This window comes from Rattus norvegicus, chromosome 15 (genome assembly GCF_021556685.1).
Source record: "Rattus norvegicus strain SHRSP/BbbUtx chromosome 15, alternate assembly SHRSP_T2T, whole genome shotgun sequence".
Taxonomy (NCBI): Eukaryota; Metazoa; Chordata; class Mammalia; order Rodentia; family Muridae; genus Rattus; species Rattus norvegicus.
In genome coordinates this window covers 44,259,274-44,403,452 of record NC_141548.1, presented here as the reverse complement: position 1 = coordinate 44,403,452, position 144,179 = coordinate 44,259,274, and positions in this window count along the sequence as shown.

The window sequence follows — 144,179 nt, the reverse complement described above, 5'->3', positions numbered from 1 at the left end:
ACCAGACTAACTTATACTCTTCCTCCAAGGAAATTATCTCTTGTGGAGGAATCACAAAGGAGGCCACACGTGCACACACATATATATTCCCATATAGTCAGTCGCTGAGTTTAATAAAACTACTTCCTTACACTGGAAAACATTAGCAGCAACTCTTCCTGGGCTAAGAACAGATCGCAGGCAACATATTTTCAAGAACCAAAATACGTTAGAAACAGCAAAGCCCCTGAGAAGACACAGTCATCTAGTCTTCTCAACTTCCTTCACATTACCTGCAAGTGCACTTAGGGCCACATGCTGGGGATGACCTTTCTTCAGAAGTGTGTGAATGAGAAAGTCTCCATCATACTCCTTAAGAAATGGCATCCCAGCTGGGTGTGGTAATGCAGGCCTTTAATCCCAGCACTTGGGAGGCAGAGACAGGTGAATCTTTGTGAGTTTGAGGCCAGCATGGTCTACAAAGAGAATTTCAGGACAGTCAAGGCTACACAGAGAAACCTTGTCTCAAAAAACAAAGAAACAGACAAACAAACAGAAATTCTCCCTCCTTTTTTTTTAGTTTATTCCTGCCTTATGGATCTAGACATTGGTATTACTGTTCTGCACTTAGTAATTTAATTAGCTTCTGAGATGCATCGTACAAATTTTATATCACTCTGATTTGATTTTACAGAGAAGCAAATGATAACTGATCTGTTCTCTTAGCCACCAGGCTGTCCTTATGCCATCCTGCCTCTTCAAGAGCTTTGTTCATGAGGACTCTCTTGAATGCTCTTTTCCTTTGAGCCCCTCTTCCCATAAACATTTTTTGGACAACTCTCAGAAGTTGAATGATTTTCTAAGCCCTGTACAGTGAGTACAACTGAACTCAGAATCCCAAATCTTATTATCTTTAATGACATCACATAACTGAATATAGCTAAAGTTTTCAACTTAGGAGAGATTGACTCTGAAGCAAAATAGCTGGTACTATTTCACCTTTTTTCAGAAATACATTCCAGATGGATTTAAAAATTAAATCCTGTGAAGGAAACCATAAAAGTACTGGAGGAAGTTTGGGTGAATATTTATGTAATCTTGGGGTAACAAAGGCCAGTCTAAAAATGGCCCTAAAGTCAGAAAGATGGATACATTAGATTTCATAAATATAAAAAAGCCAGTCTGCGAAAACACTATAAATAAAAAGGAAACTTGTCCAATTCAGTTCGGGCAAGCAACTCTCTTTTTGTTGACTAATGCATGTATTCATTTCCAAAAAAAGTGGTCATGAGGTACAATGGAGTTAAAAACAGACAATATCCCAGCCTTTCTGCTTATGTACTCGTGTCTTGTACAAGGACACACATATGCACATGTATGCACATGTGGAGGCCACTTGTTGGTACTGTTTCATAGGTCAGGCTTAGTCTCTCTCTTGAACCCAGAACTCTGGATACAGGCTACCCAGTCATTTTGTTCCAAGGATTCCCTGTCCCTGCCTCCCTTGTGCTGAGATTACCCTCTAGCCTCCATAACCTCCCACTATGCATGCTGGGGTTCTGAACTCTGGTCTTTAACTTGTGCAGAAAGTACTTTATTCACAGATCCATCTCCTAAGCACCCCTTCATGAAGACTTGTCAGCACTGGCTGAAGAATGCAAAACAACTACACTAAGCAATGGGGGATGGTTTCATGACAGGAGAGCTCATCTGAACCTAACAGTGCTGGGAAAACCTGTAAAGAAATGTTCAAGAAGTTAGCTTAGCAAGATACATTCTAAGTGAGAATATCAATTCTTTTGGAGAAGGACATCAGAGTCCATCTGATCAATGAGAGAAGGTAAGTACAGGCTGGGAATATAGCTCAGTCAATTTGATGCTTGCCTTTACATATAAAAATCTGAGGACAAGATGGGCTACATGGAACTTTCTCTCAGAAAGAGAAAGCAGGGAGAGAAGAAGAGGAGGAGGAGGAGGAGGAGGAGGAGGAGGAGAGAGAGAGAGAGAGAGAGAGAGAGAGAGAGAGAGAGAGAGAGAGAGAGAGAGAGAACAGTGTTTGACCCAAAGCAAAGTGAATGGTATTGAATGAGAGAGAGGTATGTGCCTGCCTTAGCTAAATTTCTATTGCTGAGATAAAACACCATGACCAAAAACAACTCAGGGAGGAAAAGGTTTATTTCAACTTACAGTTTGTAGCCCATCATCCAGGGAAATCAGGACAGGAATCTGGAAGTAGGAACAGAAATGATACAAAGGCCATAAAGGTATGCTGCTTACTGGCTTACTCCCCATGATCTGCTCAGCCTGCTTTCTTGTACCACCCAAGACCACCTGCCCATGGGTAGCACCACCCATTGTTGGCTAAAATCTCTCATGTCAATCATCAATCAAGATGATGCCCCATAGGCTTGCCTACAGCCAGTCAGATGGAAATACTTTCTCAGTTGAGCTTCCTTCCAGAGGACAAGAAAACTAGGAACTATGGTACCTTTGATCAGTATATGAACTCTAGAAGATGAGCAGCTGAGGACAGACAGAAGGATAAGACTTTGACCTTGAGCATATTGGAGGTATCCTTCTGCAGGTATCTATTCACATCCAAGTGGAGATGCTAAAATAGTATTTGTTCATCAAAGTCAAGAGTAAGAAATTCCAGAGGTGTGTGAGCCATGGTTTATGGGTGTCATGAGGTCACCACCATGGATGAAAGCATGCAGGAAGGAAAGATAGAATGGAAAAAATGTTGAGCTTGGAGTCCTGAAGAACACTGGCATTTAATAGACAAGTAAAAGTCAAGCCTACAAAAGTAACTGTGAAGGTTGAGCATCAGGGAAAGCCCGAAGGGGGAATGATACCTTAGAAGCAGATGGCTTAGTCCTCTTTTCTGCTACTGTTGGAAGTGTGCCCACAACTTGGTTATTTATAAACAGACATTTATTCAACTCTAGTTCCAGAGGGTGAAGGACTGCATCTGGCTCGCATCATTCCATAGCAGGAGGGTGAAAGAACAGGTGCCGGGGGCCTACCACATGAGACTACTTCATCACTAACCTGTCTCACAACAGTGGCATCTCCTCATCTCTTACAGGTTCAACCTCTCAATAGAGTTGCATTGAAGATTAAGTTGCCAGCACATGAACTTTTGAGCGACCCATTAAAACAGTAGCACAAAGAAAGCAGGTGTTTAGAAAAGAAGACAGCAACGCCACGTGTTTACAGATCAAAGACAGACAATGCCCCAAACACCGACTGTAATTAGCAGTGTCCTGTGGGAGGACGGGGAGCTGTGTTGGAGTGAGATGGAGTGTAAGTGGGAGGAAGGAGAAATAGCAAGGTAAGGATAGAACGTGCTGGAGAAATTTGTCTACAAAGGGAGAGGAAAAGGAGAGACAGCAGGGGAAAGATATTTAAGAATTAACTTCTTATTTTAGCTGGGAGAAATTTATGGTCATGGCAGTGTGGATCTAAGCCTCCACATTCAGTAGGCAGGACTGTGGACTTAACTTTTATTTAGCTACCTCGCCGTCATAGGGTAGACATTTGAAATGCAGTTATTTACAGAAAGACAACCATTCTGCAGAGCCACAGCTAGGCTCTGAGTAGAGTCTGAATATCAGTGGTATCACCATGGCCCTGGGCCATGGGAGGCTGTCAAGCATTAAGCCTGAGACATAAGCCCTCTTCCCCTCTTGTTGCACTGAGTCCAGCTATTTTCTGTGCTCTTTAAGAAGTGTTGAGTCATTTGCTCTGAAGCCCAATATACTCACCCCTGTTCTATCTTCTTACTCTGGTCTTCTCTCGGGTCAGCGCATCTTGCTTTAGTATGAGGAACATCTCTGTCTCCTTGACTTCTCTAACACTTCTTGTTCCAATAGGATCCAGTGGTTCCCCGACTATGAAGATTTAAAGACATTCTGTTCTTTGCCCTTCTTTACTTGTTCACTGCTATGATCCTTGTGGCAATTCTGCTATTAAGAGCAAGAGGATTGCTAGCCCCCGGAAGGAAGGGGATGGGCTGTCTATGGGCTCTTCTGCCCCCAGTGCTGACAAGGGGGTCTGGAGCACGCTTTCAATGACTGTTTGCAAGTGAAGGCAGAGAAGAAGGGGAGGATGAGGTGAGTGAGAAAAGGAAGAGGGAGGGGAAAAGGAGCTGAGGGAGAGGGAGAGGGGGAGAGGTGAAGGGGGAAGATGTGAAAAGAAAAGAGAAAAGGAGAGGAAGAGAACGAAAATGAATGCTGGAAGGAAGGGAGGGAGGGATGAAGAGGGTGGGAAGGATGGAGGAACAGGAAAAAGCTAGGAAGACCTAGTCATTGGTGGCAAGAAGTGTCTTAAAACCTTGGTACTTCATCAAATGTCTACAAAATTTTGGCTCTTCAGCCCTTGTGAACTGATGCTTTCCACTGTCCTTTGCCTATAGTTCTGAGGGACAACTCAGGACTTTCCCTTGTGCTCCCTTCCCTTCCTCCTCTCCTTTCCCCTCCCCTCCCCTCCCCTCCCCTTTCCCTTTCCCCCCTTTGTCTATCTTTCTGTCTCTTTCTCTGTCTCTCTCTGTCTCTCTGTCTCTCTGTCTCTGTCTCTGTGTGTGTGTGTGTGTGTGTGTGTGTGTGTGTGTGTGTGTGTGTGTGGTCTTCCTATGTTTCTCAAGTGTTGGCCCTTCCTTCAGTCCAGCCTCTTACTGTATGCAGAAATCTACAAAGGTTTTTCAGCACTGAGAAATTCCCCAGCACTGTTTCCAATGCCAATGCTGTCCTTTATGTATGCTACATTCCTTGAACTACTCTGGCTTCCCACTTGGAAAGAGGTAAATAAGCATAGAGTTTTTTTATCGTAACCTGGATTCTTTGTAAAGGCAGCATCTGTGCTTTGGGAACATGCAACAGCATTAAACAGGGAGCTGCCCGTTCCCCAGCAGTCAGTGGCCTCCTTGGAAAAGCTGAGTCCCTCTGTTCTAGCCCCAGATTATGTCATTAGTACAAAGTGCAACTTAGATTCTGCAAGACTGAGAGAGTCTCCACTAAGGGATATTTGCAGCTTCTCTTCTGCCCAGTGATTCAGGGTAGAATGGAGGGTAGAATGGAGGGTAGAATAGTGGGTAAAAAAAGTTACCAGCAGGAAAAAGTTTGCCCCTGCTATGACTCAGTTCAGAATGCCATGACCGTGAGAAATGCCATTTCTTAGCAGGGTGCTCTTATTCCTCACCAGCTTCATGCTGGGCTGCCAGCTGAGCGACACCCCAGCCTTGCAGAAAAGACAAACGGCTGGACTGACTGGTTTCCTTTCTGTTTCTTGAGGAAAGGAGGGCTTTGATTTTGTTTCTCACATCTTTTATTCAGAATTTTCATATACGTCACACATGAGAGGGTAGAAATAAGCCTTAGCAGGTGCAGTTTGCAAGGGACAGCTTACACTAAGATGTGAGGTCAAGACCGTCAGTCAGGCTTCCTGTCTCCAGCACCGTCCTTCTGTCTTTTCTGTCTCACTCCATCTTGTCTCCATCTCTGTCTTAGTTTCTGTCAGAAACTGATCATTTCTATTAAATTCAACTATCAGTTTCCAATAGGAATTATTTTTGCTACTTAATAGGCATGAATAAAAATAGTTTCTGGTGCTGTGCTGAAACACTATGACTAAAAAGCAAGTTGGGGAGGAAAGGGTTTTTTTTTTTTGTTTGTTTTGTTTTGTTTGTTTGTTTTAACTTCCAGATCACAATATCTTCCTGTTTGCTCATCACTGAAGTCAGGGCAGGAGGAAAACGGGGTAGGAACCTGGAAACAGGAGACCATGGGGGAATGAGGTGCTGCTTATTGGCTTGCTCTCCATGGCTTGCTCAGCCTGCTTTCTCATAGAACCCAGGAGTGGCACCACCCACAATGAGCTGAGCCCTCCCCATCAATCACTAATTAAGAAAGTGCCCTCCAGGCTTGCCTACAGCCATGTTTCATGGAGGCCTTTCTTAACTGGGGCTCCCTTCTCATTCTGTCCTTAGCTTTTTCTTATTTTTTTTTACTCCAAAACCAAGATCATGTACTTGATAAAAACAAAATAAAACAACAACAACAACAACAACACTCCTCCACACTTAGGGGTCCGCACTGATACAGAAATTGGACACTTTTAGCTCTACAGCATTCCGTATTTCCTCATTATGTTTTAACTTCCATGTCGTTCTAAGGTTTTATCCAAGAATTCATATATTGATCTAAGATAACAGACTAATTTTTACTATTGGCTGCATTTCACTAGGGCTCTCTACACCTGCTGTAAAGGGGACCCTCAATCGCCAGGGTGCATTTTCCTGCACACTTCTCAGCCTTTTTACTAAGGTCATCCAGGTGGCTTGGACGTTTCTCAATCTGTGGTCCATAAAGGAATAGTTGTAAACATAACTTTTTCTCAACCTACTTTAAGAAACATTCAACCTCTCCTTTAGCCAGCACCCACCAGAGGTAATGGAGAAGAAAGGTTATTAGGACACAGGAGAAGTAGACCTGTTTAGAAGTGGTTCTTTGGAGGGCGAGTTCAATCCTGTTGTCAGGATATCTGGGTTCAGTCCAGTAGCAAACATCCAATAAAACTCAACAGCTGCAGTCCAGCCCACTTGCCAGACACCTCACATGAACCAGCAAGGGCAGTTCAGTCTAGAAGAAAGCTCAAGGCTTACCAACTGGCCCAAGGTCGTAGAAGCAGCAAGATACCTGCAGAAATCTCATGAGAAGTTCTTTGGCAAGTTTCTCTCCAAGGCGGCACCACAAGAGGAGCTTAGCAACACAATGTAGGGTGAAACAATACATGTGTGTAATGTAGTTGATGAATAGCAGGGCAAACCAAACCGATGCAGGAGCTCCCACTGTCTGTGGGGTCATATCTAAATCTCTTCATCACACGTCCTTTCATGTGTCTGCTATAGCAAACATCCCTTCACCTGTGTCTGTTTCAGGAAAGCATTCTTTCACCTGTCTGTTTTTGCAAAATATCCTTTCCCCCTGTGTGCCCCAGCAACACATCATTTGACATCACTGACATTCCAAAGAACCCAGAAGTTTCCTCTTCAAATAGTGGTTACATGCCCAACCCCTTTGCTGTTGCCTTGTGATAAGCAATTTTTCAGTGCCCTGCTTCTTTAAGAGATAAATGTGTCTTATTGCTAGGAATTGCATTTGGTCCCAACGTACAAAAACGAGCATGGGCTTAAGATAGAGTTTTATTTTATTTCTCTCCTTGTAAAGCAGGCCTAGAGACTGGCAGCCTAGGACTGATCTTGTCGGGACTTTACTGATTTGAGTTGCTCTGTCCTCAACACATGACTTCTGTATTCAGGGTCTACTAGAGTTCAAATGGAGGCTGGACCTATAGCTACCACCTGCATATTCCAAGTGAGAGTCTGGCAGGGAAGGTGATCTTACTTTTAACTTTTTAAAAAGTTATTTATGTCTTAAATTTTGTTTTTTAATGTACGAGGTGACATTTATTTCTGGCATGCTCACACATTCTTAATTGGTTACTGTCTTAGGTATACTGGTTTGTATATGCTTGGCCCAGGGAGTGGCACTATTAGAACATGTGGCCCTGTTGTTGTAGGTGTGGCCTTGTTGGAATAGGTGGGAGCAAGTCAGCATCCAGGCAGACATGGTGCTGGAAAAGAACGGAATGTTCCATCGCTTGATCTGAAAGCAGCCAGAAGAAGATTGGTATCCTTAGACAACTAAGAAGAAGCTCTCTAAACTCACCCCCACAGTGACATACTTCCTCCAACAAGGCCACACCTACACTAACAAACAAGGCCACACCTACACTAACAAGGCCACACCTACACTAACAAGGCCACACCTACACTAACAAGGCCACACCTACACTAACAAGGCCACACCTACACTAACAAGGCCACACCTCCTAATAGTGCTACTCCCTGGGCCAAGCATAGTCAAACCACCACAGTTATCATCCTCCCCCATCTCCTTGCTTCCTGCTCCCTCATCTCAGCTGTACCTCCTGCCTCCTGCTTTTTCCTTTCCATGTTCCTATCATATGTGTACATTACCCTTCCCTCTCCCTCCATTAAACACCCTCCATGGACCCTTCCTGGTTTTCTCCTCTCTGTATGCTCACGCTCACATATGTACACACATACAGTTGGACGCTAGGACCTGCCAATAAAGAACATGCAGCCTTTATCTCCCTGAGCCTGGCTCACCTCACTCCAAAGGATTTCCATCTATTTTTATTCAAACTTCTCAACTTCATTTTTCATTATGGCTAAATTATGTTGTATATGTGCACCACATTTTAGTATCCATTTACTTGTTATGGATACCGAGGCTGATTCTATTTCCTTGCTATTTTGAAAAGAACAGCAAAACACATAGGTGTGTGGATTTCTTTACAATAGATAAAGTCCTTTCAGTAGATGCCCCTGGAGTTGGTGTGTCTTTGTCTAAGGAATTTCTAGTTTTGGTTTCTGAGGAACTTCCAGGCTGACTCTCACGGTGGCTATGAAAGTTTACATTCATTGTCTCATGTCCTAGCTAGCATTTTCTTTGTTTCTTTGATGACAGCCATTCTAATTGGGATGAAAGTAGTTCTTCAGTTTCTTGAACAGTGTCACTTCCGAAGGATCCACTCCAGAAATCTCACATAACATTTGTAGTGACATGGCACCGAATGGAACTTAATCTCAATGAGGGAAGCGAGGCCATGCCCTCTTTTAGCTACATCCACATTTGTATCAAGATACTGGGATACTCTTACTATTGCTAAAAAAAAAAAATGCAATACACAGTTAGCAATCTCTGTCACAGGGATATCCTCACTGTTTAAATTCAAACGGCCTTTTTTTTTCTCATCCAAAAACAAAACAAACAAAACACCCACCTTACTTGTGAACCCATGCATCGCCAATGATTTACTCCAATACCCTGCTACCCAGTCCCCATCCCCATGCTACCTCCCTCCCCCACCGTCCGAAGATGCTAGGGGATATGATTGGATCCCTAGACGTTCCCAGAGTTTGAAAACCATTGGCTCAGATAATCCCCATTTTGAAAGGTGATTATTTTTTCTGGGTAGCCATAATGACAATAAGGTCATATTATAAGATTGTAATATGATGCTTTTTAAAACTGTGAGTCAAAAAATAGGTGTCAAGAAGTGATGCCCCCACTGAACCATCTCAGTCTGAGATTCTACTCTGGATAGTACAGCAGCTTCACCAAGGTTCAAATCAATAAAGACAGCCTAAATTGGGGCTGAATCTATAGTTGGAGAAGTTTATTTGTTTTTTGGTTTCCTCTCCAAATGTATGAAACAAGAAGTACTGGGGAAAGCTTATTGTTCTAAATTTATTTGGTTGTTTTGATTCTGTTGTGTTTTCTGAGTGACTTGTAAGTACGTATTGTTCCTCACACAGCTCAGCTCAAAGGAAAAAAAAATCCCACATCCTCACTCTAACTTTAGAATGTAGAGAAAGAACATGGGTGTTGGGAATGCAATCCTTGTCCTTAAATATCATTTCTGATGCTTTGCTGTGAAAATAGAAGAAAATCAGGGTGTTTTTTTCTTTTAAAATGTCTTAATCAAAAAACAACAGGGCCATCTTGTTGACTTTTAGAATGAAAGGAGATCATGGAGTAGAGAAGCTCCACAGATGAGATGTTCGTTGGAGGAAGAATACAAGCTAGACTTGTCAACTAGAAGATTTAGGCTGCTTCTATGGTGGTGAGGGGTCAGAGGGAGACAGGTGTGTGGAAGGACTCAGGACACTAAGATGGGGTCTGGTTGAATCAGGGAGGTAGCCATTGTGGGATACAAGGTAGAATTTTCAGTCTCATTCCTAGCTACCTACCATCTGTGTGCGTTCATGGGTGTGTGCACATACATGCACACACACCAACAGAGGTATAAGGGCAAAAGAGCATTTGTATTTTGCAGAATTGTGCTGAGGTTGTGGGTCTACATTTCTTGGCTTTAGACACCAGGATTTGTCTGATTCTGGATAATTCTTAGCTCTTACATGAAAACACAAACACAGGCCTAGCCAAAGGCTAAATTATGAAGCTTTCAAGTTTGGCTCTGGCAAGCCTCTTCCTTTCAACACCTCCCTGACTCCAGAATGGTGAGGGCAAGGGGGGAAATATGGAGCTAATGACAAAAAATTGGGCTGCAGAGCTCCTGCCTTGAGAAACACCTTTTTGGGGAGAAGTGGCTGCCTATGTTCTTTTCAGGAGCCTGCGGCTGAGAGAAACACTTTGCCCAGACTCAACCCAGTCCGAGCCCACAAACAGTGCGGGAAATGTCAAGAGCACTCTGCCAAGGAAGTCATACGGTGCCCTTTCTGTTGGGGACAGTGCATGCCTGCACTGTCCAGCCTTGTCAACTGTAGGGAGTTAGAGCTCCACCTGATTCAGCCAGCTCCAGTCTCCAGCTCAGTATCAGAGACTGGAAACCCCAATTCTTGTTTCCTGGTGTTCAGTGCCTGATCTGATAACTCTGTGTGCTTGGTCTCATGACTTGTCTTGCGGTTCTTCTCAAGCATTGTCTTGAATTTCAGGGAGTTTTACTGGGGCCTTGTCACTTGGGACACAGGATAGAACCTTTTGCTAGGGACATTTCTGTCTTTCCCTTTCCTGGGTATTTTCCATTGTTGGTTTATTCATTTTCTTTGTCTATGTGTGTGTGTGTGAGCGCACGCGTGTGTGTGTGTGTGTGTGTGCGTGCATGCGTGTGTGTTTGTGAGTGTGCTTGTGTTATTGGATACATGTGGAGTTCAGAAAGGGAAATCGGTTCTCTTCATCCATCTTATGGGTTCTAGGGATTTAACTCTAGTCTCAGGCATGGTGGAAAGTGCCTTCACTCTTTGAGCCATCTCCTTGGCTTATGCTTTAGGAATTCTAGCTGGATCGTATTCGGATACTTTCTTCCCTGGAGACTTGTGGCCTTTAAGCACCTAATACATCATTTGTACAAAGTTCTTTTGCATATTACAGCTGCTGTAGTCAGAAATGATTTGGCTTAGCCTTCTGAGCTCAGCCATATGCATGCTGCTCTATTTTGGATGCATATGTTGTGCTAAAACCCACTGTGGTGGTTTGAATACGCTTGGACCACAGGAAATGGTGTGGCCTTGTTGGAGGAAGTGTATCACCATTTAGATATACTTTGGAGGCTTCTAGGTTTCAAGCTCTGCTCAGTGCAGAAGATATTCTCCTCCTGGCTCTCTGCAGAAGAGAGTCTACTTCTGGCTGCCTTCAGATCAAAATGTAGAACTCTCAGCTCCTTCTCAGCACCACGTCTGCCAAGACAGTTCCTGCCATGATGATAATGGACTGAGCCTCTGAAACTATAAGCCAGCCCTAATTAAATGTTGTCCTTTATAAGAGTTGTCTTGGTCATGGTGTCTCTTCACAGCAATGAAATCCTAAATAAGATAGCCATATATTGGAACTTAACTGTAAAATCGTGATACTAAGAGAGGAAAACTGTCAGTACTGATTGCCACATTATGCTCCTTCATGGACAGAGTAGAGCTCTTACCAAGGACAGTCCCAGTGCTTCCTGCTAAGACAGAGGTTTTCCCATTCTGGAGGAGGCAATGATCAAGTGTTATTTTAGAAGCAGGGATAAAACCAAAGTGATGCCTCCATTGAATTGTCTCTGTCTGTCATTCCACTCAAGAAAGAATATAGTTGCTTGTATTCCAGAGTCTCCTAGGTCCAAACCAATAAAGATGGCTTAACTTGGGGCCAAACTGTGTGTTCTATATGACATAGTGCCAATTGTGGCTTGATCTTGGAAAAACACATTTCTGTTATCTACAATTCTCAGATTGTATTTTGTTAGGTTAGTAATTGTGGGTCATCCTTTTGAGAACCAGAGGAATCTAGACTTTCTCACATCAGCCAAATTCACCAGCACTGCCCATGGCAGCCTGTTCCAGGGTGGAGTCCCAGAAACCCAGGATTCTGAGGCATTGAGTGCATCTGAACCACATGATTGTGTGTTGAGAGACTAGCAGGGGACACTTGTATAAGAGGACACTTGTATTTTATTATGTTTTGCAGAAACTCCTTATGTAACCTCTTGCCTCAGCTCCTGAGCTGTGGAATCAGACACATGCCACCATGCCTACCTCAGGGTGCTAATTTAAATCCCATCTCATGCTAATAGTGTGCCACTTCCATTATTCTCAGAATTTTCTTTTATTTAATTTACCTTAAGTACATCGCTTTTTTCTTTATAAAATCTCACTCTATCCTCATGACTGGCATACAGCTTTCTATTTAGATAAGGTTGGCCTCAGACTCTTAGGTGAGCCTTCTGCCTCTGCCTCCAGACTGCTGGGATTACAGGCCCACACCTCTACTCCTGAATCCCTGAATCCTCTTCATGATATGTAGTTATTGGAATTTTAAATGTGTTTGTGCATATGCTAGAGAAACTTTCTGCTACTTTTTTTTCTTGATTGATGAAGTGGATTTTGTTTTAGTTCAACTAATTTAGAAAATAATTTTAATAATAATTTATGCTTGTGGTATTTTTGTCCATGTGTGGAGAGAATCCCTCAGACTGCATCATTTATTCTATTTGATACAGAGTTGGTTATGCCATCCTGAGGGTCTAACGCTATTTGAAAATGAGACATCCAGGATATGAGAACATCCATAATGGAATTAAGAAAGATGAAAAACATCCTAACTATGCTATAAATAGGTAAAAAGTCTCAGTGAGTGAGGAGGCTGGTGGTGTGCATTAGGTCCCCGTGAAAGAGTGAAGTCTACAGAATTGTGATGGAAAAGAACTGTGTTTAAAGACTGTGTGTGGGGCTGGGGATTTAGCTCAGTGGTAGAGCGCTTAGCTAGGAAGCGCAAGGCTCTGGGTTCGGTCCCCAGCTCCGAAAAAAAAAGAACCAAAAAAAAAAAAGACTGTGTGTATTGATAAAATTGCTTAATATGAAAGTACAGATAGTAAGCTCTTGTCCACTGTGCATTCTGGAAATGAACAGTTATACACACACATATGGTAGTAGCTGTGTTGTTTCCCATGTTGGGGTAGAAGCTTGTAGACAAGGAAAAGAAGGTTTATAAAATGATCTCTGAGATAAGGGACTAGTGCTGCCTTGTGACTTCTAGGGAGACATGGAGACATGGCTGGCTTCCCCCAACCCCACAGAAACCACCTATGAAAGATCAAAGGTCTTTCAAGGTGCATCTATGGTTAGATGAGAAAAGTTACTTTGCAGTAGAAAAATGTAGAAATATGAACTCAGTGAATTTTGATATCATTAGTTATAAATCAAATCAAAACCATGTTCTCTTAACAGAATGCATGGGAAAGATCCTTTACCTCTGCTCCCTTCCCCCCAAATACATTGTCCTAGTTTAGCCATGAGGACAAACCACTGACTAAACCTGAGTTTGGGTCTGTTCTTTAGAATGGTTGACCAGCATTCCTCAAAGTCATCAAAGGACTTCAGAGGCGAGGAAGGACTTAGAAACTCACAGTCAAGGACAAGCGAAGGCAGTGGTTCTCAAACTTCCTAATTCTGTGACCCTTTAAAAACAGTTCCTCATAGTGTGACAACCCCCAACTATAAAATTATTTGTTTGCTACTTCATAGCTGTAATTTTGCTACTGTCACGATGTGTAATGTAAATGTCTGGTATGCAAACCCTGTGAAAGAAGTTGAGAACAACTGGTCTAAGGATGCAGGGCAACTGCGTATCCTGGCGTGGCAGTGGGGGTCCTGGAACAGAAATTGGACACTCGGTAAACCCTAAGCAGGATGGACGTGTGAATATTAGGAATCTCTCTTAGCACAGGGGCGCAAGGCATGGCAGATACACTCCACTCTCATTAAATGCCAAGTAAAAATGGAAGCTGGGTGTGGGGCATAACATCTTTGCATGCTCCTGCACATGAGTGACTTCTAACAAATTCATTTAGGAATTTGATCGTGGTGTTAACAGAGTTAGCTTTATCATCACTTGCCTCTTTGTTTCCTTTCATGTTTTTAACCTAGAGTTTTGCTTTATTTAATTTCTTTGTGAAAGGTACCAGATAGTATTTAAAACTTCATTCCATATACTCTGCATTTTTCAAGCATTTTATCCATTGTCTACTTGGGGTCGAAAGGAGGGAACAGAATTAAATGTACCCCTTTGCTTAAGAAAACCGCTGAGTGTGGGGGTTATACCCAGCAATAGTTTCTAAGACAGTGGACTTCAGGAGAGTGATTTCTAAGACAGGGCAAACATTGAGTGAGCCTGTCATTGCCTGAGCTCACTGCCCCGTGTGAGCATTAGCTGATCAAAGACTAATGTGATTGGTCAGGTTGAAGCAAGCAGGTAGAGTTTGTAGGACAGAGGCAAGGAGAAGAGAAATTGACATAGAGATCTCTGGAGACTTCTAAAGCACCCCACCTGCCCCTCACACTGGTGTCCAGACTTGTAATAAGAAGGGATTCAGAGAATTGGCAAAGTGCCAAGGGCTTACACTGTTCTGAAAATTTGCCCATTGCCCAGGTCACAAGGGAGAACTTTGTAACAAGTAGGCAACAGAATGGAGCCTCCACAAGGGGCTTGGTTCAATAGAGAGAACTTGGTTCTCACTAGACAAGATGCCTCTCCCATCACATTTGACACAGCAACATCCGAAAAGACCAAACTGTTAGCTGAGGGCTTGGCTGCTTTTCAGAACAAAGCTCAAAAATCTTCACATGAATGCATTCAGCATACTCCAAAGTCACAGGCCTGTAATCTACCCAGATATGTCGAGACGCACTGAGACGCAGGGAAATGCATCAACCCTTAAGGAGAAGGCAAATAGCTACTCAAAGCCAACTCAGAAGGGACACAAGGAAAATCAGCAGGAACATCAGAGCAGGCATTCTAATTGAATGGAATGTGGCTAAAATATCGGACACCTACCTAACATTTACTTTAAAAATCTTGTCAGAATTTTCACAGCTAAATTATGGTCATCTTAGGGATCCATTTTATCTATTATATCCATTTTAAATGTATTCATGTGTGTGTTGGGTGGGAGGTGGGGAGTGCACACGCTGTGGCATGTGTGTGGAGGTCACAGGACAACTTTCCGGACTCAGGTCTCTCCATCAACCTGGTTGAGACAGGGTTTCCCTTGTTTATGTCATGGTGTTACCGGACTAGCCAGTCCTAAAACTTCTAAACCCCAGGAACAAGGATCCCAAATAGTAAGTGTTGAGGAGGAAGAGCAGGGATGAGAAATAAAGAGGACAGATAGTTGGGACGGGGAAGTCTTGCATGCTGATGACTTTTGCTCAGCATGTTTATTAAGAAGTATAGCATCCTATAAACTATTTGCAGGGAAAATGGGCCAAGGTCAGCAGAGAGCTAAGCCAGACAATATTGGCAAAGAGCACAGGATACCCCGGACACATTTGTCTTAGGAATGATTAACCACAATCCTTCAGGGGAAAAAGCAGGGTTCTCAGGAATGAGAACCTTAACTTCCTTCAAGGCTGCAGACCAGACCTTGCCAATTCTCATAGATTTTTTTCCAGAATAGCTTGTAATTACTTTCTCTAAAGACTTATGGATAATATTTTGCTTTAACAAGGACATTGAAAGATGACACAGGTTATAGGAAGATAACTACCCTGAGATTTTCTTGTACTCTGAGCCCCTAGTCCCTAAGTAATAAGTCAAAGTCTAACTTAAGAATATGAATATATATACATATATATGAATATGAATATGGTACAGGTATGGTCATGTAGGCCCAGTGGTTAAGATCATTTGCAGCTTTTGCAGAGAACCTTGGCTCAGTTACCAGCATCCATGTCCAGGTCTGGTAGCTCACAATCATATGTAATTCAGTTCTAGTGGATATGACACTCTCTTCTGGCCTTTCTAGGTACTCATATGCATGTGAGCACTGCTACATCCATACTCACGCACACACACACACACACACACACACACACACACACACACACAAATAAAATAGTTATAGAAGAATATGTAACAAATAGTTGGGTTCCAGCCAATCACCAATAGCTACACCTCTGTCAATCAGTACTGACTTAACTATAAGACAGATGCCCGAATACAGCCAATCAAATGACCTTTGCTTTGCTTCTCTGACCAACCTGTGGAGGTTCACTGCTTCTGCTACAGGCCTGGGCTCACACATTTACTCTTGTTCTCAGTCTGCCTGACTCATAAGTTATTTTTTGTTCAGATAAGCACAATTCAATTTAATTTGTCCGAGACAGTTTTCTTTGACCAAGATGTCTTAGGCTGTATCTTAGTCGGTTTTCCATTACCTTGACTAAAACTTAAGGGAAACAAGTTAAAAGGAAGAAAAGACATAGTCTGTCATAGTCTCAAGGAGTTCAGCCTGTGGGTGGTGGATTCCATTGTTGCCAGCCTGGATTGAGGCAGAGCATCCCAGTGTGTAGTGCATAGCAGACCAGCGCTGTTCACTTCTTGGCAGCCAGAAGGTACAGGGAGAGCACACCATCACCTCAATATCTGCTTTAAAGGCGTATTCCCAATAAGCTACCTTTCTTGTATGAGGCCTAACTTTATAGAGGTTCTACCACCTCCCAACCTATGAGCCGTGGCCAAACACATGAGCAGTGGGAGGCATTTAAAGTCCAAGCCATACCAGTCTATGTTGTTGTTAATCTTGGATAACTTATAACAGAAAAGTAGTGGCTCATCATTCTTGAGGCTGAAGTTTAAGATCAAAGATTGGCATCCAATAAAGACTTTCTGGCTATATCATCCCAAGGTGGAGGGGGAAGGACAACAGAAGGTAAGAGAGACAAAGGACCAAACTCTCTTGTCTCTTTGTAGAAGACATTCTCACAACGAGCCCACACCCAGCATCATGCCATTCACCTGCTCAGAAGGGCAGAGCCCCCAGGGCTGTGCCTTTCCCATGCGCCTCCATTTCCAACACTGTTGAACTGGAGTCCATGTTTCCAGTATGTTTTTGCCACACCATAGCACAGCTGGATGTAAAGAGCTGAGTGCTCTCTTTGGGGTGGGGAGGTTCTTGAAAATGCTGCTTATTTTACCGTGTTGCATACGTGTTTTTGGAGAATTTGCATGCCAGCCTACTTTCCTTTTATTGCTTGTCTGTTCTGTTTGTCAAGAAGTCAGAGGGTTGTTGCTGTTGGTTTTGTTGTTGTTGTTGTTAAGATCAATTGCTTTTCCAGAATATGTACCAGAATTATCATGTGGAATAAATTTTCTGAAACACACACACACACATACACACACACACACACACACACACACACACACACACACACACACACACGGGATTTCTTAGTTATATTAACTGAGTTGGATAGATACACCCTGAGTGGGCTGATAGCAGTTCACAGGCAGGGCCTTGGACTGTAAGAGCAGAGAAACTGAGGTGAGGGGACATGCCATTGTGCCCTTTCTGTTCTTGACTATGACAATCTGCTTCAGGTTCCTCCCTTGACTACCTCACAATGTTTGGCTGGACTGTAACCTGCAGTTGTAAGTTGAATAAACCTTTCCTTCCCTAAGTTGCTTTAGATCAGGGTATTATTGATCAGGCATCATAGCAACAGAAACAGAATTAGAAATGTTTGTGCACACATACATAATATATGGATATATTACGTGACTGTCCCACATAATAATTTTAAAAATTACAGTCTTAAGTGTTAATTCTATCTTGTGAGCTTTTTTGGTTTTCAAAAACTCCAAATATAAAGCTTGCTCCATCAAACAGAGTCCGTACTTGGCACCGTTAAAGGGACCAAGAACCTGTGATCAGGAAGGTCAAAGGCTGCAGGGGAGAACCCCACACTATCATCCTGCTTAATGGAGATGGTGTTAAAGTCACTCCTAATGACTTTCTGCTTCTCGCATAGATCAGAGTATCTCCCAGCCCTCATCAGAGAGGCTTCTTCTCCCTGTACTTGCCAATTAACACTGAGAACACCAACTGGTCAACATGCAGAGCATAGGACTTCAGAGCCATCAGGTCAGCCCTAAATGGAGAATACATATCACAGTCCTCCCCACAAGGCTTAGAGATCTTCCTGGAAAAGAGCAGAATGATTGTAAGAGTCAGGATGGTGGAAACTGGGTTTGCTGGATACAATAGGTCAAGTAGCACATAGTGATTCTGACGGCATGTCCAAGACCTGCACAAGCTCTGCCCAGAAAAAAATTGCAGTATAAATGGTGGGGGAAGGTAGGCAGGTCCCACCACTGGCTGAAGAGCTACTGGAGAGGATGATGTAGCCCCTGGTAGGCTGGCCACACACTGACACAGGTCCCACTCTCAATACTAGCTGAGCAACACAAACTGGCCTCTGATGAGTAAAAAGGAGAAAACTCAAAGCTGGGTAGGAACTAAGGGTGGGAAGGGTGGACATAGGAGGAGCTAGAAGTGAATATGCTCAAAGTCCATTGTATGAAATTCTCAAAGAATAAGCAAAAAAAAATGTTAAAAACCCCAAATACACATGTTGAACCTTCTTTTCAATTTTTTCAACTACTTTCTGTTTGCTCCTTTTTGTCTTATTTTTGCCCTTGTGTTTTTAACTTACTTTCTCTATTACACTTTTTATAATTTTTATTTGGCTTCATTCCATCGACAACTTGGATTTATATTTCTGATTCCAAGTGTTGCTTTGCCTTTCATCTGCATCCTGATCTCGATTAGATTTTGCTCCATTTCTTTCTGCGTTCTGTACACCCGTGCTCTTAATTTTTATTATAATTGTAAGGACTTAAAAATAATCTCTCTCAGTTGTTTGATGGAAGATATTCGTTCACTTGGGGTGATGCTCGCCCTTTCTTCCGTGTCTTTCCTGTAATCTGATGGGGAGTTCCACCCTCTACTTTCTCTTCTTACTCTCCGTACACGGTAGGTCTGATCTCCCCTATTCCAGGTATGCATCGGTCGGTGTGGTGAGTGTTCACTCCTGCATGATGCTGTTGAAGAAAAGCAGTGGGCCTTTGACTCTGTGAGATGGTCAACCCCCCACCCCCTCTCCCTTCTACCTTGTCTTTTTTGCCTTTCATTATCACATCTTTCAAAGAGCCTCCTCTCTGTCCTTTCCTAGGGACAATGCTTCCTTGCCCCTGTCTCTGTGGCTTCCCCCACCTTTAGATTCAGGTTATCTGGGCATTTCTGTGTTGGGTCAGAGGAGGAGGTTTTGACTGTGCTCCTCTCCATCCTCCTAGCATGCTCTAAGGTTCCAGCCCCCACTCCTGCTCTGCTGAGGGCAGCTGCTGCAGCACCGGCTGTCTGGAAGTTTGGGCTCTCATTAGTGATTTGTCCTTGATAAGTCACCTGTCTCTGTGATGCCGAAGGCATGGATTGTTTGTGAGTTACTTCCAGGCTCTGGTGATCTTAGGTAGTTGAGGAATTTTCGGTGCACAGATGTCTAAGCCTTTGCATCTGCTCTAGACAACCATGTTGCTAAGCACTGTGAGTCCCTTCTCCCTCTGGCTCACTCACATCCCCACTTCTTCCTGCTTTCACTTGGCAGCTGTGAGAGGACTCTGCTGGGGCCCGACTCCATTTGTGTTCACATCAGGTCATTTCCTCAAGAGACACATCTGCAGACCCGTTTTTAGTTCCTCCCTTCATCACATCCCCTACGCACCATATCCTCAGGACCTGGGCTTGGTGGGCTCCCCATCTGAGGACCCAGCCTCCAGTCAGGTTCTGCTAAGCACCCGACAAGGTATAAGGGAGAATGGGAAGGCAGGCTACCCTGCCTCTGCAGTCTTTTTCCAGAGCCTAATTCAGTTGTTTTGTGTGGGGCTGTGGGGGTGAAGTTAATTGTCTACGGGGCTGCCAAGCACTTCTGTAGACACTTTGAATGTCAGCTCATTTAATCCCCAAAACCACTTTGATGTCACCCAGGAGCACACTGCTGAGAGACACCAAGCCTGGCTTCCCATCTGGACTTTATGATGGATGATCATTTCGACATGGTAAAGGGTATTTACTCCGAGGCTGAAAACCGACTGATCCTTTTTATATAGTGTGTCCAAATATGTGAAAATGATTATGCATGTTTATGCTGAGCACGTGGCACAGAAACATGTTTTAGCTAATGATGGCCCATGTGTTCATTTCCCACGGATGCTGCAGCCATTTCAGTGTGTCACTACATTCTATTGCGTTCGTACAATGGTGAGAGTTCTCAGGACATACCCTTATTGTTAACAATATGTGTCACTGCCTCTCTCTGCCTGTGCCTCTCTCTGCCTGTGCCTCTCTCTGCCTGTGCCTCTATTTCTCTCTGTCTCTTTCTGCACACACACACACACACACACACACACACACACACACACACACACACACAGAGGCATGCACACACGCACGCACGCATGCAACAAACTTCCCATAAACCCAAAGGACATCATTCTTTGCTTTCTACAGTGTGCTTGCAGTCAGTTGAATTAGGAAAAATTGACTTTGGGGGGAACCAACAGCCTAGGTATTCTGAGTGAGTCAAGTGCTTCTGGAAGGAGACTAAACACCAGCTTACTTAATCCTGACATTTATTCACGTGCAGGTATTAGGTTGGGTGCTGTCCAGATTTCTCTTGTCTCTAACATCCACTAATCCCTGTTTCCCCCGGGGCCCATCTACAGCAAGCCCAGCATCACCCATACACATCCTTGTTTGTCAGCATATTCAGCTTTGGGCTTATGAGTGTAAGCTTGTGGTTAGGATTCTGTATGACTTAGGCTGGAGGACAAATCTAGATGCTGATGGGGCTTCTTTGACAAGTATGGCAATGATAATTATCTATTGGCATAACTTGTCACCTGATGAGATGACAGTGCCCTGATGCAGAAGGCTTGTGAGAACTTGCTATCGTCGGACTCTTATGACTTAGATTTGGCTCGTGCTGAGTCACGTTCTCCTAACGGTGTGAATCAGCTCTCAATTTGAACTCTTCTGCACTCTTTCCCACCTAATATTCTTGCTGATCACTTCCTTCCAGCAACTTAAAGACTAAAGATTGGAGATTTTTAACTGGAGAATTGCTGAATGACTCAGCAATTAATTCTCGAAGGATGTGCCAGGAGTCATTGGAAATATAATTTCCCCCAGACGTATAGGATGGGACTCAATGACACAGAGTGTCCTTTGCAATGATGATGGAGCTTATGCTAGCAAGATCTTTAAATAGGCACCCAGTCTTCAAAACCTTGACTCAAAACCCAGGAGTCTGAACATTATTATATTAAGCCTGCCTTGAAATCCAGTTTCAGTTCGGTTGATTTATTGCTCAATTAAGAATATTGAAAAATGGCCACTTCTCCTTTCCTGTTTTATAGGAATTGTGTTAGTGATGGCTGTAGACAGATAATACACACCGAATATTATTGCACTTCTGTATTTTAGAAGCATTGGCCATCTATCCTCTTCAGGGGGCAGATATTAGAGTTGTCAGAAAAGAAAGCCAATGTTCCCATCCAAAGCCAATAATTTTAGAGATAATATAGCCTTAAAAATGTTAGCATCCCATTGCGCTGATAAGGGAAGGACAGTTGACTGCATCAGGATTCAGATCACAGATATTTCCAGTTATTTTTCTTGATGTATCTGAGATTGAAAGTCAGACAATCTGTAAGCAGTGATAATTTTTCTCCCCCGTCTTTCCTTTAGTTGGTCCACACTGAGTTGACATTTTAGGATGATAATAAATGTTACTGTGAGCCATGCTTTTTTCCTGATCTTCACTAGACAGGAGATTGGCCAATGTTGTGGTTTGAAAACTTCGCTCTCACATGTATATACTGAAAACGCAATTCCACATCCCAGCAGGCTTGACAGGTACCAGTAAGAGAGAGGTGTTCCAGGAGAACAGAGAACTTATGAATAGGCTCATGGACCATGGGAGTGGGCTTGTTGTGAAAGCAGTTCCTTCTTGTGTGCCTCTCCTCCTTCCACCCACCATGGCCCGGCAAAAAGACGCTGGGCAAACACTATGATTGCTTTTACGTGCTTCAAACCTCCAGACCCAGGAGCCAAATTATAAATTCCCCAGGCTTGAGTATTTTACAGTGCAAGACAGAAGATGACACCCATCAATGTAAACTATTCTCCATTATGTTAAAAAATAGACTTTATTCTAGTTTTATGGAGAAGAACTTAGAAATGACACTAGATACTGAATGCGTTCAGTGAGATTTTTCTATAGCAATAGAGGCTGTGGTTGGTATGGCTTGTCCTCCAAAGGTCTGTGCTCAGAGAGTTTGGTCCCTAGTGTTGAGACAGTGAGATTGTTAAGGAGTGGGATCTGGTGGAAGGTAACATCGTCTTGGGGGTTTTACTTTAATGGTGAGGTTAAAGCTAGCATGTAAAATCTGGAAGTGGATTAGGACCCATGAGGATAGGTTGTTTTGAAGGAGAGAGCCTGGCTCCCTTCTCACTCTTTGCCCGCTTTGCAGATGTTTCCCTTCTGTACAGATTCTGCTTCACAGCTGTGTTGTCATGAAACCAAAGGCCCCCACCAGGACACCAGCACTCCACTCTTTTCAACCTTCTGACCACAGAGAGGTGAGTCAAATAAACCTGCTTTATTTATACTTTCCTCGGTGTTTAAGAATTTTGTTATGACAACACAGAACAATGGATAAAACCCTTGCTTTGTGCTCTATTCCTTAATCAATGGCCAGTAATTTGGCCAATAGTCTGCTCCTAAAAGGCCTAGTCACAGCCTCCCTCAAAATCCTTCTACAAAAAATTAACCAGGGAACCCCTGAATGCCAAATATGAAACATCAAGTGTTAATAAGCATCCCCTCTCTTGCGGATCCTCCATCAGTGTTATAGACGATGGTGGGTACTAGGGGGTCTTATTCAGCAGTCAAGACTTTTTATTTTTATGTCTGTTTCCAGCTCATAGCATGTATAATAAACAAGTGGTAATAAGTAAAGTGAGCTTCTGAATCCTGTGAGCCATTCTTGCAAATTACTAACTCCTTCTCCTAGCTTTATAGCTAGTCATAGAGAAGCTCCAGATGACACCTAAAATGTCTTAGTGGTAGGAGGCTTGAATTCAATCTGTGGGGAACTGTTTGTACTAACTCTGGCTGTCAGAATTGAACGATGACAATGGATATTCAATTGGTGGTCAGAGAGTTAAACGGTTGTTGGTAGTTCATATTTGGCATTTAGAGATTCAATGGCTAATTTTATGTAGGTAGGTTCTGGGGGAGGCTGTGACCAGCCTTTTTAGGGGCAGACTCTACTTTGTCTCCTTCTGTCAGTTTATACAGGGGGTGGAGTTTCCTGACTTACCATGTCTGAGCCAAGCGCATCTCTCTGCGGCCACAGGAAACGATGTAAGTTGACCAGAAGGAAGAGAAAGGAGTCTACAAAGGTTCAAACGTCTGGGACAGAGGGAACCGTGAGCTTCTGTGGCCTTGGCCTATTGTTTGTAGTTTTGTTCCCCCTTCCCACCTTTTGTTTTCTATTGTAAATTATATTTTTACGTTTTTCCTTTATAGTTTGGAAATAAAATGTTTCAATTCTATTCTACTAGAGATGACATTTAGCTCATTACTTGTTTAACTTACCCTCCTGCCCTGCCCCATTCTTATCCATGTTATGATTGATACATAGCTGTCATTTGTGTCTTCTTACCAGGACATAAGAATTTTTACCTCTTATATTTCCTGTTGTCTTGAGAGAAGGATGTGGTCTTAGATGTTAGATGCTGGATCATTACCATAAGAACATATAAATTGTATTATTTTTAAAAATAGTATGCCTGACAACAATGAAAATCTAATTCACATTCAAAAAATGGGCAAAGGCATTGAATAAATGTTCTCTGAAGACATTATATAACTTGACAATAAACACTAGAAGATGCTCGTGACATTACCCAGTAGCATAATTTGGAACAACACTGCAATGCAGTGTTTTTTCACAAACATTAAGATGACTATGACAAAAAAAGAAATAAATAAAATAACAGACCAAGAGGAGAATAACAAGTACTTGAAAATGTGTTGAGAAATCGGAACCCTCGTGCCTTGCTGGTGGCAGTCTAAAGTCTGGAGGCACAGCTGAAGGTGATTGGGGAGTTCCCCAAAAATGTTAAACATAGAATCATATTACTCAGAACCTCTCCTCTAGGCATACTCTCAAAAGCACCAAAAGTGAGAACTCAGATACTATGATATATGTGTGTGTGTGTGTGTGTGTATATATATATATATATATATATATATATATATATATATATATATATATATATATATATACATACATGATACTCGGACTATGTCTGTAAAAGAAGTATCCCTAAAGGTCAAAGAGAGGCAGTCCCCATGTCCATCACACGGATGCAGACAGAGCAAGGGAAGGTCCCTTTCTTCCAGTTAAGCAGAGAGACTTTGAAAGAAATAAGCATCACTGGGATCTTGGCGTCTGGTCCCTAGAATGACAAGAAGATGAATTTTTGTTGTTTTAGCCACACCACGCTCACTTGGTTAGGGCAGTCTTCAGTGACTGATTCTGTTATCCTACTCAGTCAATGCTTTAGATGGTCAGATTCTCCTGCACGAATGACCTCTTGTCTCAGTTACCCTGCAAGTTAAGATGGGGCCTCCATAACCAGATTGAGTTGGAAAACTAGAAACATGAAAACATCCTTGTACTCCACATTATGTTATTATTTGGAAAGATGAATTCCTTCCACCCATCTGTCCATCTGTCCGTCCACCCATCCATCCATCCACCCATCCACCCACCCATCCATCCACCCACTCATCCATCCACCCATCTACCCATCCATCCATCCATCCATCCATCCATCCACCCACCCATTCATCCACCCATCCATCCACCCATCCATCCACCCACTCATTCATCCATCCATCCATCCACCCACCCACCCATCCATCCATCCATCCATCCACCCATCCATCCACCCATCTATCCATCCATCCATCCATCCATCCATCCATCCATCCATCCATCCATTTATACGTAGCCACATGCAGGAAGACCTAGAATCAGACGTTGAGAAGCTCTGCTCAGCTGCACATGTGCCAGGCAGTGGGTGGGGTTATGAGGACCCACTCCAGACAGCAATGGTGACTTCATGTTGAGGGTGTAGCTTCTCCACGGAGTGCTGAAAGAACCAAATCCCTCAAGTTTTGTTTTACAGCCTCTGTCAGAAGCGACAGCTGTCCAAGTAGTTAGCTGATGTTTTGGAATTTTGTTTGCATGTCTTAGTTCAGATAATGACTAAGGCTCCTGTTGTAATTCAGTGGAAGAGCATGCTCCCAGCATGTGCAAGGCCCCCAGGCTGTCCCATGGGGCCACAAGATTAAATCAAAATAAAGAGGGCTGCACATTATGTTGTACAAAATCTGATGCAAACCAGAGGAAGAACATATTTTTCTCTCTGTTTTCATCTCCCATCAACCTTCCCATCACACCCTTGGATGCTTTTGTATCAGCCATGTTGACCATGGAAGTCATGTTAACTGTGCATTGGATAGGGTTAGAGACAGTGAGGGAGCAGAATGTTCACTTAGAGAGGAAAATGGTTATGGGATAAAGCTCCCTGGAGCCCAGAGCACCCAATGTGATAGAGCATCCCTGCACTGGAGCACTCTTGCATGAGAGCACCCCTACACTAGAGCCCCTCTCTTTAGAGGGCCCCTCTCTTTAGAGGGCCCCTTTGGGCTGAACATGGCCTGAAATGTTTCCTCTGACAGTTTGTCTATTGCATGCCACAGGGAAATACTCTTAATTGAAAATGATTTTCAGGAAGGAAAACGAATGCTGGGGACAAGGTTGGTGTCCCAGAAGTGGTCCCAAAGCTACAGGAGTAGGTTCTGGACCTGTCTCTGGGCTGGTCATTAACCCCTGGCCTGTCCCAATCATTTATGCCTTTTGAATCGTTTCTGACAACTGCAGACACTTTCTCTAATAAGACATCATTTTCTTCCCGCCATGAGCTCACTCTTTCCTTCTGCACAGTCTCTGCTGGTGCCTGGCTTCCTCCCTGCTGCAAGGGGCTCTCACAGGGAGTGTGCTCCATTGAAATCCTGGTTCTCTCACAAGAAAAGCTCACCTATCAGGGCAGGGTAGCAACTGTGATCAGAATCACATTTATAACTACTATGACTCTGGCTGTTTTAGATCCAGGAGGAATCTGAGGTTCTGACATAAGCTGCAGAGAAACCTGTATTGTTCATTTAAACTCCACAACAACAGTACAGGAGGGGGTCTCCCGTCATCCCCATGTCATATGGGGACTGTGGTACAGGCTGAGCAGTAACCCTCACACTCAAGACAGTTTCTTTATTGTCTTTGTGTGAAGATGAAGTGGAAAGGGGGACATTTTAACTAAAGTGGACCGTGGCACCATTTAACTGATTTCTGAATGGATTGGGGCATCTGTGGCAAGAAAACAGGGAAGAATTTTGAAAGAAAATAAAACAATTCCATTTTTATCTCACAACATTGATAGTCCCTTCTCACTGTCTAATCTTCAGTCCTTGGATATTTTCCATGTCTGGGTAAGTCACCTATGGGTTTAATGTTAAAATTTATAGATGTGCTGTGGTCTTGTTAATTCAAAATTGTCAGGTATGCAGTTTCCAATATTGGGATATTATAAACAACACTGCTATTAATATTCTCGTAATTAGCACCTTTTATGAGCCTTCTTTTCATAATGCATTCCTAGAGGGATTGTGGTTCAGCTCAGGGGGAGACCACCTGCCCAACATAGAAAAGGCTCACCCCTTTTCCCAAGATAGTTTTCCCACAGGCTTCAAGAAAGAGCCAAAGGATAGAGGAGTTACCCATCTGCATATCCCTGACATTGCCCAAGGACTTACCAGTCTGGACTGGAATGGTTATGTTCAGAATTTCCTTCTCCCTGCAAAGAAGAGGTGGATGTAGAGATATATGTTACCTAACGATCTCAGAAAAGTGATGGGTGTTTGACCCCAAATAGGGATTTTATGTGGTCGTATCTAGAACTAAAGCTTTGGCGCTTTGGCAGCGCCACATCCTGAAGCAGGGAATCTATCTGCAGAAAGTGCTTTCTCATGCTAATTTTAAATTCAGGAGTCATACTTCTGAACTGCAGTAGAGAGGAAAGACCCGCTTCAGGTTACATTCATGCTATGAAAGCCTTCAAGCACACAGGGTACCGCCCTTTGAGAAAAAACAAACAACAAACAAACAAAATCTTGTTCCTTTCTTCCTTCTGTCATCTGAATGCTGAGTGTCCGTAAACCGATAAGAACCAATCGCTTTTATTTGAAACTGGAAGACTCACTGTTAGTTAATTGCCCAGACCGGGCTTTTCAGCACTGTGGAAAACTGTTCTGTTCATTTTACTATTCATGGCGGCATTTAAATCATACTGCACCTGCACAGAGCTGAGAGAGGAGGGAACTGGATATTACAAGTGGAGAATATCCTGCCTTGAGGAAAAACAGTGAGAGAATCCCCCCATTGACTTCTTGGAGTCCAAGATAGAGACCAGGGGCACAGCCTCAGGAGAAGGGGTCTGGGTTGTTCACTCAGGTGGCAAGAAGGTGGCGTCTTCTCGTGTGGGCAAAGAGCTTTGTTTACATTTTCTCCAATCCCCTGCACTGAGACTCCTAAATGTGCATTTTGAAGCACAGATGGACAGATTGAGTGACGGGGGCGGAGAGAGATGAGGGAGGCAACTTTACTTGTCATGGACGGGCATGAAGGGACATTAGAAGCCTGGGACACTGGATGGACTGGTCCTTCAAGGCTCAGATAGCATAATGATTCCATGTGCTTTGTGGATGCACATTTTGCTTGGGATGCAGCTGGGAGCCCTGGGAAAGTTCCCAGCTGTTTACAACAGTGGGTTGTACCTGGTGGGCAACTGCATTCACTGGGCTAGGCACAGCAGGGCACCCTGCTTTTGGAGAAGCTGCTCCTGTACTCTGCTCTGGCTTGCCTTAGAATGTTACACACTTAGCAAGCTCTATGGTTGTTTTGAGGAACTCAAGCGAGGAAAAGGGAATGAGCTGAGTCACCAGGGCCACCTCAGGACCGTGCTAATGGGCGTGGCTTATGGAAGTCAATAGCCTGTCCACCTCCTTTTGCCCTACTCTATGCCCAGAACTATTACTCTCCTGGCTCCTCACCATTTGGCTTGTAGTTTCTACCTCTCAATTCAATAAACCCCAAAGACCCTCCTTACAGACACAGTCTAGCCAATCTTGGCCTCTTCTGACATGGGTTATTATCTGTTCCTCAGCTTCCCTGGGTAGTAGGCTTGTGTGCAGTGTTATTACTGTGATGTGATGTAGCTTAAAAATCCTACTCACTGTGTTGGGAGTTAGGTCCCAGTATGGGCATGCTGGGAGGTGGTGACATTAAGAAGTGGAGTCTGGAATGTGGGGTGGGATGTACTTAGTCCAAGGGAGCAATTGGCAGAGATTTCTGGCTTTCTGTTTGAAGATGTGATGTCTTTCTCCTTGCACAAGTTCCCATGGTCCACCATGGGCCTTTGACAGGTGGGCCCTGTTGATTGGTCTTCCAGTCTCCAGAACTATGAAACAAATGAACTTCTTTAAAAAAAAGTAATCCCAAGCCTGCCTTGAATGTTCTGTTATGGTCACAGCAAATAAATAAACACCATTCATCCAACATTTTCTGCTCCTCCGGCAGAGACTCCAACTGATGTGAGAGGAAAGGGGCCCTTCTCTTGGTGTCCTAGCTGGCTCTGCTGAGGATATATGCCAGCTCACTGCCACATTAGCACCCCCATCCCCTCAGCAACTATAGCACTTGCACATTTCTGATCATTGCAAATAGTTTTGAATGAACTTGAATGATTTAGGAAGAAAAATGATTTAGGCTATAAAATAAATGAAGAAACCACTGAAACTAAAGATAGATGACCAGGAATCTAATTCTGACATCACAGCTAGCCAAGTTCTCTGGGGAAAAAAATGCATTACCTTAAGCTTTGTGCTAAATGAAAATGCTGTTACCCCTTTGCCAGATCTGTCGAGGGGAAATGGACTAGCTGGTGCTGAAAGATGTGAATACTCTGTGTATGGGAAGTTATTTTCTCAGCATTATTTCTGTCCCTCTGTGCCTTTGCCTCTTATGTGAGTCATAAGCTGCCAAGACATCAAAATCTGAAGTCAGCAAGAGGATGGTGGTCACCATGTGAGAACTACAGACAGCTCCCTGTGACGTTCTGAAGGAAAAATTGCCCGCATTAGCTTTCTTTGTTCAGTTCGCTTTCCCACCAAATTAGTTAGACTTCACTCTGAAGGAGGTCCTGTGGAATTTTTATTTAAAGTAAGTTCCAAGAGACCTGATAGGCTTACTTTATGATGAGTGCCAGAGTTGACTGGAAACATCACAGGGGATATTTCAGCTATTAGTTAGCTCTTGAGGCAAACTGGGAAAACCTAGCAGTTCAGTTACCTAGATATCTCTTTTCACACAGAGACATATTGAGTTTTGGATTGGCACATACACTTTACAGGTGCAGGAATCAATTCATTGACGTGGATTCTGTGGACTCACAGACTATAAATCCAAAGAATTCTGCTTTGACACCTGTGTGACCCAGAATTCATTCCCTTTCCTCTGTCCCACACCAACATGCTTCAGATAATTAGGGAAGTAAATGAAGTTTGAATTCTTCCTTTTGTCTTAGGATTTGAGTCATCTAGAAGTCAGGCCATTCTAAAGTCATAGGAAGTTCCAGTAAAGAGTACTGGAGACACTGGGGTTGAGCAGAGAGTGAGTGAGTGACTATGAGCCAGGGACCGGGAAGGGATTGCTTGGATTCTAAGTCAGACTTTTTGACACTAACCTGTGTCTTTAGGGAGTTAGCTTGACTCTCCATGAGTCCATTTCCTCATCTATAAAATGGAGATCAACACATCACTGACCTTTCAACTTTGTGTCAGAATTATGAATTCCAAGTTTTAACATAGCTAAATAGTTATCATAATTGCTTTGAAACTGGGTGTTTGATTCAACGTTATTGATACATTGGGGAATGATTTAAGCATTCATTGAATTCTGCATTGACTTTTGTATAATTGGCTCTACGAGAAATGTGAGATGAACAGAAAACTGCATTCATCTGGGTGGGGCTCTCTCTCTCTCTCTCTCTCTACACACACACACACACACACACACACACACACACACACACTGAAACAGCTTCTATCTCCTGTAGCCCATCATGTGTTAAAGACATTCATCTTTAATGTTGGAATTCACCTTCTTATTTCAGATAACACTCTCTCTCTCTCTCTCTCTCTCTCTCTCTCTCTCTCTCTCCCCATCTCTTTATAAACTGCTACCTTCTGAAACCTGATTCTACAGGCAAGCTTCAGGGCAGTTAAAAGTGAAAGGCCAGATCATTTTATTACCTATCTAATGTGTGTGTTACGGGGCTTATTAATTTCCTATTTGTTGTTGATGTCCCACTGATGAAGCTTTTGAATATTGTGTCTTAATACTGTTCTCCATGAGGTTTTTAATTTTGTGGTTTTGCATAGTCAAAGATGTTTTTTACTATACAAACATCATGAGCTAACAGAACTGGGTGTACTCAGGACTGTGCTGTGCATGCAATAAACCTCTCAATGAATTATAACTATTATTATGCTTACCAGAATCCTTTTGGGCAGATTTTTCAACTGTTGCCTTTCGTGTGGAAGTATAAGAATGTCAATATAATGTAGAAGACGGATATTCGATTCTTTAATAGTCATTCAACCTTAAGTACTAGAAGTTTTTGTTCGTTTTTATTGTCAACTTGACACAGCCTCAAGTTACAAAAGAACAGGGAATTTTAATTGTAAAATTGTCCCAATCTGATAGACTTGTTGACATATCTGTGAGAAAGTGTCTTGATTGATGCTTGATATGGGAAGTCCTAGTCCACTGTGGGAGGCACCATCCCTAGCAGGCGGGTCTGGTCTATCTAAGAAAGATAGTTGGGTATGCCCCATTGAGCAAGACAGTAAACAGCAATTCTCCAGAATTCTGCTTCAGGTTCCTGCCCCAACGTCTGTCAATGATGGATTATGAATTAGAAATATGAGTTAAATAAACCCTTTCTTCCCCAAGTTTTTACTGTGATATTTACCAGAGTAACAGGAAAAAACCAACCAACCAAAAAAAAAAAAAAAAAAGAAAACTAGGATCTGAAGTGTCTGGCATGGGATTGGCTGGACACAAAATCAGGTGAAAGGTCACAGCTGGTGTCCTCATAGAACAAGGTCTACCTAAAAGAGAGCATTAAAGAAGAGAGCCAAGTCAGAGTACAGCTTGACTTTTTGGCTACTTTACTGGGTTCTTTTACCTACTACCCTTCTCCATCCCAATACCTTCCAACCTCTCAACACTAGAGGGGAGAGGGACTTAGGTCTCTTTAGACTAGTTCCTGCTGATTAGAGGTGTTGAGTTCTTAGAGGCAAATCCAATCTTTGTCATCAAGCAATCCAGCAAAACAGCAAACAGCAAAAGAAACAGCAGCAGAGGAGGAGCAGCAGCCAGCACCTCTCTTGGAGTTCTGGCATCTTTATACCCTCTCAAGAGTCCCCAGAATTCCAAACTATCTACAGCTGGCAGAATCACGCCCCCGCCAGAGCACGAGACAAATCATAGTTAGCTGCTGTGGATAACCTGAAGTGTCCCCATAATCTCACACCTGGGATTAAAAACGTCCACATAACATAACCGGGGGTTTTAAAGAAACCAAAATTCTCGCCACATGGGTTCGCTGGTATGTTCTGCAGCCAGGGCATTACAGTGGTGACCCAGCATGAGGAAGCCTCCTGGAGCACACAGCCTCAAGACCAAATTCTAAAGGGTGAATGAGGGGTTTTTCCAAAGAGGCTCTGGAGCTGAGAGACACATTACAAACAGTGGGAGCTGCTAAGGCTGAGAACAGAACTCCCAAGCTGTGTGAAGCTCCTGGCTTTGCTTGGGGTAAGACAGGACACTGAAGCAAGTTAGAAAGCACCAGGCCACATCTGCTCAGCACTTGCTCTTTGTTCTGAAGACATTTGCGGGCAAAAGGAGGGGCACTTCTGAGACAGAGATTCAAACAACCACTGTTCCTTTAAAGTCCTTCCGACTTGAAGTAAATGGGGAGGAAGAGGTCAACAGCTTTCAGAAAGTCGTTGTGCTACTGAAGACAAGAAATAATGTTGTTCAGGTAGATGGAAGCGTAGTATGAAATGGATATCCGGGAAACGGGATGAATAGGATGCTGGTTGTGGGGGTGGGGTGAGAAGAAAGGATCAAAGATGGTTCCAAGGTCCATCCTGGAACAACCAGGAAAAGTGAACTGAAAGAGAAAAACATGTTTGGAGAGAAAAACCAGGTGTGTTGCTCACATGACGATAACCGTGGACTGAAATCCATGTGCATGCGCAGCGCGGAGTCACGGGCTCAGTGTCTTCCTGGTGCTCAGCTGGCTCAACCAACTTCAGGTGGCAGGGAAGACTTTTTGGACTTTTGTACTCGATTACACTTGGGAATTACACATGACTTTGTGGCTTCCAATAAAACATCTACTAGAATCAAAACCAAGATTCTGGACTCCAGGATTATTTGTGAGCAGAGTGCCTAGCCCATCCAAAGTCATGCCGAGAAAATTCCCGATGAGAGTAGATAACCGTGAGAACAAGGTAGATGTTTACATAACCACTTAAAATAAAAAGAATGTTCAGGTCAAGGGGCATTCTAGGTCTCTCTGAGCCTCAGATATTTTTACAGAGGGTATAGAGTAGATTAAAAACAGCCAGAGTGAGGTCTACCCAACCTTAATTATAACCAGGGTAACTTTAAAAGGAACCGAAGCTAGAGTCCCGCTGGCTTCCTTGAATGGTAGTGAAACCCACTGGGGTGAGGGAACCCCATTTTTCTACTTTCTATCTTAATGAGCATCAAAGTCTCAGGGGCTGAGGAACATCATTCTGTCAGTCCTTAAAGGAATTATTGTTCCGTAATTTTATTCCTAACTGGGATTCATTTCTGCAGTGAACTGGGTTCTGACTCTACAGTTTTGGTTTGCAGCCAGGCTTAGTAAGAAAGAGTAAATGGACTGCAGCCCTCCTGTGCCATGGCCTCCCCTGTGTGGTTTTGGATATACCGTGTGAATGAAGCTTTGGCACCTTTGCCAACAGGCTGCTGTTCTATCTAAAGAGCCTTCAGAAATGTGATTTGCTTTAAAAGAGAGGAAGGAAAGAAGGAAGGAAGGAAGGAAGGAAGGAAGGAAGGAAGGAAGGAGGGAAGATAGGAGGGAAGATAGGAAGATAGATTACAATGACCAAAGTATATCCCAGCTAATTTGTTGTCGGAAGAGTGTGGCCTAAGAGTAGTTTTCTGCCTACTCCTCTTGTCTGGTGAATGGATAGAGCATAGACCCTGGCGTCCTTGCCCGACATGATGATGTTTTAGTAACAACAGGTCTAGTACAGCCCGAGTGTGCAGTAGGAGAAACTCCGTGGCTTTGTCTATGTACATGCTAGGAGGTTTGTATCTCATTAAAATCGCCAACAACCTGTTTCCCACAGACATCCCTATTGTTAACCAATGTGTAAGAGTATATAAAAAAATACTGTCGTAGGAATTCGTTTTATTTGTAGGTTTTAAGTGTGAGAACCACATCTATTTCTTTCGATTATTTGTAAGCAAACAAGGCAAGGGCTGAACATTGCAAATTATGGGAAGGTGGAGCAAGAAGCAGGGAACTAGGCTGGAGAGAACAGCAGAACTGGGCTCCTCAACCACTGAACTCCCGAGCAGGAAAGAGCAAACATGATTACAGGCAAAGCGGATGAAAGGAGGGCCAGGCTGTGGACTCCCCAGAATTTGAATGTTCAGAGACCTGGGGAACCCTTTATCATCAGAAGTCCAGCCTATGAGAGAGAGCCTATGCTTGCTTGCTCTGCGCTCTCCTCTAATGAAGGAAGCTCACACAGGTGTGCACAGGTGTGGCTGCAGGTGTGCAGTGTGCATCGGGTGTAAAGCCTGCAAGCGGTGGGAGGATACAAAAGTGGGAGGTAAGAAATGACTAAATGTAAATGTCAACATATATACTGATAGGAATTGTATATCGAGGTAGTGAGGTATTTCCTAGAAGATGACCTATTATCTTCTGTATGGAAAGGACTATGTAGTAGACAGTGACCAAGAACTTGGAGTCAGTAGTCACAATTCCCAGGGCAAAATCATAAGTAAAAGAACAAGAAGTTAACAAGCAGGGTGTGTTTCATCGATGTTAGGTACCATAATGCCAATTTCTGTTGGTATTATTTATTTAAATTGCTTTACTTCTACCAAAAAAATAAATTTTGGAGGCAGAGAGATGGCTCAGTGGTTAAGAGCACACAGAGGACCCCAGATCAGTTCCCAGTGACCAGATCGGGTGGTTCACATCTACTTGTAAATCCAACTCCAGGGACTCCAGCCCCACTGAAGCGTAAGGCAGAGGCCCAGGAGTGCCCTTGAGAGTCCTGGGGTTAGCACTGCAGAGCCGAGGAAGCTGGCATCTGATGCTCTGACCTACTATGACTGTGATGATACGGCATGACCAAAAGCAACTTGAGGAGGAAAGGGTTTAATTCCCTCACAGTTCCATATAACAGTTCATCATCAAAAGTAGTAGGGCAGCAACTCAAGCAGGACAGGAACTGATTTAGAGGCTATGGAAAGGTATTGCCTACTGGCTTGCTCCCCATGGCTAACTCAGCCTACTTTCTTAAAAAACAAACCAAAAAACTCAACAACAACAACAAAAACCAGCACCCCAGGACCGGCCTGGGCTGGTACCACCCCCAATGGCTTAGCCTCCTCCACTGATCACTAATGAAGAAAATGTTCCATAGGCTGGCCCACAGCCTGATCTTATGGAGATTTTTTTAAATTGAGGTTTCCTCCTTTCATATAAGGACAGCTTGTGTGAAGTTGCCATGAAACTAGGCAGCACGTGTTCTTAGGCAGTGCTGGCAGCGAAGCAGCGTGTGCTCTGGAGAGATGGAGCTGCACCGGCAGCAGCCTTCTTTCTTCCTCTGGTTGCTCCATCCCTGCTCCTGGCTCATTCAGTGACACTGTCCTCATCAATGGCAGGCTCTGCCTAGTGCACTGACCCACAGCAGTAATCACTCTTGGCTCCAACTTCCTAGACTGGCTAGCCACTCCTTTGGTTATTCAACTCCAAGACAGCTATTGTGGCACCATTCAACCTCTGGAGGTAGAAAACAACCCCCTTTATAATTACATATTCATCCTTTTTTATTCTGTATCAATGGAGGAACGTATATTAGGATACAGTGAAGATTGTATCTTACAATAAAATGCAAACGAAAGCCATACAAGATTGAACTGCAGTCTCTAGGAATGGCTGATAATGTAAGGGCGGTATAGAGTAGATTGGGGTAGAGACAGCCCATGTCTCTCTACCTAGCTGCGCTTATTTTTTAAGCCATATATTTGTTTGTGCAAGTTTGTTTGCCTTAAAATGTTTTTAGAAGTTGGCTGAGACAGACACACCCAACCATTGGACTGAAGTTGGGGACCCCTATGGTTGAATTAGGGGAAAGATTAAAGAAAGTGAAGGGGAAGGAGACCTCATAGGATGACCAGCAGTCTCAACTTACCCAGACTCCATGGAGTGTCCAGATACTGAGCCACCAACTGACACCCCCTGCACCTGCCATCCTCACGTATATAGCAGAGGACGGCCTGGTCTGCCTCAGTGGGGAAAGATGAGCTTACCCTCCTACAGACTTGAGGTCCCAGGGAAGGGGGAAGCCTGGTGGCAGGGGGAGCAATGGCTGACTGAAAATAAATGTAATAATAATAATAATAATAAAAATAATAATAATAATAATTTTTAAATGACATTATTTGTTCAAACACGTGAGATCTTATTGTTTTTCAAAAATAAGATTTCTGAATGTCTGGCCAAATTTTCCCTTTTGTGTGTTATTTGCATACATAGAATGTGCTCTTGCTGGTTTCAAGGGCAATTTTTAAAAATTACCCCATGGTTAATAAGAAATCTGCGTAGAGAAACAGTGCACTAGACCTAAGGGATGTCTGGGCATCGCCAGCCTTCTCGATGGGATTTGGAGTCTCCTTGTTTGTGTTTATCACCAATCACACTGAAAATGCTGAGATATGAAATTATTTGGCTTCTACACAAGGAGGCAGTTAATCAAGGTCAGCCTAGGTGTTCCAGCAATGCCTCTGGCAATTCGAGCTCTGAGTCTGTGACAGAAGACATTCCACAGCCCGACCATTAGACTTCTAGAGAATTCTCTGAATATGCAATGAATCTGCTCTTACCAAAACAGAAACACAAACAAAAAAACAAATGTGTTCTCTTTCCCAGGTACAGCTGCATTCTCTCTTACGTCTTTACCAGTTTGTTATAACGACCCTGAAAGAGCTCACCTGCACACATACATAAAAAGCAAATTCTGAAAGCTTCTATGCAGAAAAAGTAAATACTTTACAAATAGACAAAATCCTCGTCATCTCTGATTTCTCCCGATGCAGAAAAGTCACCAGGAAGGAACAAAATAGTTGCAGGGGGTTTTAAGGGATGGAGGTGTGGCCCAATAACCTCATATACAGCAGTCACGGTTCGCATGCCTGGGATACACAGAGGATCCTTAGACATGGATGAGCTTAGGAAATGCAGCCATAAGGCTAACGCTGAGATTTCATGGCATTTATACCAACTTTGTACGGCAGCGATCTCTGGGTGAAGAATTTGTTGTATACCAGGAACACCATGGCCCTTTGAAAATTGGGTTGAATCCAAATATGGTGACTCTGACCATCTCACTCAGCACAAATGTCAAACACATTTTCAGGAAATGTCATCAAAGTGCAGCGATGTAGTGGCAGCGACACACCCCTGCAGTTTCCCCATGTCATACATACACGCCTATCTCGCCTATTTCCATTCCCTGTTTTCTCTGCTGTCAGCATAAATTCCACGGATGCAGGTCCTTTGTTCTGTCTCCCACATTGAGAGAGTCACAGTACTTGAAACTCACCAGGGTGCACAGCACAGTCCAAATCAGGACTGACTAGTGGCAGTTTATGTCATGAAAGACTGAAAGGGGTGCATAGGGATTTGGACGTCAGATTTTGAAAGCACGCTCTCTCTCTCTCTCTCTCTCTCTCTCTTTATAATGTCCATTGGTGCTTGTCCTGCATGCATGCTTGTGTGAGGGAGTTGGATCCACTGGAACATGAATTGCAGACACGTGTGAGCCCTATGTGTGTGCTGGGAATCAAATGCACACCCTTTGAAAGAACAGCCAATGCTCTTAAGCACTGAGCCATCTCTCCAGCGCTGGGCACTCATATTTTAAACTCTCATAATTAGACAAAATAGGTTAAAGAATATTTAAAAAAATAAAGCACTAAATGATATAAAAATAATATTCTGTATTATAAGCACTGGAGGAAAACAAGACAGCAGAATCCTCCTACTATCAGAAAGAAATCTCCAGTTTTAAGTAGCATAGATACAATGACAAGTGTTAGAAGAAATAAATAAGTTATTTTGGTTTCTCTGTGTAGCCCTGGCTGTCCTGGAACTCACTCTGTAGATCAGGCTGGCCTTGAACTCACAGAGATCTGCTACTTCTGCCTCCCCAGTCCTGGGATTAAAGGCTTCCACTACCACCACCTGAAATGAAGAATTGAAAATTCTGCTGAAGCATAGTAAAATTGAATCAAAAGTAAACTCAAACACGGTTTCCTGTTTGTGTGTGCATTTTTTTTCTTTAGAAATTTAACTAAAACAAATGGATAAAAAGAGGCTTTGGTGAGGTTGTTTTTGCTTTTGTTTTTGTTTTGTCGTTTTTTGATAGAGCCCTCATTCTAACAGGTAGGCCTTTTGTTTCAACTTCTCAAGTGCTGGGATTACACACACGTGTAGTGGCAGCTTGTTCCTGGTGAGTGCTTTCTGGTGTGTCATCATCATGCCAGGGTCACATAGAACAGGTGACTACGTGGAAGTCATTATGTGGGAGGGGAAGCTGGAGGACTCAGGGGCTAGGATTGCTTTTTATAATGGCTGACTCTCAGGGTGACTAACTAGAGAACACCAATCTTGTCTGAGGTCATATAACTTTCCCTTAAGCCTGCCCCCATTTTACAGGTTCTCTTCCTCAACTGCACCACACTGGGGACCAAGTTTTAAAAAGTAAAGAAAGCATTTTGTTGTACACTGATCCATGCTTTGCATGCACAGTCAAGGGTGGACGCAAGAGTGACCTGACATGCACAGCAAGGAGGGGAAACACTAAGGAAGCAAGGAGAAAGTTCTTCTGATCTCACTTGCTTTTTGAAAAACTTTGGGTTTGATTGACAGGAGATTGCAGAGGGATGACTCCATGGTAGTCAGCAAGTTGTCTCGTGCCCCCAGAAAACTAGACACTTTACTTACTCAGACAAACAAGCCAATCAGTTTTCAACAGATGGGAGTCAGGGGAATAAGATGGAGTCTGTGTTAGCTTTAGCAATTTCTCTGGCATAGAAATGTGGGATGTTTTAGTTTTGTTTTGTTTATGGTGTGTGTGTGTGTGTGTGTGTGTGTGTGTGTGTGTGTGTGTACCACATTTATACTATATCTGAAGGAGTTAATGGTTTTTTGTTTGTTTAACCACAGTTCAAAGTAAACTTTGTTAAAGCCACAGTAAATATATGGCTCAGTTTAAAGGGTCAATGTCTAAGATTGTGTGTGTGTGTGTGTGTGTGTGTGTGTTTGTGTGTGTGTGTCACATTTACACTATATTTGAAGAAGCTAATTTGTTTGTTTGTTTGTTTGTTTAACCACAATTTAAAGGTCAAATACCTTTGTGTGTGTGTGTGTGTGTGTGTGTGTGTGTGTGTGTGTGTGTTTACTTGAACTTCCACAGGTAGAATATGCTCCTCCTTTTCCATTACTGCACTATCCTTTCAGGATAAGCTGGATGGACCTAAAAGAACATAATGTTAAGTGAAAAAAGCCAGCCGTCACATCCTGCATGGTGGCACTTAATATACATACAAACTCATGGAGATGGAACAGAATGGGGGTTACTACTGGATGAGAGATGTGGAAGATGGTTTTGTTCTGTGTGAAGAGTTTCGTGAATATCAGCTGAATGACACAGAAGCCACTGGACAAGGTGTTACCCTTACTCAACAGTCTGTCAGCACTGTCTTTAAAATATGTCAATGAGATAGAGCTTGGAGTAAATTTTCCTACCACAAAACAAAATAAAACAAACAAACAACTCCCCCAGAACAGAAACAAAGCTTACCCCCAAAAAAGGATAAAGTTTGCAGACAGTGCATATGTTGTGGCTTTGACGCATGCATGTTAAATATGTGCAACTGAGAAAAGAGCAGAGGACTGCAACGATCCTTCTCCTTACACCAACCTTCATTAAGAAGGGGAATGACAAGAGAGATTAGACCTATCTCAAGTGACTAGAGATAGGTCTTGGGGACACAGGTACTGCTAAAATAGAAAGCATAAGTTAAAATCAAATGTCAATAACAAACATGAAGCAGAAAATAAATATCGCCTCAAATTTGAAGGAAGTTTTAAAGATATGTATGGTTTAAAAAGAATTAAAGAAATAGCCTCACTGGGACAAGGCTAAAAGCAAAGATAGGGCCAATACACAGAGTCAACATAAGCTCACCAAGACAATGAAACACAGAGCAGGCAGAGTTAGGAAACACAGGAGAGAAAAAATTAAGTAAAATAAACCGTATTTTAAAGGGTAAAATCAAATACTGAAACAATTTTAAATTGTCTCTGTGTGCCCTATGGGAAAGGCAAACAGATGGACTATGGACTGATCTGTGTCTTGGTCACACTTCCTGGATCTCAGGGAGGAGGGGGGGAGTCTTCTATAGGACTGGTGGTAAGGTTAAATCCTGCTGAGGGAAGGAAAAAAAATCAAGGCTGAGTGACTGATGGTACTGAAAGCAGGCAATCCTGGGACAGCTGAAGGGTCCAGGGAAAGCATTACCCTGAGGGTCACTCTGGGCTAAGTAGTCCTTCAAGAGACTGACGTTGTCTGAAGAAGACTTCAGGAAGTTGAACACATATAAATCTGACAGAAATGAAGATCACAGGAAGACACTAACAGTAAATATGTGGCTCAGAATTAAGCACTCAGAAATATAAATGTTGGGCTAAGGAAGGATGCACATGTGAATTTAATGCATTACATTTAGAATTACAGCTGAACTTCTGTGGTGTAATTATGATTACCAAGCAGAGTTATAAATGTCATCTACAAAAATAATGAGTATTTTGGTAATGAGAAAGGAAATAGCTCAATGAGGATGTCTTTGCTCTTGACTTCTTCCAAAGGACTACATGCTAACTGTTTCTACACATGTCTCTCACACCTTGTGTACTTTCATTAGCTAGAATTTGCTTAAATTTTTGCAACTTGATCCCTCTCCCCCAACACTGCTATTTAATTCTTAAGTCCTGTGATACAGAGGATCCTTCTGTCTTTGGAATCACTGTGTCTACGAAGTTCAGGCAGATCTGGCATATAATTGGTGCTTCTATGAACTACTTTGCGTTTCGATGTGGCCTGTACTATTTTTGAACTTTGAAATCTTCTCTATAAATATAGAACTACATAAGCCTTTCTATCAAGTGGGCTTGAAATAAAGGCACTGACTTAAAGCTTTAATCATTGTCACGTTTGTGTCAAAAGAAATAGTATTCACATAGGTGGCCCCGGTTGAAATCATCCATCTCAAATCAAAACAGAAAGACATGAATCTGGGAAGGCATGGGAAGGGGCTTGCAAGGAAGAGATGGGGCTAATAGATGTGAGAGAAAGACAGGATGGGAGGAGTAAGAGGGATCAGAATGCATTGTGTACATGAGTGGGAATGTCAAAGATCAAATTTGATTTCTAAATTGACATAATCCCTGCATTTCTACCCACAGTCATGAGCTTGGCCATGTCTCCCTAATCCAACCAATATTGTATAGGACCACAGTTATTTCTTTTTGCCAGTCTGACTAACGGGAACTGTTAGAGTAATCTTATTTATTGGTGAGGCTGGGCATCTTTTCATACTACCTGTATGGAGTTATTTGGGTTTTCTTCTCTGTAAGTTGACTTCTTGTGCTCTGCCTGTGGTTTTGACTGCTTCAATCTCTCACACGATCTGTACTCAACATTATGATGAAGTCTCCATTGTCACTTGACTGGGTTTGGGATCACTTAGGAGACACACGTCTAGGTAAGTTGATGGGGGCGTTTCCAGGAAAGCTTAACTGACAAGGGAAGACCCACCCCAGAGAGCATGAGTCCAAAGAATGGTGTCTTAGAACAAAAAAGGAAAAAGGAAGAAGCCAGGGGAGCACCAGCATACATCTCTTTCAGTTTCCCGACTATAGATGCAATGTGATCAGTGGCTCATACTACCACCATGCCTTCCCCACCATGATGGACTGTACCTTTAAGTCCTAAGTTAAACTCAGCCTTTCTTCCCTTCAGTTGCTTCTTGTCAAGCCTTTGACTATGGCAAAAATAAAAGTAATTTAGTGTTGTGTGTCTTCAAACAGCAAAGACTAAAAATAAGTAAGTGCTATGGATGGAATAATTAGTCTTAATAATCAGCACTGAAAAGAAGATGATGGAAAACACTTTTAATGCTAATGTAAACATGCATTAATGAAAGTTAAGAAAACCATCAAATACTGAGGAGTGTGTTCTTTCTACTTAAAGGACTGTTTTATGAACTCTTTCAGGAGACTCTCTGACTACTCATCGTGTAGATACAATGGTACAAACTTACAAGATGAATTATATTCGTTATACTTTGAAGCTTTTATTTTAATTCTAAAGTAATCAAATATATTAATCTTTTTCATGGTAATTTGCTTTTTATGCCTTAGTGAGAAAATCCTACACCTTGACTTCATAAAAAATAATCTGTTTTACTAGACTAGTTATGGAGATTTAAAGTTTTGCCTTTAAATGATGGGTCCTTAAACCACGTGAAGTTTATTCTGGGGCATCAAGTGAGGTATAATCTTAGTTACGTACATTCTTTCCTTCGTGGAAGGGAGAGGTCCTCACCGCTTCCTCCCTGGCAGGTTCTTTGAATTTATAGCGCACTTGGAGCACCGGCCATTGAATTTTGTGGTCACTTGGGTCAGCCTTTTAATTTTCTATTTTTCACACTGCCTTTCAATGTGACATTCTTAAAAGAGAATGAGTGTCCCAGAAGAAGAGTTTGTGATGGATCCTCAAAGAGAAGTACTCCACAAAGATCCCCACCCTGCCAATAACACGAAACAGGAAGGTTAATATTCCTTTGAATTCAAATATTAATTTGAAGATTGGGTAAGTGGATGAGAGCTGGTCCATTAGCCAGAAACACTCAGAAGAATTCTCTTTTTATAAAATGGCCACGCATTTCAGCTCTGTGCCGAGGGTCTGTGGGTCTGTGTGCTGGAACACAGGGCTCCCCAGGCCTCTGTTTGAGTGTTGCATTCTCTCTCTTGTGGGACCTACACCTCACAAAAATCATAAAGTCACAGATGAACAGATGGAATGAAAATAGAAGCCATTGTTGTCAGGAAAAGGGAGAACTAATGCGAAGGGAGGAATGAGAGAGGGGAGGACAGCAGGAGAGGGATGAGAAAGGAAGATAGAAGGGGAGGGGGAATCAGAGGGGAGGGGGAAGAGGAGGGTGCATTGCTCAAGGTACACTGTAGACTTTCGTGAAAACAACCTTATATAGCCCAATGCAATACAATAACATTCAAACACAGCATCTTTCCGTTTTATCTTTTGAGTTGATCACATTCCCAGGTCCATCAGACTAAAAGGCTGTCTCATTGACATGTCTGTTGTGCACATGGCCTCAGCAGCTCAACCCTTCACATTGTTGTTACCACTTTTGGAAATTACTTACATTGTTGGTGTTTTAATCATAACTGAGCTTAACGCTCTCAAATAGGAAAATCTACACATAGAGTCAGCGTCACCTTTAAATCATCTGTAGTCATTAAAGTCATGCAGGATGGCATTACAACATCTAAGTCTGTCCAAGTTTTGAACGTGCATACTTGAACTGAGACAGCGAGAACTTAAAAATCCAGAAAATGCCTTAAAAGAATCAACAAAACCTTTAAACCAAAAGAAACATTCTTCGCTAATTTGGCATAAATTTCAAACGAAAGTTCTCTCTCCTGCACCATTGTAAAAAAAAAGTCTTTATTTGGTTGAGGGAAATAAAGCAAGGAAATTCTATCTTTAGAGTTGATGGAGATACTGGCTAAAGATTGCAGAATCGAACTAGAATCTTTATTTGTGTGCCCTTCAGAAATAGAAAATGACAAGATTTTATTTGTGATGAACGGGATAAGCCTACACAATGAGTGAGGGTAGATGAGGAGACAGTTTAGAAGCTGGAAAGCAGCAAAGGGAGCGATGATTGACTAATTAGACCTGACAACACTGAATACCAACTTAACAAGAGAAGTGGGGAGCCAATCCAGTGCAAAAGCCCATCCTCTTGGGACACCATGTCCTCTGGAGTGTGAGCAGTATTCCAAATTAGGAGAAATGTTTGAAAATCTATTTAAGGATCATTTAGAACCTTCTACACTCCATCAGAAAATTGGAGATTTATTCCCCAAAAAAGAGCATTCTGGGAGCCAGTACAATAGGCAGTGGGAGGCGGGAAGGCAGAGCGCATCTGAGCGTCACCAGCAGGGCTGAGTTCTAGATCTCTTTTTCAACTCGGTTCTCAGGACACTGGAAGTTAAGGCTGTGCCACCAGGTGGGATTGTTGCCTGAGAAATCCGACCCAGGGTCTGGCAAAGGAAAGTAACAATCAGTCAAAACGAAACTCAAGGAGAGCAACAGCAAGAATCCCACGGTGAAAGTCTGAACTAGGTCGTTCCACACAGAAACACATCTTCTTCACACAGTAAAGTTTGGACATTTTTGTTTTCCTTTTATAAATATCTACATTTTATTACTAGACTTTTGGAGAAAGACCCCGATAAGGATGTTAGAAATAGAAATATATCAGAAAAAATCAATTTAGGATTAATAAATATGTGAGCAGATGGAACCTCAATGTAGTTATTAATATAGCCTAAGACAGGAGACATGACACCAATCCATTAAACAAATATTAGATTCTGTAAGCAGATGATGGGTGGGTGGATACATAAATAGATGAAATAAATGGTTGGTGATTGATTGATTCCATGCAAATGATAGATGGATAGACAGATTTTATAGGTAGATGATAAATGATAGATGGTAGATACATAGATGACAGATGGTAGAGTAAGTGAGAGTTGATTGATAAGTAATAGGTAGATTAGTAAATAATATATAGATTAATGTTAGATAATTTGTAGCTAATAGATGATGGGTAGATAAGGTAAATGATAGATGATTGATTACTAGGTAACAGGCAGACGGTAGATAGAGATGACAGATAGGTCAGCTGATGATAGACATTCAGAAAGGAAGGCTTTCCACGGTGATAGCAGAAACACAGCACCCGAAAAGAAAAGCCTAACTAAAGATGTGGGAGCAGATTTGAAGAGACGCATCTATAAGCAGAGGAAATCAGAGGTGGAAAACATAGAAATAAGGAAATGCAAGGCAGAACACTGGGGTCGGAGGGCCTCATATCTGAATAGTGGTTGTTTCAGAGTGAAAGAAGAGATAAAAATCATCCGGAAGATGTGAAGAGAGCAATATTTCCTGGGGAAACTACATGAGTTTACATATTGTGACACAGTGAGTATTAGAATATGTAGCATCAAAACTCAAAAGCTGAATCCCCATGGGATATCAAAGATGAGGTCCAAGAGCTCAGAGACAATTGGATGTAAACAAATTGACTGATCCTGAAGCTCTCAAACCTTCTGCAGGTTCTTCAGTCAGGAGTTCTGTGCCTCTGCCAGGTCCCAGGAGCAGAGTTCCTTCCCTGCTTCACAAACCACAGACAGGTCAGGGTCTGGAAGATTCTGCTTCTCAGGAGACTGTGCTTATCTACGAGGAGCTTTAACAACTGCTGTGAAAGTACACAGGCAAAACTGTTGTCAGAAAGGACACTGGTGTGGGCAAATAGAGGGCTAAGCAAAATGTAGGAGATACGAAAATGCCACAGGGAAACCTACTACTTTGTAAACCAATTTAGAACTTTTATTAGAGAATCATAGAACCTAAGATCTTAGGACTAAAGTCTTAGTTTTAGTGTCCAGAGTGGCATTGGCCTTAAAAGGGGCTTGTTAAATGATGTAAGGGTGACAAATGGATATGACCCTTCACTCCTGTGTGTGTGTGTGTGTGTGTGTGTGTGTGTGTGTGTGAGAGAGAGAGAGAGAGAGAGAGAGAGAGAGAGAGAGAGAAAGAGAGGGAGACCCTCTAGTATTGTACCTCAGGTTCAATTCACCTTTAAAATTTATTTTATTTTAATTTAATTAATATATATTTGTATCATTTTTCCTCCCCTAACTCTTCACATGCCCTTCTCATATTTATGATCTCATTTTTAGTTATTACTGATATATAGAAGTATATATTTTATAACTTATTATATATATATATATATATATATCCTCTTAAATTCATTGAGTGCTGGCTTATGTATATGATTTTCGGATTGCCCACTTGGTATTAGATAGCCAATTAGGGAGCTCATTCCTGGGGAAAACAAGTCTCTCTCTCTCTCTCTCTCTCTCTCTCTCTCTCTCTCTCTCTCTCAGCAGTCAATTTTTTTAAAGTCAGGAGGTCTCACTAAACTTGAAGCTCACTGAGACCCAGGAATCTCCCGTCTGTGTCTCTCCACACTGGGATTGCAAGCGTGTGCCACCTACACACTTCTGGGGATGAACTCGATCTCTCATGCCTGTACATCATGTGCTTTGCCAAATGAATTAGCTCCCCAGCCCCACAAACTGGTACTCTTGAAGGAGCAGCAAAAGCCAGAGGCCAAGCTGGGGATTAATTCTACTTGCTCAGCTGACTCGAGACCCTAATGACACTGTGTCAAGACCAGACAGTCCCGTCCTTTCATCCCAACCAACGTTGTTGTCCAGCTCTCTGTGGCTCGTCTCTCCACCACACCATCTCTCCATTAAGGTTTCAGATTTACTCTTAGCTGTTGGTAGCCAAAGAACTAATTTTCATGACTCCATGGCTGCCTGTAAAATTTTCTTGGGTGATACCTGAAGAGTGTTGACATCTCTGTGCTTGACCAAGATGTGCTGACGAACTTCCTTCCTTTCTTCATTTCTTCCTTCCTTCCATCCCTCCCTCCCTCCTCTCCTCCCTCCTTCCCTCCATCTATCTATCATCTATCTAATCTATCATCTATCTAATCTATCTATCTATCTGTCTTTCTTTCTTTCTTTCTTTCTTTCTCTCTTTCTTTCTTTGTGTTTTTGTTTGTTTTGGTTTGGTTTTTGAGAGAGGGTTTGTCTCTATAGTCCTGGCTACCCTGGAACTTGCTCTATAGACCAGGCTGACCTTGAACTCAGAGATCTGCTTACCTGTGCCTCATGAGTGCTAGAATTAAAGCTGTATGCCACAATGCCCAGATCTTTCTAATTTTTCAAAGAAACAAAACTGCTATCTGTCCTCTACACTTCATGAAACCAATCTGCATGATGTATGGAGCTATTCTTTGGTGAAAGCTGTTTGGAAAAAGACTTTTTTTAATCATTCCCAGAACATTGCCAATCTTTGTCATTTCAAAAGGAGTTCACAAAATAAGAGTTTTTACTCTGATGGCATTAGCATGTAAATAGTGGCTGTTAAAAACAGGAGATGGTTACATAAAAAGTTATCTGCATTTTTCAACCAGTTACACATCGAAAGAAACTCAAGAGGCTGTCAACTGCTTGATGACTTGCTTCAGAATGTCACACACCATCTTGACTCTTCCAGAACATGTCATTAGATGGAAAATAGTTTCTAGGATTTTTTTAATTGTATGCCACAAACCAGCTCAACTCTACAACACATGGCTCTGCTTAAATCTCCTCGACAGGGTGAGGGTTGCAGTGTTCAGCGGCTTTGAAGGCGGTGTCAAGGATGCCAAGGAACTCAAGGTTTGGGCAGACTCCAACCCGATTTTCCAGAGTTGAGATTGGCTCACACCATCATTTCTCCACGCCACGTGTCTCGTTTGGAAGCATTTGGAGCACAGGTAGATGGAAAGTGCTCCACCCGCATGCTGTTTCCATGCTTCCACTGATGAGCCTAAGGCTGGGAAAGTGCTGTGGCTCGTGTGCTCCTTCATTCTGTCACATCAACAAGGTAAGTGCCAGGCTAAGAAAGCATCATGGAAGAGGAGGTGGAAGGAATCCAAGAGCTGGAGGAAGGGCGGAAAGCTGTGGGATGCTGCTTCTAACATGACACCGCCGTTACACTTATGAGCTCATTACCACCATGGGTACCGCATGAGACAGGTACAACTCGAGCCAATGTGATCAGTTAGCATCCGATAAAGAAACTGAACTAAGACCATACAAATTGGACTCAGTGGAGTTCACCCCAAAAGGAGAGGTCATTAAAGGGGAAGCAGGACATGTTGGGGTTGTCTATTCGGAGGCAACGGGGAAATCTGAGGCGAATAGAGTGAAGACCCATACATGTGTGAAATTGTCAAGAAATACACAAGAGATATTCTAAAAAGGCACTACAAATGCAAACATGTCTACAAGACTCATTAACCTTTTCGTCCTTGATATTTTCAGCTTAAATGAGGTCTGTAAATATAAATAACAAACTAAACTACATCATAATGATTCAGTTATCAGTTTGAAAGTTTTAAGTTTTAAGTTGCTTAATTGTACAGAAACAAATATTGATGTGTGGGTTGATGATGTATACCATGACGGTCCTTTAGAGTGTACTGCAACTGAAAAGTCCCCATCAGCTTGAGATGTCTGTGTACTGTTTCTCTGTGACATAGCACATCACTCATGTTTGTGGCGACAGTGGCACAGACAAGCTGGCTGTGCTGTCAGTCACCTCAAACATGAAACAATGTGATCACGGACAGCACGGCAGAGGAAGCATGACAATAAGTGACCTGTCATTGCTTCGTGTCTTTGCTGGGTTGCATGTCTTATGGTTAGTGTTCTGTTTTGTATGGTGTTTACTGTGAAATAAAGTGTCTCTGTGGCAGCTACATCTGTGTCTCCCATTTGCTAGGTCTCTTGGCTGCATCCAAAGGCCATAACCTGTGTTTGCACCAGGTTCTCTAAGTTCCTCCAGCACTCTGTGATGTTCTTGTAATAATGAGATTGCTTGACAGTGCATTTCTCAGAGCATCTCCCCATCATTCAAAGGTAGTATCATCATAAATTTTATATCAACTAGTTGCAGGATATTAAAGACATTTACATAACAAGAAAACAAAATACCAAAGCGTTTAAGTATATCCAAAATTGTCATTGAGGACACATGCAGATTACTGGAGTAGTCGAGAGTCCAAGTCATTTCTAATATTCAACTGTTGTCATACAGAGATGTTTGGCTGCATTTTAGGTGGCTTTCATGATTTCCTTTAAAAATGTTTTAAATAAAAATGTGTGTGTGTGTGTGCGTTTGTGTATGCTTATCTGTATGTACACCATGTTTGGGCATGTTGCTACAGAGGCCAGGAAATAGTGTCAGAAGCCCAGAAATGGAGTTACAGGTGACTATGAACCACACAGTGTGAGCATTGGGAAATGATCCCAGTTCTCTGAAAGAGCATCTGTGTTCTTAACCACTGAGCCATCTCCCCAGCCCTTGAAAAGGCTACTTTTCAATGTATAGTATTTTCAAAGAACAGCAACACACTGATAACATTTTTGTCATACATTATACATGCATGCCACTGCTTCATAACCCAGAGAGCACATAAGCATGCAAGCAAGAAGGCAAATGTAGAACCACTCGGTTTCTCTTGCACTGTAGCACACTGGGCATGCGCTGTACTCTTGCAGCGATCTGTCAGCAATCATGCACTACTTCCAGGAGAGCACTTCACCAATTATCCCAGCCGTGGGATATTTAACTTTGTTCGGTCTGTACTTTTGTGGTTCTAGTGACACATCTGTCAACAAATAATTATAATTATACAAAAGTCAGAGTCAGCATAAGTGGCTGAGACTCCAATCGGGAAACGAGGCACCTTCCTATTTCTTGGCCAGATGGCTGATAGAAGTAAAGTCTCCAGGGAGCTGGCCAACTGGTCTCACAAGCATGCCTGGAGAGATAGGACAGTGCGGTCAATCAACAAGTGTAGTTTCTCGTGTAGTTTTTGGAACTGTGATGAGGATATCTGGGTTTGGCAATACATGAGAGCAAATGTTTGCTGGTCTAAGAACTAGACTTAGAGGGTGTGGATGGGCTGAAAGTGTTTGTGAAAGTAAAGAAGTCATATTCCCCCAAGTATTTCAAAGTAAAGTATTTCAAATCCAAAGTATTTCAATTGTGGTGATACACTAAGCTATCTGCCAAAGGGACCTAAGTGAAGTTATTTTGGGTTTTTGTTTGTTTGTTTGTTCGTTTGTTTCTTAAAACAGGATTTCTCTGTGTAGCCTTGGCTATCCTGGAACTTGCTTTGTACTCCTGTAGTTTCTGAATTTATAGAGATTCTCCTACCTCTGCCTCCTGAGTTCTGGGATCAAAAGCATGCACGACCACCACCCGACATGAGGTTCATTTTTATTGGATATTTTCTTTACTTACATTTCAAATGTTATCCCCTTTCCTGATTTCCCCTCTGGAATTCCTCTACCTCTTCCCCCTCCCCCTGCCTCTAGGAGAGTGTTCCCCCATTCATCCACCCACTCTCTTCCTCCCATCTCCCTGCCCTGGCATTCCCTTACACAGGGACATTGAGCCTTCACAGGGCCAAGGGCCTCTCCTCTCATTGATGCCTGATAGATAAGGCCATCCTCTGCTACATATGTGGCTGGAGCCATGGGTTCCTCCATGTGTACTCTTTGGTTGGTGGTTTAGTCTCTGGGAGCTCTGGGGGGTCTAGTTGGTTGATATTGTTGTTCTTCCTGTGGAGTTGAAAAACCCCTTCAGTTCCTTTAGTCCTTTTCTAACTCCTCCATTGGGGGCCCCATTTTCAGTCCAATGGTTCATTGAAAGCATCTGACTCTGTATTTCTCAGGCTCTGGCAAAGTCTCTCAGGAGACAACTATATCCTGCTCCTGTCAGCATGCACTTCTTGGCATCCACAATATTGTCTGGGTTTGGTGACCGTATATGGGATGGATCTCTGGGTGGGGCAGTCTCTAGATGACCTTTCCCTCAGTCTCTTCTCCACACTTTGTCTTTGTATTTCCTCCTGTGAATATTTTGTTTTCTCTTCTAAGAAGGACTGAAGCATCCTCTCTTTGGTCTTCTAACTTCTTGAGCTTCATGTGGTCTGTGGATTGTATCTTGGGCAATCTGAACTTTTGGGCTAACATCCACTTATCAGTGAGTGCATACCATGTGTGTTCTTTTGTGATTGGGTTACAAAATAGTATCACTCAGGATAATATTTTCTGATTCCATCCATTTGCCTAAGAATTCCATGAAGTCATTGTTTTTAGTAGCTGAATAGTACTCCATTGTATAAATGTACCACATTTTCTGTATCCATTCCTCGGTTGAAGGGCATCTGGGTTCTTTCCAGCTTCTGGCTATTATAAATAAGGATGATATGAGCATAGTGGAGTCTGTGTCCTTGCTATATGTTGGGGCATCTTTTGGGTATATGCCCAGAGTGGTATAGCTGGGTCCTCAGGTAATTCAATGTCCATTTTTCTGAGGAACCTCCAGACTGATTTCCAGAGAGGTACCAGCTTGCAATCCCACCAACAATGGAGGAGTGTTCCTCTTTCTCCACATCCTCGACAGCATCTGTTGTCACCTGAGTTTTTTTTTATCTTAGCCATTCTGACTGATGTGAGGTAAAATCTCTGAGTTGATTTGATTTGCATTTCCCTGCTGATGAAAGATGTTACGGGGTTCATTTTTAACCAGGGTTCTAAAATTGCTCTGATGGACACATCTGAGAAAAATGTCAAACTCTATTGGTTATCAGCAAGTATTGAGGAAGTAGAACATCCTTGCATGATGTCCAGTATAGAAGTATTAGCTTTGCCAACTTGAAATTGAAATGGAAACGTCTCTGCTCAGATATCTGAATAGAGAAGTACCAAATATGAGAAAACACTATGAAGCTTTTCAAAGACTGCCCTGCATCTTGATGAAGTCAGACCTAATCATAGAGCTACATTATTTTATTCCCGATGGGTATCACATCTTGACTGCATGTACGTCTGAGCACTGCATGTATGCAGTGCCCACAGAGATTAGAGGAGGGCAGCAGATACCTTGAAACAGGAACTATGGACAGTTGTGAGCCATCATGTGGGCTCTGGGAACCAAACTTGGCTGTGTCTTCCACAGGGGCGTCAAGTTCTCCTAACTGTTGAGCCATCTCTCTAGCTCCTGCTGTTAGCATTTTAAAATATACTGACCTCATTGATATGCAGACAAAAGTAATCTCCCATAATGGCAGATAGGGTGGCTCCAGCCTTTGGCCAGGATCCTCTCCTGGCTTCAGCCAACAGCAAGTGCTGAACTACACTTTCCTCTGCAATAAGGACTCTGAAAATTACGGTTTTCATTTTTTCATTAGGAATTTCATAAATGCACATAATGTGTTTTGATCAAATCTTTCCTCGACCTCCTCCCCAACGTTTCCCTCCCAACTCATGGGTTCTCTTTTTAATCCACTGAGTAGTAATCCTCTATGCCCTCCATGTGTGGGGTGGGGCTGTCTGCAGGAGGATGGGCAGCCTCTTAAGGACCACATCCTGAAGAAACCAGACTGTGCTTCCTCCAGCACCCATCAGTTGCCAATAACCCCTCAGATAGAGGTGGGGCTTCATAAAATTGGGATTTTGAAACTGCTAATAAACAAGGTCAAAATGGGGTGAATGTCACAGACACTGTTTTCTTACCAAAGGGTGCTCAACAGTGACTTTCTTATCAAAGTTACCAATAAAGCCTTTATTCTAATGCATCTTTTAAGAGATAAAAATAACTTTAATTGGCCTCTATTTCAAATATATTTTTGCTTTAATGCATTAGTAAGAAGTACATATCACTGTAATATACATTCATGTTTAATATTTTAATACCTATCTCCACATTCTTAGTTTCCTGTATAATCCTTGGGTTTACTTTTACTCATTTAAAAAGCATTCCAAACCTCAAAAATTAAAATTTAAAGCTTAAAATTACTGTTTGATTTGGAACTTCCACTTATAAAAATAATATAATAAAATATCCAAAAGAAATGAAAGCAGTTTCTCAAATGGGTATTTGTGCACATCTACACTTAGTAGCACTGGCCACACTTGCCAAAAGGTGGTGAAACCAAGGTGTTATTGTAAGGTAAGCAGACAAATTGGACCATATGCATACACTGGGATACCATTTGCTCTTAGAAAGAAATGGATTTTGACTTATGTTGCAATGTAAATAAACCTTGAGAACTTTGTGAGCTAAAACAATGACCCCGCCACAAAAGAGATGAAGACCGTGTGATTCCCCTGACATCATCAAATTTGTAAAAAGCATCATAGCTTAGTATTTGTCAGCTAAAAATAAGATTATATTAAAAAGTAGAGAGGTGACTTCCTATGACTGTTATGGAGGAGAGGGGCACAGTGTGCTTACTGCTTACAGCCCTCTATTTCAGATTAAAAGAGCTTTGTGAATGCCTGGAGGGTGTGTGTGTGTGTGTGTGTGTGTGTGTGTGTGTGTGTGTATGCAATGCCTGGAGGGTGTGTGTGTGTGTGTGTGTGTGTGTGTGTGTGTGTGTGTATGCAATGCCTGGAGGGTGTGTGTGTGTGTGTGTGTGTATGTGTGTGTGTGTGTGTGTGTGTGTATGCAATGCCCGGAGCGGGTGGGCATGCAATCAAGTGAATGGAACTGCTCTGTAAGTGTGATAATTTCAAGTGAAAATACTTTAAATTTAATTTTTTAAAATATTTGAGGATTTTTTACGTGTGTACTGTATTTAAATCATTTCTGCTTCTCTCTCTCTCTCTCTCTCTCTCTCTCTCTCTCTAACTCCTTCTGTCTTATCCCACTTCCTTTCAAATACATAAATTCTTTTAAAAATTATTATTGTTTTACAAACACACAAATATATATGTTATGTGTGTATATGTGTCTATATGTATATTGTATATGTGTCTATATGTATATATGTGCGTATATATGTATATATATATTCCTACTGAGTGCATTTAATGTTACTCCTATGTACATGTGTTTAGGGATGACCACTTGAGACTGGATAATCTATTAGGGAGCTGCTCTCTTGAGAAAACTGTTTCTCCCTCTCTCAGCAGCCCTTAATTGCCAACAGCTTCATCCAGGGGGAGACGTCCCCATCCACCTCAGCATGTCAGCTGGTATTTTCTTTGTGCGTCTTATCCAAGCGGCCACATGGCTGTGGTCTCATGAGAGAGTAGCACCATGCTTGCTGTTTCTATAAACTTCTTTTTCTCGCCTAAGTGAGGGAGACTCCAGATAACTTCCGCTCTGTCCACGTGAGATCCAGACCTTGGGGCAGAGGAGGTTTGCCTGACCTTCTGTGGACTCCTCCACCATCTCCAGGCCTCAGTTTTGCGGTTCTTTTGCTTGATTGGCTCTGATTGACCAAAGAGTATAGTTTGGAAGGAAGGAGGCTTGCCTTCGCTGTGCACATGAGCAGACTGGGATGAGTCCTGAGCTACTGGCTTCAGGCTTACTGGAGCTCTTGCTCACCTCCTCTTTCCACTCTCTTCTCCCTGTTGTGTGCTCTCCATTTTGGTTTACTCTCCAGGAACTCCAGGAAAGCAGCTCAAGTCTTAGTTCGTTCTGAGTGTTTCATTCACTCACTTTGAAGGAGACATTTCAGATGAGCACACCAGAATCAGGACACTCGTCAAAAGCCTGCCTGCTGCCCTCAGAGGAGACTGCAGAGAGGGACTGCCAGTCTTTTCTTTTACAAACATGGGGTTCATAGACAGGGAGTTTTGAAAGCATCACAGCATGGCAACTGTTGGCTCCTCCTCGGGCCAACAATCTGGGCGTGAGTTAAGCTAAGCAACATGGTTACTCAGACATAGTCACCAAGAAGATAGGATCCACACTGAAGGAGTCTTCAGGTTTCAGGGATGATGAACAATGCTAAGAGAGTCTTGCTTGTCTCGCATGTCTCACCACATTGAAGGGATTGGGGAAACAAACCTGCCTTGGGTTTTATCTCCTGGGTGCAGTTTGGCATGTTTTGCCCAAGCACCTCAGAGCACCCTGCTATGTGACAAGGAAAGGCATGCCCTATGTGTGCTGCATGTTTCCTCCTTGTCAGGGTGCTCCGCCCTCTGTATGTTCTGCTTGAGAATTGTGAGCAATTTATAAACTGCAGTTTATAAACTGACTTCTCTTAGGTGTGATGGCATTGGTACCTGGGGCCTACCTGTAGTTTGGAGACAAGGATGATGGAAGCCCAAGGAGACCTGGCGGGCCTTGCCTAAGCAGCTGCAGTGGGTGGAGACAGCAAGTCAGTGAGGCAGGGGTAGGCACGGGGGGGGGGGGGGGGGGTTGGGGGAGGGTCAGGAGAAGGGTGCTGTCCATGGTTTGGTATTCCTCAGACCAGAGCTTGGAGAACTGGAGCATAAAACTTTCAAATCTTCCTGTTTTCTTCTCTTCCCACACCAAAGATCCTGCTTGTTAGTTTATCCACAGATAAAACCAGCCACCCCTGAGCACTCAGCTGACTCTGAATTCTGGCAAGTCTGAGGATAGAGCCTTGATTTTGATTGTTGGCTCCCTCAGCTGTGTGTCTGCCGGAAAGATAAATGGCTCTTTCACTGGCAGCCACAGAAGTTAAAAAAGTCTCATGTTCTGAACACATCCTGGGCTGACAAATTAAATCTTCGAATTTATTCTTAACGCTCTTCATGTCATGAACAGGCAGTGTGCTCCAAAGCCCTCATATGCTATTGCCCTGAAGGCATCCTGACAACCCCAAAATCTTTATCCCATCCATTGGTCACCAAAAAAATGGAGCATCCCAAAACTATGTCAAGGAGGATGGTATGTTATTCAATGGTACCATGGGCTCGTGGGATCGGAACATGCGTCAGAGAGCAGTTTGAATGTGTTACAGATGAACCTCTCTGCGAGAGATCTGGGAGAGCTACCATGGAGCTCTCACCTCGGCCTTCATGTGGAAGCTGAGCAAAGGGTGCTCCCACCTGGTCTTCTTTGCTGTTGTTTTTCAGGCAAGATCCACACTTACAGGAATGCTTGCCTTTGGAGCTTAAGTGAGAATAAGGAGATGAAAATAGCTAAGGAGGAAGGAGGAAGAAAGATGGGGAAGAAGGGAGCGGAAGGAGAAGAGGAGGCACGCTGAGCTAATTCCTCCTCCGTACACCTCCCTTTCCTACATCAAGGTTCTCAGAGGCCACAGAGCAAAGCCTCTACTTCCCAACCCTAGGCTGGGTGTTCTCTCCTTAACTGGATCCTGCCTGGTGGCTTTCAAACACTGTCATTCTTAGCGCAGGGGTCCTGAAGCTACTCCTGGATCCCACAGCAGGAAGCTGATGAGAAACTTCAGGATGGATTCCAGCAGGAGAGGAGGGGTGGGCAAGAGGAGGGATGGAGGGGGTGGACAGGCAGGCGAGGGAGGGAACAGCTACTTGGTTCTGACAGAATTATTCATGTAATCATACCCTGTGGAGAATTAGAACTTGGGCAGAGTATTTTTAAGCGCATTAGCTATTCCCCACTCAAGGGGAGGGACACAAACAACAATCTGAAGATGGGCACATCTGACTTGTGACCTCAGTCACTGGACCTGAAACTTTTTTGTTATTTCGGCTTTTGTAAACAACCAGTAATTACAGATTCTTCATAGAAGGTATGCTTGCTTTGAAAAAGGCAGAAGAGAATCATCGTTGGGCCTTGCATTTGTAAATTTTGTTGATGCTGGTTGTAGGAGGACGTTCATCTGATTGATGATGCTCACTTGGTTTGTCTCTGGATGTTGGTCCTTTTACTGGTCTCACCCCATCAGGTATCACTGTGCTTTGTTTTCCTCTCACCCATCACACAAAAGCAGATAGCATTGTCCCAGGAAAATCCAGAAGTGAGCAGAAGACTTGGGAGACACTAGCAGCTTCCTTCATTTGTGGCAGGCAGACTGATGTCCACTTCAAGTCCTTGGAAGACTTTTTTCTTCCTGTAGAGACTCCACCTTGACTACAGATATGGAATTCACAAAAGACTGACTTCTCTAATGAGGTTGTCCAAAGGACTCAGCCTTGGCTTTACCTTTAATAATCATCCCCCCAGTTCTCTGCACACTGCAATAATCTCTACAGACTTACAACATACAAAAGAGTAGAAAAGGGAGTGAGCAAAGGTCAGATCTGTGATTTTCAGTGTGTCAGTCAGATGGGACTACCATATCAAAATATCACAGATATGTGTTTCTCTCACACTTCTGAAGTTTAGAATTACAAGTTTAGAATCAACAAGTTTAGAGTCTGTGGAAAGCTCTTTTCTGGGGCTACAAATAGTTGCACTCTTGCTGTATCCTCCAGTGAAGCAGGGAGTTCCTCAAATACCCCTCTAATGCAACCACACTGGAGAGTTTGGCTTTAGCTTAAAATTAGAGGAGACACAAGCATTTAGTCTATAGTGTTCGATAAAGACCCTCACCCCATCATGAACTGTGTGGGAAATTGTAGTTTTGGTTGTCATGGAGATCGGGATAACATTGACATTTAGTAGAGATGTTAGACGTTCTATAATACACAACCCAATGACATTTACTCCACGTGCTCTCTCTCCCCTCTCTGTGTAAGTTAGCTTTCCATGCTGTAATTAAATATCTGAGACCTTTACATTATAAAGAGAAAATGTTGTCTTTAGCTCCCATGTCCAGAGGCTTCAGTCTAATACTAGGCTGCCCCATTGCTTTGGGCCTCAGGCAGACATCACAGCAATGAAAGAGAGCACACATTAGTACAAAACCAGCTTCCTGTGAGCCAGCAAAAAAAACAAAAAACAAACAAACAAAAAAAAAACAAAGTGATGAGGTCATGGCCCATCCCAGTGTTCGAGACCACACATCTAAAAGGTCCCAGGAGACCAATTGAACACATGGATTTTTGGTGCATGTTCAAGACCCAAGGATAACACTCAGAGCTCTGTGCAGATTTTCCAAGTCTGCCATTGGATAGTCACAGGGCTGTGCATAATCATCCAAGCCTGTGGCATGATTCTGCTGTGCTTGGAAAGGAAGTATGTATATTGTGAATGCATTTCTCAGATTGTGGAAATGGAAACCTGTGCTTTTTTCACAGCTTATTGATCTAACAGGTGCAATCTGCATTTCTGTCTGTTTCATCCAGGGAGTTTCTATGGGCCCGTGAGGCACATTATCTAGAGTGCTTGGTCTCAACAACTATACTTTGAAATACATGTTTTATAATTAATTATGAATTTATATGTAAGTTATTTAATTTTAGAGTTTAAGTATTTACTTCTATTTTTAAAATTATGTCCTGATATAAATTATCTTTTCTATGAATTTAATGGTTAGTAGTCACTATAAAATACATGTTAATAAAGTGTTTAGATTCATGGATGGTACATTATTTATCTGACCCAACTTGACCAATCCCTAATTGATGAATACTAGATTATTTCTAATGTTTAATAAATAATCTATAAATAATTTATACTTATGTTACAAATAATATCAAGGTGAATATATATAAATATATCATCTCATATCTTTACAGAGCTTGTGTTTTTTATTAATTACATTAGAATCTTAAAACCCAGGGAATATTTTTGTGTAAAAATCTATTATCTAACAACAGCAGAATGTGTAGTGATCTTGAGCTCACATTGCTGGTTGATAATAAGCTCTTCCGAAGTGGTTGTCTACTCTGGACCGTGCAAGTGACTTTTCTAGGCAGGCCTGTAGAAGTGTTATACAACACAATTATTGTAATTCAAGAAAGTCCAAGTGTCAGCACAGAAGGTTTCATCTGAAACCTTTTCTCTTGGCCTCTAAGTACTGCATATTCTCCATGTGCTCAAGGCCTCTTGTACATAGCTGTGGTGCAGGTGCCAGGGGTGGGAGCAAGTGAGAAAATGAGGATGCGTTCCTTAAGGTCTCAGCAGATACAGCCCCAATGCTGTTATATCAAAGCTCTACCCTTATGAATCCAACCTTAATTACCTCCCAAAGGCCCTACCACCAAATGCAATCACATCGAGGGATAGTGCTTTGGTATTTAGGTTTTAGGAGAGACACAATTCACTCCATAGCACAAGGTGTGCCTTTCAAGGTGGGCTGTGGTCACTGTCACCCATTGTCTGCTCAACATTGTCTGACCAGTGTCCTTTGTCATTCGTTATTACTTAGGGCTTCCTGTATTTCTTACACCAAAAATAAATAGAGGCTGAGAGTCTAGCTCTGTCAGTAGAGTGATGGCCTAGCATGCACAAGGCCATTGGCTCAATTCCCAGGACTCACAGACTGGACATGGTAGAAGCACATCTGTCATCCAGCCTTCAGAGGTGGATGGAGATCAAAAGCACAGTCTTCCATAGCCCTGTAGGGAATTTCAAGCCAGTACGGAATACAGAAAACCTTGTCTCAAAAATAAATAAGCAAAGTAATTTTAATTGTTGTTATTTTCTTGTGCTACTTTGGATCTACAATGCCCCCCTGAAGACTTCTGTTTGGGGCTTTGTCTTCAGTGTGGCACTGCTGGAAAGGTGACAAAATCTCTGAGAGGTGAGCCTAGCGAGAAAGGTCTGGTCACGGGGATTTACCCTCAGAAGGGACGTGGGACCTCAGTGTCTTCTTCTCCCATTTGTTTCCAGGCATGAAGTGCCAGGGTTTGCTCCATCACACTTTTCCCAGCCACGAAAGTAGTGAGTTCAAGTGGACTAAACCCATAAAACAATGAATCCAAATAAACCTTTCTTCTTCATAACTTTTCTGCCATAGCTGTTAGCTATAGTATTGGAAAAGTGACCAATACACTATCTCTCTTTTAAAAACGATTTATTTATCGTTATTTACAAGAATGTGTATGTCTGTCTATGTGCATGAACACATGTGTGCATGTGCTTACAGAGGTCAAAAGAAGGTGTCAGATTGCCTGGGATTACAAAAACTCAACAAAGGTGTTGGGAATTAAACTCTTTCCTCTGAAAGCAACCAGTGTTCAGAACTGCTGAGCCATCTCTCCAGCCCCATGGTACATTATCTCGATAAAATGAAAAAGCAAAATTAGGAGACACTGAGAGGGCTGAGTTCCCAGCACAGTGGGAGATCATACATATGTTCCTGAAAGCAGAGGATAATACTCATAGGTGTTTATGGGCCAACAGAATGTGACCTTGCTGAAGGACTAAACTGAAGATCCAGAACCAAACATGCTATGAGAATTGTCCCCAGTGTGAATTATGTAACTGAATCACCCACTTGGTCGTGAGTGTAGGTCTAGGACCCCCCAATTTCCCTTTGCCTCCTTGTGTGTATGCCTCTACTGGGGTGACATCACCTTTTCTTGCATGAACATAAGGAGAATATGAACATAAAAGGAGGAGACTTACAGACCCCACCAGCCACAGGGCATGCTTTAGGTTTTTCTCTTGCTCCTAGGAATGTCTTCAGGGCTGTGGAGCTGCCATCCCCTCGGGGAAATAGATTGCTACACTCTCTTTCCTTGTGCATTGCAGACACCACTTGATCTGTTTTCTAGTCGCATAAATGCACCGCAGTGGGAGGGATGGAGGCCAACTCCCCGTGCTGCTGAGAGCTGAACCCAGCCAGCTCAACTGGCCATTCTGTCCAGCTCTTTGGCTCAGAAGGGAGCCAGGATGTTTGTATGTGCCCATTTCCCTTCCTAAGCTCCAGCTTGCCGCTTGCTGGAGGAACAGGCTATGAATTCACAATGGAATCAAGCCGTTCCAAGAGCTCCTGTCTTGAACTGCAGCTGCAGGTAAAGATACTAGATACAAAGAGGAAGAGAGTGGTGTGTAGCAATCAGCTTCCTATGGAACTTCCAGATCTTTTTGTGCCCAATACAGTGGGAAATTTCCAGTGATTGTCACCCTTGTTTCCCAGAGAATCAAAACGGTTGCAGGCTGTGCAGCACAATCAATGACAGTTTAAAGAACACGGACAAACCCGCTGCCCATTTTCCAAGTCCTGGATTTCGTTTTTATTCTTGACATGCAGCACATAACCTGTCTTGGTTTGAACTGATTAATAGTGAATACGGAATTCTAGTGGTTGCTAGGCCAGTCTTTGTTCCCAGGGAGACATTTTCCTTTGCCGGTGTCATTTAGCTTTGATAACTGTCTCCAGACCACACCCCTTGTGTGGAAGAACATTTGCCACAGCTCTAACAGAGAAAGGCACCATCCAGGGACAGTGTGGTGGCATCCTGACTGCAGGGCAGAGTCCCTGCTCTTTCTCACAGTATTTGTAAAGCCTCTGGGATATATGAGCATCATCTCAATTTGTAGCAATTGTCGAGCACTTCTAGTGTAGTTGGCAAGGTACTTTAGCTCATTTTGCAAACCAATGAAAAGAGAAGCTGTGGGAGCTAAGAATATGTCTTTATCTCTGCACGGGGCAAGAGTAGTTTACCCCAGGGTGTTCTCTCTTTATCTCTTACCTTTAACAGCCACTGAGGAGACTGAGGCTGGCTGCCAGCCCAAACCTATGCTTTGGCGTTTCATCCCTTTAACTACTACGTTAGAAAGCTAAACCGTGTCAAATAGCATTTTACAATGACACAGTTAGTTGTCACGGTCACTGGGGCAAAGTTCAGCCCCTGTGAAGCAATCTTAACAGGTCAGGCAAGGAAAGCCCTTTAACCCAGACCTTTGGCCCATTTGTTGAGAACAGAAGATCTGTTGTATACATACAAACCATGTGTACATTCTGCCTTTGCATTTTTACTCTTTCTTTTTGTTAGCAGATGTAGCACACTAGGTTTTACAATGACATTTTCATATCTGTGCACAAGCTACGTTGATCTTATTTACTGCCCATTCCTCACAAGTATTTCCCCCTCTCCTCTTCTGTCCTCTTGTTTCCGAATAACACCCTTCTTACTTTCACGTCTTTAAAGGATTTTTATTTCTAGATTTCCATAAGATAAAAAAAAATATGATACTTGTTTGACTGGCTTCTTCACTCAACAGTGATTTCCAGATCCTCTCATTTTCCTGCAATTTTCATAATATTGTTATTCTTAATGGCTGAATAAAACTCAGAGGTGTGTGTGTGTGTGTGTGTGTGTGTGTGTGTGTGTCCCTTAATCAGCTTCAATTGTCAACTTGACACTGACAGCCTAGAGTCATCTGAGAGGAAACCCTCCATGGAGGGACTGCCTAGATTAGATTTGCCTGTGGGCAGGTCTATGGACATCATTTTGATTATTGATGCCTGGGAGCACAGCTTGACTGTAGAAAATACCTGCCCTCGGCAAGTGGTGCTGGGCTCTGTAGGAAAGCCAGTTAAGCAAGGGCAGGAAGCAAGCCAGGGAACATCATTCCTCCATAGTTTCTGCTCCAAGTTTCTACTCAGATATCCTTCAATGGTGAACTGTGACCTAGAAGTGTAAGCCAAAGAAACCCTTCACTCCCATTGGCAGCTTTTAATCAGATTGTCATCACAGCAATAAAAAGAAAACTAGATGTGTGCGTGCATGTGTGTGTGCATGTGTGCATTGTTATACTTGTGTATGTATGTGTTTGCATATGTGTGTATGCATGTGGTGCATGTGTATGCATGTGTACATGCATATATGCTTACATGTGTATGTGTGCATGTGTGCACATGTGTATGTACATGTCTGTATACATATGCATGTCTATACATACATGTGCACATGTGTATGTGTGTATGTGTGCATGTGTTGCACATATGTGTGTGCTTCCTTTATCCATGTTTTTCTTAAAAAGCACCTAGTGTGAGTGCATGATTTGATATCATGAACAGGGCTTCTGTTGATATTAAATTGTTTGGCTCCATGCCTAGGAACTGTGTACCTGATTGCTATGGTAATTATATTTTTAGCATTGAGGAGCCTGAATTCTGATTTCTATCATGGAAATACAATGACCTATGCCACTCTTCAAAAGTAGAAGAATATAATTTTTTAAAACATGCAAGAGGACAGGTTTCCTGTCTTCTATAGGAACCAGTGGTGTAGGCAATAGAGAAAGATGTCACTGGTGCTTCCCAGCTCTTCTCTCAGTGGCCACCTCACTTCAATTTACTTAGTGACAACAGTCTCTATGCTACTGGTGTTCTCTTCTGTCCTCTGTGATAAGAACCCAGCAACAGGGGGTGCAGCTTATGGACAGAGCCAACTGTAAATATTCTGGGTTTCCCTGATCATCAGGACTCAGTGTCTATCTATTCTCTTTGGATGTATGGCCCTGGGATAAAGGATATACTATGGGCTATAATATCCCCCATTGGGAAGTAACCACAGAGTACCTTTCTTTCTATCCTGCAACTTGCCAATTTAGTTCTCATACATAACTACATATATGAGAATTCCTGTGTTCCTTGAGAATTCTCATATTTTGCTTTCCTAATAGACAGCCCCCATCACTCCCACTGTCCCAGGCCCGTTCTCCTAGCTTGGTGATGCAGTCTTTCATTTGTAGTTGTCCTGCCTCTCCAGGCTGCACTCCCCTGAATCATGCTTGACACTTCCTAACAATTCCTGGAGATGAGAGGATCTGGAGTACTCCTAATTCTGCAGACCCAGCCAGAAGTCTCACAAAATGACTCCTGAGACTACACCGCAACCAACAGATGAAGAGATAACTGTATGTCAGATGGTTTTAGGACTCCTGCCTGCAAATATGGCTTCTTCTGTTCTCTAAAATCTATCCTTTCTATCTATATGCCTATCACCAATTATCTATCAATCTAGCCAGCTATCCACCCATCCATACAGCCACCCATCTATCTACCTATCATGTATCTTCATCTCTATCATTTATGCCAATCATCTACATATTTATATATTACCTATGTATGTCATTTATCATCAAGTATATCCAGCTATCTCTAAGTTCCTGTCTATAATTTTATCTATCATTTATATCTATCACCTATATCTATTATTTATATTATCATCTCTATCTTTATTCCACCTATTTATATGTTATCAATCTATCATTATCTACCCATCTGTCTCTCTACCTATCTATCATCTATCTATCCATTATCTATCTATCTATCTATCTATCTATCTATCTATCTATCTATCTATCTACCATCTTTCTATCTATCTACCTATCTATCATCTATCCATCCATTATCTATCTATCTATCTGTCTATCTATCTATCTATCTATCTATCTATCTATCTATCTATCTATCTATCTATCTCTGTTCAGTATTCACTACTGTTTTGTCAGAGCCTTCCCATGGTCACCCACTTCAAAGAGTAACTGCTCTCAAGCTGTTTTGGATTTGCCCCTTATGGATACAGTGATTGGTAGCTGTCACTATTCTATAGTCTTCTCTCTCATTCACACTTAAGTTCTCATACAAACTACTGAGTAAGGCCTGCATGTCCTTTGGTCACATGATCCATTCTGCAGCTTATCCAGAGCGAGGGCTGGACTAGAATAAAGGACATGAGAAGGTTCTGGATTCTACATGAGTTATAAATGGATCTTGTTTTAGATCAACTTTGGCTTTCTTTTGGCAGTCTTCCCACTCAACAGGCAAAAAAAAAAAATGAAGAGAAATTCAACTTAAGACAAACAGTGGGGGAAAAGTTGTGGTTCTTACATACTAATAACCAAAAAAAATGTTTTTCAAACTAATAAGATTGGGCTTACATTGGCCTCGAGCCTAGCCACCTTTTTAAGGAACAAGAAAATGGGAGACTCAGAGTAGACTAAACTCTTTATTTGTACATTGCAATCTTAGTACTAAATGCATCAAGACATTTACTTTTCTTGGTAAATAACTTTCATTATTTGCTTCAAGAAAGTCAAGTTAAAATGTAATCCTCTGCAATAATAAGTAAGAGCAGGTCATCTTCTAGAGCAGGTCATCTTCTAGAGCAGGTCATCTTCTAGAGCAGGTCATCTTCTAGAGCAGGTCACCTTACAGAGCAGGTCATCTTCTAGAGCAGGTCATCTTCTAGAGCAGGTCATCTTACAGAGCAGGTCATCTTCTAGAGCAGGTCATCTTCTAGAGCAGGTCATCTTACAGAGCAGGTCATCTTACAGAGCAGGTCATCTTACAGAGCAGGTCATCTTCTAGAGCAGGTCATCTTCTAGAGCAGGTCATCTTACAGAGCAGGTCATCTTCTAGAGCAGGTCATCTTCTAGAGCAGGTCATCTTCTAGAGCAGGTCATCTTCTAGAGCAGGTCATCTTCTAGAGCAGGTCATCTTCTAGAGCAGGTCATCTTACAGAGGAAAAGCTGTCTGATGAGATTCATGTCAAATTAATGCTCATGATTTTCCTGGACAGTGACAACCACACAGGGCACAAAGTCTCCAAATTCCACTTGCATTACCAGGAAAAGCAAAATGAGGAAAAGGAGAATCATTTTTCTATTGGGATAAAGCAATACTCTTAGATCCTAATATCAGGGATGTGTGTTCTGGAGTACACTTCTGTGTTCATTCTATTTTTCCCCTACCAAGTGTTATATTTAAATATTCATTTAGTCCCATGGCCATATTGTTTTTCAGTCAATGTCATCAATGGAAAGTCCAAGTTTACGATTGTGTTTATCTATTTTATTTTATTTGCCTGTGTGTGTGTGCATACGCATGCATACACACGTGTTACATGCACATGTGTACAGGTGCATGCGACCATGCATGCACATGGGAGTGACAGGTGTCCTGTTCCATCACTTTCCACATTACTTCCTTGATACAGGGTCTCTCACTGAACTTGAAACTATGCTAGCAGGGACTAAGGCCCAGATTCTCCCAACTCAGCCCTTCACAGCACACAGAACCACACCCAGCTTTATACTTGGGTGCTAGGGATCTGTATGTCTCCAAGCTTGTGCAGCTAGTGTGCTTACTCATAGAGCCATCTCTACGGATCCTGAAGTCAGTTGTCAAGAAAAGCGGTCTCCAGTTAATTACAGATGTTATTACAGATGGAGAGGAAGGCAAATAGAATCTGTTAGCCAAAAAGCTCAACCCCATCATGCCGTATTCAGAAGAGGAATGGTAGAGGAAATATCAAAATGGGATGAGAATATGAAATATTTTGAAAATAGATGGGAACACAAAGATAATAAAGGTTACCAAGAATTCATCTCACAATGACAACTACGATGTCCCTGAGGCTGATTCCTTGCCTCTGGGTGTTTGGGGTTTTGCTTTACAAAGTCTTTGTGTTTTAAATAGATTCCCATAAAATTACTTTTGTTTTGAGATTGTTTCAAAAGCAATATGTAAGTCATAGGGGGAGAGCACCTTAATGAAAAACAATCCGTTTCCCAAACACACAAAGAAATACCCACGTTTAACATTTGACGTTTATATTGATTTTCTATCCAATGTATTAAGTGACATTTGGAGCAAAAAGAAAATAAAGTTCAAAGAGTTCAGACTGGGAAATAAGCACAGACAATGTATGAGATTAGGGAAATGATTTTTCTCAACCCTCAACACTCGTCCCAGGACATTTCTGTGATGAGAGTTTGGTAGTGCTCCTCACAGGGTGGTGCTCCTCACAGGGTAGTGCTCCTCACAGGATGATGCTCCTCACAGGGTGGTGCTCCTCACAGGATGATGCTCCTCACAGGGTGGTGCTCCTCACAGGGTGATGCTCCTCACAGGGTGGTGCTCCTCACAGGGTGGTGCTCCTCACAGGGTGATGCTCCTCACAGGATGATGCTCCTCACAGGGTGGTACTCCTCACAGGATCGTGCTCCTCACAGGATCGTGCTCCTCACAGGGTGATGCTCCTCACAGGATGATGCTCCTCACAGGGTGGTGCTTCTCACAGGGTGATGCTCCTCACAGGGTGATGCTCCTCACAGGGTGGTGCTCCTCACAGGGTGATGCTCCTCACAGGGTGGTGCTCCTCACAGGGTGATGCTCCTCACAGGGTGATGCTCCTCACAGGGTGGTGCTCCTCACAGGGTGATGCTCCTCACAGGGTGGTGCTCCTCACAGGGTGCTGCTCCTCACAGGGTGATGCTCCTCACAGGGTGGTGCTCCTCACAGGGTGGTGCTCCTCACAGGATGATGCTCCTCACAGGATGGTGCTTCTCACAGGGTGATGCTCCTCACAGGGTGGTGCTCCTCACAGGGTGGTGCTCCTCACAGGGTGATGCTCCTCACAGGATGATGCTCCTCACAGGATCGTGCTCCTCACAGGATCATGCTCCTCACAGGGTGATGCTCCTCACAGGATGATGCTCCTCACAGGATCGTGCTCCTCACAGGATCATGCTCCTCACAGGGTGGTGCACCTCACAGGGTGATGCTCCTCACAGGATGATGCTCCTCACAGGATCGTGCTCCTCACAGGATCATGCTCCTCACAGGGTGCTGCTCCTCACAGGATGATGCTCCTCACAGGATGGTGCTTCTCACAGGGTGATGCTCCTCACAGGGTGATGCTCCTCACAGGGTGGTGCTCCTCACAAGGTGATGCTCCTCACAGGGTGGTGCTCCTCACAGGATCGTGCTCCTCACAGGGTGATGCTCCTCACAGGATGATGCTCCTCACAGGGTGGTGCTCCTCACAGGATCGTGCTCCTCACAGGATCATGCTTCTCACAGGGTGGTGCTCCTCACAGGATCGTGCTCCTCACAGGGTGCTGTTCCTCACAGGGTGCTGCTCCTCACAGGGTGGTGCTTCTCACAGGGTGGTGCTCCTCACAGGATCGTGCTCCTCACAGGGTGCTGTTCCTCACAGGATGATGCTCCTCACAGGATCGTGCTCCTCACAGGATCATGCTCCTCACAGGGTGCTGCTCCTCACAGGATGATGCTCCTCACAGGATGGTGCTTCTCACAGGGTGATGCTCCTCACAGGGTGATGCTCCTCACAGGGTGGTGCTCCTCACAAGGTGATGCTCCTCACAGGGTGGTGCTCCTCACAGGATCGTGCTCCTCACAGGGTGATGCTCCTCACAGGATGATGCTCCTCACAGGGTGGTGCTCCTCACAGGATCGTGCTCCTCACAGGATCATGCTTCTCACAGGGTGGTGCTCCTCACAGGATGATGCTCCTCACAGGATGGTGCTTCTCACAGGGTGATGCTCCTCACAGGGTGATGCTCCTCACAGGGTGGTGCTCCTCACAGGATCGTGCTCCTCACAGGGTGCTGTTCCTCACAGGGTGCTGCTCCTCACAGGGTGGTGCTTCTCACAGGGTGGTGCTTCTCACAGGGTGGTGCTCCTCACAGGATGATGCTCCTCACAGGGTGGTGCTCCTCACAGGATGATGCTCCTCACAGGATCGTGCTCCTCACAGGGTGATGCTCCTCACAGGGTGAGGCTCCTCATAGGGTGCTGCTCCTCACAGGGTGCTGCTCCTCACAGGATGATGCTCCTCACAGGGTGAGGCTCCTCATAGGGTGGTTCTCCTTATAGATAAGGAGTTGAATTCATGATATTTTCCACCCAGAGCTTCCCAGTCCTGATGTAGAAGTCTCTTTGCTATAGTAATTTCCAAGGTCATGTCAAATCAGGCAATCAGAGTGGCAATGGTTTTTTGAGGTATCTAAATACTCAGTGTATTCAAAAGCTGCTTTCATTCCCAAATTAGTTGTTTTTGAGGGTCCAAAACCAATAATGGGCTGTTCATATTATTAAATTCCCTGTGTCTTGGATAATCAATGTTTATAGGAAGGAGTTCTCTGAACTGATGGAAATACAGTCAGAAAGTATTAGGGTTTTCTCATTTTATCTTTATAGTTTCATTTAATGATATGTACCCTGCTTGCAGTTTATTATCTTGAACTGGCTTTTTGCTGGAATCGCATCTTGCTTTGATGTTACCATAACAAAAATAGCTAGCTGCATTTAAACCTTTAGAATTAATCTACCCTCTCCGAGAAAAGATGAGCGATAAGGGTCAGAGTTCACACCTGTGAAATGAAAATACAGAACTGAGAAATGAGGGGTTGGGGAGTGGCTCAGTTGGTAAAGTGCTTGTCTTGTATGCACCTGTTATCTCAGCACTGGTGTGGCAAAGACAAGGTTTTAGGAACTTGCTGGCTAGGCACTGTAGCTGAATATATATATATATATGATATATATGCTCCAAGGTCAGGAAGAGACTGTCTCAAAAAATAAGGGGAAAGATACTGAAGAAGACACCCAGCATTGACCTCTGACCTACATATACACATATACATATGTGCACATGCACAAGAACACACACATACACACACACACAGAGGGAGGGAGGGAGGAAGGGAGAGAGAGAGAGAGAGAGAGAGAGAGAGAGAGAGAGAGAGAGAGAGAGAGAGAATCCCAGGCACATCCTTGTTATAGTTTCTACATTTGTAATCACTTCTTTTAATTATGTTACGATCTCTTCCAAGCCCTGAAATATATTCCATGGTGGGAAATAAGATTTATATTGCATGTGTGATGTAGAAAATCAGTTTCTATCCCTTCATCCTGCTAAAGTTAGCTGGGGTAGTAAAATTAGTCAGCACCTGCAGCTGGTCAACCATATTAGATAGAACCATAGAAAGGTCTGGCACCATGTTCTCGTCTATTCGCCTTAATCTTGACAGCGATGTTACTAGGTAAAGATTTCTACAGTCATTTGAAGTCATGCACATTGGGATTTGCACAGGTTTGTCAAGCAGTCAGACTGAGTTTTATTCAATTGGCACAAAGCTGCGAACCTAGTTCAGGTCTTGCAGATGAAAAACTTTTCCTTGATCTCTGCTTCTGCTTGATGACATCTGAGTGATCGAGAACATCATGGGTGTTAGATACAGCCACAGGGATGAATCTCAAAGACATATGTGAATAAAAGAAGCCAGGCACAGAGGCATATGTTCTGTCAGAGTCCATGCAAATAAAATCTAAATGCTATAGGCAAAAGTAGTCCGTGAGAACAGGAAGCAGGCTGACACCTGTAAGAAAGCATGTCTGACAGCATAGGAAAGTTCTGGAAGGCTTATGAAGGGATTTCCTGTGGGGGTGGGGTAGGGTGAGGATGATCTACATCTTGTTACACGGTCGTCCTCAACTGACAGAACACCTAGTCCTGACAGCTTAAACTGTGTTCTTTGCCTTGTGTGGATGCATCTTGATTTAAAGACAGGAGAGTATTAAATTTAATAGACACAAAGTGTAAGTTCTATCAAATGCTTTGCTGGAGTGCTGTGAATGAGTCCACAGGGATTTTCTACTTTGGAATAAATAGCAGAAGAGGGCATGTTCGATGCCAACACTGGCTTCAACTACAGCTTGGCCTCTGGTTTAGGTGGAGTGAAGAGAGGTAAGAGAACTTTGGGCTAGTATATGCCATGTCCCAAGTCCCCGTCTCATCAAGAGAATGTACTATTTATTTACTTTTTTAATTTTTTATATTTTTGAGACAAGGCTTTGTTATGTAGCCCTGACTGGCCTAGAACTTGCTGTGAGGCCAGACTAGCCTTGAACTAACTCAGAGATGAACCTGCCTCTGCTAGGATTAAAGGAGGGCACCACTATCCCTGACTTTGGTGATGATTATATTAACATAGAAAACATTTGCTGAATACTTTGTAAGCACCAGTCGCAGGGTTAAACGGTTCACTTTCTTTTCCGTTCATTCTCACAACAGTGCCACGAGATGAGAACTGTAATCACACCATCTGACAGATAATCCCCCTGTGATGGTGAATCCCCATTGGATCTGGAACCAATTAAGAGACAAGCTTCTTGGCATGTCTGTGCCAATCCATCTCAGAAGGAAGTGAAGCGGGAAGACCCTCCCCTGTTGGTGGCACCTTCTGGCGGGGATCCAGATCTGAAGAGATCCAATGAAAAGCTTTTTACCTGGTTAACTCTGCCTCTTACTGTGTCTCTTTTAGTCCCCTGCCGCTGCCATCAAAGCCCAGTTTCTTTAGCCCCACAACCTGGACTGAAGATCAGAGGCTTTTCAGAAAACCTCCAGACTTTCAGCTGTAGATTGGGACTGCTACGACATCATGCCTTGGATTGATTACTTCCTGGGTTCTCAGCCTCTCCAGGGCAAGTTCCCGTGTGTGTGTGTGTGTGTGTGTGTGTGTGTGTGTGTGTGTGTGTGTGTGTGTACATATGTATGTGTATAGCTATAGGAATATCAATTTCTGTAGATGCCAGACTATACAGACTGCACTCTCCAAATTATAGAGGAGAAGTCAGGTGGCATGTTCCAGGTCCAGGTCTATGTGTAGACGCAGAAACAAGAACTAGCTGCAAACTGTATACTAGCAATTATTGCTTTAAGAGACGGGATTAATAAAACCACTCAATAGCCACATGGATAACAGAAACATTTGCTTCTTTCTAGCTTTGCATTTTCCAAGTTTTCTGTCTTGAGCATGTCTTTTTTTTTTTAGTAGCTAAATGTTCTAAAATGTCGGTAGTAAAATATAAGCTTTGGGTGAATGTCAAAATATTTTGGAAGTTAAAAATGTTTGGACTGCCTAATATCAATATCCTGCCTCGGTTGGCGCACTGTGGTATACTCTGCACTTCTGTGTGGCCTCAGAAAACTCATTATAAATATATAACATAAATGTGCTACATTTTGGCCATCCCTATCTTGTAAATGTGTAGGTTGGTGGTAAAATTATGGTTGGAGGCACATATCTGTTGGTTTTTTTTCCATTTGCTACAAGCTCTGATGCTCTGTGTTTGAAACCAATAAAACTACTAGCAGTGTCATAGTTTGATCTGTGTCTGTGAAAAACCACTATGAACAAAAGCAACTTGTAGAGGAAAGTTTATTTCCTCTTACACTTCCAGGTCACAGTCCATCACTGGGGCAAGTGAGGACAGGAAATCAAGGCAGAACCTCCAGGAATGATATTTCTACTCAACATTACCTCTAACCAAGGAACTCATTCATAGCTCAGAAAATACAGAATGCTGCTTGTTAGTTAGCTTGTTCAATGGCTCATGCTTTCTTACACAGTCCCAGACTACCTGCCTAGGGAATGGTGCCACCCATGATGGGATGGGTCCTACTCCACCAATTAACAATCAAGGCAATCCCATCCAGACATGCTCACAGGCCATTATGATTTAGACAATGCTCTAATAAAAGCCTTCTTCTTAGGTGACTCTGCATTGTGTCCTGTGGATAGTTAAAGCTGACCAGGACAAGCAACAAATCTGAATAACAAACACTTATACTGTTCACTGACAAGGCTTGAAAAAAAGATGGAAAGTCCTTTAGTAGCAGACCTTCAGTTTACACTAATGGTTAAGATTAAATATGGTGAAAGTTCCTTCAGCACATACTATGCTCAGAATTCAGCCATAGAAGGAAATCAGACACCCTCAGTAGGTATGAATTCTAAATATAGCTGTCTTTCCACAGTTTGTGTCAGTTATTTCAGAAATTTGAAAATGTACAAATTGTGTTAGTCATCTTTGGGCTGCTGTAACAGAATGCCTGTGATAATGAGCTTTAAAGGAGGAGAAAATTATGTTGGTGCTCAGTTTCTGAAGCATCAGACCAAATCCTGTTGCTTTGGACCTGCGGCAACACAGTGTACCATGGGAAGGTGCAAAATGGAGGAGTCCTCTTTATCTCATGATGACTGGGAAAGAAAGACAGATGAAGAAGGATGATGTCCAGAGGAGGAGGAGAAGGAGGAAGAGGAGGAAGAGGAGGAGGAGGAGGAGGAGTTGGAGAAGAAGCACAGATCTCAATGGACCCTTCAAGGGCACACCTTCCAAGGATCTAACATCCTCCATGAAGCCTCACCTCTGAAGGTCCCACCACCTTCTAAAAATCCAGTATATTAATAACCAAGCTTTTAACCCGCAAGCCTTGAGAGACACTTTTCTAAACCATAACACAAATTATAAAAATATTACCAATTTTAAGACTGAATCACAACTGTCTGTTTGGCTCCCTTGGAGTTTAGTGACCAGAAAACTACCTCGTTCCATTTCAGAGAGAATAATTTTAGAATCTGCAGATTCAGTACTTCCAAGTCCCATCACTCTAGTTATGCTCAACCTCATTTAGATTGTTCCACTTTCCTCTGCATTGGCCTTTCAAGGTTCACAAGGGAAACTGTAGTCTTCAGTTCTTGTTTCGACTTTATGCCTGTTTTCTTTGTGATTCCTGCACATAGTCTATTCATAAAGCCACTTCCTCCAAGAGCACTGCCCATGGGAGTCTGTAAGCTACTCCACTGAGGCAGCTGTGTGTTTGAGAATGATGCCATGACCCTTGACAAGAACTCAGCTTTCATGTTTACAAAATCATTGTGAGCTCGACTTCTTTTCTTACTACAGCAAAAGAAAAGAGGAGGAGGAGGAGGGAAGGAAGGAAGGAAGAAAGAAAGAGAGAAAGAAAGAGAGAAAGAAAGAAAGAAAGAAAGAAAGAAAGAAAGAAAGAAAGAAAGAAAGAAAGAAAGATAGAAAGAGTTCTATTATCACCCAGAGATTGATGCTAAAACCTCTAGCAAAAAATTGTCAACCTGGTGTTATCTTCTTGTTTCCAGAACCTTCCTTTCAATTTTGATGTCCTTGAATTTCATTATTTAGAGATGTATGCCTTTTCTCACCTTTTCTGTTCACCCTTCTTCACCTCGTAGTTTTTCTTCTTTAATTGTAGGTGGCCCACGATCAAGAATTCTCTTAATAATCTCTTTCCTCCATTTATTGTCTATTTCTAAAGCTTCTTCTATCCTTTCTTGCCCTAACATTTCTTTCATATTTTCACGTTTTACTCTAACATCGATATATTTTTCGGAGAATTCTTTGAGGGTTTTCCAGTTTTTCAGCTTATCTTTGCCTGCATCTATTCTGCTATTCCAGAGTTTCTCATTCCAATGATGATTTGTAACTGCTGCTTCTTCATAGTTCTGTGCTCCGGCTCTAAATGACCAATATTCTCTTGTAGAGTATTTCCCTTTAAGCTAATTAGTATTGATTTGGTAATAGTTAATGAAGGCAGGTTTCATCTTGTGTTGGATCTCCTGCTAAGTTTTGGACATCCATCCTGTTTCTCCCCTGCTGTCGGTTCCCCCAAGACATGAGCTCTTTCAGGCGGCTTTTGTTATGCTATCCTCCATTGTGCCTAAGAAGTTTCAATTCTCCCTCATCTCCCTTGATATGCCTCCTGTCTTCATGAGTCCTCCAATTCCCACACCTCTACCCTTCCCCTGAGTTCCCAGGAGCTTCTGACCACCTGTCTCAATCCACTTAAATCTTCACCTCTAGAAATTTCCCAAGTTGAAATCTGTGAGGGGGCCGCTCCCTATCTTTGATTGCACTGTGGTCTCTCTTATTTTTCTACAACATTCGAATGTTGTAATTTTAAAAGATAAGTCACAACTGCCAGACCATCCATTCTCTCCTTTTTAAAATTTAATTTAATTTTATGTGTGTGCCTGAGTATGTGTCCATGCATCACATGGCTATAGTAGCCTATAGAGATATTTAAAAAGGCACAGATGCCCTGGAGTTACAGATAGTTGTGAAATGCCTTGTGAGCCCTGGGAATTGAACCCAGGTCCTCTGCAAGAGCAGTTAGATGCTTTTAACCACTAAGCCATCTCTCTAGCTGACCTCATTCTTTCTTCCCTCTCCAGACCATCTCCACTATGTTAAAACTGGCGCACTGTTTCTAGCTACCATTTTGGGGATACCCTTATCATACATGCAGGTGTATAGAAGCACGACATATTTGTATTTTAAATTTTCATTTACAACATCGTGCCATATAGCCACAAAAAGATGTTTTGTAAGTTCATTATGTTTAAATCCTTTCAAAAAATTAAACAGAACAAAGTGAGGTATTTTTTTAAAACCAAAGAAACATTTAATAAAAGAAAATAACTGGAAAAACTTAAAGAAATTAGAGAATGCAGACAGGTTAGAACAAAGGTTCTGGTGTAGCGAATTAATCATTGTGATGGCTACAAGGTCAGGAAACCTATTTATTTTTGGAAAAAGATCAGAGTCCTCAGAAGAATCACACTTGACTCCAGGGTCACTGGAGGCATTATCTACTTAAATGCAAAGGGAGCCAGTCAGCTGTCCTGTGTTCCAGTTGGCATGAGGAACTGGCCTGCCACATTTTGACCATATCGTTTTTTAATATGCAAGTGTGTGGACTAGGGCCTTTTAAGGCTTGGAATAGGAGCCAGGGGCAAAACAAAGCAAAAGACACCCAGGAGCTGATCCAATCTGCTTTGTTTTGATGATTAGATTAGACGCCCAACGTTGTTATAGGCATATATCGGCAGCCAAACTTGGCTGTCCACATACTGTGAAATGATTTTAAAAGGCGCAGACATGATTTTAAGCAGGAAGAGGCAAGGCTTGCCTGTTTGTTGAGTAAAGCAGCTGGTGTTTAGGCTGATCCGAATACTTAAAGGACAGCTGGAATAATTGCTAATGTTTGGAGGACCTTAGAAGGAACCGATGTCTGGATGAGATTGCTGTATAAGATCACTCTGCAGGGAAACATTGCTTTCTAGAAGTGTCTATAGCTCTGCTGTCTTTTTGTCACCTAGAGAATTCTGCATGCAAGTGCTCCTCTGTCCCCAGGGATTCCACATCATTGGAGTCAATCAACCTCAGGTAGAAAACATGGCTTAATATTGCATATGAATGTATATATTATATACACACACATTTTAATGAAAGATGAGTGTTTTGCTTGCATGTATGTATGTATGTATGTATGTATGTATGTATGTATTTCATGTGCATGCTTGGTGTCTTCAGAGGCCAGAGGGAGTATCAGATCACTTGGAAATGGTGTTACTGATGGTTGTGAGTTGCCATGTGGGTGCTGGGAAACGAACTCAGGTCCTCTCCAAGATCAGCAAGAGCTGCCTTTCTAGCCCCAATACAGACAATTTTCTTCTCATAGTTCCTGAAACAGTATCTCCTGACACCTATAGACAGCATTGAAATGACATATCGTCACAGTAGTCCCAAAATGATTTTTTAAATCTTCAGATGCATATATGTAGCTACATATAGATATTAACAGTGTTTTGTACAAGGAAGTTTTGAAAGTCTGGTCTTCCGGGGGCACAAGGTACCCAGTGGATACTAAAGAACAATGCTATTTGTAGGAAGAGTACAATTAAAATATCCTTTCCATTTCTGCAGAAGGGGATGTGCTGAAGAAAACTCAACCTAAAATATAGTATAAAACATTTAAAAGCATCAAAATTATTTTCTAGTTTCATAGAAAGTTTTGTCTGTCCTTGCACATCATGGATACATTCAGAATTAGCAACATTTTTGTTTTAGTTCTTGTTTTCAGAATGGGCAGTTTTGTTCTTCTGTTCTTCCAGCTACAGGTTCTCAGCTGCTTCATATACTAGCTAATACGTATTTACTGACCATGTACTATGTGCCAGGCATAATTGGAGATGGGCTGGGGAGAAATTCTATAGCGTGTGGTGTTTATAGTTGAGAGATAAACAACCACACAAGGAATCAATGTCCATTTTTAGCTCAATGTCATCCATTAAAAGTACAAGATGCCAAAAATCCATCTAAGAAGTGGTGGTTAGAGATACTGTGCAGGGTAGGGGAAAGTCAGCAAAGGAAGGTGGACAGAAGTGTACATAAAGTAAACAATACCCATAGATGGTCTCTAAGATGGGCAGTAATTTGGGATACTTGAGAGCTAAAACCAACCAATCAACATCAGACAAACAAACAAACAAACAAAACCGAAATAGTTGGAGCTTAGAAAACAAGGTAGAAATGTGAGTCTCATGAGGCTATGAAGGTGGATGAAGGCTAGCACACAGGGTGGTTGTGAGCCACAGGACATCCGTTGAATTCTCTGCTAAGTGATACAGATAAGTGATGTCATAAGATGCAGAAGCCCTGTCAGCCATAGACTAGGCTGGACAGCTGCAGGCCACACGAGTAAAGGGCAGCAGAACTCCTAAAAGGGAAAGGAAAAGGGAAACTGACTAGCCCTACCTTGACTCATAAGAAGAGCCAGTGCTATCTGGTGAGCCAATGGGGGTTCCTCTAGCACCAGTCGGATGGGTAGCTGTGAACACCTGCCATCACGAGAGCTGTTAAGAGCCAAGCAATCAATAAGAAGGGCTGGTAGATGAGGCTTGGGAAGGAAAACTAACGTGTGGGAAGTGGACTGAGGGCCTTCCTGGGATTCTATTCCAACTAGTAATGAAGCCACATGTGGCTGATGCTACCTTTCTCTTTGATTATGGTCATTAGATGCGGGCACCATGAGCAACCACAAAACAACACCCACTGAGTCCCTCCCAAGATGGCTGGGATGGGGACCTGATCTGAGCCATGTAAGGAACCAGTGAATAGATCAGTGACAGGGCCTCTCCTTTGATGTCTTAGGAATGGAGTAATGACTGGTGCTTCTCTCTCCCAGCATGTACCTCACATGGCCTACTGGTTGACATCAAAATGCCTAAAATGGGCATCTTTGCATCAAAAGTGTGAGGGCTGATATCTCAGGCCATGTGTCCAGAAGGTAGACAGCTAGAGTGACCAAAAAGACTGAAAAAGAAAAAGACTGGATAGAAGATTGAAATCTTGGCAGGAAACTGCCATAGAACCTTCTCTTCCTCCAGTTACTTGAGGGATAGAATGCAGGTAGCTATTCACTGGGGACAGCAAAAACCACTCAAATCCTTGGCTTTCATTTCTATTTCTGGGTGTCTGACTGTGGCCATGTCACCTCCTCATCTTTCTGGTCACTCTGTGTAATCCACAGGCCTTCAAGTACACTCCTGTCATGGGGCCTTTGGACCCTACCTCTCCTCTGCCCCTCAAACTCACATCCATGTTCTCACCTCCTTTGGGTCTCAGCCTACCATCTTCCTTTGAAGGAGACCTTTCTCCACCTTCACTGAAATGCACATTGTCCCTCTGTGAAAGCTGCAACTCCTTTCTCTGCATTTCTCCTCATAAGTCCTACAGGCATTTCCTACACTGATATTTTACTATTTATTTCCTTGTATTTTCCCACCAAAAATACAAATTCTCAAGGCACAAATATTAGTTTTCCATGTTGGCTACTTTTAGAACAGGACCGTACATGAAGTGAGCCCTCAGCAAACACTAGAATGGATGGATGGATGGATGGATGAATGGATGGATGGATGGATGGATGGATGGATGGATGGATGGATGGGTGGGTGGAGGATGGGTGGGTGGGTGGATGGATGGATGGATGGGTAGGTGGATGGATAAATGAATGGATGGAGGGATGGATGAGTGAGTGAATGAATGAACGAATGGTTTTTAAGGCACAGTAGATCAACACACCAAACCTGGCTGGTGTTGAAGTAATGCTGTGTGTGAGAACCCCTAAGTTCACAAAGACCTGGAATCTGTGTGGAATTGAAAAACACAAATTCAACATCAATGAACACTATCAATGGGTGACTGGGAGGAATCTCACATTGCTCTGAAGCATGCTAAACCTCTGAACACCCAACCAGGCACAATAAAAGGTGCAAATATAAGTATTTTCTCCTCCAGTTCTTGAGTAGTTCTACTATTGAAAAGGATTGGGGGATGCAGATCTCAGCAGTTGTTCAAACCATTCTTCTCTCCTCATAGTAGAGAAGTCCATTGCACACATAACAGGCACACAACACACACACACTGTCTTAGTAAATTTTGCACTACTGCTACAAAATGTCTGACACTTGGTCATGGGTAAGGAGAGGAAATTGGTTTAGTTTGCAGTTCTGGGGTGCTGAGAGGATGCACTGGATCAGCTTTTTGTGATAAACTCATTGTGGGGAACATCACAAAACTGAAAAGACTGTCAGGGAGTTGAGTGTGTGTGAAAGCTTTTATAACAGCTTACTATCATCAACCTTTTCCCAGACTGGCGCCTCAAAAATGGGGTCATTTCTTAAATAATAGTTCTCAACCTACCTAATGCTGTGGCCCTTTAATACAGAACCTCATGTTGTGGTGACCCTCAATCCAAAAATTATTTAGTTTTTACTTCATAGCTGTAACTTTGCTACTGTTATAAGTCACAATGAAAATATTTGATATGCAGAGTATCTCATATGTGACACTCAAAGGGATCATGACCTACATTGAGAATCACTGCCTTAACCAGTGATTAACACAGGGAAGGGAGCACAGTGAGGAAATACTGGAGCAAAGCAAGACTGAAAACCAGCTGGGCGAGCTCTGAGTTCTGCGCTTATTCCTCTTAGCTGTGTTGACTGCAGCACACTTCTTTGTTTTGGTTTGTTTTTTTTTTTTTCAGAGCTGGGGACCGAACCCAGGGCCTTGGGCTTGCTAGGCAAGTGCTCTACCACTGAGCTAAATCCCCAACCCCTGCAACACACTTCTTTCTCTTGGGCTGGTTCACTTCCCAGTTAGCAGCTTTCCTTGACAGGTGTCTCAAGACTATGTCATCTCCAACATCTTGAGATCCCCAAGGCAATCCAGGCTTTAACTTCACCTCACACAGATCTTCAGACATAGTGGGCCATGCTTATGAAGATCTATAATAAAAAGGAACTAAAGAAAGGCTTTGGTACAGGTGTGATGGTACATGCCTTGAATCTCAGCACTCAGGAGACAGAGGCATCAGATCTCTGAGTTCAAAGCCAGCCTGGGAGCAAACTTGAGCCTCGGGACCACAGGTAAGACCAACTTGTCTGCTGCAAGAGAGCTGCCTGGTGAGATTGGGACACACAGAGGCAGAGTTCATCTAGGACCGGGCACGTCCTGTGTTTGCCGGAGGTCCCACGCCCTCGGATCCCGGCCCGCAGCAGCTCTCTGCTCCCAGACCCCGTGGGAAAGAGACCTCACCGCCTGGTCAGGTGGGCACTACTGAGGCTGCAGAGCGGAAGAGACCACCAACACTGCCCACCCCTGCCCACATCCCTGGCCCAAGAGGAAACTGTATAAGGCCTCTGGGCTCCCGTGGGGGAGGGCCCAGGAGCGGCAGGACCCCTGCCTGAGACACTGCCGGAACCTGAGGGAAACAGACCGGATAAACAGTTCTCTGCACCCAAATCCCGTGGGAGGGAGAGCTGAACCTTCAGAGAGGCAGACAAGCCTGGGAAACCAGAAGAGACTGCTCTCCGTACATACATCTCGGATGCCAGAGGAAAACACCTGGAACCCTGGTGCACTGAAGCTCCCAGAAGGGGCGGCACAGGTCTTCCTGGTTGCTGCCGCCGCAGAGAGCCCTTGGGCAGCAACCCGCCTGGTGAACTTAAGACACAGGCCCACAGGAACAGCTGAAGACCTGTAGAGAGGAAAAACTACACGCCCGAAAGCAGAACACTCTGTCCCCATAACTGACTGAAAGAGAGGAAAACAGGTCTACAGCACTCCTGACACACAGGCTTATAGGACAGTCTAGCCACTGTCAGAAATAGCAGAACAAAGTAACACTAGAGATAATCTGATGGCAAGAGGCAAGCGCAGGAACCCAAGCAACAGAAACCAAGACTACATGGCATCATCGGAGCCCAATTCTCCCACCAAAACAAACATGGAATATCCAAACACACCAGAAAAGCAAGATCTAGTTTCAAAATCATATTTGATCATGATGCTGGAGGACTTCAAGAAAGACGTGAAGAACTCCCTTAGAGAACAAGTAGAAGCCTACAGAGAGGAATCGCAAAAATCCCTGAAAGAATTCCAGGAAAACACAATCAAACAGTTGAAGGAATTAAAAATGGAAATAGAAGCAATCAAGAAAGAACACATGGAAACAACCCTGGATATAGAAAACCAAAAGAAGAGACAAGGAGCTGTAGATACAAGCCTCACCAACAGAATTCAAGAGATGGAAGAGAGAATCTCAGGAGCAGAAGATTCCATAGAAATCATTGACTCAACTGTCAAAGATAATGTAAAGCGGAAAAAGCTACTGGTCCAAAACATACAGGAAATCCAGGACTCAATGAGAAGATCAAACCTAAGGATAATAGGTATAGAAGAGAGTGAAGACTCCCAGCTCAAAGGACCAGTAAATATCTTCAACAAAATCATAGAAGAAAACTTCCCTAACCTAAAAAAAGAGATACCCATAGGCATACAAGATGCCTACAGAACTCCAAATAGATTGGACCAGAAAAGAAACACCTCCCGTCACATAATAGTCAAAACACCAAATGCACAAAATAAAGAAAGAATATGAAAAGCAGTAAGGGAAAAAGGTCAAGTAACATATACAGGCAGACCTATCAGAATCACACCAGACTTCTCGCCAGAAACTATGAAGGCCAGAAGATCCTGGACTGATGTCATACAGACCCTAAGAGAACACAAATGCCAGCCCAGGTTACTGTATCCTGCAAAACTCTCAATTAACATAGATGGAGAAACCAAGATATTCCATGACAAAACCAAATTTACACAATATCTTTCTACAAATCCAGCACTACAAAGGATAATAAATGATAAAGCCCAACATAAGGAGGCAAGCTATACCCTAGAAGAAGCAAGAAACTAATCGTCTTGGCAACAAAACAAAGAGAATGAAAGCACACAAACATAACCTCACATCCAAATATGAATATAAAGGGAAGCAATAATCACTATTCCTTAATATCTCTCAACATCAATGGCCTCAACTCCCCAATAAAAAGACATAGATTAACAAACTGGATACGCAACAAGGACCCTGCATTCTGCTGCCTACAGGAAACACACCTCAGAGACAAAGACAGACATTACCTCAGAGTGAAAGGCTGGAAAACAATTTTCCAAGCAAATGGTCAGAAGAAGCAAGCTGGAGTAGCCATTCTAATATCAAATAAAATCAAATTTCAACTAAAAGTCATCAAAAAAGATAAGGAAGGACACTTCATATTCATCAAAGGAAAAATCCACCAAGATGAACTCTCAATCCTAAATATCTATGCCCCAAATACAAGGGCACCTACATATGTAAAAGAAACCTTACTAAAGCTCAAAACACACATTGCACCTCAAACAATAATAGTGGGAGATTTCAACACCCCACTCTCATCAATGGACAGATCATGGAAACAGAAATTAAACAGAGATGTAGACAGACTAAGAGAAGTCATGAGCCAAATGGACTTAACGGATATTTATAGAACATTTTATCCTAAAGCAAAAGGATATACCTTCTTCTCAGCTCCTCATGGTACTTTCTCCAAAATTGACCATATAATTGGTCAAAAAACGGGCCTCAACAAGTACAGAAAGATAGAAATAATCCCATGCGTGCTATCGGACCACCACGGCCTAAAACTGGTCTTCAATAACAATCAAGGAAGAATGCCCACATATACTTGGAAATTGAACAATGCTCTACTCAATGATAACCTGGTCAAGGAAGAAATAAAGAAAGAAATTAAAAACTTTTTAGAATTTAATGAAAATGAAGGTACAACATACCCAAACTTATGGGACACAATGAAAGCTGTGCTAAGAGGAAAACTCATAGCGCTGAGTGCCTGCAGAAAGAAACAGGAAAGAGCATATGTCAGCAGCTTGACAGCACACCTAAAAGCTCTAGAACAAAAAGAAGCAAATACACCCAGGAGGAGTAGAAGGCAGGAAATAATCAAACTCAGAGCTGAAATCAACCAAGTAGAAACAAAAAGGACCATAGAAAGAATCAACAGAACCAAAAGTTGGTTCTTTGAGAAAATCAACAAGATAGATAAACCCTTAGCCAGACTAACGAGAGGACACAGAGAGTGTGTCCAAATTAACAAAATCAGAAATGAAAAGGGAGACATAACAACAGATTCAGAGGAAATTCAAAAAATCATCAGATCTTACTATAACAACCTATATTCAACAAAACTTGAAAATCTTCAGGAAATGGACAATTTCCTAGACAGATACCAGGTACCGAAGTTAAATCAGGAACAGATAAACCAGTTAAACAACCCCATAACTCCTAAGGAAATAGAAGCAGTCATTAAAGGTCTCCCAACCAAAAAGAGCCCAGTTCCAGACGGGTTTAGTGCAGAATTCTATCAAACCTTCATGGAAGACCTCATACCAATATTATCCAAACTATTCCACAAAATTGAAACAGATGGATCACTCCCGAATACCTTCTACGAAGCCACAATTACTCTTATACCTAAACCACACAAAGACACAACAAAGAAAGAGAACTTCAGACCAATTTTCCTTATGAATATCGACGCAAAAATACTCAACAAAATTCTGGCAAACCGAATCCAAGAGCACATCAAAACAATCATCCACCATGACCAAGTAGGCTTCATCCCAGGCATGCAGGGATGGTTTAATATACGGAAAACCATCAACGTGATCCATTATATAAACAAACTGAAAGAACAAAACCACATGATCATTTCATTAGACGCTGAGAAAGCATTTGACAAAATTCAACACCCCTTCATGATAAAAGTCCTGGAAAGAATAGGAATTCAAGGCCCATACCTGAACATAGTAAAAGCCATATACAGCAAACCAGTTGCTAACATTAAACTAAATGGAGAGAAACTTGAAGCAATCCCACTAAAATCAGGGACTAGACAAGGCTGCCCACTCTCTCCCTACTTATTCAATATAGTTCTTGAAGTTCTAGCCAGAGCAATCAGACAACAAAAGGAGGTCAAGGGGATACAGATCGGAAAAGAAGAAGTCAAAATATCACTATTTGCAGATGATATGATAGTATATTTAAGTGATCCCAAACGTTCCACCAGAGAACTACTAAAGCTGATAGACAACTTCAGCAAAGTGGCTGGGTATAAAATTAACTCAAATAAATCAGTTGCCTTCCTCTATACAAAAGAGAAACAAGCCAAGAAAGAAATTAGGGAAACGACACCCTTCATAATAGACCCAAATAATATAAAGTACCTCGGTGTGACTTTAACAAAGCAAGTAAAAGATCTGTACAATAAGAACTTCAAGACACTGAAGAAGGAAATTGAAGAAGACCTCAGAAGATGGAAAGATCTCCCATGCTCATGGATTGGCAGGATTAATATAGTAAAAATGGCCATTTTGCCAAAAGCGATCTACAGATTCAATGCAATCCCCATCAAAATACCAATCCAATTCTTCAAAGAGTTAGACAGAAAAATTTGCAAATTCATCTGGAATAACAAAAAACCCAGGATAGCTAAAGCTATCCTCAACAATAAAAGGACTTCAGGGGGAATCACTATCCCTGAACTCAAGCAGTATTACAGAGCAATAGTGATAAAAACTGCATGGTATTGGTACAGAGACAGACAGATAGACCAATGGAATAGAATTGAAGACCCAGAAATGAACCCACACACCTATGGTCACTTGATTTTTGACAAAGGAGCCAAAACCATCAAATGGAAAAAAGATAGCATTTTCAGCAAATGGTGCTGGTTCAACTGGAGGTCAACATGTAGAAGAATGCAGATCGATCCATGCTTATCACCCTGTACAAAGCTTAAGTCCAAGTGGATCAAGGACCTCCACATCAAACCAGACACACTCAAACTAATAGGAGAAAAACTAGGGAAGCATCTGGAACACATGGGCACTGGAAAAAATTTCCTAAACAAAACACCAATGGCTTACGCTCTAAGATCAAGAATCGACAAATGGGATCTCATAAAACTGCAAAGCTTCTGTAAGGCAAAGGACACTGTGGTTAGGACAAAACGGCAACCGACAGATTGGGAAAAGATCTTTACCAATCCTACAACAGATAGAGGCCTTATATCCAAAATATACAAAGAACTCAAGAAGTTAGACCGCAGGGAAACAAATAACCCTATTAAAAAATGGGGTTCAGAGCTAAACAAAGAATTCACAGCTGAGGAATGCCAAATGGCTGAGAAACACCTAAAGAAATGTTCAACATCTTTAGTCATAAGGGAAATGCAAATCAAAACAACCCTGAGATTTCACCTCACACCAGTGAGAATGGCTGTGATCAAAAACTCAGGGGACAACAGATGCTGGCGAGGATGTGGAGAAAGAGGAACACTCCTCCATTGTTGGTGGGATTGCAAACTGGTACAACCATTCTGGAAATCAGTCTGGAGGATCCTCAGAAAATTGGACATTGAACTGCCTGAGGATCCAGCTATACCTCTCTTGGGCATATACCCAAAAGATGCCCCAACATATAAAAAAGACACGTGCTCCACTATGTTCATTGCAGCCTTATTTATAATAGCCAGAAAATGGAAAGAACCCAGATGCCCTTCAACAGAGGAATGGATACAGAAAATGTGGTACATCTACACAATGGAATATTACTCAGCTATCAAAAACAATGACTTTATGAAATTCGTAGGCAAATGGTTGGAACTGGAAAATATCATCCTGAGTGAGCTAACCCAATCACAGAAAGACATACATGGTATGCACTCATTGGTAAGTGGCTATTAGCCCAAATGCTTGAATTACCCTAGATACCTAGAACAAATGAAACTCAAAACGGATGATCAAAATGTGAATGCTTCACTCCTTCTTTAAAAGGGGAACAAGAATACCCTTGGCAGGGAAGAGAGAGGCAAAGATTAAAACAGAGACTGAAGGAACACCCATTCAGAGCCTGCCCCACATGTGGCCCATACATATACAGCCACCCAATTAGACAAGATGGATGAAGCAAAGAAGTGCAGACTGACAGGAGCCGGATGTAGATCGCTCCTGACAGACACAGCCAGAATACATCAAATGCAGAGGCGAATGCCAGCAGCAAACCACTGAACTGAGAATAGGACCCTCGTTGAAGGAATCAGAGAAAGAACTGGAAGATCTTGAAGGGGCTCGAGACCCCATATGTACAACAATGCTAAGCAACCAGAGCTTCCAGGGACTAAGCCACTACCTAAAGACTATGCATGAGGGGGCTGGGGATTTAGCTCAGTGGTAGAGCGCTTACCTAGGAAGCGCAAGGCTCTGGGTTCGGTCCCCAGCTCCGAAAAAAAAGAACCAAAAAAAAAAAAGACTATGCATGGACTGACCCTGGACTCTGACCTCATAGGTAGCAATGAATATCCTAGTAAGAGCACCAGTGGAAGGGGAAGCCCTGGGTCCTGCTAAGACTGAACCCCCAGTGAACTAGACTGGTGGGGGGAGGGCGGCAATGGGGGGAGGGTTGGGAGGGGAACACCCATAAGGAAGGGGAGTGGGGAGGGGGATGTTTGCCCGGATACCGGGAAAGGGAATAACACTCGAAATGTATATAAGAAATACTCAAGTGAAAAAAAAAAAAAAGCCAGCCTGGTCTACAGAGCAAGTTCTAGAACAGCCAACCTAAGGCAGTAAAGGAAACCATTGGGAACAGGAAGCTGGTGAAGATGTAATCGAACAAGTGGGCCATGTCCCAGGCCCAGCAAGTAGCTTCAATATCAATAAGCATACCAGGGACAAGTTTTTCCACATAAGAATGTTTGATGGGAGTAAACCATGACAGAATCATTGTATATACGTATAAACGAGTGTAAATGTGTATTGACCAATATATGTAGACTGGTTTTGCAAATCTTGTTTTTCTGGCATTGCTATTAAAATGGGTTTGTCTCTCCAGCACAGCTCTGGTGTGTTGCTTGCTGTGTGCACTGCACCCCACTGAAATACTCACTCTTGTCCCTGAGGGATTAAAAAGGCGCCTCTCCAAGTGACCTTGTTAGTGAATGTCCTGCTTGAGCCTTGGGTCTGCTCTATAGTTCTGCTGAACCAGACAGATCAGCATAAAAGGCCTAGTTGTTAAGAGTCTCTTGAGACAGTGAAAGTCAATACAAGTGTCTGGGCTCAGCCTACTCTCTGCTTATTTTCACCAGAGATGGTAGCCCTTGAGAAAAACCAGCAAGAGAGCCCTTGAACAGAGAGTGAAAGGAATAGTCCTCAGAAGATGGGACTTTGTGATGGTTAATCTCAATTTTCAACTTGAGTGGAGCTAGAACGTAGGAAACCACACTAGATTAAGGTTAGATAAGGAAATATGACTATGTGTCAAGTTGGCAAGGGGTGGATTGTGAGGGCTATTCTCAGTTGTCAGTTTGACTCTATATAGAATGAACTACAGTTCAGAAATAGAGCTTTAAGCAGAAAGACAACATCTGGATCTTGAGGCTGGTAGACACAAGCTTTTAATCTGTATCCTTGAGGTAGGATACACATGCTTTTGATCTGGATCAACACATGCTTTTAATCCAGATCTTCAGACATAGTGGGCCATGCTTATGAAGATCTATAATAAAAAGGAACTAAAGAAAGGCTTTGGTACAGGTGTGGTGGTACATGCCTTGAATCTCAGCTCTCAGGAGACAGAGGCATCAGATCTCTGAGTTCAATGCTAGCCTGGTCTACAGAGCAAGTTCTAGAACAGCCAACCTAAGGCAGTAAAGGAAACCATTGGGAACAGAAAGCTGGTGAAGATGTAATCGAACAAGTGGGCCATGTTCCAGGCCCAGCAAGCAGCAGAATGTGGCAGCTTTGGCCATGCCACTCTGGCTTTAGAGTCAAGGATAGAATTTCCTGCTGTTACTAAACTAAGGAAAGCCTCTGAAGCCAGGAGTATGGCAGGCTACATGGAAGCCCAGAGAGGCCATTGTGTGAGGCAGTGAAGTTGAAGCCTGGATTGCCTTGGAGATCCCAAGATGTTGAAGATGCCATAGTCTTGGGATACCTGTCAAGGAAAGCTGCTAACTGGGAAGTGAACCAGCCCAAGAGAAAGAAGTGTGCTGCAGTCAACACAGCTGAGAGGAGCTGGAGATCTGATGAGCATTTTGACATCAGACACGGAGCGCAGAACTCAGAGCTCGCCCAGGTGGTTTCAGTCTTGCTTTGCTCCAGTATTTCCTCACTGTGCTCCCTTCCCTGTGTTTTAGAATGGCAATGTATATCCTATGCCATGAAAGTCAAGACAAGTTGTATGTTGGAAGTATATGACCTACTTTTTGATTTTGATTTTATAGGCTTTGTATTATATTATGGCTACAAGAATACAGTAGTCAGGAAGTGGAATTTGGTAGTTTGAATAGGTTTAACCCTTTAGACTCGTGTGTTTGAATACTTGGCCATAAGAGAGTGGCACCATTAAGAAGTGTAGATTTGTTGGAGTGGATGTGGCCTTATTGGAGGAAGTGTGTTACTGTGTAGGTGAGCTTTGAGGTCTCCTAAGCTAAAGCTCTGGCCAGTGTGGAATCCAGTCACCTTCTGCTGCCAGAGGATCAAGATGAAGAACTCAACACTCCTTCTCCACCACCATGTCTGCCTGGATGCTGCCATACTTCCCACCATGATGTTACTGGACTGAACGTCTGAAACTGTAAGCCAGCCCCAGGTAAATGTTGTCCTGTATAAGAGTTGCCTTGGTCATGATGTCTCTTTATAGCAATAAATCACTAAGACAGAAGACAGCACCGGGGACTGAGGTATTGATGTGATAGACTTGCCCATGTTTTTGTTTAGAGGAATGTAGATTTTGAGACTTTGAGTTATAAAGCAGTGAAATGCTTTAAGTGGTACTTAATGGGCCATCCTAGTAGAAACATGGTGTTGGGGGTGATTTAAACTGTGGGGACCTGGCTCAAGAGGTTTCAGAGGAAAGGAGTTTTAGTATGTTGCCTAGAGATCATTCTTGTGATATTTTGGTGAAGAATGTGACTGCTTTTTTGGCCATGTCCCAAGAGTCTGCCTGATATGCCCATGTCTTACAGATATGTCCACAAACCAACCTAGTCTAGGCAATTCCTCAATGAGACTCTTGCCAGGTGACTCTAAGTGTGTCACATTGACAATTAAAGCTAACCAGTGCAAGGATTTAATACTGATTGTCAACTTACATGATCTAGAATTCACTAGCAGACAAATCTCTGAGCATGTCTTAGAGGGAATTTTCTAAATGAGGTCAATTGAGGTAGGAAGATCAACCCCAAGTGTGAGTGGCACGATTCTATGAGCAGGGGTTCCTGCTTGGTACAAGAAGGATCAAGCAAAATAAGATAACCATCAGCATTCACCCCTCTGCTTCCAAGTGCAGTTGCAATATGGCCAGCTGCCTCAGGCTAGACCCTCCCACCCTGCTTACAGTTGAACTGTGAGCCAAAATTATCCCTTCCTTTCTTAGAAGTGCTCTGGTCAAATATCTGCTCCCAGCAACGATGAAAGCAACGAAACACGTGCTCAGAGCCGGGATGTGGAAGGAGGGCAAATGGATAATTTGGGAAGAGGCTGGGAGCAGGTGCTTGTCATTGTCTGAAAACAGCAGATAATGTCAGTCAAAAAGCAGGGCAAACAAGGCTGAGCTGCCTTGACCTTTGTCCTTGCAGTTACAGGGGAAGGAGAACAAGCAAGCCACATGATTTTTTAATTTGTTGAAAGGTTCCAAGAAGGGTTGGTCCTGGTGACCTTACTACATGAGAGTGTAATACCCATCATCCCCTCAGCAGCTGGCTTTGCTCCTTTCCACTAGGTGTTCATCTGTGAACAACTGGCTGCAATGGATTAGACTAGGGAGTGAGAAACACTCCCACCCCACCAAAGTGTCCTCAGAGGACACCCGGAGCCACATTTGTCATCCCAAATCCCATTATGTGTAGGGCATCTTTTATTTGCCAGCTGTTCACATTTTAAAGGAGGCATTGGACACATGTGGAAATCCCCTCCCTCCAATACAGACCCACAGCTCTTACCATCTTCAGTCCCAAAGAAGCCTGGGACAAATGACTAACGGTAGTGGCTATTAGCAGATGCTGGCCACCGACTCACTCTAGACCAGAGACTCCTCCTCTTTGCTCTTCCCCTATAAACTTCACTGGTCCAGGGGCTTCCCTTCCTTTCCCCCAGCTTCTGATTCCTATATAACCCAACCATTTTGGCCACAGCTCTCTTGGTTCTTCTTGATTCTTTTTTCCTCTTTGGTCCCTCTGTGTCGTCTTTGCTCCCTCTCTCTTCCTCTCTCATTGCCCCCATGATCTGGTTCAGTCTGGATCCTTCCAGGTGCCTTGGGCTGTACTCTCCCACATACATTAAACCTTCTCCTCAACCATTCATTTCATTCACAAAGCACTTTACTCACTTCAGTGTTTGGGAGGCAAAAGATTTGTGCTTTCGTCATTATTTTACATCAGAAAAGAAGTGTGCCAGCCAGCCTGCCCAGCTATCTGAGGGAGCCTGATGGACTCACTGTCTGGAAGGAGGGGACTGGCCTTGATAAGTCAGAAAAGACTGAAAATGTGAATTCCCACAGCATCCGGAGACTGTGGGTACGTGGAGCTCCTGTGAACTGGCCAGTCAGTTAGCCTCTTGTCACAAGAAATAATGAGGGAACAAAGGATGGGGAAACAGTTATAAATGAGAATTCACAGAGTACAAATTGGATCAGCGACAAAGACACCACTGGTTGGGGTGTGGCTCACTGGTGTGACGTTTGCCTGGCATTGCAGAGCCTTAACCTCTGTCTCCAGCTCACCCAAAGGAGCCGCTGCAGTTACACAGCTATCAGAAGTAATTCCTCCAAACTACTTCATACATGCTGCTTCCGAGTGTTCAGATTGGACACAGGCTCCTTCCCAGAATCCTTAGAATAGCACACGCCCTGTGACTCATCCATTGCTTAAGAGTTTATCTCAAAGGACCAAATGTGCATAAGAATACCCACTGCTTTGTCGTAGAAAACTGCACGCCCAACACGATTAATCTTTCAGCAAGGGGTCTGCTGGATAACTTGCCTGCCCCGTCTCCAGAAATGAAAATCTCAGCTTTGGGTCCACTTTTGGTACTTATCCCTAGGTGGGCAGTGTGAAAATGGTGAAAGAAAGGATGGTCCAGGACCCACTGAGACCTAGTTCTCAGCACAAAGGAGACTTATTTGCCCCAGAGGGACAGAGGACTGCCTCTGGATAGAGACAGATGTGGAGAGCACTTCAGGTAGAATTTCAGCTTTTTGTGCTGTTTGCTACTAGAAGCTTCTCTACCACCACTGCCTAGAGGACAAGGCTATTGTTCTGGGCACACGAACCCATAAAAGCTTTTAGATGGATGTCTAACTAGCAGAATGTACAGCAGAACTAAAGCATCGTGATAGGATTCTCTTTAAAATATAAATCAGTAATCCATAAAAATGTTGTATAGAGACTTCCTCCATATTGAAACATTCCCTCCAGGGGAGCTCATGAGACTCTGGAATGAAATATTTTCCACACGTCTGAGGAAGCTAAGACTTGAAAGGTTCATGAGGAGCCCCTCCCCCATCATGGTTAAAGGAGCACTGAACCAGAGTCTCTGACCAGTTGAGTTGTTGAGGAGTTTCTCAGGCCTGTGAAGCTTTGGGCAAGTTACACAGAGAGCCCTGAGGGCTGGGGCCTGGAGCTTTCATGAGTCGCCACCCACACAGATGTGAGCTTTTCAGAGATGCAGCAGAATGGGAGTCTTCCCTGCTCCTATAAGTTACTCCAATTAAAACTCATAGGTTCACAGAGTTTGGGCTTCGATATAATCGTTACTCTGGTCTATTGTAAGTTCCCTATCTGGGATAAGTAAATGTGTAATGTCTCACGTTGCAGACAGTAGATCCATATGCACACCCACAAATATTATGGGAAGATGATATCTTTGCTCCTATACTAGTCTGTGGTTTTCTCTCTGTAGGATACTAACATCTTCTATTTTCCTTCCAATAGATAAAAATTCAAATCACTAAGAAGGACAAAGCTGTACTTTCCCCTCCTCGTGGCTATGTGATGGAGCCCACCAAGTGGAAGGACACAAAAACATACTAATCTCTTATTCTCAACTTCTTTCCTTTTCCCCCCAGAGAACTGTCTAACGCAATCATTTTATTCAATAAATCATCATTCTGGTTGCTCCTTTTGCAGAGTAATTCTTGGCACCTCCCTCACCTCACCACTGCCAAAGCCACAGCTGCGGCCTGTGCTCTCACATGCTCCATCTCCCCCCACCCTGAGATGCCAGGAGGAGTGATTTTGCTAAAACAAATCAAAAACAAAAATCACTCCCGGAAAGTTTGTAGTGCTTTCTCTCAGCACTCGACTTTGTTCTGAGGAATTTGATGCAGCAGAATTTTGAGCACCTTTGTACATCTCAGACTCTGGATGCTTAAAATGCACAACTTCACTTAGTTATCCCTATAAACATCAATGGGGGTGCTTACCCACTTTCATTTATAAGCACATCAACCAAAGCTCGGCTTCTATTTTTCCACCTAGGCTACTGTAGCTGACTCCCACTAACGAAGTGGCTTAAAGCAATATTTACTGTTGGGAGGTTTGGGGCAAGAACACTGACAGAGTAAGGGTCTAGTGAGGGCTCTCATCCTGCTCTGACAGCAGCCCCTTCATACTGTGTTCTCACAAAGAACCAGACCCTTGCTTCTTGTAAGGGCACAAGTCCTTCCTCACCCTCACCCTCATGACTTTATTTAACCATAATTAGACCTTGAAGGCTGCATCTCCAAATACTATTGCATTACTAGTTGTGGCTTGACGGTAAGAAGTTTGGGAAGATAACCATGCAGGCCGTAAGCAATAGTAAGAGTCCAGTGAATCTCCAGGCTCTAGTCCAGCTCCTATCCTCCTTCTCTCGAGACTCTAGGCAAACATATTCAATGTGCATTGTCCTAAAATGCTTTGTGGCTACTGTTTGGAACTCTTTGGTTTCAGACCTTGACACCCCTCATGACTTGTGCCATTGGTTTCAGCTCAAACACCACTCCTGAGCCCGCCCTTCACCGCCAGCCTAAATGATGCTCCTTTCTGCCTAGTTGCTGTATACGGTTCCCTGTTTGCTCCTCTCTGGGTGGCTCCTCAGCACTGTCCTGTCTGGTTATGAAATGGCTTGCCTCCTGTCTGTTGCTCTCTGGAGTGTAGATTTCATGGAAGCAGAACTAGTTCTTTCTGGCTTGCGTCCATCCCTGCGTGCCCTTGAAGGGAACGGCTATGCAATGGAGCATTCATGAATGATGTCTACCCCAAGGCCACACCTCATTGCTTGTCAGTCTATTCCAGTGGTGCAGCGGCCCCGCACCACTGAGCTGAAGGGCACCTGAGAGGCAGAGGTGACATGCAAAAACATGACATCACATGTCATCCAACACTGTAAGCTCTTCCCAAGGCAAAAATCAAGAGGGACTGAAGATACACTATGTAACTAAGAGTACTCCTATCTCTGTCCCGCACTTAGGGAAGTTCTAATTCTTTTCTTTAATCCTACTATGGGTTGAATGGCTGTTAACCCCTCCCCCACACATAGCTATTCATATGTTGAAGGCCTAATTCCCAATAAGATGGTATTAGTAAGTGAGGGTTTTGGAGGTAATTTGGTTATGAGGTCATAGTATGAGTCCCTGATGAAATCTGAGGCCGTGGGGTGAAATTGGTCATTTGCCAACAGGGAAGTGAGCTCTTGGAAGGAAGCAAATCTCATCTTGACGCTGAAGTGGACAGAAAAGACCAAGACAAGTGTCAGCTACTTTGTGTCACCTGCATTAGGATATATGCTGTGTAGCTCCCAGCTGACTACGATACTCCTTCAACCACCCCACCAGGTTCCGTTAGAGTCTTCCCAGTGGCTCTCTCTCTCTCTCTGTGTCAACACAGCTCTTTTCCTACTGTCCCTTTGCTTTCTTGACTGAGGCTGTACCACCTACACCCTCCCTTCTTGACTGCCTTTTCCCTCTCCCAATGTGCCCGGGCCACATCCCCATTCCAGATCAATACCAATGACTTCATATATAATACATTTTAATTATATGTATTATATAATATATAATTTTATAGTATATATGTGAATAGATAAATGTGTGCATTATATATAATATAATATAATAAATTACTTCACAAAGGACACATAAGGTCCCTAGCCTACTTTCTGCCCTCCCCAGACCTGTTGGCCTCTGGCTGATATGGCACCAGTAGTAAGGCTGGTGTTACCCCTATTCTAAAAGGGACAGACCCTTTGCCTCTTGCCAATCCTCCATCAGCAAAATCTTTCATCATCAGCTAGTGCTCCCTTGATAACTGTGCAAACAATTACCCCATTTCACTGCCAAAGTGTTGCAATGTTCACGTCTTTATAGGGCATTTGTCTTTTACCTTCCCAATATTGTTTTAGCTAAAGAGATCAAACCACATTTTCTGTGTCCTCAGTACATTTCCCACTTCCTATAAGGCTTTGGAAAGTTACAGTCACCATTTGTTTAAATGGAACTAAACATTGTGGTACATGCTGTAATCCTCATACTTGGGAGGTTAAGGAAAAGGTGAGCCTGAGCCATGTAGCAGGATCTAGGCTAGCCTGAGCCCTGAATGTAGATCTGCCTCAAAAGATAGTTGGTCAAAATGCTGTTGTTTGGTGGATCAAGTCCTAAGCACATTTCAGGGTAGGTTCTAAAGACAGCCTGCTCTCTGCCTTGAAATATTCAACATTTGGCAAAGCTCTGGAGTAAGACATATCTGCTTATTGGCATTCATAGATGCCTGCGCCTCAAAGGCCAGCTCTGTTCAGATTTTTAATTAACGTAAAGACTTATTGCCTGGGGAGTGCTTAAGTGGGTGCATCAGCCTTCCAAATGCCAAGGGAGTCTCTCAGAGTTTAAAAACAGCGAATTAAAAAAAAATCCGAATCAGATGTAACCAGCATACATCATAGCTACACATCATCTGTGACAAGTTTCAGAATAAAGAGGAAGGAGGCTGAGAGATGGACCTGGAGCCACATTTTCTCTTGGTATCACCAGAAAAACCAACCAAGGGACCAGTAAGATTGGGAATAAATGTTCCCATTTACCTTGATAGATACTAGTTCATATTGTGCTGACAGTGTGTTGAGGACATGGACTTTTAAATCATGTGTCAAGTGAATGTGGCTGTTCCTTATCCTGACAAAGCCCATGTTCCAACCCTTGGGACAGTAAGTCACCAGTCTCGGGTATAGTCTGTGAATCAAGGGCTGACTCTCAAATGAGAGTTGGGTGCCAATCACTCACTGAGTAACTTAGGAACGTTTTATTAAATACTTGATCCATTCCAAAAATTGAGTTACTAGTACTCTCCAAAGGGACATAAAGAATGATGACTTAGAAAGACAATCCCCACACAGATATTGAAGAAAGTCTTTCACGTATGAAGGAAGAATGGTCAAGAAGATCATGGAGGTGATGGGTGGAACACATAGGAAGGCAAAGAGATATGGTGTGAGTCTCCAAATGGGCAGGAATTCAGAAGAGACCTGGGGGACGGAAGGGGGTCTCTCAATCCGGAGGCCCTGTTCAAGTGCAGGTGGATTATATGAGCAAGATCATGTTGCTTAGGAGGGCTTCAAAGGCAGCTCCCATCAGCTAGCACATTAATGACAGAACCATCTTGTCCCGTGTTGTCTAGGCTGTTGAGGATGTTCATGTCCACATCTCCCTGAGGTAGATTTGTGCCCATTGCATGTCCCCCAGCTCTGTGCTCAGGGCTGTTGAGTCCCTCACTCAGCAAAACGTGGTGGAAGGGAGAATTGTCTATAGAAACCTGCAAATGCTACCAAGTGGGGCTTGATTTAAAGTTTGTTAATTATATAGATCTGTGAAAGGAGTGGAGAAGTTGTAAAAGCAGACTAATCTTAAAGGTTTGTGTGCATTTGTCAGGTTGCAAAGCAGGAGGCAGGATAACTGGGGTCTTTTCTTTTTTAACCTTGTGCCTGGACATTCTAGGCAAGCACTTTACCTCTGAGCTATAGACCAGCCTCTTGGAATTTCTTTATTTAGAGTTAAGCTCTCACTACATTGCCCAGGCTGGCCTTGACCTCACTCTGTAGCCCATACTGGATTTGAATTTGCAGGTGTCCTACTGTCCCCATACCCCCCCAACCCGGTCACTGGGATTTCAGGCCAGTGCCGCTGGACTCAGTCTCTGCACACTGACAAGTTCTGCATCTTGCTCTTGGCTCTTGCTCATGCTGAAAAAAAGCTTCTCTGACCACAGCTGAAAGCATCCCAGGTCTATGAGTATAAGCATAGTTAGAAGGCAATTTGATAGCATGGCCTTTTAGCAAAATAAGAACAGCGGGTTCTACCCTAGGGTCCACAACTTCCCAGGCATGGGCTTTGGAGCAGGATCACAGTCCCAGGCATGTTCTAAAGTCTAATCAGAAAGTGGTTAGACATTCCATAACAGTTGTGCCATCATTATATCAGTGGGCACTTCTCACGGTTGTATGAGTGGTGTTGACTAGATTCAGCAGGTCTAAATCAAAAATAAACGGAATGGAAGGGTGTGTTGTTAGGGTCATGGGAGGGGTCATGGGGGAAATAGAGGATTAGCTATGATCATACTTAATTGTATATGTGCATGAAAATTCTCAACACATAAGGGAAAAGGTGGAAGCGTTTTGTATTACATTTGAGTAGCCCAAAACGTGTAAGAGAAAAATGCCCTATCAATATTTGAAAATGGTTTCAATATGGCAAAGGAGTACTATCCATGACATCCATAAATGTGTGAAGGTCACCTCGTTATGGCTTTACTTGTCAATATAAATGACAGTGTCAGCCAGCACTCATGCCAGAACTGTGCCTAGAGAGCATGTATTAAGCACTTATGACTATTACCCAGATGTAATCAAAAAGACACCCAGGAGCCAGTTTATACAGGGCCCTATAGGGTCAAATATTGACTTTTATATTTTAAATTCTCACAAAGAAGCTATTAGAGGCTTTAGAAGAGAAGAATCAGATGGTCTGCATTGTGTTCACAGGGACTATTTTGGTAGCTGAGAATAGAGTGGGGGGAGGGGACAAAGTGTAAGCAGAGCTGAGTTAGGAGAACATACTGTGGTGGTGGCTAGGTGCTTGAGGAACAAGTGAAAAGATACTGTCAGCAGACTTATGTCAACAGCGTCATGTCAACAGGTGTGCTCCTGATGCCCTTGGTGAGGCTTAGAAGAGAAGGGAAAAGCAATCGCTGACTACAAGATACAAGCAACTGGAAGAAGAGAGTAGATACTTAATGATAGACCAATCCACTGTTTCAGACTCATTAAGTATGAGATTCTCACTGTACATCAGAAAGGAATTCTTCCAGATGATGTTAAGGGATTGTGTATTTTAGCAGAACAAAAATGTCGGAGTAACTATTCCAGGGGGGGAACTATGGTGTGGGTGTATGATTTGGGATGGGGCTTGTCCATCAGAAATGCAAACAGCAGACATATCCCAAATGACCTCTGTGACTAATACTTTGTGCTGTATCCGAGGATGGCTAGCAGTGAGCCACAGTCAGAAGAAAGGCTATGTTTTGGTTTTGTTTGTTTGATTGTTTGTCACAGCAGTGTCAGAGAGGGGGAGAATTTAGCTGTCTTCTTTAGAAGATGTTGCCACAGCATGGTTCATTCAGTTGAAGAAGCTTGGCAAGGATGGGCTTACTCAATTAGGATGGTGAAAGGAAGCCATCACTCTCCAGGGTCCACTAGCCTACAATAAACTCTCTAGATACCTCAGGCGTATGCAACCCCTTTGTTAGTGACTGTGACTAGAGAGTTGACAGGGACAACTTCATGGAGGAGGGATTTATTTTGATTTACAGTATTAGAGATTTCAGTGCACAGTTGCTTGAGCCTGCCCACTTGGGCACAGTGCCATGGTTGGGGCAGTGTGTGGCAAGCAGGCAGACATTTTATTGTAGACAGGAAGCCGGAAGGGGGATCCATGGCAAGATAAAGCCCCAGGAATCTATCCTAATCTGTCAATTTCTTCCAGAGGGCCCCACTTTTTGCTTTTCTCCCAGAAAACATGAATCCATTTGTTAGTCAAGCCCTTTTGATGGAAGTATTTCTAAAAGACCCTTAAAGTCTCACAAACACCCTTTACTTAGTGTCTTAGGGTTTGTATTCCTACAGAAACATCATGACCAGCTTACACTTCTATATTGATGTTCATCACCAAAGAAAGTCAGGACAGGAACTCACACAGGGCAGGAACTTGGAGGCAGGAGATGATGCAGAGACCATGAAGGGTGCTGCTTACTGGTTTGCTTCCCCTGGCTTGCTCACCTTGCTTTCGTATAGAACCCAAGACCACCAGCCCAGGGACAGCACCACCCACAATGGGTTGGGTCCTTCCGCCTTGATAACCAGTTGATAAAATGCCCAACAGCTGGGTCTCATGGAGGCATTTCCTCAAGGGAAGCTCCTTTCTCTGTGATAACTCCAGCTTGTGTCAAGTTGACACATGAAAGCAGCCAGTACACAAGTAACATAAATGTAGTCAGCTCTTACCCATCCCTCCTTGCTCCATTCCACTCCAGGGTCCATTTTAGTCTCCAAGCTCAAGGCTGGCTTCTCTCTCAGGAAAACACAATTGCATAGGACAGAGGGTAAGGTTGAAGAAAGGAAAGAGGTGAATGGTAGTGTTTATGAAGAAAGACACAGGGCTAAAGATACATAGTGAGGCAGAGAGGCCTGGAGAGAAGGGAGAGGAGAGGCAAACTCAGATAATCTCCCCCAGTATACCTGCTGAGCCCCAGAGAAAGCATCAGTACCATGGATACAGCTTAATATCTAACTCAGTCCTGTTTGCCTTAATGGGACCATCCAAAACTCCTTAATTTGTTTAACTCAGTGGCTTCCTTGAAAGTCACCCATATTGGCCATTATTTTCCTTTCCTGCTGGGATCCTGAACAAGGGTTGTAGACTCGCCTGCTCCTTTAGCTTCAGCATCTCTACTAGCCTCTGCTTGGTCCCTTCTTAACAACCAGCCTCTGCTTCGTGCTAAATTCTATGAATGGTACAGTGATGGCTATTCTTGGTTGTCAACTTGACTATGTCCAAAACTATAACCCCAAATTGAGGGCATAACCTGTGAGGGATTTTTTTTTTGGGAGGGGACTTGGTTTGAAATGGGTGGATCCACTTTTAGTCCAGACCTTGGAGGCAGGAAGACATACACCTTTGATCTGGATCTTGAGGTGGAAAGACACACCTTTAATGTAGGCTATACCTTCTCCTGGAAGCCAATGTCAGGACATGGAAGACAAAACCTTACTCTTTGCTTGCTTACCCTCACCTTGCTAGCACAGTCACTCCTGCACTGCCATTACAGCCTACCTCTTTGGGATTCCAGAAGACCAGTTAAGACATCCAGTCTTGTGGACCAAGTACCACCTACTGGATTCTTAGACTTCGTGTTCACAGCCAGCCACTGTTGGGTTAGCTGGACTGCATTCTGTAAGTCATTCTAACAATCCCCTTTCTGAATATATACAGAGATTCATTCTATAAGTTCTGCTACCCTAGGGAACCTGGGATAGTAGAGTACATTTCTCCCCCATCCCACCGCAGGTGAAGGAACTTCCTACCACCATCGGGAAGACCCACTGTTGTGCCGTATGGAGTGAGGTCATACAGGCAGTGAATCTTGGGTTTATTTACTCACTTGAAGATAAGCAAACATCATACAAGTGGTGCATCCATTCAGCTCTTTCTTTCTCTAAAACTGTCACTCATCCAGCTAAACATCATCGGTAACTGGACTGTTCCTGAGAGCTGCTTGTAATTTTTGGAGGATAAGAGAGATTGTCCCAGTCATGGTTTCCCCTCAATGCTTCCATTTTTTTATTTAGTCTCTTTATTCTCCCCACCCATTCCATGCATTACAATTAGATGCGGGTGGCAGGATGTTGGGGAGAGGATGAGGCAGGTGGAAATAAAGCGGAGTTTGGGGAAACGAAGCCATCGAAGGTCAGGCAGTGGAGATTGGCTTTCGCTTTCCTTTGGTGTTTTGAAGTTCAAGTTTTGAATTATTTCAACACTAAAGGAGAGGCGCAGGAGACTTCTGGATGTGACAGGCGTGTTCATTGCCTAGTCTGTGGTGATAGGATGGGTGTGTACACATGCCCAAGCTCATCAAACTGTAAACAAGTGCACGCATCTCTCGTGTATGCCATTTAGTTACATTTCCGTAAAATGGTTTGTTTGCTTGCTTGCTTGCTTGCTTGTTAAGGAAGTGGGTGATGGCTCCGCAGTTAAAAGAAGCCCTTAGTGAATTGTAGAGGAGGAATTCAGTTCCTAGCATCCATATTTTTGGCTCACAGCAACAGGTAACTCTAGCCGCAGGGCATCCAATGTCCTCTTCTGGCCTCTGTAGGCAAATTCACACACACACACACACACACACACACACACACACACACACACACAGACAGACACACACACGAGAGAGAGAGAGAGAGAGAGAGAGAGAGAGAGAGAGAGAGAAAGTATTCACACAGACTCATACATCCTCAAAAGTAATCTTAATTTTTTTCTTTCAAAAAATGGAAGTTGGAAATGAGCTTAATTTTAATTCACTCTTTCATTGAACACAGGAAGGATCCACTGTGTGCCAGGCCTTTGCTAGACGCTGGTGTATAAGGGAGTTCTCATCTCTGATCCACTACATCTATCCACGAGTGCACAAAAGCACAGGGAGCTGTCAGTACTGAGCTATGATATTGAAGCTTATGATAGGGCGCCAAGTGCCATGGTAACCGCAGCAGGGGCTGTCCTGGCCTGGGGGCGGTCTGGGACTGTGACTCACACAGCTATCAGTGACAAGCAGAGCAGCCTCCCCCACAGACTTCAGCTGGAGGGGGGAAAATCAATTTTCTTTGCCATCACCGTCTTATTCACACATGAGTATGCCCTCATCCCTATTCACTTGCTCCTGAAAGCTGTCTCTTTTCAGAGGCTCCAAACACAATGACTAAACAAAGGCGATTGGAGAAGGGCAGACAAAGCAAGAGAGAGCGAGTTTCATTCTCTGTAAATGCCAGATTTTCTGCATCAGTGGGCCTGCAGCTGTGACAAGCATCAGGCTGTTTCCTAAGGCACGTATTTCCTAACGTACCATGGAAAAGAAAATATTAGTATCATCTGGGGGCTAGGGAGGCAAATAGGCTGAATTATTATAAAATTTTGTGGGTAGACAATTTTTCACAATAAGAGGAATTTGGCATGTTGAATAAACATAGAAAATTGTATTATTCATATAAAGTATGGTCACATTTTTCTGCTTTAATCTACAAGCAGGCGAAGAACTAAGTCCTACTAAGGAATTTATCCTGCTGTTTTGTTCGAGCTTCCGAATACAGGCACATAAGGACCCTGACATCATGTTCTGTACGGCTGTCTCTCTATTCAGGTGCAGCTGTTTATAAAGTGTCATTCCACCTAATTGCTTATCCACTATCAAGTGGTCAGCCCAGAAATTATACACATGCAGGTAACACTAAATGGACTGAGTAAATTGTATTCATATATTTAAGAGACGACAAAGCAGGGATGGGTCACATGGTCAGATGGGGGAGATGAAAGGGAAGGGGGACCATGCTGTAATTTACAATTTAATTTGCTCCTAAACGTTAAAAATTAATTTATAAAATAAAAATAAATGTAAGAAAATGTTATCCTGGGCACAGCAATTAGAGACTGAATCAATCCATCGTCTTTGTGTACGGACTGCTGTGGGGGAGACTGCTCATCCAAACCCTTGCTAACTCGTGACATGAATATCTGATTCACACCGGACTTAATCAGCATGGGCGGGGGGAATGTTTAGTCACAGAGCAGACACAGATCGGTAAATTAATGCCAGGTTAGTAATTAAAAGTGTTGCCTGAGTAGGGATGACACCTCTGGACGCAGCACGGAATAGATTTCTTTGTATTCCACACCATGCTCTCTCCCAGCATGCCTCTGGCCTTTAGTCACAGAGGGACTAATGTCTGCTGCAAAGAGCCTGGAGTTAGGAAATCTATCTATATTCTGGTCTCGAGACTACTGGGAGTTATTTGACCTTAGGAGAAGGATAATAAAATCCTAATGCTCCCTTTGGTTTGCCCATCTGCAAAATTAAGATGTTTAAGGCAGGATCGGGAAAGGATCAAAACAAAGGCATTGCAGGTATGAGTCCAAGAGATCCCAGAGTCATGTGCAGTATAATTACATGTACTAATAAAATCCATGTTGAAATTGAGTCAAGGCATATTAAAAATATAATTTGCATTTATAAACACATAAAAGCAAGCACATTTGAAAACGTGTATCTGTGCATGTATATGTAGATAGTGAGACTTCCCTACATGGGGCAGATTTATTAAAGAATTCTACATCCCAAACATACAAGGACCTTTAAGGACCATGGAACCATTCAAAGGCAGTAGTTAGAGATGGCTAATATATTTGGTTAGCATAGACTGAATCACTTTTCTAAACAAACACATGGAGAGAGAAGGCTGATAAATGAGACCCTTGTGTGAGGGCTAGAGACACAGAATGATGGAGACTCTTTGTTCCTGAGACCTGTAGCCAGGAATAGCTTACAGAGCCATCTATAATGAGTTCTAGCTGTAGAGTCCAGGCAGGAGGAGAGCGGAAGCTAGCACAACAAAGTACCAGTGATTTGGAGCAAACGGGTAATTTTTTTATTTAATGATAAAAAAAATAGCTAATTTATTTAGTCTCTGTAATGGGGCCTCATCCATGACACAGAGCACATGGGTATGTCAGAAGAAAGTCTGTGTGAGTCTGTTCTTTCCTTCTACCATGAGAGTCCCTGGGAATGAACTCAGGTGGTTAGACTTGGCTGCAATCACCTGGATCCGCTAAGCCACCTCCCTAGGTGTGAGTAAATGGTTTTAACAAAGACTCTCTCTCTCTCTCTCTCTCTCTCTCTCTCTCTCTCTCTCTCTATCTATCTATCTATCTCTATCTCTATCTCTCTTTCATGTGTGTGTGTCTGTGTGTATGACTGTGTTTAAATTCTGCCCTTTGTTTTAAATACATTGTTTATAGAAGTCAGACATAGGTATGTATTAAAATTTCGCACAATTATTCCTATATTCAGCAGAAGAGAAATCTCATAAATCATAATTGTGAGGTAAAAGTGCTTTTCCCTTTCCAATCCCCAGGTTTTCTGCTCACATCAGCAGTGGCCACTAGCACATTCCGTGGGCTGAGCCTGACAGCGGATTAATCACATCACCACACTAGGTTCACTCCTCTGATTATTTGGTGGTTATGTGCTGAGGCCCGGACTCTAGCCTCCTCCATTTGTGAAGTGTCTCCAGAGATCAGTTTTGAGGCTTTAGCAGAAGCATCAGTCAACTTCAATGTTAATAAGATGGTATAGGGCAGTCTCTCCCTGCTTTTCCTCCCAAACACAATTACAATACAGAGAAACCAAGGACTCTCAATGAGAAAGAAGGAGAATTGGTTTGGGGTTCCAGGACTGGAGGCTCAATGCAGGGATACTGACTCCCATCCTTGGAATAGAAAGGCCATGACACCTGCCTCTTCATGCTGCTAGCGACTAAACTCAGGCCACTAGGCTCATTCCTTCCTTGTGTTGAATGGAGGAACCTGATAGCATCAGGTGAGTCCATCAGGGACTCAATGTGTAAGGAGGCTGGATGGAATTGAGAGTGTTCTTTTCTCCACTAGCCTTAGACACGTGCAGTAACGAAAGACAGCAAGGTAGAGATGGACAGAACTAACCATAAGAGACCCACCTCTGAGTCATAACAACCTAAGACCTTTGAGACACTCCCTCTTGGGAGGCACAAGGGCTGGCAGGTAGGCTGATGAAAGGATTTGGTTATAGCTAATGGCCAGGACCACTATCCAGAAGACAGGATGGATGGGTCAGCTAGAATGTAAACACAATAAACATGCAACCTAAGAAGATGCTTGGACCAACCCAGTGTCCCAAACTTAAACATTACTCATTCTGCCCAGGATGATGTGTCCAATGGATTTCTGGTGAGGGTCCCATGCATCATTGCTCCATGTAGACACCAGATGTCTGGGCTGGGAGAGGCCCTCCCTGTCAGCTCAGAGATGCAGGCATCTCGGAAGAACGTAAAGAGCCACAAAACCCAAACTGCTCTGAAAATGAGACATTAGGTCTGTGGGTGTGACACTGGGAGACTTTCCTTCTGAAATTATGATGAAGAGATTAAGGGAATGAACTTGAAGAATAAGATCAATAATACTGTCATTTGTAGACAATACGGATTGTCCACATGGAAATCCCAGAGTTCAGCAAGGTATACTTGACAGTCTATGAACTGACAGAAATCCATCACATTCCTACTTTCTACAGTGTAAACACAGAAAATATCATGTATAACCTCTTCAGAGAATACACATCTAGCTAAAAATTTAATGTGTCTTAAACTTATATGTTGAAATTTGAAAAAAAGGAGATTTTTAAAAAGCTAATTATAAAAACATTATGAGTTCAAGACTCAACAGAATCAAGCTGTCAATTTCGCCAAAATTATCCATATACTTAATGAAATTTCTATCAATATTCCAGCAAGGTTCTTATGGGTATAGACAGTTTTTTTCCTACTAGTCATGTAGAAAGGTTTAGGTTCTAAAATAGTTAAAATTTAAAAACCTTTAGAAAGAATAAAATATAGTAATTATTCTACTCAACCTGAAGACTTGGCTCATAATAATCTAGGGCACTGGGGGCACAGTGGTGTTCTTGAAGGGACAGAACCACAAATATCTGTGATTCAACAAAGTATCTGGTATCCAGCCTGTGGCAACACACATACCACATTTTTCTTTTCATTTTTTACTGGTTATTTTATTTATTGACATTTCAAATGCTATCCCCCTTCCTAGTCTCCCCCACACAAACCCCCTAGCCCCTCCCCCTCCCTTGCCTCTATTGAGGGTACTCCCCAACCTGCCCACCCACTCCGGCCTCAGCACCCAAGCATTTCCCTACCCTGGGTCATCGAGCCTCCATAAGACCAAGGGGCTCCCTTCCCAATGATGCCTGACAAAACCATCCTCTGCTACATATACAGTTGAGCCGTGGGTCCCTCCATGTGTACTCTTTAGTTGGTGTTTAGTCCCTGGGAGCTCTGGGGGGGTCTGGTTGCTTGATATTGTTGTTCTTCCTGTGGGGTTGCAAACCCCTTCAGCTCCTTCAGTCCTTGCCCTAACTTCTCTATTGGGGACCCCGCGCTCAGTATGATGTTTGGCTGTGTGCATCCACATCTGTACTGGTCAGTCTCTGGCAGAGCCTCTCAGGGGACAACTATTCCATGTTCCTGTGAGCAAGCACTTCTTGGCACCAGCAATGGTGTCTGGGTTTGGTGTCTGCAGATGGGATGGATCCCTAGGTAGGGCAGCCTCTGGATGGCCTTTCCTTCAGTCTCTGCTCCACTCTTATAGTTCCTGCATTTCCTCTTGACAGGAGGAATTCTGGATTAATATTTTTGAGGTGGGTGGATGGCCCCATCCCTCAATCAGGGGTTGTGCCTATCCACCGAATATAGTCTCCACAGGTTCTATCTCTCTATTGTTGGGTATTTCAACTAATGTCCTCCTTGATGAGTCCTTGAAACCTCTTGGGTCTCTGGCATCTGGAACTTCCCCCTCCCCAACTTCCACTTTCCTCATTTCAAATTCCTGACCCTCTGTACTTCTCCCCCATATCCTCCCATATCTGAACCAGACCCCCTTTTCCCTTCTCCTCTTCTCTTCCTCCCAGATCCCTCTCTCCCTCTACTTCCCAGAGATTATTTTCTTCCCCCTACTGAGTAGGACTGTACCATCCCTTTTGGTGTCATCTTCTTTCTTCTTGGGTTTCATATGGTCTGTGAGTTATATCATGGGTATTCCAAGCTTATTTTTGCCTAATATCCATGTATCAGTGAATATATACCATGCTTTTTTTTGTGACTGAGTTACTTCTCTCAGGATAATATTTTCAAGTTCTATTCATGTGCCTGCAAATTTCATGTAGTCATTGTTTTTAATAGTACTTCATGTGTAAATGTATCACATTTTCTGTATCCATTCCTCTGTTGAGGAAAATCTGGATTGTTTTCAGCTTCTGGCTATTATAAATAAGGCTGCTGTGAACATAGTGGAGCATGTGTCCTTGTTATATGCTGGAGCATCTTTTGGGTGAGTGGTATACCTGGGTCCTCAGGTAGAACTACTTTCAATTTTCAGAGGAACCTCCAGACTGATTTCCAGAGTGTTTGTACCAGCTTGCAATCCCACCAGCAATGGAAGAGTATTCCTCTTTCTCCACATCCTTGCCAGCATCTGCTGTCACCTGAGTTTTTGATCTTTGATATTCTGACTGTGTAATGTAGAATCAGAGTTGTTTTGATTTGCATTTCTCTGCTGACTATGAATGTTAAACATTTCTTTTAATGCTTCTAAGCCATTTGCGATTCCTCACTTGAGAATTCTCTCTTTAGCTCTGTACCGAATTTTTAATATAGTTATTTGGTTCTCTGGAGTCTAACTTCTTGAGGTTTTTGTATATTTTAGATATTAGCCTTCTATCAGATGTAGGGTTGGTAAAGATCCTTTTCCAATCTATGGGTTGCTGTTTTGCCCTGTTGACAGGGTCCTTTGCCTCACAGAAGCTTTGCAATTTTATGAGATCCAATCTGTCAATTCTTGATCTTAGAGCATAAGCCATTGGTGATCTGTTCAGGGAATTTTCTCCTGTGCCAATGTTTTCAAGTCTCTTCCCCACTTTCTCTTCTATTAGATTCATCATATCTGGTTTTATGTGGAGGTCCTTATCCATTTGGACTTGAGGAGATAAGAATGGGTCAATTTGCATTCTTCTACATGTTGACAGGAAGTTGAACCAGAACCATTTGTTGAAAATGCTGTCTTTTTTTCATTGGATGGTTTTGGCCCTTTTGTCAAAGATCAAGTGACCAAAGGTGTGTGGGTTCATTTTTGGATCTTCAATTCTAATCCATTGATCTACCTGCCTGTCTCTGTACCAATACCATGAGGATTTTATCACTATTGCTCTGTAGTATACTTGAGGTCAGGGATGGTGACTTCCCCCAGAAATTCTTTAATTGTTGAGAGTGTTTTTTGATATCCTAGGTTTTTTGTTATTCCGGACATATTTGAGAATTGCTCTATCTCTATGAAGAATTGAGTTGGAATTTTGATGGGAATTGCATTGAATCTGTAGATTGCTTTTGGTAAAATGGCCATTTTTACAATGTTAATCCTGCCAATCCATGAGCATGGGAGATCTTTCCATCTTTGAGGTCTTCTTCAATTTCTTTCTTCAGAGACTTGAAATTTTTGTCATACAGATCTTTCACTTGCTTGGTTAAAGTCACACCAAGATACTTCATATTATTTGTGACTATTGTAAAGGGTATCATTTCCCTAATTTATCCTCAGCCCATTTATCCTTTGAGTAAAGGAAGACTACTGATTTATTTGAGTTAATTTTATATCTAGCCACTTTGCTGAAGTTGTTTATCAGGTTTAGAAGTTCTCTCATGGATTATTTTTGGGGGGGTCACTTATGTATACTATCATATCATCTGCAAATAGTGATATCTTGACCTCATCCTTTTCAATTTTTATCCCTTTGATCTCCTTTTGTTGCATAATTGCTCTGACTAGAACTTCAAGTACTATATTGAATAGATGGGGAGAATGGGCAGCCTTGTCTTGTCCTTGATTTTAGTGGGATTACTTCAAGTTTCTCTCCATTTAGTTTGATGTTGGCAATTGACTTGACATAGATCAACATGGCTCAAAGAAGAAAGGGGATATTCTTTTCAGCTAAAGGCACTGAAGCTATCAAACATCTGTAAGCTGACAACAGACGGTGTAATCTTAACCCCAACCGAGTGGATTAGTAGCACAATGTAAAACTATAAAATTCTTCAAGAACAGAGGAAAATTCTTGGGTTCTAAGACTAACATAAAGGTCTTAGATTTGGCAGTAAAATTCAATCAATGAGGGAAAAATGGGTAAACTCAGCTTCATCAAAAGTAAACATTATTGTTACACAAAACCTATGTGAGAGTTTAAAGAGACTACATCTTGGAAGAAAAAGATCTATATATGTGTAATAAAAAGACAATGGGCTGGAGAAGTGGTTCTGGGGTTAAAAGCATGCTTGCTGCTTTTGCAAAGGACCCAAGGACCCAAGTTCAGTTTGCAGCATCCATACCTGTGACTCAAGCTCTCCCGCTCCATAGCATCCTTTTTCTGGCATCTTCAGCGGGTATCTGCACATAATCAGGCACGAGCATGCGCACACACACACACACACACACACATGCACACATAGACATACAGGCACACACACATAGATACACACACAGACACACACGTACAAACATGCACACATAATTTAAAAATGCCAAAAATGTATCTTTTAAAGGAAAAGGAATGAGCTGGTATCCAAATACATTTTCAAAAACTTCAAAATCAACAGTATGGAAAAAAAAATCCCAACTAGAAAATAGTCAAAACACAGGCCCACCAAAAACAATATACAAGGGACCAGTGATCACATAAAGTGTCCAACATCATGGTCATCAAAGAAATGAAACTGAAGAAGGCAATGAGCCATCATTACACACATGGGGATGGTTAAAGCAAAATGGGACACCACAGAGCATCGGTAGATGGGACAAACTGTGTCACTCGCCGGTTGCTGACAGCAATGGCATTTTGGGCCATTAGTCCCCAAGTTACAACGTATGTTTACATAAAACATGTCCCTCAAGGTTTATGGCAGCCCCACATTAGAATCCGTCTATTTGCCCACAGCAGTTGTGAGCCCAAGTATGACACAGCCCTACCATTAAACTCTACTCAGCACTGAATCAGAGAGGGACACAATAGAAAGGCTCCAGGCGAGTATGGATACACTGGTGCAAAGGGCGAGGCCAGTCCAAACCCTTGCACACTACTGATGTACTGCTTCTGAAATAGTATCATCGGAAACACAAACACCACCCCACCCTTAACCCCAGCACTTTGGAAGCAGAGGCAGGCAGGTATCCCAGGTGCAAGACAGCCAGGCTCCATGGTGAGGACCTATCTCAAAAGCAGAGGCAGCTGCACCATTGTCCTGAGCTGTGAGGAATTGAGCAGGGCAGGCTGCTGTGGGAGTGGGAGGGAACTGTCAGAGAAGAGGAACTCTTGAGATCCTCTGATGAAAGGCTGTGGTTTTGATGATGTGAAATCACAGCCCTAAATGCATGGCTGGTTTGTGCCAAACACACTCACAAATAGATACAAGGAAAGCTAGTGGGAAGGAAAGCAGGGATGTCTTCATACTCCCACATACTAAAAAACAAAAAAGAAAAAGAAAAATTAACTTAAATACTGTAGATAAGTTGCGTAGAATAAATATGGCAGCTTTTGGTGGTTTTCTGATTAAACCTTAAACCACAAAGGCAAATCCTGGGTACTCATCAGCAGACATGCAAATAAACAAAATCAGAGCTTTGCTAAACAAGGGGGTTGACTTAACCTGGTGAGAGGAAATTTGAAAATTTGATGATGAGTAAGAAAAGCTCTGAGCCTTTTCTTGGACCTGCTGTTCAAGGAAGAGACAAAACATAGTGTAAACTTAATTAAGAGAAGAGAGGATAGAGTTACCCAACCTCTGAGACAATAGTTCCATATTCTAGATAGAAATGTCTGGAAATATCCAAACGGGTCATTTGTCAGGGAATACCAACACCCAAAATTGAATACAAACTTGTTTTTAAAATTCCTAAATAGAAATTCATCAGAGAATAATCTGGAGGGGTTTTGTTGAAGAGTGGCCCTTCTAAAAGCAGAGGCAGAGTCAGGCAGGTTTATAGACAACATTCTTCAAAGGTCAAGGGACAGATGGCTCATTGTCATTCTATTGAAATCCGTTGGGGATGTAAAGGAAAATGGTTTGTTTGGTTCTCTCTCTCTCTCTCTCTCTCTCTCTCTCTCTCTCTCTCTCTCTGTGTGTGTGTGTGTGTGTGTGTGTGTGTGTGTGTGTGTGTGTGTTGTGCATGCATACACTCACACATAAGTACTGGCCTTCCCAGAGGTCAGAAGGGGGTATCAGATCCCTTGGAGCTGGAATTACAAGTAAGATAAGTAATGTGAGTGCTAGAAACTGAACTCAGGTTCTCTGAAGAGCAGCAAGTATTCCCAATTACCCAGCCATCTCTCTGGCCCAAGGAAAAATGGTTTTTGAACAAATCAAACTAGCCAACTTTGCTTATGAACACGAGTGCATAGAGAGCAACATGGACAAAAACAAGCTAAACTCTGGGAATACTAAATAGACCCTTCTCTGGATAGATTCAAGGGAAACTTAACTAGGAACTCTAAGAGGGCTCACGATGAAGAAGTAAGGCACCATGTGTGATTATACCAACATGACCACATGGATCAATCATTCTAGGAATGTAGAAACAGCACCTGATAGAAGACAATAGCTGCTAGAGGAAATCAACAAAGAATCACTTCAAGAAATTACAGGATGCAAAGGTCTGCCTAAAAGCAATGAAGTGCCAAACGGGTAGAATAACAAATACGAAATTGCCATCTGGAGAACAGGACTGGCCCTGTTGTATTAGGAATGAATGCATTTGTACTTCATGTCACCCACAAGAGCAACAAAAGCAACAACATTGAAATAAGTGCTTGTCACACAGGCATGAGAACCTGAGTTTAATACGTGACACACTCATAAACAACGTGGCCAGACATGAGGGTACGTGTTTGTAATGCAAGTGATGGGGAGGGGGAGACAGGAGGATTCCTGGGGTCTGCTGACCAGCCAACCAGGCCTAAAATGCCCCAGGTCCCTGTGAGAGACTCTTTCTCCAAAACAAAAGCAAATAGAAGAGAGGTGGGGGCAGGGGGAGGAGCAGGAAGAGGAGGAGGGAAAAGAGGAGGAGGAAAAGAGGAGGAGGGAAAAGAGGCAGGGCCAGGCACAGTGATGCACACCTTTAATCCTAGCCCTCTAGAAGCAGAGGCAGGTAGATCTATGAGTTTGAGCCTAGCCTGATCTACATGGATCCCGTACCAGGTTAGATTTACACAGTGAGATCCTGTCTCAAAAATAAACAATATCATTCTAAAGCCACAAAAATCAAGACAAAAAACCATGATAGTCATGTCAATGCTACAAAATAGAGCCCCAAAAGTCCCATGTAAGTACGAGTAGCTAAACCACAATTAGTTCAATGGGTGAACTAATAATGTTCCTTTCACCAGATAGTGCCAGATGTTTGGGAAAAGGAAAGGAATGATGGAATGAAGGAAGGAAACCCCACAGCAATACATTCAGTCAACGATTCTAGCAATCTTACAAAAGTGTGCTCAAAATGGCCAATCATAGGCAAAAACTGCAAGCCTAGAAACTTTCAGCAGACAGCATAGAAGACAAAGTAGGTGATGGTGGGTTTGGTAATGGGCTTTGAGATCAGCTCTGTGGTAAGTGTTACCTTTGAGGGGTTGATGAACGAAGAGACGGCACCACAGGAAGCAGTTAGACACAATCATCTTCACTGAGAAGACTTTTAGATGCGGTTGTTGCCCACCCCATCCAGAGAATTTGTTATCCAAGAGACTTTCCAGAGACTTTGTAACAAGGCCGTCATGCAGAAGGGGAATGAGAGAGGGAACACAGAGTAAGAGACAGGGATGTTAGAGAGAGGTCTGCTGTCTAGGAGAAGCCCCTTTACAACAGGTTGAAGGTCATGGGGTGGGGGAAGGTCAGAGGGCAGTGAAGAATGGTCTTTCACTGTTGGCTTCCTCTTGGTAATGAATAGCAGATGGGGTGGGTGGCTTCACAGGGTGCACAAAGTCAGAAAGTAGGCAAAAGATCATCTGTGCTGCAGGTAAAGCAACCAGGTGCTTAAGAATTTGAGGTTAGTATCTGAGGGCTTTGGGCTAACAGTCCTAGCCTGGTGTCGGGAACAACGTGGATCATTTCAAATAAAGACTTGAGGGCCATCATTAGTCTACTTATCAAAGAATTTTTAGAAACTCAAGTCATGAGGGAAAGCAATTGATAATTGCCTGTTAACATTTTTTTTTCTTTTTGGGAGACAGTGTGACAAGATGGAAGAGAAAAGCCGCAGACCAGGAGAAAACATATTACAGGCAAACTACGAAAACCAAAAAGCTTTCTGAGATTTATAATCGTATTCTGTAAACATAAAAGTGCTGTGAGAAGAAAAGTGTTAACCGAGAAAAGTGTACAGTGCACATCACAGGAAGGAACTGAGAGTCACGACCCACAGGGCTCTCAAGGGCGCAGCGAGAAAACACCATGCTCCGATAATTAAATGTGAAGGACACTGGCTGAGCCCCACCCCCACCCCTGCAAAGCCTGTGATCCCAGGCAGGCAAGAGGATCACAAGTTCAATGCCCGTGTGTGCATACAGAGTTCAAGCCAGCCAATGCTTGAACCTGTAAGAGGAGGGGTGGGGATGTAGCTCAGTCACAGACTGCCTGCCTAGCACATCCTTGATTCGATACTCAGTATTGGAAAGGAGGGAGAGGGGGACAAATAGAAGAGAGGGAGGGAACCGGACGGGCAGGCAGGCAAGGAAGAAGATATAAGCCTCAGTAACACAGAAGACCAGCTTTGGAGTTCGGTAAATTCTTGAGTTTTTCCTCTGCCCTGTGGCTTTTGACAAAGACTTCTGTCTCTCTGTTACTGAAGTTCAGAAACATGAGAGTCTGTGCCAGAATGAGGGAAGCATGCAAGATGGCCCCAGAACCAAAAGGACCAGGAGGAATAAAGTCAGGAACAGGCAAAGGTGACCAGTCCTCTAAGCAACCTGCCATCTTCTCCCTTTGTCTTCATGGTTAGGAAACCAGAACCATGGAGGGAAGGTCTTTAAACCAAGAAATTCCTGAGACAAGGTTACTAAGTCTAAAGAGCGGCGCTCTAGTCTAGTTGATGGTGTTTAGACCCTCTGCCCTAATGCATGCTTCTTCCACGGAGGCCTGCTCACTACTCCTCTGCTTCATACCAGACAAGAGAGCTAATGTTAGCAAGGGATGGTGGGCAAACATAGTCCACTGCTAAGACCATTAGCATTAAAAAAAACAGTGGACTGAATAACAACTTGGATGGACCAGAATTAGAAGCAAAATTATCAATAATCCAAAGGAAGAGTGATAAGTATCTGAGAGAGGTAAGATGAACCAGACAGGTACAGATGTTTTAAAATAGAAACCCAAAATATTGAGATTAGAAGCATTGGATTAAGTCTTTAAACTTAAGGTTGAGCATATTTTTACAAGATGCAGAAAAAGAAGAAATTAGTGAATTGGAGGTTCTGGTTAAGGAACCCATAAAGCACTGGAAAGAAATAAAATATTGGAAATGTAGCTCAAAAGTCAGGTTTCTTGGAGATAAGAAACACAAGGGTCAATATTCACGTAACAGGATTCCAGAAGGAGAGAAAAAAATAACAATAATACAGAATGAAACATAACTTTAAGTCCCATTAAATTATGTCCCATCACTTTATGGCTGGTCAAAAGGATTGCAAAGCAATAAAGAAAGAAAGAAAAAAAAAACAAACAAACTGGGCCATTGTGGTGATGCTTAATTAAGAACAGAAGATATAATAGCTAAGAATGTAGCCCAGTGGGTAGACAAATGGCTAAGAATGTAGCCCGGTGGGTTGCCCTGTGTTTGATCTCCAGCATCAAAAGAAAACACAAAGAATGGAAAAAAGACAGGGAAAGTGCTAAGGTCTTCTAACAGGAAGCTCAGCTTCTCTGCTGGGGAAGACACACTCTGGCATCAGCCATCTTGTTGGAAGCTCGGGGTTCTCAGAAGGGCTGGGAGCATTTTCTTTTCTTTTCTTTCTTTCTTTTTTTTCTTTTTTTGTATCCAGATAAACCATTGTCTAAATCCTAAAAACATCATGACTGCCTGTGAAAATACTTGAGAAAACACTTCAGAGAAAAAGCCATTAAATCCAGTGTCTATACACATCTTTTATTAATGAGAAAATATTACCAACAAGTATAAACGGCAATGAAAACACCTGAGACCTAAAGTTACCAGAGATCATAAGATAAGAAGAAAATAATCCATAATGAACATTTGGATATAAGGTCAAAGCAGAAAGGTCAGTTTTCCCAAGAAAATTTATAAATACTGCCTTGGCCAAATTTGCTTGTTTAGAAAACATCTAAAACTTATTTATGAAAACTAGGCATTCATTAGCAAGCCAGCCAGGAAATTCCCAGAAAATAAAATGTATATATAGAAAGTATTTTTCTTTAGCATGACATTATAATTGCCGAAATAGTGTGGGAAGAGTAGCTTGTCCATGGATTGTCCTAGAACATCTAATTAACCATATGTAGAGAGGGAGAGCTGTGTCCCTGTGGAAAAGCATGCTTGCTGTACTCTGACAGGCAAATGGATAAACAACCTCTATTAAAACAATAAGCAGAAACTCACAACTACTTCTGTGAATGGGATGATAGCTGCGTGAGATGAGATACAGCTCATGGACTAGGCAAAAAGATGACTGCGGTCGACAGATGCAGTTAGGAAAGGAGAGGGGCTTAAGGGAGAAACAGTGCTCTACTTACTTTTCTGTTACTGTGAGAAAACACTGATCAGAAGCAACTTAGGGGAGGAAAGGGGGCGGTTCTCAGCTTACACTTCACTGAGGGAAGTTAGTGCAGCAGTTTAAGGTGGAAACCCAGAGGCAGGAACTGAAACAGAAACTTTGGAGGAACAATGCTTACAGGACTACTCACTTTCTCTGCTCATTTTCATCCTAGGCTCTCCTACATAGGGAATGATATCACCCACAGTGGACTGGACCCACCTACATTAACTAGCAATCAAGAAAATGCCCCACAGTCATTCATGGTCACAGACCAGCATGGACACAATTCCTCAGGTTAGGTTTTTCTCAAGTATGTCAAGTTGATAATAAAAATTAACCTGGACAGAAGGGTTATTTTGGCTCACAGTCTGAAGATACAGTCCATCCTGCCTGAAAGGTGTAGCAGCAGGAGCCTGAGGCAGCTGATCACACTGTAGAGTGTAGAGAATATTGAAAGCAGGTCTCAGTTCATCTTCTCCTTTGTACTCAGCCCAGAACCCAAGATCATGAAATGATGTCACCCACATTTAGGGTGGGTCTTCTCACCTTAATTTATATAATCTAGAATCTCTCAGATGTGCCCAGTGATTTGTCCTTATTGATCCTGTCAAACTGACAATAATATTAAATATCTCAGATTCTAAATACTCCATGAGAAAATGAAAGTATTTGCAATGATGGATGGTCTCATTAACCTGGATCCATCAGCCCATATCATATACATTTATTAAAATGTCATAATCAAATATATTTAATTACTGTCATTTAAAAATGCAAGTTTTTAAATTTTTAGAATTGTAAAATTGTGTTGCCATTCATTGTTACGTACATGGCCAAGAACATTTACACTGTCCAGCCCACTGAAGTCCTTTTATTCCACAGTGTTTTCAATGCCACCTAAGAGACTCTGGTGTGTAACACCATGTACAGCCTCAAAGTTTAGCTAAGACCTTAATCCCTACATCCCTGAGGTGGCCTCACTCTTCTGAGCCCGGGTCTGCACAGGAAACTGCCTCTTGTATTCCAACTCACCTCTGAGATTTCCAGCAGAAACGTTTCAGAGGGATTTCATTTGCTGATAGAATCGAGAGAGGAGCTAACGAGGTTAGCTGCCCAGCTTATGCAATTTTCCTGATGAGTGAGATTCTTCATCATGGAGTGTGCTGTCAGGAGGAGAAAGCTTATGGAGAGGAAGCTTCAGAGGAAAGAAATGTATTCCCACTTGACTAAAATGATGGTGCACCTTGCACTGGTATTTTTAAATATATATAAATTTATTATGGATGTGATAGGAACAGAAGGGACTCAGCTTCCGATGGATTCAAGAAGAGGCTTCGTTTTTCTTCATGAACTTCTTGGCTTCGCCTGCCTCTCAGTTAAAGGCAGCTGTTACTAGCACTTCAAAGGATGATTATACATTTTCAATCCTTTTGTCTCTTTGGGAAGTCACCCCCCACCCAGCTTCTCGACACAGGAATCTTTCCTCTAACATGTTGTATTCCATGCTGCATTGACCACCCCAGGGCAGCAACCCTTGCAGGGAGTTCTCTGTTACCCACAGAGTGGCACATCACAGCTCTGTGGTCCGTGTTAGCAGGTATATCCCTCCACCACCTAACTAAAATCCTCCAAATTTCGTGAGAAAGCTCTGCTCTGCTCTTTTCCCCCTACAGCTCAATTCTGGAAGCCTGGTTCTTCACTTCAGTGATATAGATTATAGATGGCATATCTTAGAATGCATTTTTTAAAAATCTCTTAATGGAAATTACAACCCATATTTCAGAGACCTTTCTTCTGTGGAATTCAGTGTTAGAAAGAGCTGTTTGTGTCAGGGCAGTTTTAAGATATACAGTCAGCCAAATTTAGGGTGATATATACGTCTGTGTTCCAAAGGCCAGTTCTTTCTCTTGGGATTTTTATAAATCTGGATGAAGACACCAGCTGTGGTCACACACAACCAGGACCCTTTTCAGAGGCCTCCTTCAAATTACCATTAAGGCTGAGAATGATTACTGTGGATCCCCTTCTTCAGGAGATGGGTAACAAGACATGACATTTAGGACACTGACCCAGAAGGTTAGAATAAGGGACTCATTCTCCTGGCTTCCAAAGCTTGGAGTCTCGGGCCCATGCAGTTAAGGACACACCGGTTTGCCCCTTGTGGATTTGGGGTACTGCCCAGGGCAGGTGCAGGCACACAACTGATTTGTTATCCATTCTCTGAGTACTTTCAAGGAGCCATCAGAGTTGCCATGGGAACGGGAAGGCCCTGGGAAGCAGGATCTGGAAGCCTCCTTGGTTCAGCTAGAGCTGGTTACTGGGCTGCAGTCCCCAGTAGGTATGATGGCTTCCCAGGGTTTCCTGTGAGCCCTAAGTGCTATGTGGAGCCCAGGGAGGTCATAGCAGCCTTAACCACAGGTTCCTTCCCATGTCCTGCTAGGGACTTGTTGACAAGTATTTGAAATTGGCGGCACCCTGTGGAGCCCTGCGGTCTCCTGTTGGCTTCTTGTTGCTATTTTGGGCTTTCCACAGCGCATTTCCCTGATGTTAAATGCACAGAGCAAAGTGTGAGAGACCCAGAAGTGACAGGAAAAAAAGCCAGCAAAGGAGCCTCTGGGAAGGAGTCCTTCGGCTAACATTTCTGAATCATTTTGGAATCACGGGATTACCACAGCAAAGCGAATTTAGCCAACTCCTGCCAACTTCATTTTCGAGACCAGAGAGGGTCTACTGCTCAAAAAAGGTCACACAGCCACTTGGCAGCACTGATGAACAGTGGTTAAGGGGCCTTGTCTGTGTGTGTGGCTGTACTAAAATGTCCTTTCTGCTGTCCCTGCAAGTAGCTAAGTGTAAATGGTATTTTCTATCTGACCAAAGTTAAAGAACACTCTAGAAATGTATATTTAATTAAAAGTTGTTCTCTGACCTCAGCAGGTAAACCACTGCATGTAAGCATACACACACACACACACACACACACAAACACACACACATAAGCTCGCACACACATACAAGCTCACACAAATAATAATAATATTAATAATAAACAAACAAAATATATAATAAAAGCTTCTTTTCTATTTATCTTTTGGGGTTTTTTTTCTCGAGATATGGTTTTTGTGTGTGTGTGTAACCAACCCTGCCTGTCCTGTAACTCTCTCTGTAGACCAGGCTGGCCTCAAACTCACAGAGATCCCCCTGCCTCTTCCTTTCAAGTGCTGGGATTAAAGGTGTGCACCACCATTACCACCCAGAAAAATACTTCTTTTTCTTACTTTAGGTGACTCAATGGTGCAATAGACAGTGCATTGAACTTCTAAAAACTTATATTGTTTGCCTAAACTTATTTATAGCGTTGTCTTTTTTCTATAGACACACATATCAACTACCTAAGAATTGAAAAGCAAGGGAAAAGTTCCCATTCATTCATTCATTCAGCCTAGCAGTTCACATTTTTCTTTCAGGAAGGAGCCCTACTGCTTGATATGAGTTAAATATGCTATAAAATGAATGCATATATGCCATATGTAGTAAAGTATCATATGTATTGTGTTTTATGATATACTTATGATTTTATTATATTACACAATGCATATTGTTTATAGATAGTTTAAACATGAAACATCTGACTGGGTGGTGGCAGCACGTGCCTTTAATCCCAGCACTTGAGAAGCAGAGACAGGTGGATTTCTGTAAGTTTGAGGCCAGCCTAGTAAACAGAGCAAGTTCCAGAACAGCCAAGGCTACACAGAGAAAATCTGTCTCACAAAAGAGGAGGAGGAGGAGGAGGTGGAGGAGGAGGAGGAGGTGGAGGAGGAGGAGGAGGAGGAGGAGGAGGAGGAGGAGGAGGAGGAGGAGGAGGAGGTAAAGAAGAAGTATATGAAGCACCAGCTCACAATGGAGGGGGAGTCCTCTTCTGGCCTTCCATGTGCTCCGACATAAACACCAGTCGGCACACACACACATACACATATATTTTAAAAACTAAAGTAGTAGCCAAACCATTCTGAAATAAATAAAATACATGATATTATTGTATATGTGCTAAATATATAATCTATATAAACACATGTGTTAATAAGAGCAACACAAACAGAACCCCGATCCACACATAACACGGCATCATCCCCCAAGTTTATCAGCCCAGCTCTTAACAAAATGCATTCTTGACAAGGATCTTTGGTAAGATTCAAGCATGGAAGAAAACAGAAGCCAGAAAGAATATATGAATAATTTCTGGTACTTAGCATTTTCCGTCTTGTCTTCTTAAAGAAAACCAGATCTATTCTAGTGTTCACAAGAGCAATAATTCCCAATCTTTACATGATTTAATGAAACCAGGAATTTGACATCTTGTTCACATAAAGACCCAGAAATACCAAAAGGGCCCTGCAGTGCCAGAGGCTGCACAGAACTTAAAATGAATCCTCCTCAAGAGCTGTGCAGTAACGTAGCAATTTTAAGTCACAAGCAGAAAATGCATGCTAACTGTGAAAGAATACTGCGATTAATTCCCAAGAATATCCAAAGAGAGGAGAGGAGAAGAGAGGAGAGGAGAGGAGAGGAGAGGAGAGGAGAGGAAGAGAGAGAGAGGAGACAGAAACAGAGACACAGAGAGAGACAGAGAGATAGAGACATGCAGAATCATCAGAATTTTGTTGAGTTTTTTTTTTTAATGAAGGAGCCAAGATCCTGGTTTATAGTTTATCTCTCTACAGCTTTCAAACCAGGAAGGAACAAATTGTAGTGTGCTAATAGCCACCATCAATGGAGAAAATTCTAGAAGGCTCATTGATTTGGATAGCCCAATGGCCCACCACCACTGCCCTGTGAGCATAAATGGTGACATTCTAACACCAAGGTCTTAATGCCACTGTCCCTGAACCCTCACTCACGCCAGTGGTAGCTCTGCCAACCCAAGTGGCTCACTCACTCAACTCAAGGGAGACACTCACTGGAGCTTCTAGAAGACCCCACTGGCCTTCCTCATGGTTCCATAGCTACCTTAGCAGCTCTCTTCCACCACAGAGATCTCTTCAGAAGCAGCGTGTGGTGCTGCTTGGGTGGTGAGTTTGGGAAAGTCTCTCAGTGCAGCCCATGGGTTTTGCTCATCTCACTCACAGCTGCTCATCTTTGATGAGCTTGGAGTCACTGGAGCAGAAGGAAAGGGAGAAGTTGTCATGTTCAGGCAGCACACGGGAGCCCTGGAACCTGGAGTGTCACCAACTCTGATTTATAAGCAGCCTTTCTCTCCCTGCCTGCCATGCCTCAAACTTCATCTCAGGCCTGAGCTCTCCCACTTATACCAACCATATCAGAGGTAGGGCTCAGGGTACAGTGATCCTCTTTCTGGGTTTTTATTTGCTTGTTTTCACTTACTGATAGCTCAAATGAGTCATCTTCATTGTTTCAAGAGTAAAGAGAACAGACTCGAGCATTTTTTCGGAAGGAGTTATGATCTTTCTGCTTTACTCTCATCTCTATAGGATTTGATACTCTTGGAAGTGGCAGGTGCCCACTAGGGTCTTGGAATGGGTCCCCTGAGGATAAATAACAAGGACAAGGGTAACTTTGGTGTCATTTGAATAGGCTTCTCCCCAACACTTAGCACAATGCCAACCATGAATTAGGACACATAAATGTTTATGCAACTAATGGGCTGTTTCCCTAGAGACAAGTCCCTAAGCTTCACCCACTGCATGCTGACTCCCAACAATGATTAATCCCAGTTCTCTTCAGGAGCTGCCAAGTGGCTCCCCCTACTGGGGGCATTTACTTCTTTACTCCATATTAAACCCTTAGGACAAAAGTACCTCCACATCTCCGTTTGCCAGGCTGAGGATGGAGTTCAGTAACTTGCCTTGGGGGTCTTCAGTGAAGTCGCAGCGGACCCAGGCCCCTGACCACCAGCAGGCTCCTCACTCACCTAGGGCTCTAGTGTTCCCCTAACCCTTCCTCCAGCAGGAATTCCTGGCGTGTGTGAAAAGCACGTCCTCCTTTTTCTACTGCAGGGACCTTCGCTAGGAAGCAAGTAAGAGGCATAAGGCCAAACCACATGATAGTGATAATAAGGTGCTATAGTCTCCTGACTGGTGGAGGTACTCCCCCACCCCGCATGGGCAGCCTGGATCCCCGGGCAGCACCAGCTTCTTCTGTGCTGTACAGATGTGCCTGTGGTCAACACTGACCTACAGATGAGCCACAGTGAGACAGTGACAAGAATTAGTGATAAAATAATCAGAACATCACTGTAATAAAGTTATATAAACATCATCTCTCACACTGTAATAAAGTCAGAGGAACATCACCCTCAAAGGTTTTTACTATATTATAGTATGTTTGTGTTTGTGGGTAAATAAATTCATACAAAATAAAACTGCCTCAAAAATATCCTCCCTTCCCTCATCTCCCACCTCTCTCTTCTCTTCTCTTCTCTTCTCTTCTCTTCTCTTCTCTTCTCTTCTCTTCTCTTCCCTTCCCTTCCCCTCCCCTTTTCTCCCCTCTCCTTCCCTCTCTTCTCTTCTTCCTCTCCTTCTTGTCTTTCCTGCCCCTCCCTTCTCCTTCTCCATCCCTTCTTATCCTCTTCCTCCTCCCTCCACCCTGCCTCTCCCTTTTCTTCCCTCCTATTTCTTCTCCCTTTCTTCCAGGCTTTATAAAATGCCATCACTCACCATCAGGCCTGTGCCAGGCCCCAGCATGAAAGGCCAAGAATTTGTCTGTGAATCAGAGTCTAGTGGGAAAAAAAGCAGAGGGCCCCGCAGCATTAACCACTTAACCTAAATAAATAAGGCCCAGGGGGAGCATCTGGTGAGCCTCAATGCAGATAAATGCTGGGTGAAAAGATGCCAGAGGCCTGAAGATCGGGAAAAGAATGTTTGAGCTGAAGTCAAGACTCCTGGCTCCCAAGGCTGCAGGCAGGCAGGCTCCCAGAAAACCAGTAAATATCTGTTCCTAAGGGAGGAGTGAGGAGAGCCTCGAAGCTGGCTTTTAGGAGAACCATGTTAGGCTTCTCTGAGGCAGAGGGGCAAAGAAGCAGATAGCTGGAGAGCAGGGATGTAGCTGCCACACAGAGTCCCTCATCGTTGTTTCCGGTGAAATTGTTTTAGGGCAAAATTAAATATTCTATCTTGGTCTGCTATGTGTTTTATGCAGGGGTTTATATTTTAAGAAAAGCCATATGGCATGTATAGAATTAGTCTGTCAGCAGAACTGGGGATGCTGGGAGCGACCAGCCCTAACCAGGGGTCACACTGAAGCCTGGGAAAGCCCCAAGTGTAGGAAAGTAGAGTGCCCCAGTTCTCATGGCCCCTTCTTACTCGGAGTAGAAAGTCACACTGCAAGGTCTTTGAAGTAGGAAAGCCTAGGAGTGAATTCTCACAGGGGGAATGACCTGGAGGTAGGGTGGGCTCTATGTGAATCTTCTGAAAGCCTAATCTTCCTGTGGACAATGCAAACTGTCATAGCAACCCTTCTGCAGGTTGCTCTAGGTAACCACGTGAGATAGGCTTGAAAACAGGCTCTTAATCCAAGGCAAGGCTAGCTCCCATCCATGGCAGTGGTAATGCAGGTGGTTGCGGTGGCAATGGTGGTAGTGGTACTGGTGATAGCTGTGATGGGGAAGGTAATGATGATGGTGGTAATGGTGATGGTGGCTCTGATGGTGGTGGTAAAGCTGGTGCTGGTGCTGGTGCTAGTGCTGGTGATGGTGACAGGGTGGGTGATGGGGTGGGTGCTGGTGGTAATTATGATGTTGGTGGTAGTGGTGCTGGTGATGGCTGTGATGGGGAAGGTAGTGGTGTTGGTGGTGATGGTGATGGTGATGGTGCTGGTGATGGGGTGGGTGCTGGTATAATTATGATGTTGGTGGTAGTGGTGGTAATGGTGGAACTGGTGGTGATGTTAGTGGTACTGATGATGCTGGTGGTGCAGTAACAGTGGTAATGGTAGTGGTGCTGTAGTAGTTGTGAAGGCTCCATGTACATGGAGGGGCAAGTGCACAGTTCTTTACTATTTATACCCTGCTACCCCTAATTCAGTATCACTGACAAGATAATTAATGTCCTAGGATCTTTTAGCTATAAATACAATTCCACTATATATCAAAACTCCAGGCCTGATACATGTGAGCAACTTACTAACATGTCACTTTCAAAGCTTTGGCAACAAGACCCAATTCCTTCTCATTTGTAAAGCTAGTCACTACATGTATGTAGTTCTTTAAAAATTCTGTGCACAGGTAGGGAAGAGGATGTGCACATGAATTCAGTGCCGTGGAGGTCAAGAACTTCAGATCCTCTGGCTAGAGTTACAGGCTCTTGAGAACACCCCCATGTGGGTGCTGGGAACTGAACTCAGATACTCTGCAGATGCAGCAAGCGCTGAGCCGTGGAGACTGCCCAACAGAAAACCCCCACTGATTCCACCCACCACTTCTGCTTGTGAAGGTAAGGTGCTCTTACTGCTGTCTGTCTGGGCGGTGCGTGGGTAGGAATGCTATGTCTGGAATCTCTTGAACCCAAACAATGACAACAGGAAGGAACTCTAGGAAGATACCAACTTTTAGAAAGAGAGTAGAACTTCCAAAGCCTTGCAGGCTTGTGCAAGGACCAGTGAGTTTCTTAGTGAGCAAAGACTGTTTCCATCTGACACTCAGGCAGCATAACTTGAGCATGGACCGAGTGACCCATCACCGTTTATCTGGGAGCTACATGATGCTTCTGACTCAAAATCTAGCGGAAAGCCTATTTCTGTTCCTTCACAAATCAAATCAACACGCCCATCTTATTTAGTTAGGACTGGAGCCCAAAGCCAACAACTGCATGCAAAAGAGAACATGAATTACTCTGACAACGGAAGCTATCTATTGCAACTGAGAAGAGGGAGGCTGCACAGACCTCTTCCCAAAGGATGTGGATTCAATTCCCACAGGCTGGGTGCAGCCTTCCTTAGTGAACAGCATCTTCCTGATTCCAGCTCCTTTGAGGAGTTGGTCAGAATGTCTGCCTGCAGTGGGGTAATGAAGCAAGCTGATTTCTTATGTGAGTGCCCAAGTAGTTGGGTGGGTTCTTGAGGTCTGCCAGCGGGAGGCCTCTGAAGCTGGATTGCTGTCTTCCCCTTTTATGAATGCCCAGGAATACTTGAAACTTTCTAGAAACACCCTCTTAAACACCGTACCCTGGAGGTGTCTTTCAAATGCTGATTCTAGGTGACTCAATGCTGATGGAAGCTGACAAGATTAATCATCACACTGGGTGACAGACTTGTCTCATCTGCTCAAAGTCAAATTTGATTTCTGTGTATTTTAAAGGTACCCATCAATATTTTTAACAAATAAGGCATATCTCTGAAGACCATAACATTTTCTTCAATATCCTGGGGTTTTTTTGTTTTTTGTTTTTTGTTTTTTGTTTTTTGTTTTTTGTTTTTTTTTTATTAACTTGAGTATTTCTTATTTACATTTCGAGTGTTATTCCCTTTCCCGGATTCCGGGCAAACATCCCCCTCCCCCCTCCCCTTCCTTATGGGTGTTCCCCTCCCAACCCTCCCCCCATTGCCGCCCTCCCCCCATAGACTAGTTCACTGGGGGTTCAGTCCTAGCAGGACCCAGGGCTTCCCCTTCCACTGGTGCTCTTACTAGGATATTCATTGCTACCTATGGGGTCAGAGTCCAGGGTCAGTCCATGTATAGTCTTTAGGTAGTGGCTTAGTCCCTGGAAGCTCTGGTTGCTTGGCATAGTTGTTCATAACCTGGTTTTGTTTTTAAGTGTCCCCCATAAGGCTCATGTATTGAAGGCTTGGTCCTCATGGCCATGTTCACAACTGGGGCTTTGGAGAAGCAACTGGATCATGAGAACACTCACCTAATAGTGAATTCCTCATTCAGTGGAGGTGTGGAACTGGGAGGTGAGACCTTCTTAGAGGAGTGAGTCATTGGGTGTCGCGCACTATCGTCTCGCCAGCAAGAACAACGCGCAGACACCAGGATCCTTCTGCAGCAAAGCGTTTATTGCATCTTGAAGAGGAGAGACCCGAGCCCCAGAATGGCGCTGCTTATATACACCCTAGCGCGGCGCGTCCACACCTGATTGGTCGCTTACCCATGATCTCATTAGGCACCCCCTGGAGTGGGCAAAGACCTGGCAGGAAGGCACTCTTGCACATGCGCACACAGTTAACTTCCTGAAAGGAAGTCAGCTGGCGCGGTGGAGGCCAGCGCCATCTTGTAATGGCGGGAGCTATCCTGGCCTTCCACGTGGGGCGCAGTGGAAGCCAGCGCCATCTTGTGGTGGCAGCGGCCCTCTACAATTGGGGACAGGCCTTTGACAGAAATATTCTGCTCCTGGCCTGGTTCTAAATGGGTCTCCCTCTACTTCCTGGCTTCCCTAAGAGGGAACAGAGAAGTGGAAGTTTCTGGATACATCATGTGATGTCATGTGATGCAGATTCATGTGATGTTTTGCTAAGGAAAGACCTGTGGGAGGACACATGATGTTTGGAGAGAGTATAAATAGGACTCAATGGGCAGTGATGGCCAGCTTGCATAGCTAGCTTTGTAATACTTAGTTGGTCTCTCATCTTGTCTCTGGTGATCTTCACTTAGTTGGGAGATGCACAGCAGAGAACTTCTCCTGACGTCCTGGACGGTTCTGGTTGCTCCCGCTGACTCATGAGACCTGTTTATACTGGATTATGCCACTGCTGCTGATTCTTTGTGGGCTGATGTCACAGGTGAGGCAAGTACAAGATAGAATGAGGCCTGTCATTGGAGGGAAAGGAAGGATGGGCGGGAGAAAAGCTTGAAGGAAGGGGAGGAGACTGGAATGGAAAGGAGGAAGAGGGGAGGAGACTGGGAGAGTAGCCAGGAGAGAACATGGAGGCTGACGTTAAGATTCCACGCTCTACCTTTACAGGTTGTTACGAATGTTCTTAAGGGATGGATGTGTACAGGGCTTTGTATGCTTAGGATTCTGACACTACTGAACTGGACTGCTGGTATCCTGACAAAGAGAGACTGGAATGGTCCCAGAGAGCTCCTTCTGAGCAGGTCCACACCCCTTTGTCCTGTTTACCATCTTTTCTCCTCTACCCTTGAATGGTGGGCTAGATGGGCAGACAAAATGTTTGAGAACCCTTATTTAAAATAGGTTTTGAAAACTCTAAGCCTACACAACAACTTTATACCACTAAACCTTTCTGACATCGTGTTCCAGCCTGGCTTCAGACTCACGCCGATGGAACCAGCTAACCATAGCTTAAAGCCTCGGAAGTGGTGAGCAGAGTTAAATCTTCCCTCCCTTAAATTTACTTTCTTGGGGATCTTGTCACAGCAGAGGAATGCTAACATGCTCAACTTCATGGTTTTGATAGCTATATTCTTTATGAAGACACCAACACTAACTACTCTATGTTTCCCTAACATCCTATGTAACACCCCTACCACAACCCCACCCCTACCTTGGGGCTTGTCACACCATGTGTTATGCACACTTCTTTTCTCTACTGTCCTCTAGATAAGAACTCCTTGGGATGGGGAGAAACAGATTTGTGTCATGTGACTCCTGCCATACCCTATGCTTTGGATAATCACCAACAATGCACAAGTGTCCAAGAAACTCCTGCACACTCAGTCTGCACTCAGGCTCTGTGCGTTGAAAGCACTTTAAGTCAACATTTATTGTCGCTCAAAATTCAGGAGTGGGGAAAAAATGTACTTTCTTTTCACTCAGGAATCCAAACTGGATTTTGTAATTTGCATGAGACAGCAACATTTTAAAGCAGGCCTTCAATTTCTATTCTATGTTTTTCTCCTGCAAGCTAATTTTGCTGTCAGAGGGCCAGGGAGACAGTGAAATGCTTTAATTATGGCTCCCTTGAAGCGCTGTAAAACACAAGTCAGGTGTTTTCCCCCTCCCTCTGTGGCTCTGTGTTTTGAATCACTGCTATTTGCTCTTTAAAAGTCAAGATTTCTAGGCTGGTAATGCAAGAAAGTATAATGCCCACCTCTAGCATTGCTAATCTGGGGTGAGCTGGTAGGTATCCTGCTATCACAGGCTACCTACCTACCATTCCAGGAACAAACTCGAAGGACAGCCTAAGATGCTGCTCTCATTGAGCTGTGCTCTAGTGCAAGAGGTGGGGTGGGGCAGGGTAATGAACAGAAGCATCTCAGAAAAACGACCTGGGCTATAAACAAAAGAAGATGGGCGTGTGATGGGGAGGCAAAACTGGACCAAGCCACAATGGATGGGGGGCTAAACACAGCCAAAAGAGACTGGGCTTAACTTGAAAAGAGAGTACACCACAGCACCTTGGAGAGGAGTCTGGCCAGTTGGAGGCCAAGCTAGGAAGGAGTTTCATCCAAGCAATAGGAAGTCTCTTCTTCCTCTGCACTGCCCTCAGGGAAGCAGGCTGTCTTGGGGAACCCTCAACCTATAGACTTCTGGCTCTAAATGAGAACTGGACATACTAGTTCTCAAGTCTGTAATAACTCTTGGTGTCACTGAAAACCCAGTGGCACCATGAATGGACCCCTTACAGAAGTAGCCAACATTTATGCCTTAGTGGGAAGGAAGCATAGACTAAACTTGTATTTGCCCAATGTCATCAATAGCCTTGGGGAATCTTTCCTGATCTCCCGATAATACACCTATTATTTTCTTCTTTTTTTCCTATTAGAGTTTTCACATACAAACACACACACACACACACACACACACACACACACACACAGAGAGAGAGAGAGAGAGAGAGAGAGAGAGAGAGAGAGAGAGAGAGAGAGGTAGGTACATGCATATACACACTTGATTTTCTTAGGGGATTCTATTAAACTATTTATTCGAGGCTCTTGATTTATGCAGCTGAAAGATGAAGAGGTCTCAGAAACTGGTGCCCCCTCCACATCCCCAACAAATACATGCTCTACATATTTATAATAAATCATATTAAATTAAACCTTTTATGGCCAGCCAGTAGGTCTCACCAGGAGGTTTTCTCGGAAGTAAATTTTTCTGGGAAGCTGATGCTGTACTGTGGCCCCAAAGGCACAGGGAGGTGGCCTGAATTCTCTTCTCTCTCCCTCCTGGGCCCCATGGGGTTTTCTTTCTGAGCCTGCAGCTGCCCTGGCTGAGGGGCCCACACTACAAAGCCTGGGGCATGAAGTATGCTCCCTGGAGGAAACACAGAGCCACCAGAGCTCAGCATGACTAAGAGGTCAAGTTTTTGTTTCTCACCCCTAGGCCTCCTTAACAAAAGCCTTCCTTTATAAAGTTTTGTTTTAAATTAAGAGTCCGTCACACTAAGAAGATGCAGGGAGCCATGGATGGTACTTTCCCACGTTCTGGCATGAAATCTTTGCAGCTGTCCTAGGCAGTAGATATGGTCCTTTAATGGAATAGGAATCTGTGGCTCCAGGCAAGGGTGCAGAAATACCTGTTGCGGCTGGCTTCTGCATGGAAATGCCCTCCTGTTCTTGCTGCAGGAGAACACATGAGCTCCATGAAGGGCCTTGGCCTTGACTTGAAAGTTGAACTCCCAGAGGTTCAGGGCCTGGTTTGATTCCTAGTTTGACTGTTGGTAGTTTCACAAGCTCTGAAACTTTTGTGATTTGGTTCCCAGGAAAGAAGACAGACACAAGGTCAAGCTCATGGCCATGAGTCTCCAGCTACATTCTAGATCCCTTGCTTAGCATTTTACACAGATGGGGTCTTGACATTCTCTATCCTTAATCCTTTGCCTCCTGGTAACACTGACTGCCTATCAATCTGGGAATCCTAGCCTAGGCAAAGCCCTAGATATCATCAAACAAATGGCAACTTGATTGATTGATATATATGTATTGATATGTACACAAATGTATCAACTGGAGATGAAAGCTTCCTGGGAAAGCAGGCTTGATACTCTTGGGTACCCCTTTGTGGCTACCCACAAACACACCCAGGATTCTGCAACTTAAAAGGAACAATGAAACTATGCAAGGTACTTTGCTAAGGGAAATATGCCAGACAGGGGATAAATTCTGCAACATATTGCTTACAGGGTATGTCTGTCAACATTTCCTCATTGTGACAAAATAACAGAGATGAAGCAGAGAGGGAAGATTTACTTTGGCAAACAGCTGAAGTGCTTTTTAACCCATTGTTGTCTGATTTTATTTTGGGGTCTATGGCCAGGGGAAGAACTTGGCAGAAATGACAGAGAAAATCAACTCAATTCAGGGAAGCAGAGAGGGTCAGTGTCACAGTGCAATTCTTGTTGTTGACCCAAGCAATTTTAGAGGATGGGTTTATTGGGTTTACAGTTCCAGGTTACAGTTGATCACTATTGGGAAGTCAAGGCCACAGGAACTTGAAGCAGCCATCCACATCCACAGTCAAGAGCTGAGAGAGGATGAATGCCTACTGTTCAGATCACTCAACTCTTATTCAGTCTAAAACCCAAACATAAGGAATGGTACCACCCATGGAGGATGAATCTTCCCAGTTTAAGTAATGTAATCAAAACAATCAGCCTGAAGTTGTATCCACAGGCCTACCTACACTAGACAATTTCTCATTTCAATTACCTTCCAAGATTGTTCTGTCCTGTATCAGTTTGAAAATTAAAACTAACAACTAAAGCCATGGACAAGATAGCCTCTTTAAAGAAATATTCTCCAGTGACCAGCTTCCTCCGACTAGGTCTGTAGTATTTAGTATTGGTTGACAACTTGACAGGATCTATAATGACCTAGGAGACAAGCTTCTAGGCACATGTATGAAGAATTAATTAGATTAGATTAGCCTCTGGGCATGCCTATGAGGAATGGTCATGATTAGGTTCAGTAACGAAAGGCCAACTCAAACTGTGAGTAGTGCTTTTCCTGTGGAATGAGATCCTGAATGAATTAAAGAGAAACAGAGCTGAGCACCTGGCATTCCTCACTTTGACTCTTGATTATAGATACAGTGTACCCACCTGCCTCAGACTCCTACTGCCAAGACTTCCCAAATGTGAATCAAAATGAACTCTTTGTTCAGTTGCTTTTGTTGGAGTACTCCATCACAGCAACTGGAAAGGAAACCAAAGAAAGCCCTACTTATCCATAGCCCATTCACTATGTAATCAAGCCATCAATGGGTTAATTCATTGATGAAGTTACGGCTCTTATGAGCCAATTTCTTCACAGTAACACCACCACTAGGAAGTCAGACTCTCAATACTCCAGTTTGATGTGGGGGTCGGAGGACACTTCATATCCAAACCACAACATGTGGGCAATCTCCCTAGTGGTCAAACTCGTGGCAGCAGAGAATAAAAGATTGGTTGTCAAGGGCTAGAGGATGGCCAGAGGAGACATAGAGTTCAGTGGGAATGTAGCTACTGTCCGTGATGCCAGAGGTAAAAACAGAGTATTGTCCTCTGCAAACTGAGCTAAGAGGACATGCTAGGGGAAAAAGAAGTTAACTCCTTGGTCGGGCATAAGGGAACATGAAAGTGAAACTTTTGAGTGTTACTTTCATCATATCAATGGTATCAATGTGCAAACATATTAAATTTTGCATTAAATATTCCATTGTATGTATTGGTATGACTCAATAAAGCTGTTAAAATATCAGCATTTGGCAAAGACCAACCAAATATCAAAATAAAACCAAAGTATGTTGTCAAGCTGCTCGGCAGAACAATAACCCTTACTTTTCTTCTTGTCCATCTTTCTGCTTCCTGTCATGTTAAGGACATACTAGGTGATAGAAATTGGCTTCTAAAACACCAGTGGCTGCTCTCTGGGCATTTTCCAACAGAAATATCTTGGAACAAGTCTGGGCATCATAACAGGGCTGAGTCAACCTATCGCACTCATCTAGCTGCTCTTTGGCCAGCTAAGTTGTCCACTGCTCAGTGTCTCGGTCTGTAAATGGGCACCAAGAGACATCACCCAGGGGGGCTGTGAGGATTAATTGAGGGGATCCAGTGAATGTGTTAGACTCACCCCAGAGAGCATCCAATGTGGAAACCTTCCATTCCTTCTCCTTTGTTCTGTGCATAAAAAAATAGTCTCATGGATCCAGCTGACACCAAACACTTATTTCAGAATAAATGTCCCTCATGTGTGCACTCTCCCCTGAGTCAGAGGACACAACTCATTTCTTTAAAAACTATGAGGGGAAGATGGCAAGGAGGCTGTTAAGAGACCTTCAGGATGAGGCCATCTCGCACAGGAGTGGGTAGAGTAAAGGGAAGTGAGTGGCAAGCTCTTGATGTAGGAGTACGGCTCAGAAACCTACTTACAGCATCCTCAACCATGCATGAGTGAGCCCTGCTTAGAGCATCCTTAACCCTGCATAAGTGAGCCATCTGCCTGCCAAGAAACACCATTCTCTCAGCCACGCAGGAGAGGCAACTCTTGCTGAGACCAAAGGGAACATCTCTCAACAGAGGACCAGAACTACATGTCAAAAAGCAATGCTCTCTGTCAGTGTTTATTCATGACAGCTGCAACCAAACCATACCTGTGGCTTACCTTTCATAACAGATGTCCTCTCTGTCTTCAGTACAGAAATATTTCCTAAGCAGATGCCAGCAGTATATCGGTGTCAACGCTTCATGTTTGCAAAGCTGTGAAGGAATGAGAGGAAAGCTTCAGCCTGCTGGGAAGCCACAGAAGGAAGGAGCACTTGGGTTCACTTTGTTTCCTGAGGGGAAAAGGATGAGTTTCAGGGAGGGAGGGGCTGTAGTGTGAGTCTCCCACCCATCTCAGTGTTTGCTTATTGGAAAGGTTGAGGCCAAATTATAGCTATAATTCTACATCAGTGGCTTTTGTTAACCAAAGTAGAGAGACCACCCGAGTGACCAGTATTAGAACTAGAGGTAGTGTATCCTGCTCTCTGGTTGAAGAATTCTGCCACTTTCACCTTCACACCACAGGACTGGAGGCCTTCTCAGTACGTTTGGGTGTTGCTCAGTAGATGAGCTGTTTTAAAGTATGGTTACACAGTATAACTCCTGGCTTCTTCCTCTTTGTAATTGTGGTAATGCAATCTAGTCCCAAATCAATTAATAAGACTCTCTGGAGAGTCTGAGATGAGCATGCAAGCTATTTGTCTGTAAAAATGGAGGAAAGGACTTGCACTGTACAGCAGTCGGTCTTATTTGGACCACTCTGCACATCTGCACTGCTATAGAGTTTCATAGCAGAATTTTCTGAATGAGTCAAGTCATCTCACTGTTCTGGTTTCAGCTCTGTTCCTGTGATCAAACACCTTGACAAAAAAATTTAGGGGAGAAGGGGACCTTATTTCTGCTCATGGTTCCACATTCTCATGGGGAAGTCTACCATGGGAATTGTCATGAAGTCAAGGCAGGAATTTCAGCTAGTTCCATCATGCTGATAGCCAAGGGCAGAGAGAATTTAATGCATGCATAGCCAAGGCCTTCTGCCTAGGGAATGGTACCACCCTTGATGCTAACCAAGGACACCCACTGGCCACTTCCAGTGATACAGAAACATTAAGCAACTTTACCACCCCCATCAGGTTTGGAGGAAAGTATTCTGTTTCTATCATTTTCAGCAGGTATTTGTTCATTTTTATGTATCTAATAATTTAATCTCTTTTAATCAGTATCTTTAACTGCCTGAAGAACTGAAGGAGTTTAGAACATTTCCATTTCAAGCCTCCATCCCACCCTATCCCCAAGATTCTTCAGACTGTCATTATATAGGAAGCTGATGCTTGGTTTTATAGTCCCACGTTCTTTATTATCATATCTTATCATCTAATTATCAGTTATTTTTGTCCTAGAGTTGATGCTCCTTATAGTTTGCTCATATGGTTATTATTTATTTAGCATTTAATTCTCCTTTTAAAATATCTTAATTGAAAAGAATGAGAGAGAGAGAGAGAGAGAGAGAGAGAGAGAGAGAGAGAGAGAGAGTCCCATGTCTCCCAGATGACTTTGAAGTGTTATAAAGCCAAGAATTTGATCTTCTAATCCTGCCTCCACCTCCCAGGTGCACCACTACACACAGTTTTAAGTAGTAGTGGAAAACAAGCCCCGAGTTTTGTGTGAAGCAATCACTCAATCAATGAAGCCACACCACAGCCAGCACTTCTTGATTCTTTACTAAGACTCATACGCCTTTATAAAGAGCATTTTTGAGGTTGGGGTGACGGTTTGTTACAGGTAAATGCTTAGCACTGGCTTCTCCAAAAGCCATCTTTCATTTTTATACATATTCTTCAAAGCATTGCCACCATGTGCAAAACTCAAAATTGAGTATTTTACGTTAGTATCTTATTTGACAACATTATTCTATTTTTGTGGTTCATAATTTATTTTCCATTTCTAGTGATGGTGTAAATTACACAACTGATATCAAGGAAAACTTTCTATACATATATATTTGTACTTAGGTAAATTGATAATATTTTAAATATATTTCAAAGTTTAAATTGGGGTATCCACATAAAGTCACTTCATGTCTGGTAATTGGCTTTCAGTAATACCTCAACAAACTGACCTCTTCAGCATGATTACATGGCTCAAAACTTTCCAGTAACTTGTATCCTCACCAAAAATCAAAACCAGCCTAGAGTGTAGGTACACAGTACAACTCTAATCCCAGAATTTTTGGAGGTCTCTGGCTACAAGATTGTGAGTTTGAAGCCAGTCTGAGCTACATAATTGAGACTCAACTAAAAAATCAAAACAAAAGTCACTGCTGTGGTCTACCATGTCCATAGGGTAGCATCAAGTTGAAGTACAAATTTCTGGTTGTGTCATGTGACACAGACTCACATGGTATTTTGCTGAGGCAAGGGGGGGCATATTGTTTGGAAAGAATATGAACCAACAGACAGTGACAGGCCACTTGCATAGCTGGCCTTGCAATGCTTGGTTGGTCTCATGTCTTCACTGATCTTCATTTTATTGAGAGAGGCATGGTAGAGAACTCTTAGCATTCCAGCTGGTCCTGGTCATCCCGGCTGACTCCTGCCCATTCAGTAGAGGCCTGCCAGTTTCTGTTGGATCATGCCACCATTGCTGATTAGTGTTTAGTGACACTTTTGAACTGGACCATTGGTATCCTGACAAATGGAGATTGGAATGTTCCAAAGAATGACTTCTAAACAAGTCCACATCCCCTTGTCCTAGTTACCATCTTTTCTCCTCTACCTTTGGACAGCAGGCTAGAAGGGGGTGGGGGTCAAAGCATTTGAGAACCCTTATTAAAGTAAGTTTTGAAAAAATCTAAGCCTAAAGATGGCACCCAACCAGCTCTTGTCTACTTCATCTTCTGCTGTCTTCCTCATGCTCATCTTTCTAAGATGTGCTCACTGAAAGCTCGGTGGGATGAAGTCCTGAGGCTAAGTCACTGGTGATATAGATCACTGAAACGTAAATTTGTTAGTTCATCTCCTTTGCTGTTCATTGTCCTGCTTTTGACTGGTACATGCTTTTGAGTGATACTGTTAACCAGAACCACTGAATGATTCTGAGCCACAGTGAAAGAGACGTCTTTTGTCTTTCTTCTACAATAATGTTGTATCTTTTTCTCTTTTGGTTTTGTTGATATATTTAATCAAATGATGTATGGTAGCTCATTGTGATGGTAACCAAAAGGACTTATAATTCTTAGGATATTATTTTGTAAATGTAGGTTATATCATTGTGAGTCCTTCACTGTTATGTCAGCTCCTGTTTATGTGATTACTAGAGGGTAAAGGCTTGTTGGCTGCTACTTGACAACTTCCGTCCATTGATCTGGGAACAAATGTTCTGTCTGTCTTCCCTGTTGTAGCTTTCCTCTCATTCACCTTCACTGCTGTGATTAAGTGACCACAGGTGTTCGGAGGAACCTGGATAGGATTATCATCCTGAAGACTGCAGTTCATAAATGAATTTTCCCTTAGCAGTGAACTTCATAAAAATCTTGCTTCCCTTTTGCTCATCTCTATGCAATTTAAAGCTAATATTTTATTTATTGTCATTAACTAACCTTTAAAACATAGATTTAAGAGCTTTGCCCAAGTCTTACAACTGGCGATACTTAATGTTTGCATCAGTATCTTAACATTTTAATTTTTCTATGAGTAAAACATACATTTAATGAAATGCAGCTTGGTCTGAAAATATTAATCGACATGTACATGGAGACCTTCCAGGATGAAGAGAAGCAGGTTGAACTACGAGGCCCATGTAGTAGAGTCAGGCTGCATCTGAAGATAAAGCAGGAAGACAGGAATGATGGCTACCTACAGAGACAGGCTGACCTGAGCTAGAACATTTCTCATGAAAACTCTCTTCCTGGGTGATTCTCATTTGTGTCAAGTTCACAGCTAAAACTTCAACAGCACTGACAAGAAACAGGAAATAATGTCTACAAGGAGGCAGAAATACTTTATAGGGTTAGGAGAGATAGGACTAAGGATTGTCCTAAATGGACAAATATGGCTATACCCTTGTACAGGTAGACCACTTAGGTCAGACACTCTGCTCTTTTGGTCAGGGATCTCTGGGGAGAAAAGATCTTCAGATGCTGGCTGATGTTTGGAAAGTCTTCTCTGTCTACCTTTACCCGACTCTCAGTTTAAGAATCCCTGACTCCGTGGCTTAATATTTTCTCAGAATCCACATGATGTGTGAAATGACTCCTGCAAGTTGTCCTCTGACCTGTGTGTGTGTGTGTGTGTGTGTGTGTGTGTGTGTGTGTGTGATGTATATATGTGTTAAACTCATATCCCACCCCACCCCCAAAGAAATAAACATTTTTAAAAATAAAACTTGACTAAAATAAATTTTGCTGCATGACATATACTACCAGTAAAGGATTCTATGGTGGGAAATGGTATCAGTTATTTCAAAGACTTGGGCTGTGAGTGAAATAACAGTGTCTGCCATGCTTATAATGTGGCCTTGCACACTATTCTTAAGGTTAAACACCTAGTTTTATTGTAATGATGTCTTCATCTTGGTGGTTTTGAACTTCAGAACATCTGTATCTTGATCAAAGAACCAATGTAGGTAAGAGCAGAGTAGTTTGAACTTTGGAGGCCTGGACAGATCCATGCCAATGCAGACTCCATATGCAAACACCTTTCCTTTGACAATGTTTGAGCAATGACTGGCATAAGGCCAGAGGGGGAAATCTACGCTTATGAAATGCCACGTTAAGAACCCTTTCCCCACAACTCCCGCTTTGGAGTTTCTAACATGAAAATGCTCTCTGAACAATACTCTATTCTCAAAGAGAGTAGTTGCATTGTTAAAATTATGAGCTTGAACAAAGGACCATCCATTTGGAAAGCATTCCTCTATTCCACCGAGATCTTCTAGAGAAGGAAGAAGAAGACAACAGACAAAGGAAACCTTTATTGATGGAGTAGTTCTTACTCCAATGCAAAGACTTTCCAAACCAGTGGCAAGGCAAAACAATAATAGAGTCAACAGCAATATAGCAGAACATCCACACACAAGGAAGAAACATAAATAAACCAAAATAATGTACCATCTCCATTGAAACAAAAGCAACAAATTCATTCAAGGTAATCATTGTGTTACCTCCTAAAGATTATAGACAACCGACAACCATGCTTCACTAACAAAAAGGGGGGAATATTTTGAGATGAATCTTAGGGAAATGCTTGAATGTAACTTAAACTTATTATTCTTAAGATAGCATACAATCAAGACGAGATGTGTAAGGAGATGGTGATCAAAGTTCATTCAATTATACTATTTTAGATGAACCGAGTCCTTCGCCCAAGATGTATTGAAGACATAACTCCTAGTCCCGGTGCGACTACATTTGGAAATAAAGTGTCAGTAGACATAACCCAATTGTAATGAGATCACAGTTCAGTAATATTGGTGCTTTTATTCGAAGGGGAAGCAGAGACACAGGATCAGAGGGCATGCCAGGTGGAAGAATGTTGTGGTTTGCCCTGAAGTTACTGTATTTTGATGCTAATTCCACTGCCCCAAGGACAGCTGCCTAGTCAAGGACTCAGAACTCAGGTGACTTCACCAGAACCACCTCTCCATTGAATTTGTAAAGTACTGGTGAGGGGCAGGTACAGGATAGAAGGAGGCCTGTCATTGGAGAAGGAAGAAGATGGGCAGGAGAGAAGAGGAGGAAGAGAGGGAGACTAGGACTAGAGAGGAGACAGGACAGACAGAGAGAGGGGAGAAGCCATGGCAGGTGATGTTAAGATTCTGCTCTGTGTATTTATAGGTTGTTATCAATGTTCCTAAGGGATGGATGGTACCAGGCTTTGTACATTTAAGTGGGCAATTATATTTACCAATTGGGTCAAAGATTATTGTGTTGTGTGTTCTTTTATGTGAGGGTTTGAGTGTAGGAAAGTGTGCGGCTGGGCTGTGTTTCCGCCCAGATATCTAGCAGATATCTGGGGCACTGTGGTGAGGACCTAGCGGGGGGAAAAAGACAACTCTATTTTTTATTTTTATATTTTTACAACAACAGACGAAGCAGACAAAGGATTGTCGAGAATTGTGGCTACCATTGGAATGTGAGAAGAATAATTCTTGGACTGAGGACGTCACTCAGTTGGCAGACTGTTTGCCTGGAATGTAAGAAGCCTCGAGTCAGATGCTTGGTGCTGCATTAACCCAGCATTGTGCTGCATGCCTGCAACCCCAGCAATTGTGAGCTGGAGTCAGGGGGAGGCAGAAAGACTCATTTTAGCCTTGCCAGTACCTATTTTGGATTCATAGCCATCAGATCTAAGAGATCATAGGTTTTTGTTGCTTTGAGTTCCCTGGCTTATGGCTCTAGGCAATCTAGGGATTTACCTCCCTAGGGTCTAGGGCCTGTCCATAAGGCTCTGGCTCCTGAAAGAAATGTGTCATGGGAGAAGCCAGAGCCAGGGTCCTGTGCTATTTGCCTAGTTGTGCTGGGGGAGCTGGGGCCCATGTGAGTCTGACTTGCTGGCTCTTCCTAAGGTCATGAGAATGATGGACTCTGGGCGACCTTGATCCCTTCTGAGGACACTGAGCAGTGGGCAGAGGTGACAGATAATGTAAAAGTCCCAGTCTGTAGCTATAGTAACAGTAGCAGCAACCTTGCTCTTTAAATGAAAGTGGGAGTGTTCCAGGAGGCAGAAGAAGCAGAAGAGTTGGTGCTTAACCCATGCCTTAACCCATACTTCTGTTTCTCTTGGTGTCCCTCAGCTTTAAACCTCTTCCTGTTCCTCTTTTATTCTTACCCAGATGCCTTTTCTTCTTTTGGTGTTACGTACGAAATGAAATTTCATTTTACAAACTTTTACATAGTCCTTACTAAGTACTGCTATTTTTTTTAACAAAAGGAGACTTTCCAGAAAAGAATTACATGCATGGCAAACAAGTGAAAAGTAAAGTTCCCGTTCACCCCACACCACACATTCATACACAGGGAATCTTCTCCATGTACCACCATGCACCAGAGTATCACATTTTTAATAAGATTTTATTTACTTTTCTTTTGTGTGTATAACTGTTTGCTTGCATGTATGTATGTACAACACATGAGTGCAGTAGCTGCAGAAGCCAGAGAGGGTATTGGATCCCCAGGAACTTGACTTACAGTCAGTTGTGAGCCACCATGTGGCTCCTAGGGAAGGAACAAAAACAGAAAGTGCTCTTAACCCCACTGAGGCATCTCTCAATGCCCCACACTGGCACATTTGTTTCAAATTTATGAACATGTCATCAGCCAAGGTCATTGGCTCACATTAGCAATCACTTTGGGCATTGCCTGCTGTCATGGTCAACCTTAATGGCCAACTTGACAGGATTTTGAAAGGCCACGACAGTAGGCCTCTGGCATGTTTGTGACATGTGATTTTCTACACTAGGTGAATCAAGATGGGAAAGTCTACTGTCAATGTGAGCAGCACCATCCTGCTGAATAAAACGGAGAAAGCCATCTGAATACCAGCTTTCTCCTCTCTGCTTCCATACTGAAGATTCGACATGACCAGGCACCACACTCACGTCACCTTGCCTTCCCTGTCATGATGGACTGTACTCTTAATCACAAGTTAAAATAAACCTTTCCCTCCTCCTTATGTTGTTACCTGGCATTTTGTCAAAGCAATGAGAAAAGTAACTTAACACCCCTGCTCTGTGGTTTGGTGCACACTTTGCACATAGTCCTTATCCCAGAACCACAAGAAACAGCCCTCTTCCTCACACTGCCTATTCAACTCTCCTCCCCAACTAACAGAGAAAACATCAGTTCCTCTGTTCTTTAATTTAACTTTTTCCAGAACATAGGGAAAGCTCAAGGAATCTTGTAGAAGAGGGGGAGGAAAGATTGAAAGAGCTAGAGAGGTCAAAGACACCACAAGAAAACCTATAGAATCAACTAATCTGGGCCCACAGCAGCTCACAGAGACTGAACCGCCAACCAGAGATCATGCATGGGACAGACCTAAGATGCCTACATATATGTGACAGGTGTATAGCTTGGTCCTCATGTTGGACTCCTAACAATAGGAACAGGGGCTGTCTCTGACTCTGATGCCTGTCTTTGGATCCCTTTTCCTGGAAAGGACTCTTTTTATATTTTTCTCTAGAAGAGGGCATCGAGTGCTATTACAGATGGTTGTGAGCCACCATGTGGTTGCTGGGAATTGAACTCAGGACCTCTGGAAGAGCAGACAGTGCTCTTAACTTCTGAGCCATCTCTCCAGCCCTTGGATCCCTTTTCCTTAACCGGAAGGCCTTGTCTAGCTTCAATAGAAGATGTGCCCAGTCCTACTATGACTTGATATGCTAGAGTGAGTTGATATCCAATAGGAGGTCTCCACTTCTCTGAGGAGAAAGGAAGAAGGGTGTTAGGGAGCAGGGAGAAAGAGAGAAAGGGACTGGGAGGAGAGGAAGGAAAGGAAACTCTGATCAGAATATAAAATAACTTAATTAATTAATAAAAAATAAACTTGATCAGTCCTTTAAAAAATATCAGAAATTCCACAGCTACATTACCTTTCAAACTGGCCACTTTCACTAGCAATGTACAATAATATATTCTCCATAGGTTTCTCTTGTTCCATACTTTCTTTCTATCCAGAAGGACATACTTGTGCATGTGAATCTATATATAGTAGCACATAGGTCATATGTACTGTAGATAGTATGTCACCATGACATTGAACCGACATATTCCTGAGTAATGTTATGGGCCTGGGTACACTTCAGTTTCTTGGTCCTGATGTTCTTTACTGATACCCTCCAGCCTTGCATGATCATTGTGCTTTCTCGTGACCCTGCCTCCAACCATTAGGCAGTCTGCTTACCATCCAACTAGTGTAACAATTAGGGGTCTAGGCTCTTCGTCTGCAGTCACTGCTCAGATGTGCTCCCCATTGCTTCTATCTTGGGCAACAGGCTGTTTGTTTAATCTCATTGTGTTTCCTTGTCCAAACCTCCAATATCATCTTTCCTCATAAGGCTATATTATTTATTTGTCCTTCAGTACCAGTGAAGGACATCAGAGACCTGGCTCCATACATCTTCGATGTCTCACAGACAGAACACTGTTAGAATTTACTCCCAAATGCTGAACAGTATCTCTCCAAGTTTTCCAGAAATAGCTGGCGGCCTACGTTATTGCAGAAAATAAAAAAATAATTTATCTGAGTGTGTGTTACCACCTAACAATGTGTGAGCTAGAGAAAGGAAGAAAGGGTTCATTTTGTCATTTAAAACATAGAAGGACAAGTGGGTTTTTAGATGAAATTTCCTTGTGAGAGAAACACTAGCCATAAAAATAAATTTATTGGAAGGAAAGAGTTAACAAGCCTAAGCATTAGCAAGAATTTTCCAGATTTCTGCTGAACATCAGAAGCTAATTGCAACCTATTTCTCCGTCTTGCAGACACAGGCCAGGTGTTCACACCAAATCAATAAGGAGAAAATGTCGTTTAGGTGGCGTCACTGTCTCCCACTGGGGCTCTCACAGCACTGAGTTCAGGAAAAAGAGCTGTCTGAGCTCTTTGCAGCTGAATATGCCTGATTATGCCACCACAGAATGTGTCTGAGGGAAGGTGTTCAACAGGTAAACAGCTACAGAAAGTGCTACCTCGGAGACTACAGATCAACTCCATTGAAACATCAGCCAAGAGGCATCTGCTCTGTACCTCAGCAGCAAAGCAGAACTGAATCCTAATTCTCTAATTTGCAGAAAATGGCTATTTTTAAAAGCTTCTCCAGGGTGTAAGATTCTGAAGATCTAGTGAGTAAAACTGTCCAGCCTCCGGAAGCAACATCCAGTAGGGGTCCAGCAGGGTACTGGCATTCAAAAGCTCTTGTTGATTGCCAGGGGGCAGGGTTCCAGCTATTCTCTGAAAGCTTGTTCACCAAAATGGTGTAAAGAACTGGGGAAACGCACCTTGGTGTTCAAAAGACAATTAGCTCTGCCCCCACCTGCAGCATGAGGCTTACTAAGAGAAGACGCTGCAGACGTGCACAATGTTGAAAGTACAGTGGTGTGAGAAGGACTTTGGATAAACTAATATAGAGGGCAGAGGAAGAGGATGGGAGATGAGTGGATTGAAGACCAAGAACAAATCAACCAGCTAGCCAGAGTGTTAGCGTTTGACAGGGCTGTGGGTGAGGTGTGTTTAGAGGAGAGGGCATGAGAACGTGATGAGCCGGGATGAATTAGAAGGTGGTGATCGGGGCATTTAATGAAGTTCTGTTATCAAAGGCAAACATACTTTCCCAGGAAGGAAATTCATCAGTTCAGAGGCTGTTGTGGAAGCCAGAGGAGTATTTTAGGTTTGATTTGAAGTTGATTTTGAGTCATCTATCTGAGCCAAACATATGTAGAGATGGAATGGCTTATAGTGCTTGTGGTGAAATTTGAAGGGACTCAGGAAAACCTTCTCTAACTCCGCAAACACTCTGTAGGGCCAGACAGCTGCACTCTGCCTCTCTGGGTTTCCAACCAACTAGAGATTCACTCACACCACAGGTGGTCTCCTGGGAAGCCCATACCAGTCTTCCTGAGAGCATGGAATAGCTCTCAGCCTAACAGTCCTGATCCCTGTACAAGTTAGCTCTCGTGCATCCCTAAGATTTTCTAGAACCTCGCTATAAACTGGGGTCGTAGAGGATCCCGTGAGGCCAAAATGGGGCACAAAAGATAAATTTGAATATGAGAAACACAGAAGGAAGGCTAGTCAGATGGACTTCTATGACCGAAATTTTATTCCACAATTTGAGGATGTGACGATAAAGATGTGTTTATCAGAATAGGAAGGGAAAAGCCTAAGAGACCTGGGAAGTGGACTGTGCATGCAGACTGGTGGTGGGATAGGGGGCTGGAGGGGGAGGGTAGGAAAGGTACTGTGCTAGCAGACAGGGGAGGGGTGGAGGGGGAAGGGTTGGAAGAGGACTGTGCATGCAGACTGATGGGGGAGGGGGAAGGGTATCAGAAGCAAATTGCAGCTGCTTGCAACTTTTTCTAAGCTCATCTCTACAAATTAAAGCTATAGTACCCCCTTTTCTTCATTCGTAGTTTTACTTGCCAGTTTTAGGGAGACAAAGGTCAACTGCGATCTGAAGACCATAAATGAAGGGCTAAGCACTCATTTTACATTGTTCACAAGGAGTTGGGGAGATGTCTCAGCAGGTGTCTTAGTCAGGGTTTCTATTCCTGCACAAACATCATGACCAAGAAGCAGGTTGGGGAGGAAAGGGTTTATTCAGCTTACACTTCCACATTGCTGCTCATCACCAAAGGACCCAGGACTGGAACTCAAGCTGGACAGGACCTTAGAGGCAGGAGCTGATGCAGAGGCCATGGAGGGATATTACTTACTGGCTTGCTCAGCTGTTACTTACTACCAGCCCAGGGATGGCACCACCCACAATGGGCCCTCCCAGCCTTGATCACTAGTTGAGAAAATGTCTTACAACTGGATCTCATGGAGACATTCCTTCAAGGGAGACTCCTTTCTATGTGATAACTCCAGTTTGTGTCAAGTTGACACACAAAACCGGCCAGTATAGCAGGTAAAGGCACTCATTATACCAGCCTGATGACCATCATGTGATACCTGGAACCCATGTAAAGGTCGAAAGAGAGAACCAGCTCCATGAAGTTGTCTCATCTCTGCAAGTGGGCCATGGAATGTCTCTGCACACTAATAGAAAACAAAACAAAAATATTTTTAAAAACCTCACCAGCATCTTACATGAATCACATCTTTGTTGATCTTTGAAATCTGATTATCTGACAAGTCAGTGTGACTATTAGGGGAAATGGAGGTGAAACTTAAAGGCTTACAGAACTACTTAAAGGCTTACAGAACTTAAAGGCTTACAGAACTACACAGCTGGGGCACCTCCGGTGAGTCCTCTGGTCTTGGGCTCCTCCGGTGAGTCCTCAGAACTGGGACTGCTTTCGTGAGTCTGCTAGACGTCTGGAAACAGTTCTGGTTTTCCTTGCCCTACATCCTGACAAGTACTCACAGCACCTAACCACATGTGAAGAGGCAGCTGTGATGACTTTTTAATTCAAGTATATCCTATATTTTAATTGTCCCCAGAAGCACAAAGGTCACCCTACCCCATTTCCATCTGCCTTTGTCTTCCAAGGGTTTGGATCACAGGTTTGCACCACCATGCCAGGCCTCATGTTCATGGACATGGGATTTTAATTGTTTTCATTCTTTCCTTCTAATAGAAACCTCTGCCCTTGACTGAGTGAGATCAATGGGCAGACAGGGCTGGGTGGGGTGTACCAGCACCAACAGGCTCTGTGTGGAGGAAGCGTGGGAAGACAGAGTGGACCAGGCTTGGAACAAGCAATACTAGGCACTCGGTTTGGCCTCCTGTGCAGGTGCATTTTGAAATGTTCGGTAACAGCAAGGAAAGCCAGGCATGTCTTTGCATCTTATAAATTGAGGTGATTTAACATTTTTAAGTCTTTCTGTTTTCCAGGGAAGCAGTCTTTTTTAATCCAGAGATAAATAATTGGTTATTTTTTCAAAACAGAAAAAAATCATGTTAATCTATTTTCCATCACTATGTCTGAATACCATTGACGAAATAAAGAGCAAAGCTGTATTTGACTCTCAGTTCTGGTGGCTGAGAAGTCCATGAACATGTTGCTGACATCTGATGAGGGCATTCTGATACACACAGCATGGCGATCGGGTCTCATGGAAAGACAGGGCTGACAGCTCAGGACCCTGTCATCTGCTAATACCCCCTGTATGAGCTCATCTAATACTGATTACTTCCCATGGATCCAATTCTTAATACTATTAATATTTAACTAAGGTTCCCCATCAATTTCAGGGACCAAGCACCACCCTATCCCCCACTCCCTTGTCCCCAGACTACAACAAATCCCCCACTATCTGTGGGGAAACAGAAGAAGCAAGCGAAAGCAGTAGGTGTGCTTCGTGTGTTAAGTGAAATGTATAGAACTCTAAAGCTTCAGAGCACACAAGATAATCTGATCCTATCAGGTGATTGCTGATGCCTAGACCGTAGCATGGGGGAGGCAATGGCTTGAGTTGAGGCTTGAGGCATGGGAAGGCATTCTTCCTGGAATGGGGACCATCGTGATTGTCCTACCTTAGTTGATCTTGACTGTTGGTTTGACAAGATCTAGACACCTGGGAGACAAACCTCTGGAAGTGTCTGTGAGGGAGTTCCAGGGAGATTTGTTTGGGGTACAGAGACCCACCCTGAATGGCAGGGAATAAAAAGGGAGGAGACAGACTGACAAACAGTGTCCTTTCCTCTCTGTTACCTGACTATAGACTCACTATATGCCGAACTCCTGCTGCTGAGATAGATAATAGGTAGACAAGCAGGAATTTGTTTTACAGAAATGATTCCTGTAACTATGGAAGCTGAGAGGTTCCATATTCAACCGTATGTAATCTAGAAACACAGAGAAGTAATGGGGTGGTTCAAGTTCAAGAATAAAAGCCTGCAGAGCAGAGGAACTGATTGCATGACCTATAGCTCCAAGTTCAGAGACTTAAGAACTGGAAGTCAGTAGTGCATGCTGCAATTCAAGGACAAGACAAGCTGAATATCGAACTCCAAGAGGGAAAGCCAGAGTTAAGAAGGGTTAGGGAAGGGAAGAGAAGGTGGAAGGAGGTGAGGAGAGGAGGAGGGGAGGAGGGGAGGGGAGGAGGGGAGGGGAGAAGGGATGATGATACCTGGAAGTGGGACCTCTTCTACTCAGTCCACAAGTTTAAGCCTAATGTCTTTGGAAATACTTCTTTAGACTACTAAAATCTTAGCCAGGTATCTGTGAACACCTGCCAGTTGACACCAAAAACAAACCCTTCAAACACTCTTAATAAACAGTTCTAAATAAACAGTTCTAAACAGTTCTTTCCCAAGAGAATAGGAGGAATTTAGATATTGTACATCTTCCTGGAAGAAAAGCATTTGTGTCAAGGCAGGGCCATTTGCCTAGAGACAAAACCCAGCCAGGCTGATGAACCAAGAATAAAGCAAGTGAAGACAACAAATGCTAGAGAAA